Here is a 144,179-nt window from a genome sequence, read left to right on the forward strand (position 1 = left end):
GAAGCCACGTTTGAGCCCACACAGGAAAGAGTTGTGGCTTACAGAGTGAGAAATGTTTGTGTCATTGATGTTGTATTACATGGTATCTGGTGACAGCATTAGGAAATGATCACATAGACATAATATGTATTCCTGTAAATACATGTTTTCAGATGTTAAACCACTAAAAATGCTGTCAGTAAAGGCTTATTGCAGGGGTGTCCAGCTCTTGTTAATAAGGGCTACAGTCTTGCAGGTTTTTAATGTTTCCCTGCTCCAACATACTCAATTCAAATCATGTGTCTCTCCTCAATATCTTGTTATCAGGTTTCGTTTAAGCATATTCACCGACTAATGCAATTCAGCTGTGCTACAGCCACAAACATCAAAAACCTGCAGGACCTTGAGGTGTGACGTTGGACATCCCGTTGGACAGATTTGTAACCTGAAGTCTTTGTTTGTGAAACAGGATGTGGCGGGTCAAAGTGGCTTCAGTGAAAGTGATGATGGTGAAACACAAACTATATAGTTTAATGTTAACAGGATTTTAGTGTTGATTTCAAACAATCAACATATTTATCGATTCTTTTTCCTCGTACTGCATTTTAGAGGTGGTAGTTTAAGATGCTTTCACATTGTCACATAGATGCCCCACTCCAAATCCAGTCACGTCTGTATGTTGCATGACATGAGGGCGGATCTTTGTTGGGGCCACGATGACTTGCAAAAAGTCACGTTCGCTACTCAAGTGTTTTACACTGCAGTTATATTTAGTTCAAAACCAGCCAGTTGCCCTGAGATGCCACTTTGACACATCCAAAAGGAGGTAATCTTTTCATTAATTGGCTGGAGATGGCTGGTAACTCTTATCAGGTATCTGCCAGGAGGCTTCCTATTCAGCTTGAAGCTGACCTGGAACCATTCACTGTGCAGGTGCAGCTCTTGGATTAGCTTTAAGTTTCCAAAGTGGTGTCTCACGCTGAGGATTTTATAAACTCACATCCTCTTATCTGATGCTTGTTTTCTTGTCCTCGTTGTCATCAGAAACAGTGATTCAATAGTGCTCCTTGTTTTATTGTCTTCAGTTCAGCTGCGACAAAAACAAGTCCTTGCCAGGATTTGTTTATGGTTGCCATACCAACTGGTCTCAAACTTGAATTGGATTCACATATCCGTCCTCATTAGCTCTGCACCCTACATTCACTGCATCAGTGGCAGGCAATTTTGGTCCTATTAAAGTCGCAGTGTTACAGGTTTTCAATTTTTTTGCTCCAGCACACTTGATTCAATGTATTTGGATACAGCAGCTTATCAGGTTCTGTTCAGTAGCTTAGTCCTTTGAATTACCATAATATCCGGGCGATAGAGCATACCTGAATATAAGCCGCACCTTCACAAAGCATGCAACTGCTCTATTTACTTCTTCAACAGTCAATAGATAGCCTTGGACTTGAAAGCTGCATCATTTGCATTTCTTCATGGGTTTTCCATGATGATGGTGAGGCACAAAATGACTCGTTAACCAATACAAATCCATACATCAGCAGCAACTTTCAAATCAGCATCCAAATCATGTGTTAAAAGTAGCATCTCATGGCCCAGAAATGATGGTGCAACAGGAAAACCCTGCTGGACTTCAGCGCTTAACCACCGAACTTGCCTATCCCTTTAATGGCTGCATTCCTGCAAGTTTTACATGTTTCCCTCATCAATAAACCTGACTTAGATCAATGGATTATTCACGGGTTTGTGCAGAACTGTTGGAGAGCCAATTAATTTGACACAACTGTGTTGGAGCAAGGCATGGTAAGTTTATTTGTGCAGCACATTTTATCTATAGAATAGAATAGAATAGAATAGAATAGAATAGAATAGAATAGAATAGAATAGGACAATTCAAAATGCTTTACATAAAACATAAGAAGCATTACCGTGGGGTGCAAAGGAAGCATTAAAACGTACATGACACAAATGTTAAAAAGAAATAAAAGAAATTAAATTAAAGCAGGAAAAAAAAGGGGGAAAAAAAGGCAAAACACAACTTAAAATTGCAGGTCAGCAGCTCTACATGCTAGTGCAGTAAGATAGTATGAGCCATCACCCTATTTAGTCTTTTATTTGGACGACTTGTTGGTTAGTGGAATGACCTCAACACCTCTCATGATGTAAATGTTCCAACAGCAGCTTAAAAGACTGAAAGTCATCAGCTCCTTAAAGAAACTAGCTTGGATTTGAGTCCTGGCCAGCAGCCCTAGTCATTCCCTTCTCTCTCTCCCTCCCTCTTTCTCTTTCTCTGACCTTGTTAATTTACTTTAATATAAAGGCCACTTTTGCCCTCAAATCCTTTTTTAAAAGAGGAGATTGACTCCTTTGGTATGCTGTGTGCCTCATGAAGGCGGTCTGACTTTACCATTCTGAGACAGTAGATGGTGCTCTGCTGATTTAATCCTCACCCACAACACAGATGTCTTAGTGTGTTTACAATATGCCTCATAGCATAAAAAAAAACCCTCTTATGATGGGACATTCTAACAATGTTAAAAATGTAGTTTTTGCACAGCCAGCATTAAATCTCATCTAACTGTAGAAGCACTGGGAGAGCACAAACTTGCGCTTAGCCATGTAATTTGATTTTTTTTTTTTTTTTTTTTTTGTCAATGATTGTGGGAATTATATTTGTCTCAGAAGCTTTATTGGCAAAATTACCACATGTCTCCATGGTTAAGAACCCTTTAAAAAATTCCTGGATCTGGGTGGGGATCTGAATCACCCCCAAAATATTTATCAATTATTCCATATCTTCTATTGAAATTTAATCAACGTGATTTTTTTTTGTTATGTTGGGAACAAATAGACAGGCAGACAGATAAACCAACACCACAGACTCTATAAACTCGACCTTGGCAGGGGTGAGAAAGTGACACACAAGGTCTCTCTTTTTTTAAAAAAATTTTATTTGTTTTAATTATTAGTTTTACTGTTGGTTCATCATGCCTGCTTTAGTGTTGCTGTAATATTAGTAGAAGGCTCATCAAACAAAGGATGTAAAAAGAGCACAGCTACTGAACATTGTCAAAAAAATAAATACAAATAAACTAGAGAAAAAATCTAGACAAAAACACAATTCATGGCCGTGCAAGTGGTGGGTTTGTTGTTATCAGCAAGACAGCCTCGGCTGATAGGGTAATGGTGGTCCATCTATTGGATTAGTGTGGGGATTTCACTGTGGTATTAATCTGTGAAGACAGCAGGCGACCCGGGCTGGGCTCACTCTGAGCTGTTGAGTCTCTCAGCCTCTGTCTGTCTGTCAGCAGGCTGTTTCTACTCCATCTGACGATCCGACGCACACGGGAGACCTCTCAGTCAACATGAACCTTTTCTGCTTTTCACTGGTAAGAAAGTCTCTTTCCTTTTTGCATGTGTGTCCTTCAACGACTTGTGGAAGTAGCTGAAGAAAAAAAAAAACTGTAGCGGTATCTTCTTTTTTCTTATTTTCCTAAACACAAATTCATGAAACTGTAAACAATATTGTTGATTATAATGTCATTAAACTACATTTTCTCTTTTCCACATCTCAGTTTTTGCAGAAGTTTATTATTGTAAACTCATTTGATTTGCTTGATTATTTTTCTGTTATTTAGTTTACACTGTTATACCCAGATTACACAACATTTACTTCCAATATTGTGTATTTGAATGATACTTTTGTATTGTACTTTACAAAACAATAACAATTTGCACCATTTATTTAGCTATTAACAGGCAAAAATAAGCATACTTGCTGAGCACACACACGTCCCTCTGATGCTCCTGCAGTTGTCAGGTTATGCATACACTACCGGCCAAAGGTGTGGACACACTTTCCCATTAGATTGAATGGAAAAGTGTGTCCAAACTCTGACTGGTACAAAGGTTAATTTGCAAAAGACACTTGCTCTGATTGTCTGCTCCATTGGTACTCACATTTAATGTACGTTTGGTGGTTTCACCATTATTTTGGGGCAAGGAGTTATTCTATATATGTTCAGTCTAAATTTAGGAAGAAAATAATGTTTTACCTATTTAGCATGGAGGCAACAACAAAAGAATGTATTTGTTATAACAGTAAAAATAACCGCATTTTCAGTCCACTGATAAGACATCACTGACCAAAGAAGATGAGCTGTAGACTTGGGCTATTCATTCCTCGAAGAAATCCAAACAAGTCAAACAAATTTTAATCCACACTGAAATCTGCTTTGAAGAAATGAGATCTTTGGCAACCAACCTCCGTAGCCGAGTAAAATCCTGTTCCTTATGGCTCTAATGTGCCGTTTCAAGCATTTTATGGATTATTTAAACCTGAATCTGTTGTGACTGTGTGTATATGCATATGTGTGTGTTTATCACAATACTTCATCAGGAAATAGCACGTCAGCAATGCATCCACTTGTTATGCTTTTATGTTTATGGGTTTTGCAAAATGGTTATACATATATGATTTCATTAACATTAGTGTGTGTATATTTTGTAGCTTTAAACATCGAATAATGCTTTTTAAATTAACTAAACAATGCTTTCTTGTTAAATGTTTAGTTGATTTGGTTCTGTCTTCTCCTGAGATTTGTTTTATATAGGAGACAGGATTACTTAAACTCTATGCAGCTTTATTGTTTGCATGTATGATAGCTGCACTTTTGTCTCAATGAATTATGTCTTTCTGTATGTCCACTGGTATTAGGAGGGGTCTATGGACAGCCTCTACGAAGCAGTGCAAAGCTCCAGTGATGGCCCTCCCCCACCTGTGCCCAGCCGCTCATCCAGTCGTTCCTGTAGCCGCTCCTGCAGCCCGGCTGTCCTGCTGGATGACCACACAAAGTGGCGAGGCTCCGGAAGGTCTATATCCCTGGTGAGCGTGACAGAACAACATGAAAATCTCGTGCATTTTCATGCAACACAGCCATGTTTGATTGAGTGTAAATGGTGGAGCCATGCAAACAGTCGTGACAGGGTCCCATCAGGTCACTTTGAGTGATTGGTATTTATAAACTCCCACCAACCAGACTGTTCCAACAAAATAAAACTGATTATGAAATGATGAACAGATCTGCCTGACATCTGCTCCCAAGGCCAGACTTCTCCAACGTGCTTTAAATTAAATGCCGTTGTCATTCATGACCTAAAATTGAACCATAAAGACCCTGTATAGTAAAATAAAGTTAATTAAAATAATATTTTAACTCTAATTTTCTTTGTTTTACAGACCGGTAAATTTTGAATTGTTTTGTTTTCCTTCAGGAGATGCCTCAAACACATGGGACCAACACTAATAAAAAGAAAAGAAGGTAAGCAGCATGGAACAAATAATTTATTTTAGCCAATAAGTAAATCAGCCACACATCAAATATATCAAAATTAATTTAAAAAAAAAATATCCTTGCAAGTATATTAAGGCAAGGCAAGTTTATTTGTATTGCGCCTTCCATGTACAAGACAATTCAAAGTGCTTTACATGAAACATTAAAAGCATTACAGAAAAAAAAGCATAAAAGAAAATACAAATAACAAAATCATAATAAAATCATAAATTATATTAAAATAATTGAAAGCAGAATTAATATCAGACAATGACCCATCTATGTAAACTATTCCCTTCCTTCTGTGTGCAAAAAGCTGCACTGTGAGTGAAAGGGCTGCCTCGCGGAGTAGTAATGTGGCTTGAAAGGCGCCCTGTTTATTTTCACTGGGATGTTAATTCTGTAAATCCTTCCTGCAACTAGGCAAAACAGAAAGCAAGGCTCCTCTCCTCATCTTTATCTTCAGTTCATTTTCTCTGTTTGATACACATGTACAATTCTGTGTTTTAAGCATGAGGATTGACAGCACAACTGAAACAAAAAGCTTAACATTTATTTCATTTTCAGGCTTGATTGGAAGAGATTTTCTCTTCTCTTTTTTGAGAAAAGGGGCCTTTAGACTACTGGGCCAGCATGAGGCAGATTATGAAGCTTTGAGTTGGCCTAAGCGGATTCAAGGTCCTGGTTGCCTCAACACCTTTACTTCCCACCTTTACTAATGGCATCTTTAACTTCTTGCTTTATGTGTCACTCCAGCTGCATGTTTTGAATGTGTTAAAAAATCCTGTCAGTTCTAACATGTGACATTATGTGTAATTTGCTTTCAGAACACATGTATCCAAATCTGCATCAGATAATGAAACACTGGGTGAGTACAAACCATTTCATCATTTTTTTTGTTTGTTTTTTTTCCGCTGACCTGATTTAAAACATGTTCTAATAAAGAGATGTGACCACAGGTTTCATCAGTATTTTAAATAGAATGAGACAGCTATCAAGGCCCTTACCACACTGAAACTAAATGCAATTTTAAGGCTTTTCATGAATTGATATTGTCTTTTACATGGATTAAACTGGCTGCAGATAAGTCAGACTAATGTGACTCTGTGGCCCTTGTTGACCCCGACCTTTCACATAAGATGCTCACTGTTTGTCTCCCCCACCACAGATAACCCCGGCTGTAATACTGCAGTGTGGCAGCCTGCCAGGAGCCGAGAAGATTTAGTCCACATCCCCAACAATCATATTGAAGGTAAAAACTAAATAAATGGGTTAAGCTCATCTAAACTAAAGGCCAGCAGTTTGGACCTCTGCAGGATGTCTGAAGATGTGGGTTTGGGAACATTTTTTCCCAATTCAGGATAAAATTTGTATTGTTGTTTTGATTCACAGAGTTCTGTAATATTACAAAGCAGTAAAAATATTTGACTTTGTGGTTTAACTCTCAGCCAGGAAAGTGAATATATGTTATTTTTGTAGAAGTGCGAAAGGCCAAGCACAGACCAGAAACAAGAGGAGGGAAAGGAGCCCATCACTCGGGAACAAAGAAAAAGGAGAAACTGTCGTCAAACCAGGCAAGTGAACAATTTCTCTTTAGCTTGAATGACCAATCCAAAACCTCACCCATTAGGTGCTTTGCAAAAATGTTGCCACAATGCAAAATTACTGCAAAGCACTTTTACACTTATTTTTTTAAATAAAGATTGTACTTTTGTGTTTGAAAGCCACACAAAATAACAGCTTTTATATCTGTTAGGAGACCGAGCAAAAGAGATGCTTATTTGTGGAATAGGATCATGACAGTCCTCCATGTCTCATCAGACTCTTTTGGATTACCAGGAGTGTAATTTTTCCACTTTCTTGTGACATTTTGCCCTTGTTGGCTTATAGAGCCCAATAACACAAATCCTGATGGGTTTTAATTCAATACTGGTTGTTCAGAAAGAGTCTCTGTAATGAGTGTGCCACATGGCTGAATGTAAACAAAAAATGTCTGTGTTTGGGGTTGCAAGTGTTTAAATGCCATTTGCCAGGTCAGCGCTCAGTCTGATTAATACCCATCACAGTGAAAAGCAAACAAAGCTGAGCCTGCCAGTATACTGGATTAGTGGCTGTTTTTGATGCCTGTCTATGAGGCTATGTAGCTGCAGTGATAGCAGCTTTGTGTTACTTTTCCTTGTAAAAGCAGTTCTTTAAGCTAAACGCTAACACCAAAATGCTAACATTTTGGTGTTAGCGTTTAGCTTTAAAATATGATCACCATCATTTGACATACATTGTAATGAGGTATAATGTTTAACATGGTCAAATTATTGCTAAATTACAGTATGTACCTACAATAATTATGATGCTAAATTTTTTATATGGCAACACTTCTGCACAGAGGCCAGAAGGAAGTGATTCATTTTTTTCAAACTATGAGTAATCCTAAAATACTGACTTATTTCACCAGAAGAAACTTAACTGTATTACATGAAAGTATGATACAACTGTATCAGCGTTTTATTTTGTGGAATCAGAAATATTTGTTGCTTAAAAGTATTTTAAAGGGGTTCATATTTGTTTGTGTTTTCAGAGCACCGGTGGTGTGACTACAGAATCCAAGCCTCCTGTCAAAAGGAACCAAAAGACTGGAAAGAAACCAGGTGGAAGGAGCGGGAAAGAAGGGTCTAAGAAAAGTCACAACTCTAGAGGTCAGACAGATTTCCACATAACCTTTTGAAGATGCCATTTCTCTACTGCATAAATGTAACTGGGACCTGTGATGGACTGGCAATCAGTCCAGGGTGTACCCTGCCTCTTGCCCAATGATTGCTGGGATAGGCTCCAGCTTCTCAGAGGCTGTTATTTGGAAGAAGTGGTTCAGAAAATGACTGACTGATATTTTGAGCATCTGGAGGACTGTATTAGATAAGGTCCATGCATTGAACATGTCGCTTGAGTTCATGACTTTTGCAAGACCTTCAGGAGCTCTGCAGTGCCCTTACATGATCACAGCACTTAAAAACTAACAAAAAAAAAAAAGCTGCATGTTCAAACCAGAACAGAGTCACAAAGAAAAAGGGTAAACAAAACTGACTAACACTTTTAAAGGATCAAATTGTTTTATTTCCAATGCTGCTTCAAGAAGCAAAGTGGTCTTACAGACCTTCTCCCCATTCAATACATTTTTCAACAATTTAATTTTAGAGCTCCTAAAACATTGTTTTCAAAGTGTATCATCCCACATTCAGCATTGGTTCCTAATTTCAGCCACTCCAAAAGTCGCTCAAGTGAGTTCTAATGAGAACAGGCTGTTTCTCTGTCTGAAATTTTAAATGCTCATGAGTGGTGGCTGGTCATGCCCACTCCCCTCACAAGGATAGGATGTGGCTCTGGCTGGCACCCACTCAGTGATTTTACAAGGCAAACTCAGCTTTGCCAGGGGGCAGGTTAATGCCAGTATCTACTACCAGGGGAAATGGCTATTTCCCTTTGTGAGGTCACAGCAAAGATCTCAGACTCACCCATAAGAACACATATTCACTAAAAAGAAGTGAATATGTGTTCACAACTTTGTGAAAAGTAGAAAAGAAATAAAATCTTTGTGGGAGAGGTGGCTGAGTTTTCTCCTCATACACAGGCAATGGGGACACATAGATAACCTTCAGAAAATGAATTTTGCATAATGTAGACCCTTACATTCCATTTTTTTGTTTACATTTTGTTACTAGTATGACACTAAAGTACCTTTGTGTGGATGAATAATTGCCTTACACTGTATAATTATGCTGTTCTACAGCCAAACATGATGTTAACTTTAGTCCTTCCTGTCTTCTTTTCAGTCTATTCTCCACCAGGCACAATGAGTCCACCTTTGGGACCCCACTATTTGGACATCCCATACACATCCAGGTCAGACAAAAGACTGTACCTTGGTAAATCGTCCACCCTTCCCGCTCAAGAGAACACAACTCCAGGTCGCTGTGCAGACGTGGTCAACTTACCTGGTGGAGCAACACCTACCCACCACCAGCGCTGGAGCAACCCAGGTGACAGCAGCCCTGCATGGGGGACTATTCAGCACACCTGCCGGCGGCCACTCACAGAGTATCGTGTGTACTCCCATGAATTCAGCTCATCACCTGGAAAGGAGTGGGATGGACGGCAGCAGGCACCAATGGCCCAGAATGACAGCTTGAAGAGGGAAAGCAAACCTCAGATTCCTCCAAAGGTGCCACGATCGGTCACTGAAGTGGATCTTTCAGACCCAAATGTAAGTCAATGCTATCATGGTCTTTTCTTCACAACTAGCTTCACGTGTGACTATTGTCATGCCTAACTGTGGGATCAATCTGAAGTCTCCCTGATGTCCCTTTGGGACTTACAAAGATCAGAACATTTAGCTACCTAAAGATTTTGCACAATTCTGCATATTTATATTCCAGAAAGGCAAACAAAAAACAAACAAAACAAACAAAAAACAAAATACATTGAATATTGCAATAATAGCATAAAGGATGCCCTGTTGACATTATTGCACAGAAACGTTAGCTGTGCTTAAACCCTGTCAGCAATTGCTCTCTTCTAATACCAAAAAAATGTGCAGACCAACATTGGATGGCATTGCCTTTACATCTCTTCAAGCTTGACCCTTAATGATACCCAGTGAGCACGTGCAGCATGTGCCATGTGTTGCACAAATCACTTGCCAAAGCTTAACATGACACAAAGGAAACAGTCCAAGATGAATAGAATGACCTGGTGTCGAGATTACAAAATCCCCATTGAGCTGTAGAGCCTAGAGACTGATGGGAGTTTATGGCTGATTGGAGGCAGTGGGATTAGGTCGGGTTTGGTCTGTAGAACTTCCTTTTGTGTGCAAGTGACCAAATGAAGCCATCTGCAATACAAACACATCAGCAAATCCTCATGACAGCATCAGGGCGATTACAGATCCTCTCAAGAGTAAAAATGGCTTCTGCTTGACTTTGAAGGCTATTAGATTGTAAATAAAAGCGTAAAAGATGACTATCTGCTTGTTTGTTTATTTTAATCATAAACTTTTGTCAATGAGAAGAATAAGCTGTTGATTTCTTTGAGAGTTTCCAAAACTTGAAATGAACCAGAATAACTTCGATGTTGAGCGCAGAGATCGACCGGAAAGCCTTTCGACACAGCAAACTTACCACTTTCAGCTGTTCTTCTGACATACATCAGCACTTCCTCATATGTTTTCCCCCCACATTAAGAAATGAGTAATTGCTCCAGCATCACTTACCATAACCAAGTTCCTGATTGTTGGTAAAGGGAAATTTTGATGGAGATTTAATATGAATCTGTTATATTTATTCATTCAATATTTCTTTCTTTTGCATGGTTCCAGTCACAATTTCATTACAAAAACTAATCATGCAGCTTGTCCTGTGAGGTTTACAGGCATGAGGAGTAATCACATTGATGCCATTGTCACTTACTGCAGTGTTTATGTAAGTTATACTTAATGACATTACAGCACAGCTCTTTGAGGATCAATGAAAACAAAGCAGCGCCGGCAGCAGATGTGACATAAGCTCATCTTCATCAGGTTTTTGCACTTGTTTTCAAAAACAAAAGGGCCTACCACGATTAGATAACCTAAATGCTGTTATTCCTGGAAGTGGTTTTCAGTGTGTTGCTATGAGAGAGCTACAAAGTGCACACTTAAGCATTTGTATTTTTCCCCTTTCGAAGCGATACTGCTACCAGAGGCACAAAAGTCAATTGCCTCACTTCCTGTGTTTTTTAAGGAAGTGGGCCAGTCAACCTAAGACAGATAGTCTAGGGTTAGTTAACACTTTGGTGTCAGAAGAGTGGGGTAAAGGAAAGAAAGAGAGCAGGGACTGAGATCTGTCAGCAAACCTCACAAAAAGGAAGAAAATGCTACACAGGGCGGCCTCCAATGTGTCAGACAAGGCAAAAAGCAAACCCAAGGTAGGTGAAACAGGCAAAAAAAAAAAAATCTGAAAAATGCTGAATGTAATGTTTTGTGGGGAGCTGAGATGATCAGATTTCACTATTGACTCCCTAAAAATGATAAAAGTTAAAAATAAACAAGAGGAACATGGCTGTTCTCATCTAATAAGAATTTATCTGATTTTTAAATCATTTGAAATCAAATTTCCACAGAATCATCTTGCTCTGTCTTGCTCTGTCTGTCCACACAGAAGAAAGTATTTTCTAGTAAACTTTCACAATGTGAAACAGTAAAAAGTCTAAAATAGAAAATAATGTGAACAAAAAAAGTGAAATAAACATGTGTACGGTTGCTGGAAGCTTGGCAGTGCAGCACAAAGTGGGACTGTAAATGAAAGCAGTCCCCGCTGCATTAACTCAGTCTGCCAAGGGCTGTCTAGGAGTACACAGCTCATATTTAACCAGGATTTCCAGGGATTATTCATTTATATAATTATTTTAGTGCTTTGCTGAGGGGATGATGGGGGTTTGGAGGAGATTATGATGACTTTTAGTTTTATGAAAAATCGCTGGGCCAGAGGAAAGTAACCATGTCAGTGGTGTTGTGAGAGTATAGTAGTTCTATTTATATGTTTCTCTATTAGTCTAAGTGTGCCACTGCACTTTTATAGAAGCTGTTTTTTTCCCTCCTGCTGCTGAGGTGTTGCACCATATGTGACCCATCAATATTTTCATCCCAAATAAGCTCATATTTAAAACTCATTTAATTTCTGCCTACATACGCTGCATTTAACAACACTTGTGCTTGTCTGAGATAAAAAAAACCCAGCCCCTTTGACTTTCCTTGACAAAATTTTTTTTTTATAAAATAGAGACAAAAAGTGATGGATTTCATGTGATGTTTCACCACTTTCAGCAGAACAATTTCATGTAGATGAGGAAATAAGTTACGCCAGCGCTGTGTTTGTCATTTTCTGACGTGGATTGTTTGTTACAGCGTTCCACAAGCTTTGGCAAGTTTGAAGGGCTTAGACATCATTCATCGCAAGCAAAACCGGAGGAAAATGCACCAACCACGGTGTGTAGGCGCACTTTTCTTCTGCTCTCTTAACATTTAATGGACAATGTCATGCTACTGAAATGGAACTGCACAGAAATTGAAAATTATTGGAGTCAGTCTGAGGAAATACGAGAAGAAAATTAGGTTTATACAAAGCTGTGCAAAAGGGACTTTTCTCCTTTATGTGCTGTTAACATCACAGTTCTGTTCAACTTTCTCCTCTCAGCTTAGAGAAGAATGTGAAAGTCCAGACCCACACAAATCAGCTGGGCTCGGGAAGAAGATGAAAGAGATTTCACTCACCATGCGAAGAAAAATGGGCAAAAAACATGCAAAGTCTTTCTCTGAAGAGACAGTAAGTTAGTCTTACTTTGTCTTCTTTAAATTAAGGATACTTTTTTATGTGTTTCACTCATTAGTCTAGCATTTGTATAAATGTTCAGAAAGCCCCTCCACATTTGTTATCAGCCTCCCTCTGGTGTTTTTCTCAAGAGTTTAATCATTTTTCCATCTTATTAAAACTCACATCCTCAGATGTGATGCTCTAGTTGGTTTTAATTAAGCTCTTCAATCTGATCTACACAGGAAAACAAGTGTTGTCTTGCAGCTTTTTTCTTTTTTTACTGTAGCACTGATGGAGAGATAAAAAGATGTGCTGAGACTTTTTTTTTCAGTGTTAGTTTTTTTTTTTTCATCTCAACTTACATGCAATTTTTCCATTTTCACTGGGTTAAATTCTGACTGTTCTTTCAGGGAGATGATACAGACAAAGACCCAGAAGCTGAGACAGAAAGTTGTCCACCAGCTGAGAAAAACTCTGCAAAAACCAGCAACTCCCTGGAAAGTCTTTACAGCGGTCAGAGCTCCTCTAGTGAGTATCTTCTCATGAGTTTTGTAGAGCTTGTTTTTAATAAGCTAGAACCGTGCAACTATGTTGTATTTGCTGTGTTTATGGGTTTAGGTGGTGTGACCAGTGAATCCAATGGTTCTGGTCAGAGGGACAGTCTACGGCTGGAGGAGGATGGCTCTTATCAGGGTCATTTCTGCGGCAGGGCTCGGGTCCATACAGACTTTGTTCCCAGTCCGTATGACACTGACTCCCTCAAACTGAAGGTAATTTCCCCTGTTGTACGTAAAATATTGAGCAACACTGTAGCTGACTCACCTTAGACCTGCAGCGGAAACAATTCTTTCAAGAAATCAAACCCATTTTTAAAACAGAATTATGTATTCCAGTTTAGCTCTATATAGTTAAATAAAAAAATTAAATGGATTGTAATCTTTTTTTTTTTATTTTTAGGTGGGAGACATCATCAACATCATCAGTAAACCTCCAATGGGCATCTGGACAGGTATGCTCAACAACAAAGTAGGAAACTTCAAGTTCATTTATGTGGATGTTTTGGTGGAGAAAGAGGAAGAAGAGGAAGCTCCAAAGATCAGACAACAGAAGCTGTGCAAAAGACCTCGACCTAAAACACTGTTGGAGTTACTGGAGCGGTTGAACCTGGAGGTGAGTCCAGAATCCATGGATCTGGCATCATTTGCTCTAATCAATGGGGAATCCAAGTACCAAAAGTCTGTAGATTTCACTTTTGTATATTATACATATTTAATCTTTTTTTTTTTTTTTATCTGAAAAAGGTAATATAGCGATGAATGTATGTCATTATTCCAGGAATACGCCTCTGCCTTGTTGCTGAATGGCTACCAGACAGTGGAGGACCTGCTCCACCTACAGGAGAAACACCTGATAGAGCTGAATGTTAAAGACTCTGAGCACAGACGCAGGCTACTCGCTGCTGCTGAATACCGCTACACAGAAGGTCAGGCGCGTCAGCAGTAATCATTGTTTTCTAGCAATTGATCAACAAAAACAACAACAGCACAGACCAGTAATGATTGTTTAGTTCAACCAATCACAATGCTCCTTTCTCCTGGAAATCAAGCTCTGAGAACCTCATATGAAGGAACCCACACAGCAAATGTCCATGTATTCCATTAGAATAAAACATAATGCATGCATAGTTTTCCCAACATATCTTTTATAAACATCTATTACAGTATTGACTGCCAGCTGGGAAAAACTCCTTTGTTTTTATTATCCTAACATTAGTTATTTCTGTTTTTGACCACCAAGACTGAAAAGAATCGATTGCCTCATGCTGAACATGAGTGACCCACAGTCTGTGTATCTAAAGGAAACAGACCAACGACACTTTTTTGGACATGTGTTTTCATGCAGCTTAATTATTAGTTGATCCACTTACATCCATGAATCAATAGGTGTGTGGAATTGCTTTCTGTGGTTGACCAGACAGACCATACTTTTATAATCTATCTCTCCCTTGGTATTATTAGCATTGTTCTGACATGGGGATTCCATCTGCATATTCTATGAAACTGGGTAAACCTGTTTATGTGACCCTTTTCTGATCCCGTAATGAAGTTTAAAGCCATCGAAAGGAAAATGTATTTACTTATGCTAAACAGTTGGGAAAAAAATGGCAACATTTGAAAATGAGAACTTGAACTGAGCTCACTTTTATGTGTAAATGAGGCATCATTGTGCGCACACTTCGGAGCAGTTTTCCTTGCTTCAAACTGAACTTAAATGACCTTTTAGGCACTGACTCAAAAAAAGTTTCATAATCTGCTTTCATTATCCCTTAAATTATTAATGAAAACAAAAGGATACTAAATAAAGGGAGACAATACCATTGTCCACTTGTTTATAGACTTTCAAGTATAAAGGTTTAGCATTTGAGTCTTTTCAGACTGAAGAATACATAACAAGCGGTGGATATGACACACAACACTCCACATATGTGTCTGGTAGCAGCTTGTCAATTTCAATATAGCTTCACCGTAAATCTTAACCCCAATGAGTTGCTGTTTTAGTCATAATGGGGCCTTAATTTACTGTTCGCATCATGAAAGATGAAAAATAAAAAATATGCGTCCAGTGAGTGGAGTCTGAAAAAGAAATTTACCATTTTGCATCTGCAGAAGTCGCCCCTTGCTGACCACTAGATAGAATGCAGATTTGAGGTTGTACTATTTTAATCAAGAATATGTCTAAATAAGCGTAAGAAAAAAGCATTCAATAAAGAATTAAACACCGTTATATGCAGCGTGAAAGTGCAAACAGAAGCGAATTAAAGATATGAAGGAATATTTAAGAGAAAATATTCAATATTTAAGATGATGAAAATGTTTCATTCAGCACATTTTTATTTTTCAATTCTTGCCAATTCCTTTCTGCAAAGAGTAAAAAGACTAGACAAAGTAATAGCTGAGATCTTAGTGCCATGCTGGAACCTGCAAGAGGCTTGACAGTGACTTCCTGTTACTGAGATAGAAAGTACTTAACAGACCAGAAGGTGTTCCTGTAATCTGACGTCTTTACCAAGAAGGCTGATTATCAGACAGCCTGCATAAAATCAAAACTACACTCCACTGTCGAAAGGGTACAAAATATGCTGGTGCATTTAATCACTGAGTTGGTTTCATTCAGTACAACTCAGGCAGATGTGGGCAAGGCCATTTAAAGGTCATTGAAATGTCTGTTTAGCTGACAGTCCAGTTCAACAGATGGCAGAGGCTGCAGCTTGACGACCCACAGGAGAGACCAGTAATTTAATCAAGCTGTACAACATTGGGTTAGTGCCTCAGTGAGGATGATTAATAGCCTCTGGCAAGTGAAATAACAGTGGGATAATGTAGCTGTTTGCAGTGGAAATAGATGCATCAGAGAGTGACATGTTTCTGCTGGGTCACGTCTGCAGAAGATGGTTTTGCATTTGGGTCATTTGTCCACGCCGTCAGCTACAAGTACATTATCTGCTTTGACATCAGTTATGAGAATAATCTCTGACACTAAATTTAAAGTGCTTAAATGTCAAAGGGCACCAGTCTTGTAATTGGCTTCATTTTTACTGAATGAGTCACTTTGCACCTATTTTATCTTCCCAAATGTGGGTAGATGTAGTTACTGTGACATTTGGTTTAATTCTCTTTGGTTTGTGGTTGCAGGTGAGGATGTGAGGGAGGCAGAAGAACGCAAATCCTCAGAAAATCTGCAGGAAGAAGACAGCGACTGTCCCAGAGATTCTGGCTGCTTCATCCCATCTGAGTGCTCAGATAGCAAGGAAGATGTAGAGCATGTCACAGAGACGGTGGCTTCGTGAAATGCTCATTTCGGAGATTGATAAGTTGACATTTGGAATTCAAAGTTGCAATTTTAGCCATGACAGTTTGAAAACTGAGCCCATAATATTTTCCAAATGTCATGTTTATATCACTTTCTCTGTCCACAACCTCACCTAATGTAGCATGTTTGTTAAAAGTACTTAATATTCTAAATGTCATCTTATCCTCGCTTTGCTTAATGGGGTAAAAGTTGAGTTTTTATTTTATTGGATATTTTATTTGAAGTTGCAGGAGAAGTGGGATTTTGTTGTTTAAACCTCTGTTGTATTTATTGCATTTCAAAATCTTTGATGTTTTTGCAAATTGTTAATTTATCAAAGCTGCATCGTTTTTACATTTCCCATTATGTCAAAATACAACTCAGCTTCAGCAGTGCTCCATTTTATTTTTTCCTGTGGCTGAATGGACACTGATGAAAGTATACTTTAATGTGCTTCTTTCTGGATTATTGCCTACACTGTGTACTGTACAGATTAACAAGTGTATTATTTTCTCATCGTGAATTATAATGTGTGTGTACATGTCTGTATGTGAGAGTAAGCCTGCGTGTTAAAGTGTAAGGCAACATTGATCTGTTTTCACAACGTTTTGTTAATAAAATAATTTCAAATTTAATTTGTTATCTTATTTCACCTGCCAAAAACACCTTAAAAATTAAATCAGAAATGCCTGCCTTTATATTTATGAATTCTTGATCAAAAAAGTGATATTGTTTATAAATAATTTAAAGCTTGACATGAAGATAAGGATGAATAAATGTTAGAAATAATATAATCAAATTAATAATAGTATTATTATTATACACTCGACACTTTAGACACTAAAGTAATGCGTTGCGTGGTAGTTGCATTCAATAGGCAATGGGAACCGCGGATTTTCCGTTTTTTTTCTTTTTTTTTTTTTACATGAATATAAAACAAACACTCATACACACAAAAGGAAAGAACAAAAATGCCATTTACAAGTTATTACGTAAATGGATAGCATGTTACTATCCATTTACATAATGGATTTATTCAAATCAAAATGATGACATGGTAAATACAAAATCTTTGCGCCATGTCATATAAAACATAAATGATACATTTAAGACATGCTTTTACGTTTAGTAAATTGCATTGATGCAGACAAGTATTTATGTTAACAGGAACGCAACACAAGAAACATATTTTCCAACAATTGTGCATCAAAGGCTTGGAATTTGATAAAATAACATTTTTGTCTAAAATCCGAGGTACAGTGAATGCGGCGTTCCGATCGACTGAGGGGATTGGCTGAAAATATAGGATACGTCACAGCTTTAATGTGACTTTCCAGGCCCTAAGCATGCTGGGAATTGTATTATCAAACCTACAGCAGCTGGATTGTCCGTGACGTCTGTGCTGTGAGCTTAAAACTACACTACCCAGAATCGTTTGGGAGCCAAGCAACGTTGACGTGTATTTTGTAGATAGCCTAAAAAAATATCTAATTTTGCGTCACCCTGCTAAGTTAGACGCCGTTTTGACAAAATCGGAATAATTTCAACTCAGCTTTGTGGCTTTTAAGCGGCGGCGACTTCGTAATAGTGTGTGACGATGGCCGGAGAAATGTCTATGCTTGGTAAGTTGAAGTACTGTATTTCGATGAAGATACCTCAAATAAAAAGAAGCTAGCCGGTTTGGTCCACCTGTAATACGTACGTCTTTCCGGTACCGCAGGCTCGGTAATCCTGGCTCTTTTTCTTGCTGGATATTTGGGCCAGCAGTACCTTCCGCCTCCCAAACCCAGAGTAATCGGCTTAGACTTGGGCACCACCTTCTGCTCGGTCGGCGTCTTCCATCCGGGCAGCGGAGAGGTGGAGGTGATCGGAGATGAGGAGGGGAGGAAGAGCATCCCCAGTGCCGTCTCTTTCAACGCTACTGCGGTGCTGGCCGGACACGAGGCCGTAGACTTGGCCGACACTAACCCTCAAAACACCATCTACGATGCTAAGAGGTTTATTGGGAAGATATTTGAGCCAGAAGTCCTGGAGCAGGAGAGCGCTAGATACCCATTCAAGGTGAGTCATACTGTGTTTGACGAGAGGTTAATTGGTGTGGTGTATTTTTGGACCACTTCGCCAGTAAGGTTAATACATTTTTGTGTTTTAGATAAGAGCTTTCCTTATTTTGAATATCTTAATACCGTAGCCTTAAAAATTCACAAATATTAACAATTTATCATTGCTGTACTTGGAAATAGTAAGAATGACCAAGGCTGGATTATCCAATGGGAATTATGGGCACAGGCCCAGTTGCCCACGCCCACTTGGGGCCCATTTGGCGACTAGTGGGGCCCACATAGACCATACATCTGCAGTTTGGACATGAAACAAAATGTACATAAAAGCCAGATAGTAACACCACAGTTTCTAATGTATTGCTATTCATTCACATTCATTCATTCATTCATTCACAATTTTCACAATGTTGCGCTGAGGAAAGGGGGCCCGTGGGACACCCTGGGCCCTGTACAGTTTTAATCCGGCCATGAGAATGACACATTTATTATTTTCACTTTCACTAATGCTGTTCCTCTGCTACATATTTAGGTCTCAAATAACAATGGAAGTGCAGAGTTTGTGATCACCACCAACTACACTTTCAGTGTAAGTCCAGAGTTCATTGGCTCCAGGCTGTTGCTGAAGATGAAAAAGATGGCTGAGGGCCAGCTGGGTGTACCGATCCAGAAAGCCGTCATCTCTGTACCGGCAGAATTTGATGAAAGACAGAGGAACTACACTGTCAGAGCTGCTAACCTTGCAGGTCAGATTGCATAATAATGGAAAGTTTTCGAAAATGCAAAGTCTAAAACACACTCATAAATATTTTCACAACTCAACAGTAGCCTCCTTTGTGATTTTAGACTCTTTCCTTTTTTTTCATTTCTGTCCTCAAATGATGTCTTGTTTAAATCGTATAAAAGAAGCACCCCCATTCCGTAATTCTGGTCTTCTAGGCTTGGAGATCCTGCGTGTGATCAATGAGCCCACAGCTGCAGCCATGGCCTACGGTCTCCACAAGGTGGACGTGTTCAACGTGCTGGTGGTGGACCTCGGAGGAGGAACACTTGACGTGTCTCTGCTCAACAAACAGGGAGGCATGTTCCTCACCAGGGCGATGGCAGGTGATTGTTTTTACACGCTGTGTTTTTTTTCCTTCTGTAATTTCTTTATAAATAACCAACTGAAAACAATAAGGTTACAATTTTGAACTATTTAATATAAAATAGGCGTTCAGACAATAACCTGAAGTCGTAGTGATTTGAAAGAAAGCTAATTTAATCAAAATAATTGTTGCTTCCAGGAAATAACAAGTTGGGAGGTCAAGACTTCAGCCAGAGGTTACTTCAGTACACCACAGAGCGAATCCGTCAGGAGTTTGGGGCTGCACCCGACCTCAAGGAGGATATCCACCGTCTCCGTCAGGCAGTGGAGGCTGCCAAGCTGAACCTCACCCTCCACCCTACCGCCACTATCCAAGTGCCTCTGCACCTTCACATGCGTGACAGTCCTAAGGCCCCTGAAGGCCCCGCTCCCTCTCCAGTTCTTTTCCAGGTTTTGATCACTCGCAAGCTGTTTGAAGAGCTCAACGAGGACCTCTTCCAGAAGATTCTGACCCCTGTCAAGACTGTGTTAACCGAGGGCCACTTGGAAAAAGAGGACGTGGATGAGATTGTTCTCGTCGGGGGGTCCACCAGGATTCCACGGATCAGGAGACTGATCAGCGAATACTTTGGAAAGGATGCCAACACATCAGTAGACCCTGACCTTGCTGTGGTTACAGGTGTGGCCATTCAAGCCGGCATCATGGGCGGCTCCTGGCCGCTACAAGTGAGCGCAATAGAAATCCCCAACAGACACTTGCTTAAGACGAACTTCAGCTAATCTCTAACCAGGATATTTATTTATAAACAAAAGACCAGTGATTCTCCACAGTGTCACATCTGTAATGTACTTTTAACATACCCTGATGGCGTACAAATGGATAACACAAAGCACCATCACCTAACTGGCAAAGACCGGATGGCTGTGGGACTCATTCTCTGCCTCCTCCGGGGCTGTGAAAGGTGGTGTTTACGAGGAAAACATGCTGATTGTGTATCATAACAACATTCCTGTAACACTGACTGATAATGCCTGCAGCTCTGCTTCAGGTTTGTAATGTGACATCTGCTTTTGTTGCACAAAGTTCCAGCAGAATGAACATAGGATCATGCGTGACTGACCAGCATGTGTGTCCCCTGCTCTGTTGTCACGGCAACTAATATGGTGTTCAGTTCAGGGAACCACCATTTGACTTGCCAGGACATCTCTAGTTATTTATTGGAACTTTTGTTTGTTTGTTTGAAATGACTGTGTTGGTTTGTGTGTTTGACAGAAATTCACACTTTTCCCTTACAGGCTGCACTGTGTGCTTGTGCCTTTTCCAAAAAGCTGCTTATTTGTTTGAAATGAACAGAGCTTCTATAAGAGGCCTTGGTCCAGCTCCATTTTTATGTTTTTCATCTGGTGGAAATCACTGGGTTGTTTTTAGACCTCACTGTATACACATAATACATGCAGTTAATTTAAAACTTGTCCACATATAAACAGTTTCCCTCATGATCTTCTGGTTCAGAGTCTCCAGCAGGAACGATGAAAGAGCCTTAATGTTCAGTTACATTTTTAGCATCAAGTAAAATCCTGGTTAAACTATTTGACTCTGAGATAAGTGTTGCTCACTGTTGCACTTTGAGGACTTCCGTCTAGTGGCCAAGTTTGTGCAATTCTGAATATTTGAGTGGCAATGACTTGCACACATTTGGCAGCGAGTAGCAGGCCAGACTGCTTCAGCTGCTCTGGCAGACCTACAGAAGGACCAAAACATTGTTTACCAGTGCCTTGTCTGTTTTGAAATAAACTAATGTATTACAGTCACATTCAGACTGTTTAATGGAAATTCATGTGAGGATATTTGTTCCGCATCTCGCTTGCTTTCATTCTGGTAGACATCAGATTGGTTGTTGCACATGTAATTTAGATGATGATCTGCACCTGATAGTACGGTGAGTTGCAGCCAAGAACTCGAGTGCACCCACATTCCTTTAAGGCCGTGCAAATCATGACTTGAAAAGGTTAAACTTCATATTTAAACGTGGGATCTTGGCACAAAAACTGCTGTAAAGTTACTGGAAGGACCATCTCTGTGTGGAACTGCACTGTGATATATTTTGTACTGCAAGTTTTACATATTTCCCAGCCCTAACCATCTTGATAAAGATATGCAACTGTTGCATTCTGCTTTTCAGCCTATTAAAAGAAAAATTCTCAACTATGTTGTCCCTTGATTTAGAACAGTACAGCTGCAGATGTTGCAGGTTGAGGTCCTCAGATTTCTGCCCAAAATACTTGAAACAGTTAAATTGGCTTGTTTATGATCCTGCAAGTGTTGATAAAATAACTGGGATTCAACATGGACATAAAAAGTTCATAAATGGTTAGGAACAACCCATGCTAATTTCTGCAGGTCCCTGAAGGGGAAGTAAATTAAATGTGATGATGGGCTGATCAGGATATATTACTGAGACATTAAGTCAATCTAATGACTCAAAGAAAAATGCTCATCTCTGACTGAAAAAGGGGTGAAAATCAAAACAAGCTCAAACTTCTCTCAACAGAAAAAATAATCCACAAAATGCATGAATGAAATTTTGTTTTGAAGATTTAATGCTCACTTCTGAGGCACAGTAATACCCAGAGATAAAAACGCAAAAGGCAATCAGTTTAGTGACTTCTGCTAGCTGTTGTGACAAATGTAGCATCCCTTCAATTAGCTTCATTTATTTTCCACATTTAGCCCCCCCCCCCCCTTACACACACACGTCATTTACACAAGCAAGTAGATGCATTTTGTGTGCTAATACTTAAATACCACAGAGTTTACTGCACTCAAAGGTAAGACTATTGCTAATGTAACGTTATTCTTATTGGCTCGAGCATCTCACATTATAGTTCACCTCTCATAAAGACAACACATTCGACACAGCATTACATGCAAGGTAGAAAATAGATACCCAGCAAGAATACACACAGTACACTTAACGTTTCTTTAAAAAAAAAAAGAATCAAAACACATTCATCATTAACCAAAAGCAAAACAAACAAAACCTTACTAATATCAATCCTCCAAACTGCTCACCAGTTCTTCTGGTTTCACTGTGAGCACAGCTCACACAAAGTTCAGAAAATCCCAAAAGCTGCATGCACAGATCAGAAGTATAAAAAACTCTTACACACCACAATGTGAATTTATAACCTGAAGGAAAAGGCGGGACCTCTGTAAACTCTTTTCTCTTTACATATAAATATTAATGTAATGCTGTGATAAAACCTGCTGAAAAGCCCTAAAAGGAAATTCATTTGCTAAAAGAAGAACATTAGTTTCAGTACATAAAATGATAAACTGCTTTGGAAATTTAGCTTAAAGAATCTTAATAGATTTTAATAAAAACATGCAATGCTGACTCAAAGGATGCCTCTTACATATTTGGATGCAACAAGAGGAATAAACAGATTCAAACATTTCCATCAGTAAGAAGTTCTTGTGGTCCATGTGGAAATAATGAAACATATACAGAATGTACAAGAAGGAACTGTTTTTTTTCCAGTAGAAATGGGGGTCTGTCAGTTTGTCAGTAGGCTGGACGGGGAGAAGAGGCCTCATGCTGATGAAGAATGGTTGTGTTGTTTTTGAGCTCACGACTCACTCAGGCTGTTTCATTTACTGGCTGATGCCCTGATTGGTATAGTAATCATAGCTGTTGTCCCCGTACAGCTCCTCAGCACCGCTGACTCCATTTTCCACCTCTAGAGGGCGACAAACACAGACCAAGGTCAGCAAACAGGAATCCTTTTGCTTTCCAGCCATGTCACTTTCTTCAAATAATCTCACCTTTGCTGAGTACATGGACTTACCTTTGGTCCCAAGCACAACAGGCTGTCTAAACAGACTGTGGCATCTATAAGCTCTCCTACACAATGTCATCTCCACTGGGAGGATTGTGGGAGAGGATGAGTGTGTGAAGAGATGATGAATGGATGAAGATGGAAAGGGTAGAGTCGACAGAGAGGTGGAAGGGCAACAAGGGATGCAGTGGAATAAAATAAGAAGTCACTGCTTGCGAGGAAGACGGAGATGGTGGGATGGTCAGGAAGGGCAGAATGTCACACAAAGGATGGAGGAGGGAGGCGGTTACTGGGGTTGACCTTCGACATGGAAGAGAGGGAGAGGAGGAACGAAAACATTCATGTTTACACTCAGAGGCATGCTGGGATGAAGTGACATGCTTATGTGGTGCCTGAGATTTAAAATGGTTTGATCCAAAATCAGATCCAGAATCAGTTCAGAAATGAAAACAGGGGCACACTTGAAATCTAAAAGGTGGCAACACACACACACACACACACACACACACACACACACACACACACACACGTCTCTTCATCTCACCGCCATGCCTTACCTGAGAAAATAAGTTTCTCCTTCATCACGTTGATGTCTCGACTGGATGTCCTGACCGCAGCACTCAGCATGATCTGTTCAGGATTGTAGCTGCGCATGCCGCTCATCCGATACCTGCGAGGTCACAAGTTGAGTCAGAAACCTCAGCGGGACATTGGGTTATTCCTAAATGATCTGAGTCATGTGTTTTATAGAGGGCCATTTAAATTATATTCATGTTATTACAACATTTGAGAAACACATCTGTGCATACTACACAAAAACTTCAGCAGGAGTTCATTCAACAGAGTGAAGAACTTATGAGTAGTTTGTTTTTCCTGCAGCACAAAGCAGTAAAATTACGTTTTTGTTTGGAGAAGAAGATGGTTTCCTGATGGGAGCTAAAGCTAAAAGTTGCAAAGGAAAGGGCCAGATAACAGTCATATTTATCTATTTTAAAACTTCAATCTCAAATTTCATATTGTGTAGTTTCAGAATTCGGCACATCAACTGGGTCTGGGCAAAGTCTTAATCAGTGTTGTCATGTGGTCTTAAAAGGAAGACCCTGTTGCAAGTCAGACATGGTACTAAACACAGAATACCCACTGACAAGGTAAACAGCTGAATATAATGCAGAAGTGATACCGTGGAAAAACCACAATGTAGTTCTCAGTTGAACAGCTACAACATTTTTGAGGTATGTTGTTTATTTTTTAAAAATTTGCACTTTTTATGATCTGATTAGATTTTAACAGAGCTCACTTACCAGAACTCCTCCCTGACTCTAATCAGAGCTGTCTGCAGTCTGTTGCAGCTACGACACTGACTGCTAATAAGCACTTCCCACAATCCCACAAAAAACATAAAAAAAAAAACCTTTTAATCCAGAAATTAATTAAGGGTCGGAACATTAATGGAACGGCCCTGTAATGGACTGGCGACCTGTCCAGAATGGACCCTGCCTCTCGTTCAATGATTGTTGGGATGGGCTCCAGCTTCCCCGCAACCCTTAATTGGAACAAGCGGTTCAGAAAATGGATGGATGGATATAAATGTAACTTGGAGGTTTTATTTATGATTTTAATCCATTTTAAATTCACCAATAGGACTTTTGTATTTTAGAAAATTCTGTGTAGACTGATCAAAAAACATTATTTTGGCAAACTTAATCTTTCATTCAGACTGAAAATATTCATTTATGTATACACTGTTTATTTAGAGCTGGCTATAAATAGACATGCACTTATATTAAAAACACACTGATTGTATTAGATCTTAAGCTCATCACTAAAACAGGAACATCATTCACAAACCCAGGATATGACAGAACCACTTTTCCTGAGTTGTTAACTTGTGTCTTACTGTCATATAGAAGGTAGAAGAGTGAGTTTTGTTGTTTGTTGACAATAATCTATTAATGGCAGAAAAATAAGCTGCAAATAAAAGTATCTTTTTGTAGATCATGCGCTATGATGTTCCAGAAGGGAAGTGGTCATAATGCTCAGTCTGTATTGAGTTGGTTGATAATTACAGACTTATCGTGTAATTAAATATTTATCAAGTTTCCTCCATTATGCTATACTTTAGTTGATACTTCTCCAAATCAATCAGCAGGACCAAACAACATGCCTCGTACTGTGAAACGTAACTAAAATACTTTTGAGCTGTATGCAGATTCAATCTTTTACAGTAAAGACTTAGAATTTCATTTCCCGTTTGAGAAAAGTGTCTTAGAAAAAAAAAAGCCTCGAATTCAATTTAATTAACTCAAGAGCATGAGCCACAGTAAATTGTGACTAATGTGTGGAGGCAGTTGGATGAAGAAATTAAATGGATTTAGTTAATCAGCATCAATAAAAAGGGATCTGGAGGCAGATAACCCCGGTGAATGTAGATTAATTGTGCAGTTTGGTCATTTAGTTGCTGCTGATTGATGGACTTAAAAACTCACTGGTCAATTTTGTGCTCTGAATTTTGTGTGGTGGCTGTTCATTTCAAGAGCTCGCCTCGAGAGAAAAAAAAAGGCAGCGCAGTACACTGATTCAGGTGAAACAGAAAAGGATGGAAGTAAATCTAGAGAGCAGGTGTAAATTAAGAATGGTAAATGGTTTGTATAATGAGAGGAGCAAAACATAGAAGAGAGTATAAAAAGGTAGAAAAGGCTAAAAATGCATTAAAAAAATGAAGGGAAAAATCAACTGGAGGGGGAAAAGAGAGAAGACTTTGGGGTCAGAAGAGGCGACCCAGTTACCTGATCATGTGATAGCTGAGAGAAGATGCCAGAATGCAGCAGAGGAGGAGAAGAGCATGCACATCAGGCAGAAGAGAGAGGACGAGGAGGGGTAAAAAAGACAGAAGAGGACAAAAGAAGGTGGGAGAAAAGAGAGGTCAGTTTAGAAGCCAGCAGAAGCTGCTGAAGAGCTCAGCCAAGGAGAGAACACTTGTACTGGACAGTAACAAGCAGAAAAAAACAACAACAAAAAAAAAAAAAACACATAAAAAACTCCTGCACTCTCAGAGATGACAGAAGGATGGGTCATCTGTGTCCAGGGTCATCACCGATACAAACAAAACCACTCCTCAGGAGAATAAGAGAAACACTAAAAGAGTTCGAAGGACTGAACCAAGAGAAGGCATGTGTTAAAGTGCATCTTGTCTGTACTGGATTGTGACAAAAAAGGACAAAAGACAGAAGAAAAACACTCTAGAACATTAAAACAAAACAAGCAAACAAAATAAATAAATAAATTAAAAAAATTCAAACGATAAGATAAGATAAGATAAGATAAGATAAGATAAGATAAGATAAGATAAAAATATTTATACTGAGCTTATTAGTTAAAAAAAACATTAAAAATTAATTTTAAAGAAGTGTATGTGTGTATGAGCGGCACGTTGGCTGATATGTGTTCTGTAGAAGAAATAAAAAGTCTGTTTTGATGTGAAAAACAAACAAATAAACAAACCAAAAACAAACACTGAAGCAAAGTTACAGAGCAACATTAACTATTGTATATAAGCTCATTAGTCTGGATTTAAATGAACAAGTGTCCACACTTACTTCTGGAAAATGAATATTCCAATGACCACAGAAAAGGAGAGGAAGTCTGCAGTCAACCACATCAGGAGATACTGAACTGGCCCCTGAAACAACACAATCATGGTAGATCTGAACTTAGCAGGATTTACAGCTGGATGGTGCCATCTGTTAAGTACTCTCATGTGAAAAAAAAAAACCCTGTTTTAAAATGTTACATCAATTGTTTTTTGTGAATAAATCCACTATGTTTCTCTGAGCTCTTCATTCAAACACTGAAGGAGAGATTTTAACATTGTTTTCTTATACTAATTAAACACTCTCTGCCTCTGGTAACATGGAATGGCAGATTTCCCATCATAACACAGTTTAGACTGACAGACAGTACTCCAGATGTCCTAACAGTCTAAACTCTCTGAACTATGTAGCAGGAGGCTGGGGATCATGTCCACAAGTTGTCTGGCAGAGGTCCCATATGGCAGGACAGACGGGGAGAGTGATCCGACACAAGTAAGAGGAAGCCATATTTGAGAGGCTCAGTGTGGGTGCTACCCGTGTTTTAGTGTTCCAGGAAAAGACTGATCCTTCACAATGTGAGTCACACCCCACATGATGCTCTCCAGTGATGGTGATCATTATCTCTCCGCTTCAAATGAGTACGGACAAAAGAATCATGCTGAGTGTGGGAAGTAAAAAAATGAAAGCTTTACGTATAAGCCAGAGTGCGAGGCTCAAGTAAGTTAAAATTTTTCACCTCAGAATGGAGGTGTATAGATCACTTATCCCTGCTAACTTCTGAATATGAAAGCTATTTATATGTGTTTTAAAACAGGCACAATTACAAACAATAAACTTCAAATTCTTACCATTAGCCAGATGGGATAACGCATCTTCATGAGAATATTTGGGGCCTCTGAAGAGACTGAAGACGCCCCGCTGCACCACAGCACCGAGTACAGCCATGGTTCATTGACAGTGTAGAGTGTCACATTGATTTGGTTTTCTGAGTAGTCTCTATATATATATATATAAAAAAGAAAAAGTAAAGCACATTCACACCTTTGAGTAATCAAAGAGCTGATGACATCCAGTATTGGGTCTTCATGCATGACTCTACCTGATTTCCCTCATGTTAGCCTGGTTGTATCTGAGCAGCAGCCTGCTGATGTTTGACTGCTGCAGAACCTGAGGACTACGTTTTTCCACAGAGGCTTGGATCAGATCAGGTGCTTCCTGCCTCACCTGAGCTCTGTCCTGATCGGGAGTCCACACCACCTAGACACAGTGTGATAAATAAACCACATGAAACTGCATCAACAATAATAAGGTGAGAGGGAGGAGGGAAACATCGGACAATCAAAGCTGCTTTTTTTGTAATTGTGTTGCACTTTGAACTCGGTGTGTGTATTGGCAAGAATCTGGTGATAAAATATGAAACGCAATGCAAGGGCAACAATATGATATATTGCGATACTTTGAACAAAACAATACATTGCAATTTTTTTTCTAGAATTAAATGGTAAGTAAATTTCACAAAAAGCACTCAAAGCTATTATATACTTGACATCAACTTACTGAGTAAGAACAAAGTATGTTTTACTTCAGAATAAATAAAAACGCTTGCTCTTTATGTAAAATATGAATAGATAGAAATTAAAATCTGCCACATCAGTAAAGAACTGTTGTTCTTAATAAATAAATATATTAATAAATAAATAAATAGCTTTTGTATATCGGGTATAATTTTGTCACACACCCTTATTTCCAACCTTTTAACTTTGTATGAAACTGTTCAGAAGATACAGCTCGCCATTTTACTGAACACAGCGAAGGACTAAATACAATGCCGACATGCCATTCTTATGTCATTACCAGGCTTTGAGAAATCCCAGATTGCTTCACCGCTTGCAGTGTGTCATTGATCCAGCTGTGGTAGCGGGGGTGCTGCAGAGGAAGTTCATGCAACCTGAGTACCACAGTGATGTTGTGATAGGAGGCCAACTTCAAAAGCTGCTCCAGGCTGCACACACTCTGATTGGCAATCTTATACTTCTCCCTCTGGGACATAGTGTTCACTGTCCAGAAGGGGTCATCCTGTAACCGGTGTATAGAAAAAGACGTCATTGTATTGTAATATCACTTATTGTACCATGTACATCATATCTACTGTTTGCAATTGAACAAATTTGCTGCTAAAATATGGAATAAAATATTTAATGGCTTTAAAAGTACAGAGCTTGTGAACAACGCCTACATGAAATAAAAATAGTAGCATGATTTTCTTAATTTCCTTTACATCTTTCCTTGTTTCTGCCTTTCAACACACCCTGGGAGAAGAACATTAGATGCTTTTATTAGTCTACCACAGTGTTCTGTCTTTCACTTGCTGAAAAAAAAACATAGTGATAAGAAAGAAGCAAAAGGGGAAAAGGCTTATTTTGAAAAATCTAATATCTATTTCCCGTGTGTGCAGAGTGTAAATATACTCAAGAGGAGAGGAGGAAGTAATGAATAACAAACAGACACACAGTTTTTTGTCTTTACTGTGTGGAGTTTCATCTTCAGTTAAAGCGTAAGATGAAAATATTTTTCTTTAAGAAACAAACTATAGTGTCAGTGTACACATTTTTAACTTAAGAGATTAAAAGTCAAAATTGTGAAACATTTGGGAGTCAGACTCCCAAATGACTCTGGGAGTCAGAGGTCAGACAGCAATGACAGACAGACAATGTTTTTAAAGGGTTAAATCCCAAATCCAGCCATGGTTCTTAATTTCAGTCATTCCAAAAGTGGTTCTAGTGACTCTGCTGAGAACGATCTATGAGCAAAGACAAAATGTTCACAAAGAAGAGCGCCAATGACTTACCTCATACTAAGACATCACATGATGTCGTCAGTTAAAGTTGTAACCATTTTAAAACATTTCTCACATCCAGTCTGTATTAAGGAACCTGGAACTACCTTAAGGAACCAGCGTCCTGCGTTGAGCTGCTGGAGATCTGTCCAATTAAAATATGAGGCCCCTTCCATTTGTCTGTCAGGAAAAACACTGTCCACGTTCGTGGTCCTCCGCAGGGTAAGATCGTGCATCAGGAAAGGCACACCATCGACACTAATGATCAGAGGGAGAAAAAAAAAAGAGCTCATCTGAAAATACTTTAAAATCTCTGATCACATCACATACAGAGGACTTGGTTCCCTCTCTTCGATATCAAATTTCTTTATTTAAAATAAAAAAAATAAAATTCATTTTATTTGAAATTGTTTATACTCAAAAAGGAAAAGAAAGTAAGCTGAGGTAATTTGATATGCAGCTCAGATTAAGCAGAAGGAACAGAAGTTGATATCATGTCAACCACAAAACGCTGCTGCTTGATTAGTTTATATTACCTGACTTCCTTTTATGAGTTCATAGTGACATGCTAAACAGTACTTTCAGTACGGATCAGTACTTGTTATCCAAATACTGTTTTGTGATAAATATTTTATCACAAAACACCTCCAACTAAGTTCTCAAGCATGGTGGTGATGGATGGATGATTTGGACCTGTTTTTCAAGTTTAAAGCATCACCTTAGGCTCCCTGAGGAGTTTATGATGACTCAGGGCTGCAAGAACTGCTGTTTGCAAAAGTAATCTTGTGTGTGATGCCACCTCTGACAGTTAAACCCAAATTTAGCTTAAGCTAGGTCATGAAACTTAAAAAAAACAATCCCAAACAAAGAAAAGAAATCTAATAAAAAAAAAAAGATTAAAAAAAAGCTGCAATGAATCAGCATCTTGGAATGACCCAATCATGGTCGCGATATCAGCCTGACCGAAATGCTGCAGTAGGAGCTTCAGAGGACTGTCCATCAATGCCTCAAAACATCAATAAAATGATAAAGCTGCCAAGAAAAGTTAGACTGACAACAATACACAGAATATGATATGATATGATATGATATGTATCAGGAGTCAATAAAGCCCAGTTTAAGCTCATTAAAAGACCTGGCATGTCAACCAAAGCTTCAGCTCCGCATGTTTCTACATTTTTCTCCTTATACCTAGAACCAAATTCTGTCTTTAAATCCTGAAGTTGAACATTTTATGAAGAATATGCACTGCAGTTTTCCACTGCTGTTGCTCCTCATTACAAATTTCAGATAGATGGGTTGCAGCCCCTCCGATGGAAACGGATTCTAAAGACGCCTGCAGCTACAGTCCATCTTTAAATTGATCTGCGGCCTTCCAGTTCACTGTTATCAGTGTTTAAGCTGTCAAACATTCAGTTGGTATATTTCTTTTATTTGTCATGTTTGCTGTTTAACTGTTTACTTTAAGACGTGGTAAAGATCAAATTATAATTATGATTTTATTAATGTCCTAATAAATAAAATCTTAAAATTGGTGCGTGCACTTTCTTTGTCACATTACTGTATGTGTGTGTGTTTCTGGTTTCCTGCAGGGGTGGAGACTGACTGTTGCTCTTGTTGTCATCATGTCTAATTACTCAGCGCAGTCAGAAGCACACCTGTCAGCGACCTGCTCCAGTCACACACCTATTCATCTCTCTCAGGACTGCACAGTGAGCACACACAGAAACGGAAGCATGAGCAATGGTTGCAAATAAGAAATAGTCGACAGTCAAATAATCTAATGAAGATGTAAGAGTGTGCTGGGTACAATTTCTAATAAATTATAAATACATTTAAATATGAATACAAAAATATGCACCAGTAAGCAACCTCCTCCACCTCCACACAATCACTCATCCTGTATCTCTGCACATGCATGAGTAGACATGTACAGCCACTATTCATCATGGTCACTTAAGAATCCACCCACCTCTGCTCCTCCTCTTCCTCCAAGTGTGCCTCTCTGATCTAAGCCTATCATGTGCAATTATGTTGGTGATGCCTTGCAACCAACCATCTACACAACTGCTACTCAACTGATCTGCAGAGGCATTACTGAAGTGTGTTTAGTAATACATTTCTATGTTGTGTAAGCAAGCATATAGAAATGTTTATTTTTTTATGTATTAAATTATCCTGATGCATTTCCCTGCAGGTATTTACAATGCAAAGGAGTAAGAAAAGTGTTTTGAGTGCAACTGATGTCTGTGTAGTTTACAAAAAGCACAGTTTTGATCATTTCTAACACAAAGCAGAGGGAGCCACTGAAAAGCAATTTATCTGTATGGCCTTATCGTCTTGTTGGACTGACTGTGTGTGTACCTGATAGCAACGTCAGCCTCCAGTCCAGTGACGTTCATCTGCAAAGCTCGCTGGAAAGACATCATTGTATTTTCGGGAGCTAGCTAGAAATAAACACAGATAAAAAAGATAAAAAATTAACAAGATTTAAAAAAAAAAAAAAAAAAAGTTTGGAAACACTTTCCCATTGGACTGAATGGAAGTGTGTCCAAACTTTTAATATATATATTATATATATATTATATATATCTATATATATATATATATATATATCTATATATATATATATATCTATATATATATATATATATATATATATATATATATCTATATATATATATATATATATATATATATATATGTATAGTCAGAGAGAGAGAGAGAGTCTCTTTCAGAATGTCACATTAACATGTAAAATATAAAATGTATTGATATAAAGAAATAAAATTCTGTCCTCTAAAGCTGAGGAAGGTAAACTCTAGTGATTGCTCTTTAGCTTGCGTCAGTGTTATGATCAATACTAAAACATCACTTACTATGATAGTAACTTCCTTTGAGACCCTATGAATAAAGATACTGACTGGAAATCAGAGGGTAGGAATGCTGCTATAATCAATACAGTGATTCTGGGAAGCTGAGTCCTGTGATGTGATCTTTTTTTTTCCACAGTGTCTTTGTTTCCCACAGCCTAACAGAGCCACTCCTAATTTTAGATTCCAGTGAGAGGATCGATCCTTTTGCAGATACCACAGAAAGCAAGGTTTGTTTTCAAGCGTGTGAGTAACTGTTTTGAATAACTGCCTTTTTTTGCTGCCAAGTGTTGTGTAACTCTCAATGGGATGCTGTGCTGAGTGCATAAATCCTGCTGTAGCAATCAAATTAATCAATTGTCTTCATAAAACACATTAAAAAACACACACATACATATATATACATATATACATCTATTTATACAAATATATACACATACATACATATATATATATACTACATACAAATTGCAGTTCACCCCTCATCCACTAGTGGCTGTCTCTGAAACAGCAAATTCCTATGAAAGGCCAACTTCACAGCAAAATAAACATGTTTACAGCCTAGTTCAAAAACCATTTGTGGTTTAATAGGTTAGGTTTACCTTCATTTCTTTTAAAACTCATCTCTTTAAAAGTAATTTAATTTATTCTCAACTGTTTGACAGGTATCTGATGTCTGGCTTCAAGAAGGCAGAGTGGAGCACAACTGCAGTGTTTAGCCAGCTAACAGACAGCTAACTGGCTCAGCTTTAACCTTTGTTAGCTGGTTAGCTCCTGTTACCTCTGTGTTAGCCCAGTTAGATCTCAGCTACAGGCAGGTCAGACTTTGACAGAATCAACCACCCCCAAGCTCACAGCCCTCTCTCATTTCTACCTCCTTGCCCATTTTTGTATTTTCTGGGACAGACAACACACATTAAGCTGCCAAGATGGCAATGATGGGAACTGCCCAGTGAACTTCGTTTCAGCTTTTTAGAAACCCATAGATGATGTCATGGAGGATCTTTCCATCTTTTATATACAGTCTGTGATTAGATCAGCCAACACACGTGCACTTGTTTCTCTCTCCACCTCTCTAGCTCAACCTTAAAGGGGACATGCTGTTCTTTCAACACAGTGCTGTAAACAGCACCATGTCAGTGCAATGAGATAACTCTTTTCAAACAAAAAGTCAAGTTAAAAACAAAAAACACCATGCGCTGATTCCACTAATCAGTTAGTCATCCACATCCACAATGAGTCAATGAAGAGTCTCCCTTCCATTTACTATGTAGCAAGAGCTAAAAGGTTGATTTACCATGGGGGCTCCATTGTGACCAATAACATCAGGGCGAGGTTTGAGGGCGCTGGGGTCCATGATGCATGGAGAGTTGATATACAGGGGTACTATGTAGAGTCCTAACAACACAATGAGATAAAGCAGCACTACCACCACCTGGAAAACTGGCACAAAGAACATAACAACAACAGAGTTACAGATGTTATGCAAGGACTAATGCATATTTGCCTTAATGCTAACAGATCAGCATATTAATAACACTGTTACATCGTTCCGCTTTTTGTAAAAGAAGCAGCTTGTAGGGTCAGTTCAACATGGCAATCTTTGGTCTAATCAAATTCAATTAAACACCCTCATATTATATAACCTTTTATTAAAAGCTTATTAATTGAAATAATATGTATTAATTTGTAAAGATAACATCTAAAGATTTAAGTAAACCTTTTCTTAGCAGCGGATACTGTAGATCCACAGTTGCAAAATAAACTGGCATTAGAGGCCAAGGGAGTAACACCCTGAATCCACCTCTATAAAGTGAACAATGATGGCTGTGAGTGTGGGCATCCACACACACTCAACACCCATCCCCACACATGAGAATGTATTTGTTTCAAGGTCAGCTCCGGGGTGAGGTTGAGTAGCCAACTCTTGTTACATAGCCTACATCCACCCTCACACACACACAAACCCACGAGCACACACCCTCACATCTTTGATTTTCTGATGCTGCTCTGCATTACAGAAAAGGCAAAGCACACATAATGTATTGAGACCTTTTCAAGCTAACTATCCAAAATCAGACCCAGGAATATAAATCAGTTTTCTGTTTCAGACTCAGTACAAACTGTGAGGAGTCCAGGTTACACCACGTCACATGACACATGAGGAATGTGTGTTATCTCTGACACACTGGGTGGAGGTCCTGGTCTCTGTCTACTTAGTGTTAATCATTCACTGCTTTGCTTCCAAGTCTGTTCACTGTTGCAGATGATTACATCAAGTACGAGAAACTTGTATCCTGATTTTCCAAAGAACACCTACTTAGTTTTTCTGCTCGAGCAACCTGCCCTGCAACAATCCAAGACAGTGCTGTCACTGCAGCGAGGGCCCCTATGTGTAGGAATGGACCTGTAGCCTGGACACAAAACAGGAAATAAGAGCAGAGAAACAGAGACAAGCGATAAAACACATGAGAGGGATTTCAAGATAGAGAAAAAGAAAAGAGAAACAAAGGTAAAGCTGACAGGAAGCCGTGGAATTACAGTCATTATCTTGGACTAAGTCACTGGCAACCCTATTCAGAGATAAAAGCTGTAATTTGTAGAGACATTTGATTTTAATGACCTCAATTTCAGCTGAATTGAGCACCCACTTCAATCACACACCCCTGTTAGTGCAATGATCTTACATGGATGTACTAATTAAAAGGTCCCCACTACTGACTGAATATTAATTAACCTGTTAAACATTACTAGAGGACAGATTCAGTGTCATTTCAGAAAAGTACAGTTTTCATTTTATATCGAAACTGCAATGATGAATGTGAAAAGAGAATCAAGAACAATTTGTTGCTTAATCTGGTACAATAAGTTTACCGAGATGAGCGTTTAATGCAAGCAAAAAGAATAAATATAAATATCCAGATGCATATTAAGGCTTGGCTTGTGTACCAGCACAGACTTATGATCAAAGTCTTGTTTCTTATGGAATGATGACAAGCAGCTTCCAGCATGTGCAGCACAAACTCAGCATCAGCAATAATGCCAATTCATCATCATGGGGATTTTTTTTTCCTGACCTGCAGGGAGATGGGGATAACATCCCACTCTTGCCACCATGTTTGATTGACAGATATCACCCCAACGATGGTTGTGAGCAAAGCAGCAGTCACCCCTATCTGTGGAGAAAATTAGACTGAAAAGCCAGAACTGAGGAAAAAAAAAAAAGGAGAGGATGTTACACATACAAACACACACACACACACACACACACACACACACACACACACACACACACACACACACACACACACACACACACACACACACACACACACACACACACACATCCCAAAATAACCTCAAATAACTCCCATGTCTTTCACACCCAGCATGGTTTAGTAACTGTGCTTATCTTGCTGATAGCATGCAAGAGCAGGTCATTTACTTGGCTTTCACAACTCTCCTGGGACAACTCAGTCTGAACTGTAAGTTCAGGACAGGTTCAGCAGATCAGCAATAAATGAGCACAATCACAAACAACAAGATAATACACACACACACACCACAAAATAAAACACACAAAACAAACACAGAAAAAACATCTTCTGCAGCTTTTATCAACCATAGACACACACACACATACACGCAAATACACTCAATCTCATATTGAGCACATTACCTTATGGAGCCAGTGCAAATTTAACTGTTGCCCAAGTGCAACATGGCAAAGTGCTAAAACCTGAAAATAGCACAAAACAAGACACACACCCACTTAGTGTACAATTAAGAGAAAATAAGACAAGTATGCTGCCCCACATATCCCAAAATACATGAACAAACACTGTTGGCCACCTCCATAGTGAATATTGTGCGACTAACCATTAAAAATGCTATATATGTGAAACCAGCAGCTGTGGTAGCCAAGATGGGAACAGTGCCATCATTCCACTCCCCAGAGCGGTTGTACAGGAACCTGCAGAAACAACACAGGTTACAGTTGTTGTCATTACTACTCATCCATGTTTTGTCATTTCTAAATAGTAGGAAGTTTTAAAAGAAAACAGATTCTGTGTAAATGTGTGTGTTTTTGTTTAGAGATATATTTTACTCTCCTTTAGAACAAAGTATAGCTCTAAACACACCACGATGAAAACAAGTGAAAATGTTTAAAGTAAAAATAAAAAAAACAAAACGACAAATACAGTTTGTGCAGCTGTGATTCAACTTGGTGAAGGTCCCTCTATATTTTAATCATACAGTTTCTGTGATTTTCAAAAGAATGGGACCTTTTGCTTAGGTGGACAACCACTGTACAACTTTTCTGCCATCTTACATAAAACTCAGTAAATCAGCAACATTTCCGAAGCAGGTGAGCTTTGGTTTTGTGTGTAGTGATCCCCTCATTACCTCGTGATTCAATTAGCCTTTCTGAATTTTATAACCTTCACTTTATGTGACATATTTTCTTAACCTATCTCAACTTTTGTGACACACTGCAAGTACAAGACCAAAAAAATCAATTTAGTTTTTTTCCCAAAATTTACAAAAACCAAAACATTGATATGTTCTCCATTTCCTTTGTCAAATTAACAGTATATTGTTAATGTCTTACAAAGTGTTTTTAAAAAGAAACAAAGAAAGCAAAAAAAAAAAAAAAAAAAGAAATCATGGGAAGGCTGAAGGGAATAGTTCCTTTGACACAGTAACATGGAGTATATCAGTCCGGAGAATAACCAAGATGCAACACATCTAATGGGAAAAGAAATCTGACAAAACCTGTGAAGGACTGGTACACTGCTGCATACTGCTGGTGTTTCAGAGGGCTTCAGCCTATACCATGATCCAATCAAGAACACTGGAACTTCTTTCACCCAATAAAATAACACAGACGCTACAAAGTGACTGTGGATAATATTACTGTGCAACAGGGAGAACAGGAACAAAAGAAATTATATTATATTTATTATTAATGGGAGGATGGCGATATATTGGCAACTGGTGTCTGTCTTATGAAAGGCTTCAAAATGTGAATAAAGAAGTTCTTGCAGTAACAAACATCAGTCTGGATTTATGAGTTGTGCGTGTGTTTTTGCTAATACAACTCCACACACAGATATATTCATGCTGCTCTAAGCTAAATGTGCATTAAGTGTGATGTGACAGGGGTGTCTAGCTACTGTCCTTAAGGCTGCAATCCTGCTCTAGCACACCTTAGTTAAATTAAATGTCTCTCTTCAACAGCTTGCTATTGAGTTTTGCCCAATCATGCTGACCCATTAATCAGATTTTGTCATGCTCCAGCAGTAAATATCCAAGATCTGAAGAACAGCAGCCCTCAAAGACTGAATTTGGACACCCGTAGTGTATATAAATAGGTCCACACCTGCGAGAGAAAAGTGCACAAGTATGTGTGTTTTGCTCCGACAGCCATAGCCCAAAGTCTTAATCACACATGAAATCTTATCAGTGACTCCAGTGGCACAGAGCCACTGTGGGGTCACTTAGTGCAGTTGCCTCCTGTGAATGCATTTATACTGCAGATGGGCTGAGACTTCCTGCAGCTACATTACTATAAGATACAGTTGGACAGCAGGGATTTCATTGCTGTGATTATCTTTGGGATTCTGCAATTAGAAAAAATGCCAAATAAGTAAGAACAGATGTAAAAGGTTAAAAATACACATAAATAAACAGCTGATTAAACTATCCAGGGTTAGCAAGGGATTTTGGGTCAGAAAAAGCTGTTAAAACCAAGCGAAAAATAGAAGAAAAAAAAGATCAGTGTTGGAATAAAGCAGTAGAACTGAACATGTAATTCAAGTGAAGGACAATAAGAGGAGATGGTGACATTGCAGAGGTCCTTGGGAAAGGGAGTTGGATGATGTTGCGATAAAATTTAATAAGATGTTTGTGGCAGAATTGCTTTAGATTGTCTGTATGTATGTATCAACAGCTAATCTGAGTATTCATAATGATGTTTGATCAATATTTTTTTACATATACATGATTAGCTTAATGATACAAGTAATTTAGAGGAAATTAGGACCTGAAGGGTACATTGAACAGCACTGAACTCTGATCCCTCAGAAGGCACTGCATCAAGAACCATCTTTCATCAACATCTGATTGAACTGCACCGGCACAGGATTACAGTGGGAAACCTTTTTCAACAGCTACAATATGGAGTTACATTCAAAAGTACCTCTTAAAATGAAATTCTGCTACATAGAAGCCTTATTATAACTTTGCAAGAGATGATGTCATGTTCTCTATTCAGTGGAAATGGACACTGTGGTCAAACCAGTCAGTGCTCCAGATTCTTCTATGAAGAGACACATGTTGTGACAGCATGATGTATTGGTAATCTGGTAAAGTTATTTACACTTCTGCCAAGCCAACATTCATGCAAGAAATATGCAGGCTGTAGAGCAAAATGTCTGTAGAAGAAGAAGGTACAGGAACTGTACTGACTTGTCTAACAAGCGTGCATGTAGGTAAAACAGCACACATGATGTCATATAAATATGTGTGACAAAATAAATGTGGGGGTGGGGGATGCACAGTAAAGGAAATGTTGGATGAGCTACCACAGTTATATAATAGTATAATCTGTAGACTGGGTGGTGTCTGCTCAGATTAGGCAAAGGACAGATTAAACTCCTGATTTAGGAAAATAACAAGCAAAACAAAAGTATGGCAAGAATGAAAACAAACAAAAAAAAATTGCTTGCATGCATAAAGTTTCACTTTGACCTGACATCCCACAGAAGCACGAGCTCTCAGGTTAACTCACCAGTTGTATTCATTGTAGTCGTTGTGTGCCTCCAACCAGAAGTAGAACCAAACGAGCAGCAGACAGAAGGTGATGAGAAGGATGAAGGACCACAACAGCTCCCACTGCATGTACACACATACACAAATACAAACACAATTCATTAGTCTTGTAGCTATGCTATATTGTACTGAAACTGACTAAAGGAACATGAATTAAATACATTTGATAAAACTGAAATCATGCTAAATCATTCCCCTGGCAAATTGATGTCTAATACCACCCAAAGCAATCAGTCGTACTTAATTAATTAAAAGTTTTACAAAAGTACCTTTAAAAACTAGAAGTTTTAAGCTAATTTCACAAACTTACTAACAGTGAGGATATGGAGTCAACCTAATAACTGACCTCTGCAGAGAGTATTCCCTTATACACTTTGCTCATTATCAAGGAATGACTTTTAATAACTTAGTGTGCAACTTCAATAAATTAAAGTCCTCTTTTTTTTGCACCTTTGTAAAAGGTAAATGTCAAATGGATAAGCTCTTTAAATTTGAACAGAAACTCGTCCCAAAGCCACACTCGGAAGGATCCCAGCATGTTGGCAAGCCTATTTCGATTTCTCTCAGGGCATTTTGAATTCATTTACCGGTTTCTTTCCTCAGAGTTGCACTTTATAAGCTTGGTTTGTTTTAAATCACAAAAATCTAAAATACATATTCACCATAGCAAGAAAACTGGGAGCATGGTGAAAATATGATTAATCTGTCGTATTATTGTCAATCAGATGTTTGCGGGTGCGATGTTGACTTCTGTGTCAAGGCAAAGTCACTTGTCAAAGCAATTAATTTTGTAAATATAAGTCACCGAAGAAAGCATAAGATTGTTATCAATCAGATAAGACAGCTGAACCTGACCTGAACTTCAAATAATTTTTGCTATTTTATTAACATGAAATTCCTCTGCAAGGACATGTCCACCAGAAGACCAAAAATCTCAGCATTGATTTTCCCAGGACAACAACAACAAAAATTTTTAAAGTGCACACACCATTCCAGACATAAAGGTCGTTTTATGGCAGACAAGGAGCAGAACAGATCAATTCTTGTTACAGAGAGGATACGTTGGTCTTTGTGGGGGCAGAACTGTATGTGTGTGACAGGTCCACTGATGAGAAATCACCAACTTCCCATGGCTGTTAATGACTGCTTGGAAACACCTGGGAAATCTGACCTTGCTCCTGAGAGGGGACATTGTTCTGCCCCCTCTCTATCAAACCCCCACCTCCTCTTTTCCTCTGAATAAGCTGAAAGAGTTGAGACAATGTTGTCAACTGGGCGCCTAAAGTGAAACCTCTATGAATAACCACCACTGTCATGTTGACTTAATATGGCCATTAAAGAACTCTTAATTTCAACAATTATATCTAATATTTATACTTAATCTGCAACTTTGAACAGTTCTAGATGGAGAACAGCTAACAGAGAAAACTACATATTCTTACAACTATTAATTTTTGGTGTTTCATCTTAAGTTTTAAATAGATGATGATTTGTTGGATGCGTTTTTAAATGGCAAAACAGACTTATTTTTAACAGTTTTAACAAAGCCTTTAGGTAGGTCAGAGTGGCTTTCTCTTCCTGTTTCCCAGCTTTGCTCAGCAGCAAAGCTCTTACAGACTGATAAGATTTGACCTCTCCGAATGACATCATCACATTAACTTTCTGCGTAGCTTCTGCTTTATTCAGGCACAAGAACACATTGAACACACTGATGGTGCAGCCAAATAGTTATCACCAAAACTGATAAAACAACACAAAATGTTTTGTTTCGATTACACTTAAATCTTTCCAACAAGTGTTGCGTGGTTTAAACCTTGAAGTAATGTTGCCTCAGTAGTAGTAGAGTTTATCAGATGTAATCCTGGTCAAGCTAAAAATGTGTCCAATAACTTGTCTAATAACAAGACAATCATTCAGTGATTTAGTTTTCAAACTCATAAAAAGCAGAAGGAGACAACTTTGAATTTGTTTTAGTGTACAAGAATGGACGTGATAATCTAAAACGTTGCACACAAAGCTTTTTCACAAGGACTGTGAACAAGTTTTACACAGGAAAACTTGAGCTTTATTCTAATAAACATCTATATGAGTTTACCTTCCCTCAGCGACTTTCTGCCTGACTACTTTATTCGTCTTTCATATCTCAGCAATTCCAGCACAGCAGATTATATTTAGAGCAACCAATAATGCATTGCTGAAGCTGCTTCTTAAATCCCAACTGTGTAGAGCAATATTATTATGAAGTTTATGAAGTTCAAAATTAAATTTACAATGCCAGCTCAAAAAGTTTGACAATGGTAAACTTTCTAGCTTCATTGCTTTATGCAAAAGGTGAAGTTTAATAATGAAGAACTTGGGGACAAAGGTGAGTTTTAGTTAACACTTCAATGAACAGGAGCAAACAGGAGAGCACAGTTATCCTCGCTTATAAATTAGCACTGACGATAGTGAGAAGCTTCTCATTTCTGAGTAGACATTTCTGTTGGTGTGTAAAGCAAATACCAATTTATAATATTCACCACAGAATAATAAACAGATGCATGCAAAGCTTACTTTGCAATAAACATTTTTGTGTAAACATGGTGACACTTTGAAGGTGGTTCTTTGAGACAAATCCCAGGTATGGAGTGCAGGGCAATGGAATCGCATTGTCAATTATAATAATGGCTCTATAATCACTGGGGTTTTCTAATATTCATTTGCCCTACTTTCCCCAGGGAGGGCGATAACCAACTACTAACATCACTAGGCTACAACATAAAGTCATAGAACAGGGTTCACATTCACACTCAGCATCAGCTCTGCAACACAGTCCATGACTGCATGAACAAACACAGATACACAATGAAAACACAAGTATGCATCACTGTATACAGAACAATAGTTTAAGTGACTTTAAGAATATCATTTTTAAGTCAAGATTTTAATCAAATATGGAACCAGGGCTTAACATTCTTTATATGCAATGCAAAACAAAGAAGTTACAGCCAGAATCCTACAGTACAACGATTCAACATCAGGTGAGTTTGAGTTACACAAGTATGTATGTTAATGAGTATCTGCTGGTGTTTATCCAACATAAATTAATTTCAGAGCACTTCCTGGGTTTCAGTTATTATGTGCTTCTTGAGGTGATAACTCTGGGAATGTGTAGGTTAGATGCATGTAGATTTTTACTATTTACAGGAGATCGCTTACAGTAGTGTGCAAAAGTTTTGAGTCATCTTTACATTAAACTTGTTGATTGTTAGTGCAGTTTGTGTGTCATATAGCATATCTTGGCTTTTATTACCATTTTCATTCCTTAGCAGTAGCTTTTTTGACAAACCTCCTTCCTCAGAGACCACTTCTAATGAGGTTTCAGTAAACAGTATAAAGATCAACTAAAAGGTCAGATGCATCCCTCAGACCTTGTGTCAGATTTTTTCTGGACTTTAATCACAGTTTAAAAACATCCCTTTAAGAAATTGATCTTCTATAGTATTGGGGTTTTTTTTGTGCTTGTTCATTGTAAGCACATATTTAAATGAGTCTTTGCAGAGTATTCTGTGTATTATATTATGTGTAAAAACAACATTGGTTTATTCTTTAAATTAGATACCTCATGATTACTTGACGGATTCAAAGGTGAATGTTAAATGGCATAAAAACTAAACATGCATTCCCTAGAAAAATGTTTGGTACAAAGGATAGACTGAAAGGTTTTAAATTAAAGCCAATATCCAAATAAATACATTAAAAGACTTTTCAAAACTATTGCTGAACACTAAGAATAAGAGAACAATTGGCTCCATGAAAGCAGTATACAATATAAATGAGTGGTAATAAAAGGCATATACACAGCACAGTGTATTTCCTATATCTCTATACTGAATTTACACACCGTGGAGCATTCTCATGCTTACTGATGTAATGGACCCATTGACAACAAGTATTATTTCTTCATTTGCTGAAACCAACATAATATAATAGGAAATGAGGGATTTGTAATCATAAGGAATTGTGATTGTGACTGTGAGTACACTCTTCGACAAGATAAGGTCAGGGTAGGGTCTGCTGACTTTAAAACAATTAAAAGTTGCATTTAATTCAGTCTGGCAACTGGACTCAGTATGCTGGCGTATCTTCGGGTCAACTCTGTCAGAAGCTTTTTTCTTTCTTTTTTCTATTGTATGCTCTAAAATTTGCTGCCAACGATTAATACAGAGAGACAGAGAAAAAAAGATTTTGTTCTTGGTTTTCACTCCTCTCATAAAGCACAACTTTGCATGCCTAACTCTTTGTCCCCATCTTCACTGGACTCAACACCTCAGTCACTTGTCGCATTCCTGAGTATATCCAGATAAGTCCCTGGAATTTCAAAAGCTTTGCTGTAGTGCTCAAGAGGTCAACTATCTGACCAGAGCAATGCAGACAAAGTGTGATGGACTTGCAACCAATAGGGATTTTAAAATGACTGAATGAAGTCTCTATAAACAGCACCTGTATTTCCTTTCAAGTTTTAAACAGAGGTAAGCACTGAAATCAACAGAGATGTTACAGTTAATGTGTCTAAAATAAAACATACATTTTTACAAATCAATATCACAAAGAAATCATGTTGCAATCCAGCCAGCAAGCCGACATAGCCGGCTGACCTCACATTGCTTCTGTCTGATGATATGATTTAACCCAGTTAATCTGATCACGGCTCCGCTGTGAAAGGCTCACGTTCCTGTTCAATGGCTGTACTGGTTGTTTATGGTTCTTAACAGCATAAACAACAAAATTCCTAATATGAATTCAATATGTGATCGCAATCACAGGACGTTCTAGACAGTCAGAAGGTGTGAAAACTTCCTGTGATGGAATCATTCAGTTTCATACAGTGTATATTTAGGCATTTACCTCATGGTTGAATTGCTAGCTTCAGGAAGAGCACAAACTAGATAACAATGGATGTGTCATTTACTGTGTATGTTAAAAGTATATTATATTTGACACGGTCTACTTCCCCTGGTGACAGTTGTTATGAATTCTTTACACTTTCTTTTTGTAAGCATCCTCCTGCACTGCTGCTTGTACAAATCTCTTACTTTTAGAAATCATTTGCAATAAAATTCAAAATATTTTATTCTTGAGAATAAACTGCAATGTAGTCTTGTTATTCTACAGCCAGAAAGATTAGGATTCACGACGGTGCCCAATCTTCTTTACACAGGAATAGATGTCCCAGCAAATCTGTCACATTGAGCAATCATGCAACTCCAAAACAATCCCAAGAGCTACATCTATGCCTCTACAGACCGTAACATGCTAAATCTTAGAGTATGACAGTTAAATGTGGAAAAAAATAGCAGTATATCTTAGGTTTGCAAGCTTTCATCTGACCAAGTCTAGACACTTCTGGAACAAAATTCTTTAAGAGCTGAGACCATTGTTGGAGATGATCAGTCTTAATGCAAACTAATACATTTGGCAAGAACCAAACACAGCCTCATACCACCTGTCAACAACAGCAGAAGGGTTATAACTTGGACTTGTGTTCCATAGGATCTGGATGCCTTGCAGTAATTAAGGTAAATGACATTACCTCATCTGTAGACCAAATTAATTTTGGAGCCAAAAGTGAATTAATCTGTCCAACATTAAAAAAAATTGTCTGGATCATGGGTCATGCAACAAGACACAGATCCAGAAAACATCAGCAAATCCACAACAGTGGCTGAAAATAGACACTTTGTCTCATTAACCATTTATATAAGGTTTCAACTATACACCATCAAACTAATCTTTTTTAAAACTCACAAAACTGTATTGGAAAAAGCAGTCAATTGATCTACATAAGTTTGTAGTTTAATTGGAATATAAAATCTTAATAATAAGACAGTGGAGTACAATCTGATCAGAATTACCTAAAGATCAGACTTAAAGAAATCAACATCTCTACAATTAACCAACCTGAATCTTAATTTGAGATCCTCACACCTTGACATTAAATTGTTTCTATAAAAAGCTGATGAAACAACTTGATGCTATTCCCTACTATAACATCACTACTGATACTGAGCAGTTAGGAGCTGATTAAGTTCTTGTCCGCTACATCACAGGGAGGGCTAAATGAAGACCACACGATCAGTGTCCAATGAAGGCTGAACATCTTTGCTTCTATTTTTGAAGCCTTTGTGTAAATGAACAACAAAGACAGGCTAAATGGAAATACTCTCAATTATTACTGAGAGGCCAGATCAGTTTGCACTGCATGACGTGAGCTGTCTTCTACAAAGCACCTTGAACACAGAGAGCCAGCATCAATAAGACAGCCAGTCTGTCTAAATGACTCATTACAGTAAATGAATAAAATTAGAATAGGTGGAAAAAAAAACAACAAAAAAAAAAAAAACATGATCTACTTGTGGATTATACATGAACCCAGCAGGTTTTTTCAACATGAGATTCTTAGTTCTCACGCTTCTTTGATTCGCTCAGATCCGGTAACATGTACCTGATACCTATACGTGATTGGTCACAGTTTGTTTACTGGGATCGTTAAAGATGCAGTCTTATATGACATCACCTCAGCCTTTGCTAAAATGCATTTTTGATGGGAATAAACCTCACTGCTTCAGTCAAAAAGAGTAGATAAACAGTTGTGCAACTGTACAGTGTAAGGTCGTAACTTCTCATAACTTTAAAAAAAAGGCTCTGGTTTTTATTTGTTTATTATTATTAAGGAAGTCACTTTGGTTGAGTCTGTTTGATGTAAGCAAGACATAAAATAAAGACAACATCTCCTATTAAAACATCTAAAAGGAAATGAACTGCATCCTGCAGAATGTATGTGCATAACTCTTCTCTCTGCAAGGCAAGCACTCTCCAATACCACGCAACCAAAGCAGAGGATGAGCACGGTGCACAGAGAATGCTGGCTAAGCACTATTGTATCAGTTGGGCTGAAAAAAATCCACTTGCAAAAGGAAACAGTTACACTGAGTCCAGTTTCCTGCAAACAGGAGGAAACTAAACAAATCTTTATCAGGCTATGCTTTTTTAAAGAAATGGGGTGGAAAAGGTTGTTTAAAAACATTTTTAACTTCCTGTGTTATTTGTGTCTGTTAACACACCTCATGTGGGTTTAATGTTGGCCCTCCACCTTCCACAGCTTATATGTGTATACAAAGCAACAACTATTGTCTGTGTCCTTAGTTTGTGCTGTTCCACAGTTCCACAGTACGGTATGAGGGTATAAATAAATCATCCTGCCCAGAGTCTGTGAGCATGTGTCTGAGTTTGTTGCAGCAACATAACCTGAGTGTCCTTCCTAAATAACAGAGAAAAAGGTCAGGACAACAGGCTCATCTTGAGCAGGCTGTGATTTTGATCCAGTGCTGTGAATAATGTTGGACAACTCTACTACAAAGAAACCAACCATTCAAATGAATCAACACTGAAATCCTGTTTTGTTAAATATAATTTATGTTTCATGGTGCTGGAGTACAAGTTTAAATTTGTTCATTTACAGTACTGTGCAAAAGTCTTGAGTCATCCCTTACGTCCTACTTGTTGTTACAGATTTTTTTTTTTGTCCTGTTTGTATGTCATTTGGCATACCTTGACTTTTATTGCTGTTTACATTACTCATCAATGACTTTTTAACAGCCATCCTTCCAGAGAGACAATTTCTGATGATGTTTCAGTGAATTGTAGAAAGATAAACTCACGGCCGGATGCATCTCTCAGGTCCTGTGTCAGATCTTTTGCTGGAATTTTTAACCACTCCCTAAAAACATTGCTTTCAGAACCTATTCATCTGCTGGGATTCTTTTCTTTTCTTTTTTTTTTTTTGCCTGTTTGTTTTCAGCAAACTAGGAAAAGGGGCACTTTGCACAGCTTACTGAGATGTGTCGTGTTTTCAGATAGTAACTTTTTGTGGAAATTACCCTGCTGTTTAAAAGTATATTACTTCATGCCTGTCAAACTTATATCTTTAACATAAAAACAAGCAACTAAAACTATGGGAAAACATGAATGTGTTTTTGTGCAAGACTGTTGTCATAAAATGCCTATTTGAGTCTTTGCTGAGTATTCTGTGTAATATCCTATGTGTAGGAACTAAATTGGTTCATTCTTTAAATTAGATGCCTTTTTACTGACTCACAGGTTAATATCAAATGACCTAAAAACAAACCACACATTTCCCAGAAAAATGTCAGGTACAACGGAAAGACTGAACATGTTTAAATTACAGGCCAATATCTAGATGCATACTTTAAAATACCTTCAGTAACTATAACTCAATATCTCAAGATTACAAGAACCACTGGCTCTATGGAAGCAGTATAAAAAAATAAATACACAGTATATTTCCCATGTTTATATGATTTATATGCACAATAGAGAATGGAATGCATTGTTATTTGTTCAGAATAATCATGATAAAAGCCAAACAATTTTGTTCAATCTGTTTGATGTTAACATAGCAAAAAATAAAGACAGGGAGGAGATTGAAAGGAACTGACTGCAGCTTGCAGCTTGCAGCATGCATGCGCATAACCGTTCTGTCTGCAGGACAAGTCCTGTCCAACATCACACGGTCAAAGCAGAGGATGAGCACAGTGAACAAAGAATGCTGGCTAAGGACTATTATATCAGTTGGCCTGAAAAAAAAAAAAACACTTGCAAGAGGAAAGACAGTTACACGGTGTCCAGTTTCCTGCAAACAGGAGGAAACAATATAACTCTTTATTAAGATATTTTTTTTAAAAGGAGGAAAAGGCTGCTTAAAAAAAAAAAAATAAAATTCATCTTTCTGTTTGTTGACACACCTGTTGGTTTAGGCCATGCACTTTCCACAGCTAAGCTGTGGGGAAGCTGAATGTCAGGGGATAAATAGGGTCTATCTATGCAAAGCGAGGCTATTTTCTATGTCCTATGTTTCCACTCTTTCACTGTATGATATGCAGGTATAAATAAATCATCCATCACAGAGCATGTCAGTGTGCCTGAGTTTGTTGCAGCAACATAATTTGGATGTCCTTCCTAAATAACAGAGAAAAGGTACAGTAGAATAGCATCATTTTTAGCAGGCTCTATGTACTACAGAGAAACTCAACATTCAGACAGATCAACAGTTATATAATATTTCGTTAAATAATATAATTTATGTTCTATGGTGCTGGATTAAAATTTTAATTGAACGTTAATTGAAGGTTCAGATAAGTTTAAACTATATTGCATTTCAGAACATTTCCCCAAGTTAACAGAAAATTGGATTCGTAATCCTAAAATATTAAGGTACCTCCTTACAAATTATGCTGTACCAAAATGTTATGGAATAATACTTGTTCATCAATTTAATTTAATCTGTTTCACAACTTGTTTCCATAAAATGATTAATCTATTCCTTGTATGAATAGATTAGTCATTCTGGAAAATATGATTGATCTACTTAAACAAGGGATAAGGTATGATTACTCTATTCCTTGTAGGAACACTTGCAGTATTTTCTACTAGCAGGCTTATAGCTTTATACTAACTACATTTCGCAAAAGAGAAACTTAGAAAAATGATGAAAGTGAAGAATGTAAAAGATGGCTAGTGAGTAGAAACAATGGTGCAATATAAAGATCAAGGTTACTGAATGAACACAAGAGCAAATCATTTCAAGTTAAGTGTTGGGGAACAAACAATATAGTAGCATATTCCCATTAAAAATACAGGTATAGAATAAAAAGTGCTGCAATATCAAATTTGAAGTTACTGAAACCACTTGTTATACAGACATAAAATGTAAAGAAAATCTGTTTTCACCAAAAATTAGTATTAAAAAAGCTAAATTCTACTCACATCAATCAGTGTCAGGACAGCTGTCTATTTATTGTGAAAATTGTCCTAGACAAAATAATTTGCACTCCTTACACAACCAGATGATCAAGTCCATTCATTGTGAATCTGCTGTGCAGCCATGCACACAAATGAGGGTGTATGCAGCTTCTAATTATCTTGCTAGATAATCAGTAGAAAGCAGAGATGGCTTCAGTTTCATCTGCTGTTCTCCTAGCCTTTGTTGCATTATCATTTCCATGTAGCCGGACACCAAACCACAGAAAATGGGGTTTTCCTCAAGAGAAAAATTGTCTAGTGGATAAAATGCAACACAGGCCACCATCTTTTCTGTGAAAAAGTGTTTAATTTCTCTTTTTTAAACCGACTGAGAGTAAATACGGTTTTTCTAATTGGAGTGGAACACTCACAAAAGGTGCTTCAACCACTTTCTCACCTTAGTAGTGTCATCGTGTGAACGCTGATAGCGTTTCCATCGGCAACCATAGATCCCAGTGATACATGACAAACACAGCTGCCGCTCGTAGACTTGGAGGGGTTGGTGTTTTACCATGCTCCTTCAGTCTGTCCTGCAGCCAGAGCCAGAGCTGTCATCCCACTGGCTTCAAAGTCTCCTGGAAGCAAACACAGAAGTTACAAACTGGGTGACAACTTGACAATTCATGGCATAATAAGTGCTGTTGCATGTGTTGCAGTCTGAGAAAGCATTTGTCATCTTGAAAAACCCCAGCGTAAAATCAAGACCTTGTTTCTGAGACCCTGTTCTAAATAATAAATAACAAGTGAGACTGTAAAGGCCATTTGTCAATTTGACCAAGGAATGAAGGAGAAAAATTATCTTGAGAAGAGTTTCTGAAAAAGGATGTTCTATTGAACATCACATTAAATTAGAGCGAGCATGAATAAATCATCTAGTCAGAGCATGTCTAGGCCAAAAGAACTCCCTTTTGTCAGATTCATAAAAGCCTGTACAAACACGAGGCAGTGCAACAGTGACATTTTAGTAAGCTTCATCTTGCAGTGAAAAACCCAATGACTTCAGTTGTGCATGACTACTAGCCAAGCAATTAAAAAACATTATTAATTATCTTCTGCAATGAGGGCATACATTCTTTCCAGGACTTCCTGTTCTCTGCACTACCTTGTCCAAGGCTGTTCTTTAATAAAGAAGGTGTGGTGTTTTTGCACCATTTAACACTTATAATGTAATTTTTGCCTGGCAGTGATCAGTATCAGGAAGGCATTCAGTTCTGCACAACTAAAACATATGAAGACAAAAAAAATCATGCTTCCCACTCCTGCCTAATGTAATGATATTGAATGACATAAGAGGTATGAGGCTGTGTTGTGAATAATATGCTATAACTTAGTTCTCCCTCTACGCTCCAGCATATCCAGCACAGAAACCCTGTAATCAGTTACAACAATAATACTCCAATATGACTCACAGTTATTCCAACTCTACATCCCTTTCTAAGGACATGATGGAGCCTGTTGTAATGCAGCAGAACAATCTCACTTTCAATACGTTGTTTACTGCAAGTCTTGAGTTGTGAAAACACCAGTGCTATAATGGATGAAAAAAATATTTACAAACATGTTTCCTGTTAGCATTTGACTAATATGGCCCTTTGGTTTAAGTTTTCGGTCTGTAATCCAAAGGGAACAAGTGGCCTAGTTATAGCTGACATTTCAGAGAAATTCTGCACGTGTGTGCACTCTTTGTGCTATAATCAGGATGGCTCAGGTTCTGCACAGCTGCTAATTAGCATCTGCAGCCGTGGCCATGTTTCCTGTTATTGGTAAAACTGCTCTGAGGAGGATGGGCCTAACTCGAGGGTATAATGACCGCTGCTCTCCACAGTAGGACTATAAAAAGCTCTTGATGTCTTTTGTCTAATGGGTTTTAAATAAATACATAAATAAATAAATAAGACCTAATACATTTTCTGAATAACTTATAATACAAAACAACAGGAACGTCATCAAGGAAACAATCTATGAATGACTATCCTAAAATTGGAAGGAATAACAACTACATGCTAAGAGGAACTATATCAGCTGTTAAAAAGTAAGATGTGTTTATACAGGAAAACCAGTTTGGGCAATAGAGAGAAAACATCAGAATTATTTCATTGCCATCTCGTTTTATAGATAAATGGTTAGTACCATATAGCTGTAATAAATAACCTCCTGCTTGTGCCTTTTGGAAAAATAAAAAGTAAAAAAACTACCACAACCAGGAGTAGATCAAATGAATGCAGACTTCTGACAACCAACTGCTGTTTAAAAACAATGGCACAGGTGTGTTCATCAATCACTCACAGTGTGTTGCACTAATATACTGCAACACATCATGTTCTTTACGCAGCCACCATAAATAAGCAGTGTAGTTACAGAGCAGCCCAATGGAGTTATAATCTGACCAGACCTTGACCTGTTTTACTGCCGTCATATGATGTTGATAAAATCTCTTTCTCCCACATAAATATTGTCTTCTGTTACACATCTAACTAAAGGGATATTTTCATCTGCTAAAAACGTTAGGATCATCACGATTGCGTGCCAAGAGCGGAGGAAAATTACAACTGATACGACATGTTTGTTCATGTCAAGAAATGCAAATGAATCAGTTAATTCCAATGGATTTACTGCAGAAAGTGGCACCACATGAACAAGGCAATATTAACAGAATCATGGGACATGCTGGGCAAGCATTTGTTTATTGTGGTATCCTGATAATTTTAAAATTATTTGAATGAATCGTGCAGCCTCAGTTCAAACAAATGCTTTTTGTAGCCATTTTAGATGAAAACGTATGAACATGCTCTGCTTTTGTTCCTCTGCATGTTTATGGTGAGATTCAAGGACTTTGACAACAAATGGTAACAAATGTGATTTATGTTTCTTTGCTTTATCAAAAGTCTAAGTTACCTGGCTAATGCATGACCCAAAAATATTTTCAAAGAAGAAAATTAAAAGAAAAGGTTATTTCTATTACACGGTGTTACTGGCCTTTGATCTGGCATTACTTTCAAGGCCTCAGATTTTGAAAAAAAAAAAGTCAACTTTTAATATGTTTCCATTTTTCTTGGTTTTCTTGGTCTCAGCTTGGTTGAAGCATTACGGAGTTGAAACCTGAAAATAAAAAAGAAATCAAAATGAAAAATATAAATGAGTAATCCCTGTTGATCAGCTTCCTTCAAACATTATGAAAGTTCAAATTTGTGGATGCACCTCAAAGTGTGGTCAATGCTGCCACTTGTTCACATCCAAAAAGCTCCAGTCATGGAAATGTTACAAAAATATCACTTCATTTCAGTTGAGCTGAACATCAAAGGTTCTTTAATTCCACCTACAGTATTTGATGTGAGATGGTATCATAATTAAGCAGAGCAGCACTGATGCTACAGTGAATTGGAGACTCATACATTTTGTATTTCTTGGTTAATAAGCTCCATCCTTCCTTCAAAATGAATTAGGATACAAGGATAATCACTGCAAATTAATCCTTTTATCTGCACAATGTCTCACCAAAAAGTCATTAGCAAAATACGACCTAGTGGAGAAAATCTTAAAGTGCAAAGACTCCGCTAGGCAAATTTAAGCTATATACCTAAGGCATGAGATATAAAGTTCGGTACAAGGACAATTTAAATACATCACTGAATTTGCAGTTGTGTAGTTTGCCAACAAGAGGGACTTATATCTGAACACAGTATGTACAGAAGTGTGAGCACCATCAGTAGTGTGGGCAGTGTGGGACTGTTTCATTACTCACTATCTCACAGACACAACAAATGAGCCACAAATGTTGAAACAACAATTTAAACAACTTTTAAAAAAAAGTTAAACAATTGCTTTCCTTGTGTTTAGCTGTCAATATCCATTCTTATCATGTCTTGTCAAGCCGGTCTTTTTCATATCATCTACCTCTTTTATGACTAAGATTACACAATTGGAGTCAACAAGTGATCAAAACTTTCCAGCACAAGGGAAGCAACCTTCAGTCATTTCAGCAAAAAGGTGTCTGATTTTGGGCAAATAACAAGGGAAGATGAGGAGTGTATAAGTGCTTCTAAACAGCATTTGTCTTTTCTGCTGCTTCATTTCCTCAAAATCCAAAGCACATAGAGCGAAAGCAGTCAGTGATAGAGGAAATGCTTCAGCAGTTTCCATCAGAAAATTTGTTCTTTCCACAAAACAGAAGAAGAGGACAAGCAGCAGAAAACTGCCAGACTGAGGGTTGGCTCATAAAAGATTATTAAAGGTTTTCTACCCTGGAGAAATACAGTACTGGCACACTGCTTCAAATACTTGTGTTGTAGAAAAATGGGTCTAAAATATCAATTTCTTACTTCTAACATGGATTTTTGTTTGTTATTAGAAAGTTTTGAAATTTTGGGTTGATTCAAGATTCATGTAAAAAAGAAGCAGTTTTATCTTTGCTACATTTATCTTTAATTGATGCAAAAGAAGCTTCTCTGTATAATTATGCCTTTGATCTCTACCAAATTCTAATTAAATGTCTTACTGACAGAATAAACATGAAATGAGCACTATGGAGACTTGGATGAACCACATGGCGTCAAAAGATTCCTTAGAGAGATGTGATTAGTGACACATGGGTGATAAAGCCCATTATAACATTCAGGGACAGCGTAATATCAGGGCTGTTGAACTTCAGCCAGTAGATACCAAGAGGTTTTACAGTAAAGTCTTGGCAAACTTTAAAAACACCAAAATAGATTTAGTGCATGTCATAACAAACCACTGTTTGAAACGTCAAATCCCAAACTTTTTAATTTATCACTGTTAAAAACTGGCAGCTTGCAGTTATTACTATATGTAAACATTTCTTAAAAGGCTCAGAGATTAATAATACAGACAGCAATAAATTTAAAAATGGATAAATATCAATGGTTACGTTTACTACGAAAGAAAAACTTCAATCCAAGCATTAAAAAAAATGGTTGATTATAACCTATAATTTATTCAAAGGACTATTAAACTTTGTCGTGGTAAGGCACATGCATAGTTTATGTCATAAACACTTGGCTAGTTAGAACATGCCTTAAAATTTTCAGTTTCCCAGAAAACTCATCATTCTTTGTCTCATGGCAACAAGAATTAAACAAAGCAGTGAGAAGCATAACAACCATTAACATGCATGTGTTTTTTTTTTTTTTTCACTTAGAAACAAGGAGGGAAAAATGTCAATTACAGATTGGGTGTGATACATGGCTGTGAGTTTACTGTAAGGCCCACAACCGACAGTCCACACAGTACAGTCTTTTATCATGTTATATCTCACCTCAAATCTAAAATGACACAACTGGCTGTTTAAGTGACAGCCAACACACTTGTAATGGATGTGAGATCTGCTCCAGAAAACACCAGGGTTTTGGTTTTTTTTAACTCTTTGAGACAAAAGCTTTAAAACCAGGGAAATATTTTTTCAATTTAAATGCGTATAAAATCAACTGAAAATGTCTTAGCTGTGGAAGACAAAATGATCATTTCAAATTTGAATCACTTGTAAGCTTTTCTCCTATTTAAGGAGACAATGTACAAATAAGACTTTCTTAGAATAAGAAATCTAGTCACAAACATATTCTTACTATTGTTTTATTTTTTAAAGAAATGAACATGTTGATAACTAATAAACTGAGAAGCATGTTTATTCATATCCAGTCGTTGCAAGGAAGTATCAAGTCATTTTCACGAGAAAAGATTGGAGTGGGAGATCGCCAAGCAGACTGCAGTTATGAAGTCTGCCATACTGCATCAGTATTATGTGTGGTAAATAAGGAGCTCAGCCAAAAGGCAAAGCCTTTGATATACAGGTAAATCTATATGTTCCTGCCCCCAGCTATGGTCACAAGATGTGAGTCGTGACCGAAAGAATGAGATCACAAATACAAGAAGCCAAAAATGAGTTTTCTCCAAGCTGCAACCTCTGGCGGTTAAAAGTGAAGCCTATGCGGAAGTGACAAAAACTCTGGCCCGCGGGCCAATTTTGGCCCACTGTGTGATTGTATTTGGCTCACAAGGCAGTACTAAATGACTACTAGAGCTGGACCGCCAGTATTATACGGCACATGTGCTGCAATTTTACAAGCCCGGTGGTGGTTTGGTGCATCAATCAGGACAGGACCTTCTTCTCTGTAGACAGTAGTCATAGCAACTTGAAACTATTGCATCATATATGGCAAAGTAAGCCTGCCCCTTCGATCATAGAGAGTTTGTGGAAAAGTGTATGATGAAAGTTTGTGAGCCCAGAAAAAAAAACAACCATTTTCAAATGAGAGCCTGAGCGGAAACACAGTAGCTGATCACACGTGATTTTGCCACCGAGGTTAAATAAGGTTCACGGTCATATTTTGACGATTTTTTTCAATAAATATCAATGTTGGTCTGCACATTTGTCCAATTTTAAATTTTGGCCCACTGTACATTTGAGTTTGACGCCCCTGCGCTAGGGGTTTCAAACCATAGCAAATTCCCCATGTTAAAAAGGCCAACTTCTCAGTGGAAATAAACATGTTTACAACCTTCTCCAAAAATAGCATTTTAGGTTTAATAAGTCAGCTATTAATGGCATTTGTGGGGGCAGTGAATTTTTTATAGAAGTAATTTCTCTGGAATTTAGCTGGAATTTCCCCTCTGGAATAATTAAAGTATCTTTGATTTAAGTGAGACCTTTTGATTGACAGATACCAGATATTTCACTGCAAGAAGGCAGAATGTAGCACAAATGCAGTTTTTAGCTGGTGTGACTTAGCTTTAGCCCGCCTGCCTCTGTTAGCTGGTTAGCTCTTGTTAGCTTCAGTAGCTTCAGTTAGCTCAGTTAGCTTTTAGCTACAGGCAGGTCAGAGTTTAATAGATGTCAATCATCAGCCCCCATGCTCACAGACCCCCTCTCAGCTCTACCTCTTTGCCCATTTTTGTGTTTTCTGGGAAAGACTGCACATGTGATGCTGCCAAGATGGCGACAGTGGGAGCCACCCAATGAGCATCATTTCAGCTCTTTTATATACAGTCTATGGTTTTTCTCTGCAGGGTTACTGGACTCTCCCATAGAGATGAGAAGCCCTGTCATCCAGAGCAAAGCTGCTGCTCCTCTGAATAAAGAAGAGCCAGATGAGGTGGCTTGGAGATCTAGCTTGGAGCTTGGTGTTCTGGGACCTTCCCACTAGGAGGAGACCCTATAAAAGACCCTGGACACACTGATGGAACTACATCTAGGCTGTCCTGGAAAAGTCTTAAGATCCACCCAGATGAGCTAGACAAAATGGCTGGGGAGATGAAAGACTGGGTTTTCCTGCTTAGGCTTTTTATGAACCTCCACACATTATCTGAGGCTGTCTTTGTTGTGTTATTTTTTCATGAATGTGCCTCTATAACAAAGAAGCTGGCCATAACTTGTCCACCCTACCACTGGTTGCTATCCTGATGCTTTAATACACTGAATGTGGAAGCGTTGTGGAAGTGCTGCGGAGCGGGTATGCCGAGCTTTCCACCCGACACCCTATTTCACCAGTAAAGTTTCAGAGCAGAACATCTGTGCCGCGGTACACATGAGGATTGCATCATTGTGCCACAGTTAGTGTAAGACTACTTAAAATGCTTTATTAAACTGCTTTAAAGTGAACAATAAACCAGCAAATAAAAGCAGGCACAGTTCGACCGTGTCTCATATGATGCTCTTAATTTCTTTATAGAAGGAATGTTTGGGTAACAAAACAGTGCAGCTTTCCTCTTCCAAGATAAATGTGTGTTTTCCACCGGCTCATTTATTAAGTGAAACTGTCTCCTGCCTAATGGCTTGGTGACGGTGCCGCCGGTAATGTTGATGTTTCAGACTGACATGCGTCCAAAGTGAAAATGTAGCCTTTATAGGCAAAATCCTCAGGATCTACTTTGGTTTTCATCTACGGATTTTCTGCCTGAACGATCTGCTCTGCTCTAGATTGACATGATATCAAAGCAGCAAGCGGCAAGAATAGGACTGACTTATTTTAGAGAAGTGGAAAGCGGCGGCTCTTCTGGATGCTTCAGAAACGCATCGCAGCGCACCTGTCAGAACCAGTCCTTTTTCCTAGTGGTTGCACTGCGAAAGCGCGGCACAACCACTCCGCGGCACTTCCGTGTTCTGTGGATCAATGTGGTAAGAAAATTTAGCTCTAATCACAAGGTAAAAAAATCCCACTTAGTAAAACATGCTTTAATGTAATGTGTAATAAGCCTCATAAAATTCATGTGCAATATCTCACCATATCACCAAAACAGTGATAACAAAAAATCTGGTTCTCAATACTTAAACCAATGGCCGATCCCTACTCTACTGTGTGAGGTAATGGTTCTTTTCATCGCCAGCTGGAGGATAAGCAGTTAATGTAAAAGAAGAGAGATTCCTAAAGACGGCTGACAGCAGCAAATAGTGGAATTAATCCTTGTTTTATACCCCTCCCCTAACTGGGGGAGGGGTGTAAATTTGCAACTATCTGACACTTTTGCTCTTTAGACTGCCACTTCACCAATCTGATAAAAATAATTTTAAAAAAAAATGGGTCAGAAATAATCTGAGAAACAATTAATGTAATCAAATCTATCAATATCTTCAAATTGCAATTTTGCAGGGAGAGGAAGCAGATTTATTACCATTCGTTTCCACTTTTAGAACAAAACAATGGAAAACAAGGGTAGAGAAAATCCATCCGTGCATTTTAATGAATGCAAAACAAAAGATATAAAGTAATGGGTCAAGTAATGTGCAAATACACCGCCCTCATTTAGTAAATGGAAGTAAAAAAATAATCCAAGGAGTGGGCTTCAGCTTTCAAAATTAAGCCATCATCATGGTTTGATTAATAGTATGTAATCAAAAGTGATTCAATACAGTTGAAGGTATTTGACTTCCTGTATCGAGTATGGTTTGGTTGCAGAGAAATAACTTGATACAATTTGGACTTCGTAAACAATAAAAAGGTCCAGTATTATGAATCTTTACAACACTGTAAATTGAGTGCCTTCAATGATACACCATCTAAACTACAATGAATTTAATGTAAAGAATAAATGCATTTAAGCAGATTACTCAAACAAATGCTTGGTACAACAGGGGAAAGGAAACCACCCAAAGTTTTTGAAGAAACAACCCCATCAATCTTGTGGTAAAATAGGGGATAGACATTTACATTCTGTTCTAAGAGGTAAGTATTTCGTCTTATATTATTTTGATTTTTGCTCTCCACATTAGGCATGGATCATGAAAACCCTGCTTTTATCTTTAGGATCATTGCCAAGATTCCAAATTTTTTATCCAAAATCAATGCTGAAAAACATAGTAGGCTGTCAAAATATTTATTTCTAAATCCTTTCATCTTTTCTTAATGGTTCAGCTAAAACCAATAAAAATTTCAACAGCAGCCTCCTTCTACTGGTTACCAGTCATTTTAAAGTACTGATTTTACCATATCAACCACAGAGTCAACTCCATTCCAAAAATACGGATAACCCCCGGCTGCAGCCTGGAGCAGGGCTGGATATTGGGTGGGGTTGGCGACCAATGGGCGTGGTTGGTTGTTAAATGATTGGGTTGGATGTCAAATGGGCGTGGGTTTAGGGTTAGGGTTATAGTTAGGGTGAGGGTTAATCCAATCAAAATGTTGAGGGGCGGGGTTGGACGTCCAACTCCGATCAATATCCAGCCCCACCTCATTCTCCAGGCTGCAGCGAAGACCCTCTCAAAAATACTGCTCTCCTGGAGGTTTCCAGAATATCTGAGACCCGAATGGATAGGGCCTTAGGTTTTCAGGCCCCTCTTCTGTGGAACCAACTCCAAAACACAGGAACTCTATCAGTTTTTAAGTCAAGACTTAAGAGTACAGTGTGTAACTAATTTGGCTTTTATTGGAGAAACCGGCAAAGACTACACTGGATCATTCAACTTGCTTTTTTCCATTTAAACAAAAGACCATCCATACTCTTCCTGCGAGAGGGAGGAGAAAAAAGCCAAGGCCATAGGTATTCACATGTTTATATATGCAATATATTGGGTGTAGGTATGTGTACATGTATGTGTGTATGTATGTCTGAATATGTAGATAATAATAATGATAATAATACATATTATTTTCATTATTATCATTATTTATTTATTTTTAGATAGAGTAGAACTATATATAGGAGGGGTGGGGGATTTGGGCTGTATATAAAAAGGAAATATGGTGCTCAAATGATGTAAATAGTATACTTGTTGTCAGAAATGGAAAATAATAAAGATTTACTTCATAAAAATGTTTTGAAAAAAGAAATAGTTCAAAAACTACTTTATGCTCCCTCTTGAGTTAGATCCTTGCTATATGAAACAGTGGGCACAGCTAATTTGTTAGTCTTCAGTGGACAAGCTGAGTTGCAAAGTTTTAGTTGCTGTTACTCTTCACAGAAGTCAAATCAGTAGACAACCGTGTGCCTTGTGCAGTCGTATATTCCAAGAGTTTTTCCTCATGTTTCATCATTTATTTTAGGTGATTTGTCACGGGAGGTCAGGGGACGTCAGAGTTTATGTTCTCCCTTTAGTCATACGGTTTCACACGATAACATTAGTCATTAGCAGTAGCTTGGTACCAAATACATTTATCACTGCAAAATCTTTCTTCTTGGTACCTGCATTAGGTTGATGCAGAACTGCAAACAGCCCTCCATAGATGGTGACAAAGGTTTGTGTCAAAATTGCTAAACTTTTTGCAAGGAGTCTTGTTGAAAATCTCAAAAGGACATGGTGATGAATTAGAATAGAAAGTATGCTGCTTTTTGTAGACAACTATATTTATGATCATCCCACTAATTGTCACTAACTTAGGACTTAGTTTTCAAAAAATTGACCATCAGAAAGGATGTTGTGGGCTCTCTAATCTGTGAAAAACTCCTGTACTAATCCATTGGAGAATTGTCCTTTTTATTTAGCAGGTGGAATTGCAAATTGTTGTAAAGTGGACTTCCAGAAAATGTAGATTTTCTGTTTTTCACCCTGGGGTAATGATTCCAAAATCCATGTTAACACTCACTGTAACTGGCTGCTCTCTAGGGAGGAAATGCAGGACAATGACAGAAGAAGTCACCTTGAAGATCTCCTTCTGTTTTCCTGATTGTATATTCTACGATTAACCCCTTAACATGTGATATTGTAGTCTTGACATTGTGGTCTGGAAAGCAAACAACCGACAAAGACATCCAAGACATGCAACCATAAGGAAGGGAACGCGTGTTTCCACATGAGCAAACAGACCACTGCATTAGTTTAGTTCACTGATATCTTCTGTTCTTTCTTCCACCTCCAGACCAAAAGGGATGAAAAATTATTTGGACAAGTATGTTTTAAAATAAATGCCATCTGTACGACTGCACGAGGGCATTTCAGCACCATCTGTGTGTTGACATCACACCAATCTCTGTCCTCTACTGTGACTGCAGGCTGGACTGCAGACAAGTGTGTGCCACCATGGAGAGCTTTTCTTTTCAAGACAACAAGCTTTCAAATGAAATGAACATTTGGCTAATTTAATTACATTACTTCAAAGATTAGACAAAAAGAAACTAATTATTTCTCACAAGCAATGAAGGGAGAAAACATTAAGTGTCTGTTTACATTTTCTCTACAACAGAGTTAACTTCCCCATCCAGTTTGTCTGAGCAGTTGCCTTTGAGGGCAGCTCAGGTTGCTAAATAAAATACTGCAAACCAGAGCTCCCAGTGTTCCCCAGAAAGTACAATTAACAGCAATTAGCTGAGGAATGTGAACCTGTGCAGAGGATGAGGCAGAGAAACAAACATTTTCTGAATTCACTGAATCGCTCTTATAGCAGGCCCCCAATAATTCATTAGAAACATGTGAACATTAAGTAGCTTTACAAAACCTGGATGTTAGACAAAAATCTAGTCAGTGAAGCATCAGGTTTTGCAATGTGTTGGAAATATCAATATATTTAAGACAGATGTGAGTTTGCCATCGACAGCAATGTGTCACTCTAAAAACTGTAAAGCTGTGACCTTCTCTGAACTGGGGTTGAGACATGTTGCCAAATGGTTATTGACTATCTGGAGCTGGAACAACTAGTGAATGTGAAAAGGCTCTTGTCTGTATAACAGTTCTACAGTCCTGTAAATAAAAGATGTCTGGGAACTGTTGCTCACAAAGTTAAGAAGTTAGTTGAATGCCCAAAATATGAGCAAATATATGAATGATGCAAACTCAACTTCCACAACCCCACCTTTGGCAAGTTTCAGTCTGAAAGAAATAAACTAAGGCCAAGATTATTCTCTCTAACTGAGACCCTGTGTTTTTCTTTTATTTCTATTTCAGGACATTCTTTGTCTGAATTGCTCCTTAATTGACTTTAATGGATCATACAGACACCTTTAAAAATGCACCTGCTGGCACGCACTTCCCTTCAGATCTTTCACTTTTTCCGAACGCACTGGTTGCAAAGCGTTCAGCAACTTGTGAGCTTCAAGACTATCTAAAAACAAACACCAAAGTGGTCTGACCACAAGGTATTGTGACGTCAGTTTCGACATTCATGTGTATTCTCAAATGGTAAACATAAATTAAGCACCTGCAGTAGTCTAAAACAGTTATTAACCCTGCTAAAATACAATAAAAACAATTTATAGAAGGAAAACTGGCTGCAGAAGAAGAAGTAACAGCAACTTATCCTAGTTTCTGGCTCTTTTTTTCCCCCAAGCATCCTAATTATCTGTAGTTGTCTGTAGAAAAAGCATTTTCTATTTGTTCATTGTCTGAAGCTACATTGCAAAACTTTTTCCTAAAGAAGCTATACATTTATGGAGCACAAGTTTCAACACAAATTAACTCTGTGGTTTGGTAACTGTAAGAGGATGGGCACAAAAAAACATGCAGTTGTCAGTGAGTGACAGTGAGGAGCAGGACTAGTCCTGACAGCTTCAGGGCCGCCAGTAATAACAACAGGTCTTTAAAAAAAAAGAAAGGAGAAGAGCTCTGACTCACTCCCCTCTGGATACTTCTGCACTTGTTTGACAGATCATCCAGATGTGTTTTTTTCTAGTCTGTGATCTGTAGCTAACAAATGTCTTACAGGATATACTACCTATTTAGGCTTTTTTTTTCTTTTATACTTAACAAGTGAAAGGAAACATCTCATTCATGTACAAGAACACAGAGGCAGTTCTATAGTAATGAAAACAGCAGGACTTAGACACAGAATCAATCAATCAATATTGGACTAAAATACACAATACAGTCACTTGTAATGTATATTTTTGCAGTCTAAATTTAAATGCTGGCTTAAAGGTTCTACAATAGTATGTTTAGTTCACATATCTCTGTAAATGTGTGTAAAAATGAGAGGATTGCTGCTGTGAACAGAGTGCGCTGAATTCCTCCCATTGTCAGACATTATACAGCCAACTATTCTCCACTTCTAAATCAAGAGTGAACTTTTGTAAAACAAAAATATAACTTTTTCAACAATGTTCAACATTTAAAACAACAATTCTTTCTCAGTTATCTGATAAAATGAATAAATCACTCAGCTGAAATTTGTCAGTCCCAATAACATGAGCAGGAACCATGTTTATCAGGCTGGTTGCTCTCACAATGTGCACTTTTCTAAATGAACAGAAGCATGCACCTATACACTTCTGTCCCAGTGAGGTTTAAAAGCACTGTATTCAGCACTTTGCTCCAAATGTGCACAATTAACAATAAAAAGCATTTTAAAAGGAATAACCTTGCCCAGTCACTTTTAAAGTAGACTCATCCTGAGTCATCTTCTCTAGAAACTGACTAGACATGTTCTGATCTCTTGAGAAGTCATTATTTACATGCTCCTGGCATACATTGTGGTGTATTATTATGCTACCTATATCAGCTGCAGCTCAGATGAAAAGAAAATAAGTGTTTGCTTTCTTTCTCTCTCCCTCTCCGAGGGAGCAATTGTAACAGATGGGAAAGTCAATAGACACTGGACTAAATGGATCCTCTCTAACAGCTACAGTTGACATGATAAAACCTCCTGACATAGTACTGATCAGTCTTAATGTTAATAAAAAAAAATTTACTACCCAGAATCTTTTATGAATTGCAAATGCGAAACATCTTAATGGTGATTTCAGCTACTATGAATGAAAGAAGATAGATAGAGAACAATTATTATTATGTGTCAATAACCAGCTGTAGACTCAACCCCAAGTCCCCTTTATGCTTAAATGCTTAGTTTTTATGGGATACCACATTATGGGCGTATTCTATGTATCTGATAACGTGAGACCACCAATGAGTAGTAAGTTTTGAGCTTGAAGCAGGTCATAAATACAAGTATACATTTAGCATTACAGTAAATACTATAAATATGTCTGAACATACTAATATAAATTATGCTACGTACTATGCAACTATCTACAGTAACATAACGGAAATGTTAGCTGGTGTTACCATGGTTATGAGGAATTTTCCAGGTTCACACTCAAGTATGTTTTCTCTGTGGTGTTTAATAGTAAAATCGCACGAGAAGAGAATATGTAAGAGAAGTCTGCTTTGGTGTCAAGCTGATCGTAGAGTTACACACTCACCTGTCTGAGGGCTGCAACGTTGGTTTTCACAGTTAGTTCACTGGTCCACGATAAAAGTTTAAGCTTTTCCTCTGCGATAAAAACAGACAGACAGAAAGAAAAAGGAAGAAAAAAAAAAGCCCAAACGGGGACAGCTCGTGTCAAAGGTAGGGGTGAACGGTGGGTGGTACACCGGCAAATGCTGACTGAGCCGAAGTTTACAAAGAAAACAAAGGACAAAAACGCCGACTGTGTGTGTGGACAGTGCCAGTTGTTTGGGTCCTTGTTAAAATACAAATAAAAAAAAAAGAAAAAGTATCGACTCCTGCCTTTAGTTACCCTGTCCCGTGTTCTCTGTAGGTAAAGCGTGTCTCTTCGTGAGCTCGGATACGTACACCAACAGAGTAGTAACTCAACGTACTAGATGATGGGAAGGGTGAGAGTATCGGTCTTTTTATCTCCAGCCCGTCTGTACAGTGACGGAACGTCACTACGCTGACTTTGTATCGCTCTGTACGTTCAAGTCAGTCGAAAATAAGCCTTAACCGGGTGGCTACACCGCTTTTACACCTTAAAACTATTCAAGTTGGACAAATTTGGGTACAGTTTATGTATTTTGTTCTCTTTCATGAGTAACTGTAGTAATTTATTGTCAGACAGGCATAATCGCTGGTGATAATAAATGTCAAATGGAACACTGCTGTTTTCAGTTTGATCTAGTGGACAATTGATTAGTAAATAGAAATGTCCCACGATGCCTGAACGCAACACAAAGGTCTTTTTTTTTTTTTTTTTCTCTTTCTTTCTTTCTTTCTTTCTTTCCAAAGGGCACTTCATCAAACTGTTATCTTTCCAGTACTATCTTCTTAATCTGGGACAGTGTGATCAAATTATCACTTGACAGCGAGAAAATGTCACGTTTGTTTGAATAATCAGATTTTTTTTCTATCTTTTTGTCTTTTGTCGTCTGAGAAAAAGTAGATTTCATTGTACGCTTTCCTGATAAAATTAGTTTTGTGTGGTAGATTTTATTGTTTTCAATTTCTGTTATATAGGGCAGAACAATAAATTTTTTATTTTCCTTTCATGATACAGAGACCATAAAACTAATTACTGTACAAATGGGAGCTAAGCTTTTCCAGGGAAATGTTTTGGACAATGGGTGAAGTTTCAACCTTTTAAACTAGTAAATAGTTTGTCAAATACAGTGAAGATTCTTTAAAGCCTGTTTTCCCGTTTATGGTAAAAAATGACAGACATGCAGAATATAGACATTGTTTTTCATCTAAGCTTTTAACATGGTTTGATTTAATAAAATCTTGTTTTAAATAAAAATCAATATTTATAAGAACTTCTCTTAATTATTTCAGTATTATCATTAATATTGACCAAAGTAATATTGCAACATTAATACTGCAATACTAATGTTAATGTCCGATCACTAATAAATCAAAGGGATCAAACCAGCATCTGTGGTAACTCTGGGTTTTTACTGTGAATTGAGTATTTCTGCATTCCTTGATTGATATTTTTACTTAAATGAAGATTATAAACCTTTTTACCCCATCTGTGCCTAGACAAAGAAACTGGGATAACAGTTTAAACTACTTCAATGCTTTCCCCAATCAGACTCTTTGCAAACTAGGTCACTCATCATCAAGCAAATTAATATTGATTTTTGTATAGAAAACACTACCACCTTTTTTTATCAGAGAGATCATGTAATGTTAACACTCCCTCTTTATGCTGTTAGCGGCACAGAGCCGGTGGATCAGGCTAAAAACAAAAACAAAAAAAAGCTGCACATATTTGCAGACAGGAAATGCTGTCAATAAGTGAATGATGGACAAAATAGTTTTCCCACACAATGAATTGAGTGAGTTGGGTGAGTGTAAATAAAGGTATTAGATTTAATCATAATTGGGACATAGTTTGGAAAAATCACAAGAAACACAATGTATCTGCTCAAGTTAATTTTCGAGATTAAGACATTTCTTAAAAGTTGGAGAGTGACACATTTTAGTTGAGTCGGTCTCTCCCGTTTTTATTAAATGCTGTCCACCATATGATTGATAATTGCATTCTGTCACTGCATTTCAACCTGCTGCATGTGTAAAAGCATGTTGAAATGTTTAACACCTTCCTTATTTTATGTGCTTTGGTGTTTTTGTTGCGCTTCGGGGTTTTTTTTTTATTTTTTTTTATCACTTTTGTTTATTTCATGTTTCTCTGCTGTTATTTAATGTGCTCTGGAACACTTCCACAGATTGTCCTGATCATCTTGGATAATGATAAGTCCACAGTGTGTGAAATGACTAATTTGTAGATACAGATATGAAAGATATGTTTTTTTCTGTCTGTAAAGCATCTTGATATGGCATTGCCATGATTTGAAGCTATATAAATAGAGTTTAATTTATTGAATAAAGGGATGATTTTAGCCATTGTCAGTTTAGCTTAATTTAGTTTCTTTGTGTGAACTTTGCTAATTTACAACAACAGTGATGAAGGATCTGATGGGTAAAGGAGTTCCTATTCATCACCAAGGAAACAGTGCAGTAATAAGCATCAGATGAAGATTCTCATGTTTGCTGGTGTATTTTAAGACATGTTTCATGAAAAAATAAATTAAAACACCCAATTGAATTTGACAGATAACAAAAACTCTGCATCACAGTGACAGATTTTATATTAAAGTATTTATTTCTGTAAAAGTTGTGCTCTTGATGCATATGAGATTTCTGGAAATTTCTGGAAAATAATATATATTTTTCACACCATATCTCTGATCTCTTAAGAGTGTTAATGGTTACTGGAACATTTATTTCACCCAGTATTTTGTTCATGTCTATGTAGGAGCGTTTAAGCTACTTTTGTAGAGCATTCCAGTTTAGTTGTAGTTTATTACTTTCGTTGTTTATTTTTTCTTATTTATTGTCATATGGTTCACCAGGACACATTTTCTGACATTAGTTTAACCTCTCAGGTCAAGTTATTTGTTTTTGATTTGTCTAACATCCTCCGATTATCATGCGGGAACCTGTTAGTTTGTGTATTCTGACCTTTGCAAATCTGTATAACATTGCAGGTAGGTACTCTACAGCTGCCATCACAGTGAGTGAAACACTGCTCATTTTGTAGTTTTTGATGAATGAAGAGACAAACTCACTGATGGCATAAAAAAAGCTTATTCACAAATTTGATAGATAATTTTATTACATCACGCCAAACATCATGCCATCAAAGGTTTCTGTTAGTGTATGCATGTATCTGTTTAAGACTGTATTATATTTAAAAATGATCTAACTGTGTATCTATCAAATCAAATTAGACTTAACAATCACTTTACAGCTTCTGCATTAACTGTTATCATCATAGGTTTATGAGATGAGGAGATAGAGGTTTATGAGATGAGGAGATAGATTAGGTTTCAAATTAAAGTCCAACTGGAAATAAAAACTGTGTTTTTTTGACTCAATAATCATATCAAATCATATCAAATAACTGAAACATGTCACTGAAAACCTCATGTTATGTCCATATAATTTGAAGTCCTTGTGAACTCAACATAGACCAGAACAAACATTCAGGGAACACTTCAACAACCTTAACAACAAGATCAATAAAATCATAATGTTTTGTAGAGGTTGTCCACGTCAGAGGACATCCAGGGAACTGAAATATGCAACTAACATTTCATGCTTAAGGGATGTCTGAAATGCACTCCTGATGAACCATGACAACCAAAAATGAGGAACATTTTTGCAACCTGGAAAACAACATTCCTGCAACATCTGTATAACTTCAATATGTTAGCTTAGAAGGCTAATTGTGCAAAAGCCAAAACACTGAGTGGTCATTGTACACAGAAGCACGGTATTTGAATTTTTTGTCTCTATAGGTCTATCTATGGATAGGGGAGCATGCAAATGTTCTTCTCAGGAAGGCTTTCTGTGGCAAATCCCTGTTTGATGTGATTGACCTGGGCTTCCCTGCCCCTCTCTCCCCAGGCTGACATTAGTTAGAGGCTCCAGCTGTTAAGCTTTGTTTTGAACTCCACCCATCTTTAAATGCCAACCAGCATCCACAGGCAGGAAGAGTAGCACAACAGGTAGGGGTCTTCTACGCAGGTGGTGTTACATAACACAGCAGGATCAGGCAAAGTGCATGTGGCTGATGCTGTCTGAGGGGAAACTAGGTTTCACACAACAGAGAAAAAAACATGGAAAAAAATTGTGAGAACATTGACACAGTCAATCAAATTGTTCTGTCTTTTCAGGTCTGCTGGAATTTCACAGCACAATATGATATTTTCAGAGACCTGAGAGCACCTAAAGCAGCAATATATTTAGTACTGTAAACTCAGCCATCATAAAGGTGATATAAAACTGGTGGTGCTGAATTCTTGACTATTTGAGCCCTTAGATGTGGGGAGAAGCTAAAAATCTGAAAATAAGTCAAAGAAGTTAGCAGGCTGGTCTTATTTATTGTTTCAGTTCTAATTTTCTGATCAACTCTTTACAGAATTCATGTATATAATTTAGTTACGTTCTCAGTTTAGGATGGTGCTGAAAAGCTGTGCAAGGGGTGTGATTTATTTTTATTTTCCTTACGCCATCTACTGGATGTTAGTCTACAATACAACACAATGTCAGTTATGTTCTTAAAAACAAAAAGTCGTCCCAAATGATGACAAATGGGTCTTCTTTTCTTTTAAGTTACTGAGCATTAATAGGCTTTTTACTTCTGTATGATTTTCTGTCTGTTTATAGAGATTATAACGTTTTACCAGTTCATGTTTTTCAGCAACAGACAAATATAAGATCATTGTGTCTCTATGATTGTTGTTGTTTTGGGTGAAATGACAGCTGAGTTTAGCTTTTGAATGATTCCTACAGTAAGAATGCAAACGTCATTTCTAAAATTAATCAGGGATGAAAACTATGATCATTTTCCAGTGTTTTCCACGAGGGGGCGCGCTCATATTGCATCACAATTTTTCTTTTATTGAGTCTCATTTTGAAGTAAACTCAGTATTATTTTTAAGTGGGAGGGCATGTGTTACAATAAGACAAAACAACTTTTTGCACGTCTGCAAAAAGTAATAACTAATATTTGGATGTATGACAGCATTTACCGTCATAATTTAGCAAATATCAAAATGAAAGGGAGTTTGGTCGTTGATCTAAATGTTTTGATTTGAAAGATTCTTCTGTATAAATCTGTGTTTTATTCAGCATTTTGCTGACACTGACAGAAAATTGCTCTGTATAAACAGTTCGGTTCTGTCAGGGTGTAAGCTGCCATGCATCATACAGTTATTTCTTTATTTTATTGATTCAGAATAAATCATTTGCCATGTCATATATTTTACAAAAATTGAATGCAAACATTTGCTCATTTGTGTAGAAACTTTAAATCTGTAAAGTTTTAGCATGGTTTGTCTTGGTTAAAGGTCTGAATTCAATAATAAATGTATGGAAAAGATGCACATTGTACACTATTCTGAATATATTGTACAACTGTCCTGAAAATCTTCATGGATTACATTATTTAGCAAGTGACAGTTATTAAAGTATACTTAATTTTAGTGAAATGTGAACATTGACTTGAGAACCAACCAACCAGGTGTGAATTGATAGTCATGTGCATGTGATATGGTGCAAAGGTTATAGTTTTGTTTTTGCACACCGGTGGAAGGAAACTGCTTGGAGTTACTGATTACAGTCTTAATATACAACAAGTTATCTATTATGTAAAGTGAATCTACAGTTGTGTAAGAATATATGCACAGATCTAACATGAAACTTTAAAAATATCCAACAAGATTTCCCCTTAATCTCCCCATCATCTCATTTTAGCTCCAGTTCAGTGTGTTTACGCTGACATATGTCTGCCTTGCTGAATAATATTTATACGAATCAGATGACAGAAAAATTGTGGTGCAGTGATTATTTAGTCCATGATCTTACCAAAAAACTGTCATAATTTGACAACCATGACAAAACAACAAAAAGAAACATAAAGCAAGTGAAGTAACAGTATGAAGACAGGACGTGAAATTATTTGTAGTGTTTAGAAATGTTCATTTAAAAAAAAACAAAAAAAAAACAACAAAATAAATGCATTCTATGAAGCAAAGATTATTTAGTTAAAATCTTGGTTATTTTATAATGTGCCAAATGTCAGTAAGTGTTGTCTTATGTGCAGTAATGTCCGAATCCGGCAACAGGCGCTGACAAATTTCATATCGTAAATGATCAAGCAGCTTGAAGCTCCACACACAAAATTTCAGAAGTTACATCACACTCCAGAGCTGAAACATTTCTCTGGTCTTGCATTATGGTCTTGGCAGCTGCGCACTGTGTCCTTCACAGCCTCATTGTATTTAATGTCCTCCTCAGTGAGGAGTCTACAGATAGTAACAGGGTACCTTGCTTACACTTAACATTTTTAACTAAGAGCCACTAAGAAGACTTTTTTTCATAACTGTTTGATAAAGTTTTAAATAGTCTCTGATTTACTTGGGCAGGGTTAATCCTGAAACTGGTGATCCAGTTTGACGCCCGGATGAAGAAGGACAAACATTGACATGTCTGAAGGAAATAAGCAGGAAGGAAGTCGCTGAGAAAATCTTCATCAGCAGCTGCTGTTTATTGTGGCAGGACAGTAATTGAGGCTCTGTTTGTTCTCAGCCCCCCCACACACTTCTGTCCTTCTGTGCATTAACATAAACCAAATACAGCTGCATAAAGACTGGGACCTTTTGATGAAGACAGAAATGATCCAGTTCTTTTTTCAAAACCGCCTATACTTATTTTTGTAAAAGTGTTGGCAAACGACATAGTCCAGAAATAAAGTTTTCTGAAGATAAACTTTATTGCTGGATTACAAAAAAAGCTCCCTACACTGCTGCTTGTGTTACAGCAATGATGTCCAGATGTTGCATGGCTCCTCTCCTCAAATAGCATTTCTCTTTCCTGAAGTTATGTAAAAGTTGCTCCACCCTCCTCGTGGAAATGTGCCCGACACGTGCCTGACTTCTCCTGCTCTGTTCAAATGTAAACTTCAGAAAGGCTTAAACTTCTCAGCTGGTGAAATGTTGCATCATTTAGCAGCTCTTTTATATTCATTTTACTGTATTTTAAAGTGAAAAGTTTTACTGTACAGTGTTTGGTGTTGGATCAGAGAAGGTCTGGAAGCTTCTTAACGTACACACAGGCATGCACACACTGGTGGAACATATTTACGTGGCATAAAGGAGGTACTGTGAGTGGAATGGCTAAAAACGACCCCAGAAAATGATCTTTTCAGCAACCACCCGTCTCTTATATTATATAAAAGAAACCATGCATTTGATGAAAAACCATTATGAGGCATGCTCTTCATCAGTCATTTAACTTTAATCAGAAGTTTTTATAAATTCAGTGATTTATAAATCACATAAACTACTATTTCAGTCACAAAACACCACAGGAAATGCTATCGAATGTTAAAAATGAGATTTTTAAAAGCGATTATTTACAAAATTTTATTTTTTGGGAATCATTGTTCAGATATATTCATCGTCTGTCTCACAACTTCATACATAAGGATCATAATTTTTTATTTAATGAATGTGACAGCAGCATGTCTAAAAAGTTTACCCCCAAACTGCTTCCTCGTTCAATTTCAAATGTTCAAGGGCAAGTGAACGCAGTATCTGTATTACTTCCACGCATCTGCACTGTGATTTTTTTTTTTTGTTGTTTATTTATTTATTATTATCATTATTATTTTTTTTTTGTATTGTGATTTTTGGTTATGATGGAGCATTTATACAGCAACATCTCACCAACTACCCGCACGGGTGATAAAATTTGTTGACTGTTTATATTTTATCAAAAGGATGTAAAAGTCATAAAACCAGCAAATATAACAATGGTACAAGGTTAAACAACCACTAATACTAACAAAACACTGGTAAAACTCTTGATTTAGCTCAAAGCTAAGATCACATCTTTAGTTGTAATATCTTTTATGCTGTTTCTTTTCATGTGTACCACCATTTTCCCAATCTGTGCCCCAATTCCATAATAATATTGTAATGTTTATGTACATAATGTCATGAAATGTCTTAAAAAAAATGAAATTGTAAAACAATTTTACAATTGTAAACATTTGTCTCTTTTTCTATAATGTTGTGAGCAATTGTGTTATCTGCGCACCCTGTGTCCCTTTTGAAAAAAGTGTCCTACTGGGCTCTGTAACTAAGACATTTGTTTAAAAAAGATTTACACTTTATTTACATCTCACACAGTGAGACAACATTATTTGATTTGGAGTTGCATTAATAGCTAGGATTTCTTTTCTTTTTTCTTTTTTTATTTTTTATCATTTCTGCCCATAAGCTTTGCTTTTTTTCCACTTCATTTTAGGTCTATGCACATGTATCTCCTGAGGTAGTGACATGACTTAATTTTTTGTTGGAGATTTAACCCACTATAACATTTGACCAACTTTGTTCTCTGCACATGCTGAGGAATTTGAGTGTAAACTGTGGCCTTCTGTGTGTGTGTGTGTGTGTGCGTGTAGCAATGTGGGGGTTGGGGAGTTAATTATTACGTGGGACATTTTTTATGTGTACAACATGAAAATAGATCAACACTGGCATCTTGGGACCTAAATTTGACCCTGATTGGTTAATGGAGTTAGCAGTCTTTTGACTTTCCCAGAATGTTCTGGAAACCTCCCCCAACATGTCACTACAAAAAAAAAAAAAAAAGAAAAAAAGGAAAAAAAACCCTTGCAACTCATCAGCTGGCTTGTCAGGACAGTTTGCAGACAGCTGTAAACTCAGATGATTAGGAGACTGATGGAATTCCAATGTTCACGCAACACTTTCAGGATCAGCATTTGATGGTTTGCATTGTGCAAAGTCATGTAGAAAGCATCAAAAGTATAAGTCATCCTTTTAATGATGCAAGTAATAATTTTGTAGCCTAAATGTATGTGGTTGTCTTCCTTCTTCTCGTTACAAAGACCAAACAGAAGCAAAATCAGGAAATAAGTTGTAACAAAAACTTAAAAAGTTAATGTATTAACTTATACAAAGCTTTAACAAGCATTAAAACTATGAGATTGTTCTAGAAGAAGTCAACATGGGGCATTTGTGTTTTGACACGTCAGTTTTACGACTGCAGACGTTCAGTAAACCCCCATCCTTTAGCCACCCTGCAATGAGAAGCTGAGTTGGACAGACGTGGCACTGTAGGGGTGGGGGCAGGGCTGGAGATCCTGCAGCTTTAGGCGTGAATGCTGCTGAATGAAACTAAGAAAATTCTATAGTCTTCCATGTAAACTTAGGCATCATCTTGAATTTAACTTCAACATTTTAACATACTTTGTTCTTAGAGCATTTGGACACAATGTGCCTAATCAGAAACGTCCTGTTTGATGTAAATGTGGAAGGGTGGTGCAGAAGAGAGCCTGCTAAAACAAACTGTAACATGTCCCACAAATATATCATTTACTTTATTTCCTCCATTCAAAAACAACATTTTTGTCCCTTACAAATGACGAAAGCAGGGTTGAAGATTGAATCAGCACACATCATTGGGACCAAAAGGCAGTGGAATCTTTCTAGAACTCAGCAGCTCAGGCTGACCAAGAATCAGATTTTCTCTGACTTTCTGTCCATAAAAAACTTGTGGGAAAGCTTTAAAGTTGATTCCAGACCAGCTCTCAGCCAACCCTGTGATTTCCAGAGGGACGTCCCAGTTCTCAACTTCCTGAGCAAACTCATTTGAATATCCCATTCCCATCTTCTGGAAAGTTCTCTGTAAGGATATATAGAGCTGAAGAGCTTGTTGCAGTCATGCGACTCACCGGACACAACTTAGAAGAGACACCCTGCGAATCTGTGCCAGGTGAGGATTAGAGCATGACTCTTTGTTTTCAGGAATGTAAACTGTGAATGTGCTGCTTTGTTTTCACGGCTTAAAGTCACAGCCCAGCACTTCACCCTGCTCTTTTTGTTTGAATTTTCCTGCTCTCTCCAGCTTATTGAGAGACTAAAAACTCTCAAAAACCTCTCTGCTGTCAGCTCTTATCAATTCAGTCTGATTGATCACAGGAAAGTACAGCAGTTGCAGCTGATCTAGCTTTCTGTTTAATCCCTTGTAAATTAGGTTTCAAAATATATATTTCATGACCACAACAATGTTGGCAGGATGGGTAACAAAGCTAATGATTAAAACATCAGAGGGAGAAAAAAAATGTCTCTGTCAGAGCCTGAAACTATTCTCACTGCTTGCTCTGTGGAGATTACTGCATACACCTCTTGTCTTTCAGAATGAAAAAGGCAGACATGAAAACATCTCAAGGTATCTAAAAATGAAAGTGGTTTATAATGTATCATAAAAATGCAAGTTCATAAATGCAGATAACATCTCTGCAAGAGAAACAGGATGCCTTTGCAGCTGGTTTTTCAAAACCTGAGGCTATGCATTCGGCACATTGTTTAAGCTGCGTGTTACAGGAAGAATTGGACACAGCGTGCAGGCATCCGCCCTTCTGCGGGTTGACAGAGATTTTGTAAAAGTATCAAATGGTGCACTGCTTGCACGGCCCCTAAAAGTGTAACGAGAGATCTGAAACGGTTTGTCTAAATTGCGGTTCATCCAGAGAAGTGAGAGGCATCATATTTCGGCTTCGAGTCACCTCACAGCTTCACTCTAAATGGACAGAGACTCAGCTGTACCTCAAGTTGCTGCTGACGTGGCACTGAACAGCCTCAAACAGAAGCTGCTTCCAAAGCTGCTTTCTGCCCTGCCTCCACCGCCTCACTCCCCATGCATAGTCTTTGCCCTGGCATTGTCTCTTTGACATTAAGATTTTAACAAACAAATACAATTTTACAACAGACATCCATTACTCCCACTGGTTCACTCACGCTGTTTCTTTTCCTGTTGGTTCACAGGCTGCTGCAGCTGCATTTGGAGACAGACAGGATGTGGATGACCAAAGTTGTTGTTCTTTGCTTGCTGGCCCTCGTGGCCTCTGCAGAGGACAAGAAGTTGAGCAGCCATGCTAACACGCTAGCTGAAAACAGCGCCAACTTGGCCTTCAGGTCTGTTATGTGTAATTATATCATGGTACCCTACCATCGTTGCAATGATTTCCTTGGTTTAATTTCCTGTTATTTTGTTTCAGCCTTTACCACACCATGGCAAAGGACAAAGACACAGAGAACATTGTTGTGTCTCCTGTGGTGGTAGCCTCTTCTCTGGGGATGGTGGCTCTTGGTGGGAAGTCCTCCACTGCCTCCCAGGTGAAAACAGTCCTCCGTGCGGACAAACTCAAAGATGAGCATCTGCATGCAGGCTTGTCTGAGCTGATCTCCGAGGTAACTAGTTTATCCCGTCCCAGTCTTCATGTAGAGCGTCTTAACTTTGTGTTTATTGCAGCTTTCTCACTGTCTGCTTTGCTTCTTCCCAGGTGAGCGATGCCAAGTCCCGCAACACTACCTGGAAGATCAACAACCGTCTTTACGGGCCCAGCTCCGTGTCCTTCGCTGATGACTTTGTGAAGAACAGCAAGAAGCACTACAACTACGACCATTCGAAAATTAACTTCAGAGACAAGAGGAGTGCAGTGAACTCCATCAATGAGTGGGCGGCCAAGTCAACAGACGGCAAACTGCCGGAGATCACCAAGGATGTGCAAAACCCCGATGGAGCCATGATCGTCAATGCCATGTTCTTTAAGCGTAAGTAAAAGTTATGACTTGGTCTTGCTGCATGCCTGAGCAGATCTCTAACTGGGTTTTATTTTTCTCCCTGCAGCTCACTGGGAAGAGAGATTCCATGAAAAGATGGTTGACACTCGTGGTTTCCTTGTAACCCGCTCATTTACTGTTGGAGTTTCCATGATGCATCGCACAGGTGAGTCTCGTCTTCATCTCGACTTCTTATCTTGTTTTGTCTTCAACACTTCCAAGATTCTGCCAACAAGAAAGCAATCGTGATAAGCTATCTGATGTGTTGGATCCTTGCAGGTCTTTATGACTTCTATGAAGACACAGAGAACCGCCTCTTCGTGCTGAACATGCCTCTGGGCCAAAAGCAGGCCTCCATGATCCTCATCATGCCCTACCACCTGGAGCCCCTGGATCGCCTGGAAAAACTACTGACAAGGAAACAGGTGGACACTTGGATAAGCAAGATGGAGAACCGAGCTGTTGCCATTTCTCTGCCTAAAATGTCTGTGGAAGTCAGCCACAACCTACAGGTAAATGGTTCAATCGAAACATGAAGTTACAGCAGGGACTTTTAAAAATCAAGCAATGTTGAGCATTTCTATCCATGTGTTTCTCTCCAGAAATATCTGGCTGAACTCGGCCTGACTGAAGCCGTGGACAAATCCAAAGCTGACCTGTCCAACATTTCAGGAAAGAAAGATCTCTATCTCTCCAACGTCTTCCACGCTTCAGCCCTGGAGCTGGACGTTGAGGGAAACCCGTACGACACAAGCATCTTCGGCACAGACAAGCTGAGAAACCCCAAGCTTTTCTACGTAGATCACCCCTTCATTTTCTTGGTGAAAGACAACAAGACCAACTCCATCCTGTACATTGGCAGAGTAGTTAGACCCAAAGGAGATAAGATGCGTGATGAGCTATAATACTGATGTAATGAATTATGTGTGGTAGCTTTCTTATTTGGGAAACCATGGCAGGAAACAGTGTTGATTGTGGGTTTTGGTGTGACTGTTACCTCATAAGCACATTCCAATAGACAATCTGTGGTCTGCACATCTGAGCATACTGTTCTTAGACACACTAAACTATTTAAAGAAACAATTTAACTATTTCTGAGGGACAATTTTTACACAAACATTTCAGGCTTAGCATTCCAGAAAATTTGTTATTTTTATTTTTAGATTTCCATGAACAAAAAAAAAAAACAGTTGGGACAAACAGAAAACATACTTTTATTAAGTATGATCTACTTTTACATCCCATTTCTGCCACTGTTGGTCCGACACATGTGCTTTTACTTGCATTATCTTTAATGTTTAAAGAAAAGAGATCTTTGCACAAGCTCATCCTACAGCTGTTATTCCTGTATTTGCACTGAACTGTTCCTCTGCTTGCGCTGAGCTTGCGGTGGAAAGGTGGCAAGTATCTGGTGCTTAATTCAAGTTCACTTTCCATCCATGTTGTGTCATCTTATTGCTGTAGGTATTTTCCACAAAGAAGCTGTTGAGATTGTGTAATGTTATTAAGTGTTGTTTTTTTTGTTTTTTTTCAATAAAACAAAGAAAAGATAATACTGTGGTTTTTGTAAATCTAAAAAACCATGTCTGAACTCCATCTGAACATAGTTCATGCAGTCTTTTTGCAGTACTGAACATTACCACTCTTGTGTTCAAAAGTCAGCATTCAAAGATAACAATCTTTCCATCTGGCTGGAGGTCAAACAATCCTCCCAGGTCGGGAATGCAGAGATTTAACGCTGATAGCTCTCTCCTTATATCGCTAATCTTCCATACAGAACTATGCACATTTTTCTCACCACTCCTGTCATGAATGATAGTCAGTGGGATCTTTGTTGGAAATCCCCAGACAGAGGAAATGCATACACTGGATTACAAAAACAGGAGTGAAGGTTTTTCCTGGTGAAATGGAAATATCACCAGCAGTTTAAACAACAATTAACAAACTGTTGTGTTGAAACACAATCATCTAAATCGGTAGTTTTAGATGGGCTTCTGATACAGTCCAACTATTACCTTTAAAAAAGTTAATACAAATAAATTCACATACTGCTGTCATAGAAAACGGCAGCAATTACAGACGAGACACTTCTATAAAAGATAAAATTCAGAAACGCTCTGTCGTCTTTGTGAGGAATGGAAATGCTCAGTGGATTTTTCCAGAGTCATAGCACCACCCAGTGATTTTAGACTGGTTACCAGTGTCAGTTGGTGCTCTTGTGCAGCCAGAGCTACACTTCATTACTGATATATGTCAGATACAGTACAATATAGATTATAACTAATGAAGGGAGGAGACGGGTCATTGGAGATAATCATTAAAGATATTAAAAAAAAGAAAGTTCTAGGATAAAATCATGCAATGAAGAGAATCTTTTAACTCTTATACAGGCACACACTGGGATGAAAGTACCTGGAAAATCTTTTTAATAGTGTTATTGTAATAATGGAGGATACTATAAGACTTTGTTGCTTTTTCTAAAATACAAATAAATAAATAAATAAATAAATAAATAAATAAACAAATAATAATAATAATAATAATAATAATAATAATAATAATAATAATAATAATAATAATAATCTGCGATGGACTGGCGAGCTGTCCAGAGTGTACCCTGCCTGTCGCCCAAAGCCAGCTGGGATAGGCTCCAGCTTCCCCGTGACCCTGAATTGGAATAAGCGGTTCGGAAAATGAATGAATGAATGAATAATAATAATAACAATTTATAGGCATCTTTCACTCAAGGTCACTATACAGATAAAAACATTGTGCAAAATACTTTAAATATAGAAGATCTAAAGCAAGTAATCTTTAGTAAAAGTCCATTCTGATTTTTATATTGAAAGTCAATCTCATTGAATCTTGGATGTAGCTCAGTCTTTGATGATCAAAAGCCATTTCACTGTAATATAGACATTACTGGATAATAAATTATACCGCGCTTTAATGGATTTTAAACAAAACTGCAAACATTAATTTTCTTAACTGCTTATTCCAATCAAGAGTCACAGGGAAGCTGGAGCCGATCCCAGTAATCATTGGGCGAGAGGCAGGGAAACCCTGGACAGGTAGCCAGTCTATCACAGGGCTTAATGCAAACTGCTGACAGAATTTTATAATTGAAATTCAATTACACAAGATACTTAATGATATAAATTACTGAATGATTTACTCTTAGGTTTTGAATTAAAGGAACAATCACTTGTCTCTATTGTTTTAGAGGCAGATCCATCATCCATCCAGATCCATCCATGTTTAAATACAAAAAAAGAGAACTGCACCTACAGATAATATTTCTTTTAAACAATTTGTTCTTACTTTATTGCAAAGTAAGTGTAGATTAAATCACATAACATTAGAATGATACAAGCACATTAATTTGATATAAGGGGATCCCTCAAGATCTGCCATCCTGCAACTCTGAAATGCTCTTGTCCACCACGTCTAATTCAAATAGACAAATTCTGTCTTCTGCATGTGCCCAGCGCTGTAGAGGCCTGGTAACAAGCCATTCCTTAGATTTAGGTATGTTGGACAAGTGTTGCATCTAAACGTTGCAGGATGGTAGATCTCGAGAACTGAACTGTGGCACTCCTGATATCTTGCAACTGGTCAATCATTGAACTTCAGCAATAGATGGCGCCCTAGTTACCCTCTTACAGGAGTAACCAGCATGGCTGGTTACAAAGTAAAGGACAACAAGGTTATAAAAATGAATAATTTATTTAAATTGTATTATTTACATAAAGATTTCATTTTTCATTAAAATAATAATATACAAGACAAACAACATCATATGAATTCCTCAGTGTACATGCTACTGTCAGACTTCTCTGTTGTTTTGTGCACCAAGCACGAACATAGCTCCATCTACAGCAACCAGTCTGGGATTCAAGGGAATATTTCCAAATCTTTTAAGAAAAATGGCTAACGTTTGTTTCAGTGTTAAGCAGTTATTCAGAAAAGATGTTAAATCACTTTAAATATTATGGCTTAGGGAAAAAAAAACTTTTAAAAGTACATATGAGCATCTCTATCGAGCAGCTTTTTTTAAAAAAAAAAATAAATGTTTTATCTTTATTTAACAATTTTACTTGTTTTTACTGGCATTCCCTGACCTTCATCTTCTGTAAACAACTAGATGGAGCATGCTTTTTTTTTTTTTTTTTTTTTTAGAAAAATAGTTTTCTTTTTTTCTTGTTTTACTAAAAAGAAGACAACATCATAAAATTAATCCACAGCTCCTCAACACAGATTTAAATTAAACAGTATACAGGGATCCTGAACATTGCATACATCTGGCTTGAAACCTTAACAAGAGGTGACAAATCCTAAATAAGAAAGGTAATGTTATATTGAATTATGTAAGGTTGGCAGAGACACCAGGATCTACAATAGATAGGTTGTTGAAGACAACCATGTACAACAAGCTCACTTCATTTCATGTCAATCTGAATTGTAAAACCTCTACTGTAGAGCAAGCAGAGTGTAGGGGAAAGGTGTTCTTTCACACTTTAATAAAAATGAAAAAAAAAAAAAAAAGAAGTAAAGGAGACCTCTTTTGTTGGTACAACAAAAAGTACAACCTACTGGTTCTTAATTTTGAAAATAAAGACAGGATGTCATTGGAGAATAAATGAGCATAATTTCTTGTGCACAGGATGACTTAGCAACATTTTACTGTTGTTTACATGGCAAAGACAAAGCGTGCCACTGAGAATACCTGTAAAACCATTATTTTGAAATAAAGTCGAAGACATGTCCTACAACAACATTTCATCACCGAATTTAATTTATCAAGGAATAAAGTGCTGACATAAAGCTTTACATTAACATAAGTTAATTGAACAACATAGCTGAACATGGAGAAGCCCTCTTACTGAGGGATAAGTTTCCTCTGACTGTTACAGAAAAAAATAGAGAAAATTTCATTTTCTTTGGTTCTTTCATTTCATTCCAACAGCTGTAACATAAACTAATAGACATTAGGTTAACAGTCTACAAAGAAGGTGGGTGGGCTCAGATGTTATCTTCTGCACTAAGACAGAGAAAATAAAAGTGACACGTTCTTTTCTCTCTTACTGTATATACAATAGCAGCTTTTGCCTCCAGCTTTGAAAGGCTATTCATAGTATGAAGCCACAGCTACATCAGCTCTGCAGCTCTAGTAGCTACCTACAAACAAACATCTCCACCAGAAAAAATATCATTTCATTTTGAAATAGGCGTTTGGGGCATTCAGTCTTTTGATGGGTGAACTTCTAGTTGCCCTGAAGTAGTTGACCACGCAGTGGCCAGTGAGTGTAGAGAGGAATGAGTGAGTCCATCCTTCTTTAAGGAGCGAGTACACCTTCCCTGCGACTCTGGCAGCAGGTAGGTAGGCAGGTAATGTGACAACTTTCATTACATTAGCACCGTTGTGTTCTGCTGCGCTGGCTGCTGGCAGATTAGCCAGTCGGTGAACAATCCTCTTAAATAAGTCTGCGTTAAGCCACACTGAGAGGCTGGTTGGCGTTCTCTGTCCTCTGCCTGCCCCTCCCAGCTCAATGTTTCTTTCTTTCTTTGGATGTGTCCTCGTTGTGATGCTCCTTCCTCTTCTCCATTTCCTCCTCTTTGATATATCTCCTTCTCGTCCTCTCATTCAAAGCTTTTTGTCCACCTGCCTGTTGGCCTTGCGGAAAAGATTCTTGATCTCATTTGTCACCATTTCTTGCCAGTTGTCCCTGGTTAACATAGAAGATGAAGTTAAAACCACTGATTTATACAGCATTTGACTTTAAAGATGTTTTTCCAGGAGTAGGTTTGAATGAAGCACTTATGGCAGCAGTCAGAGAGTCACTATTTGGAGAATCAGATAGTTTCCCAGCTCTTCAAAACAGGGTTTTTCAGCTAAATATAAAATACATTCAAACCTCATTCTTTTTTTTCTTTTTTTTTAAATTGGCTGAAGTGAAAGTTTAATCATGGATTTTTCATGCTTGTAGGCCTATCATGCTATTGCATTAAACAGATGAGGTCTGCATAACAAGCAACCTGTACTCTTTTTTTAATGCATCACAGATGCTTAGTAGTTCAACACATACGCAGTACAACAAATACTGTGATGCTGTAGTGACGAAGTGCAGATATCTCATATTGTGTTTGTATTTAAACTGCTTTTAAAACCTTTTAGGTTTAAATTAGTTTAAACTGTATAAAAGTTGCTCTTTTAATGGACAAACTAGCGTCAGCTCGTCTATCAAGAAAGCTTTTGTTTCTCCAAACTAACCCTCTGACTTCTGTTTGCTGGAAGTAAGACATTGACCTCTGATCAGCACAATTTAACATCAAAGTAACCAGTTCAATTAGAAAAAAAATTGCTGGTGATCCACAATAAAAGAGCAGAATGTAACAAACAAAGAGGACTTTCTCCAATCTGATTAAAGAGAAACAGAAGGCGAGAAGATCAAGAGATTAATGAGATGAGCAGATCCTGAGCAATGGGTAAGATGCAGACATCAATAAGAGGAAAGTGTGGGTGTGGAAGCTTAGAGGATACATTTGGGTCACAGAAAACTGATAGCCACGGCAACACATCCACAACACAACACCAGCTGGCATGCAGATCTATACCTCCCATGTTTGGGCTGAGAAGGTCAAGCCTTTTTCTCAGCTTTCTTTCTCCTGTATGTGGCTATGTCCTCAGGATTGAGGCCATGATTATCTTCCCTAAAGTAACATGTGGAGAGTTGCAGTTTGCACACTTGTCTATTCAGTTTAGGATCACACAAAATGTTCTTTGGAATATATATATATATATATATATATATATATATATATATATATATATTTTTTTTTTTTACAATAAATTAGTCAATTTCTGATTATATGATACCCAAATGCACCAAGTTAAAGAAGAAAGCCTTACCCTGGTTTAATCTCTGGTGGTTTTGGCAATGGTTTTGCAAAGTTGGTTTTCCCAACGAGCCAATACGTCTCCTCAATACCTTTACCCTGCAAGGATGAAGAGATAAAACAGTCCAGCATAGAACCCATATAGTCAATCATTTTGTATATTTATGAGCTTGACATGACTGTTACCTTCAGCTCTGTCTTGCCTCTGACTTCTATTTTATAACCTTCATTAAGAGAACGGAGGATCTTCACAGTGCTCAAATTTACATGGATTCTATAAGCTGAAATGAGAACAGCCAACATAAAAACTGGAGCAAAGGAGAATATGACTGAAGATCTAAAGCACTGAATGTCTGTGAAAGATGCTTACGCAGCCCAGTGGATTCCATACGAGAGGCAGTGTTGACGGTGTCTCCAAAAAGGCAATACCGAGGCATGGTCAGACCTACAACCCCAGCAACACAGGGCCCTGCACGTGTACACCAATGAACATGTACTGTAAGTCTTGGCTTAACTAGCATTTAGAAAATAGAAAACCCTATCACAGGTTCATGCATGCTTCTGTCCGCCTCAACATCTTTCTGGTGTCTGTGCAATATATGAAACGTTGAAAAGTTCTGTGTCCTGACATGACCTTTTTATTCCCAACATTTACAGGATGAAAAGGATTCTTGGTTTGTAACAGCCCACCTGAGTGAATTCCTATTCGTATCCTGACGGGCACCTCTGGCATGTGCCGCATGTGGAAGGAGCCCACTGAGCTGAGGATGTTCAGTGACATGTTAGCAATCTCAGCAGCGTGCTTGTTGCCGTTTTTTTTAGGCAGGCCTGATGCTACCATATAAGCATCACCAATGGTCTCCACCTGGACCAAGTGAACAATACACAGTTATAGGTTACAGACACAACAGTGTGTGTTCTGTTCACAGACAAAAAATCATTTTATTTTGTGAAGGGGAAATAATTTTTTTTACATACAAACCCTTTGGTCTGATACTTAAAAGGCATACATGTGCTTCATAATACTTTATAAAGAGTATTTACAGGGAATATTCAGTGTGTTCTCTCACCTTGTAGACATCGTGATTACTGAGCACGGCGTCAAACAGTGTGTAGAGGTCATTGAGGAGATCGACCACCTCAATGGGATCACTAAGTGAGGAGATGGTGGTGAAGCCCACAATGTCACTGAAGTAGATTGTCACCTGATCGAAGTACTCTGGTTCCACCGTGCCACCAGTCTTCAGGGCCTCAGCAACAGAACTGAAAAAAAAAAGAAAAAAAAAGTTATAAGAATTGGACTCTCAGTTGACACAATCTGTCAGAAGGCATGTACAGTATTACTGTATGAACTCACGGTGGAAGCATCTCAGACAGCAGCTTCTCTGTTCTCTGCTTTTCTACCTCCAGCTCCTCTGTTCTCTCCCTAATGAGATCTTCCAGGTTGGAGCTGTACTGCTCCAGCATCCTCAACATGGAGTCGATGATATTGGTCTTTTTACCCTTGTTAATAGTCTTGAACTAGAATAACACATTAATGCCAATCAGATACTGTATGTATAGAAAGATTGAACAGTTCTGTCTCATTGAGATGACAGCAAACACTAAAAAATCATAAGAGTCAAATGATGTCCTAGAAAATGTTCACATACCCTGTCAAAGATCTCCTCAAAGGTTGGCCTGCGATCAGGCTGTTCGCTCCAACACTGTTTCATGAGCTGGATACATTCAAGAGGGGCCTGATCGGGGGCCACTGTAGGACGGCACATTGGGGGAGGCTTTTTCACTTTACGGATGATTTCTGAGGAGAAAAGGAGTTAGTTCATTTTTATAGACTTATAAATGTACCCGTATTTGAACAGAAGCTTGTTTTGCTGAATGTTAGCAGATTCCTTGCAAGTTTTCTTGCATATTAGGATTGGACATGAAAAGGGAACCTTTGAGAAGCTGAAAGTCTCAAAAGGTGCAAATTGGGACCCTTTGTAGACTGTAAATAAATGAAAAATTGAATCATTTCTACATATGAAATAAAAAAAGAAGTGGATTGCCTCATGCACACCATACATAAAAACAACAGAGTGTAATCAGACAGAGGTTTCTTCAGCTCAGCCAAAAGGATCAGTACAGACCGCCATTCAGCTAGCAACTTTCATACACAGTAAGATTATAATGATAATCGTTTTCCTAAATTTTTATTTATGTTATGAGAACTGATATAAGTAATAATGGGATTAATATCACTGAAAGATTTAGATAATCCAGAAAAAGTCTCAGCAAATGCTTCAGACTCATTTTATGATGATATCATAAAATCAGTCATTTTTCTCCATTCAGTTTCAAGATAATTCTCAACAATGAAAGTGTTTTGTAATAAATACAAAACAATGTCCTTGGAAAGTTTATTTATTTCATATAATCACAAACTTTAAACTCAGAGCTTTTGCCTCATATTACATGTGACTAAATTTCCAGTAGAATTTAGTCATATGGATTTTATTGTAAGAAACAGCCTTTGATCTCTGTCCTCTAAGACTGTCCTATCTGCACAAATTAATCTGGGCTTCCTTGACAGTGGGCATGTACTTGTTGGTTACCAGTCGGACCATGTTTGTTCCTTCTTCACTACATTTAGCTTGGATGGGCCAAGGTCTGTTAGTAACAAACTTGTTAATGAAGTTTTCTTGCACACCTCCTCAGAAATATGCTAATGTACAAGATGACTATGCAGACAATATCTGCAGGAATTTGGCCTTTTTTCAACCTAAATTCAAATATAAGTTTGCATAGAGAGATAAATATATATAAATGTCATATTAAGTGAATTTATTTCAAATTTCATGAAACTGAGTCATCCCAAGGGTTACTGATGGAACATAACAAAGTTTATGTTAATGTGACATCTCGCATAACCTTTTATATTTAAAAATCACTTGGACAAAAACAAACAACTAAATAAAATAAATAAATTAAAAATAAATAAGTGAATAAGACTACTTTAGTCTCAATCTTGATGACAGAGGAGAGGACTGTCCTGTTAAATGATGGCTCAACTGTGGTGTACTGTTCATTGTTCATTGATTTCTACAGTTCAGTTGTGCTTTCAGGTGTCACCTTGTCCCTATCTCCACCTCTTCCTCTGTAATAAATCCTCACCTTCAGGTGATAAATCCAGCATGCAGTATGGAGGCCCCCTCACCACCACCTCTTGAAGAATAATAGAAAAACTATATACATCTGCCTTGAATGTTCCTTTACGAGAATTTGTAAGGTCGCGCAGGAGCTCCGGAGCTGTCCAGAACAGATCTGAGAAATACAAAGGAAATGTTTAGAGCGACACAAGAATGTCAGGCTTGTCCCCCTAATGAAGCTTTTTCCATGTCAGTCCAGACATGACTGAAAACCATCAACAATCGTCAGCATATTAAAATAGTTTGTGTTAAAATAATAAATAAGCCTGGCAAGTTCTGGTTTTTACAATAAAAGATAGATGCTAGGGGATTATCATGTAAAAACAAAAGAAAAAACCTATTTGCACAACAAATGTGCCCAAATGATAACAGTCCTCACATTCCTTTGTTATTGTAATACTTAAGTCATTATATGCAATATTAAATTGCCATGTCTCTGTATGTTTGTTAGAAGTCTGGTATGTAAGAGAGTATCTGACAGCCTTGGAGTACCTTACACCCTTATGGCTTTTTTATATTATTATGGATTATTTTACTGACTTAGAAGGGTTCCAAGAAGAAGTGCAAAGTACAACACATACCATTATTATATACTACAATATTGAATTTCCCTTTGGGGATTAATAAAGTATTTTTAATTTTTTTCATTTTATTTCATTTCATAAGGTGAACACAGAAAATTAAGGATCTCTGCACTGCTCTTGTTTAACTATGTTTATGTTTAACTTTATAGTCTATTGTTGTAATGTGTGCTGTTTGATCCTTTGCAAAACTTTTAAAACCTTCTTTGTAAATAGATTTTGGCTACATGATAATGAAACACAATGATTTATGCTTTCCAGAAACTAAGGTACCTTCAGGAGCGGGCTCCTCTAAAGGGGCTTTTTGAGACTCCAGCAACTCGTTGAAGCCGTAGTCTGTAATTTTGAGGACAAAGCGCCCGTCCACGATGCAGTTTCGAGATTTTAGTCTGCCATGGGGGAATTCTCTGTGGTGAAGATATTTCATACCCTGGAAGCAGAAAAAAGTTTAAAGTTCTGTTTATTCTGAATAAAAAAATGACAAATTGTGGAGTCACTTGGGAAACAACATGTCTCGTAAAACGTTCAGGATGTTTTACATGTCTCCATGAAAATCTTGGGTTTCCATGTGAAGTGAAGCGCAGAAATAGTGTTTACCTTGATCAGATCAAGCAGGAGTGAGGACTTGAACATCCAGTCTAGTTTAACATCTTCATTCCTCAGCAGGTCCTGCAGGCTGCCCCGCGAGCAGTGCTCTGTTACCACTGCATACATGGAGCAGTCCGAGAAGAAGCCCAGGAAAGGATTTACATTCTCATTTCGCAGGTCCTTCATCTAAAAACAGAGAGAAAAGACATAAACCATATCAATTTCCATTATCAGTTTAATCAAGAATTGACAAAAAGATTTTCAGCTTCGAATGCATGTTAAGCATTTCAGAGGTGTTTATAAGTGTTCTATGTTTATTTGATATTTTATAATTGGTCTAGTTAAAACAGCTTTTACACCTTATGTAACATATCTTTATAATAATAGTAACTCATACAGCTAAATTCATCAAATGACTGTAATGACTGCTCGACCTTTGTGAAAATCTTTGTGGTGCTTTGTTTCACTTCTTTGAACTGGCCCTCCTCAAATTTTTTCAGCCAAACCCAGTCACCCTAGAGGAAAACATATTTTATTGTCATGAAAACAGAAAAAAAAGTATCCCAATGACCTCGTAAAAGCATTAAATGCCCATGTCTATCAAGCCTGAGCTAACAGTGAAAGCTGCGACTGAATTTTAAGTGGATGCCCGTTAAGATCCACTGATCCACTACAACGTACTGAGGCGATCTGAAATTCTGCTCATTTGGCATAACAACAAACAAACAACAACAACAAAAAGAGAAAAAAAAGAAGACGTGCTACTGCTGAACATTTTGTTTTTTTACTTTTTTTCATAATATGTTGTCCTTCATAGACAGCCCGAAGCAACAGTAACACAATGTCAACAGTGACCTACCTCATACACAGCCACATTGGAGTTTTCGTGAGTTGCCGTCTGCATGCTATTGACAGAATGTGACGGGTCTGCAGATTTGTCATCCAGTGCGCTCCTGGACTCACTCAGATCATCCAAAGTAATTTTCTGCATGACATTAAATAACATTTTTTTTCTAAGTCTGCATGAAAGCAATGAAAGCACAGAAATGATAGATGGAGTTTGTGGTGATGACTTGTGCCGCTTGCCTTTTTGCTTAGCTGAGGATTGATAAAAGTGAGATCCTCTAAGTTCAGGAGGATCCGATTGGGACCTTTGACTAGTTGGATTTGTTGAAGTCTCCTCCTGCAGAAGAGATGTAGAAGAGGTAAAGAAATCAGATTAACAAGAAAGTTTTCTTCAACTAGACCACTGAATGCAACTTTGTTTACAGGCTATACCTGATGTAAATCATTATGATGAGTCCTCCTATGGCTAAACTCAGAGTTACAGCCAACACTATTATAATGTGGGTCACCTCCACACCTGAGAAGCAGGGAATGAGAACAGATTTGGTAACTTAACAGAGTAGGGTGATGGGTAAATTACAAAATATACAAACAACATGTACAGCCACAATGCACAAGCATAAACCCCCTCCTCTAGCTTAATACCTCCTGTGCAGATGGTATTCTCTTCAAACCAGCAGCTAGAATCAGACGGTGGAGGAGATCCTGCTGGAAAGTGAATGGACCTCCCTGCGAAACGAAGCACTCCTGATTTGAGGTCCACCATATAAGCCTGGTAGAGTTGACTCCCCTGCTTGTCAGAGTCCAGGATGACATAGTTGGTCTTAACATTTCCACTTTTGTCCACCTGGACTCTCTGATTGAATCCATTGAAGGTTGTGTTCTTTGTGAAGTAGGCCAGGTTAGAGCCTGAGAGTCGCATGCCTGCTTTCCGAGCATTGTGGATGGAGTTGGCCAGCAGGTATATGCTGTTGTAGATGGTCCCAAACAGCGGGTTAACCTGCAGGTTACAGTAAAGGTTTTAATAGGCGTGCAAGAGAAAGTATAGGACATATCTTGGTTTAACCATTTTAAACTTAACAGAAGGACACTGATGTAAAATGTACACTAGTAAATAAGGCATGTTATATAAAAAGTACATTCTGTTGGTTTTATGATACGAGATGAAATTAGATAGTTTTGTATTAATTCTATATAGGTGATGATGACTGTAAACATCAAACCCATTCACCTTTTATTCACCTGTGGCCACATATACATCAATTTATTTAAGAGGCTTTACTTGATTCTTTTTTTTTTTTTTTTTTTTTACACTCTCTTTACTTTATTATGTTATCTATTTACAATGTATGCAAAATTTCTGAAATGTACACCCCAATAAATTAGTTTATGTTTACACACGCCAATTGTGCCAGAATATTACTTATCTGTAGCTTGTTGGGGTTCCAAAGTGTGACCAGCATGAATATCTATTAATTATCAGCTTTCATTTCGATGTATTCCCCTAATTCATCCCAACAACTGCTTCCTAAACTGCAGCAGTGCAGATAAAATAGTCTCTATTGGAGGAGTGTCAAAGGGATATCCAGGTTTTTGTTCTTTCCCTGCACCAACACACTGATCCAAATCAGATGGATCCAACAGCTTCTTGTCAACCTATTCAGACATTTTGTGTTGGAGCATCAAGACAACAAAAACCTGCCGGATACTGGCCCTCAAGGACTGGAGTTTGACACCTGTGGTCTATTAGGAGAGATGACGTGGAGACAGAGGGATCCATTTCAAGTAAAAGGAGCAAAAAGGGGCAACAGCAATGTGTAGCACATGATAATTCACCGTTGTTTTTCAGCATTACCCACAGGGACACTGTATTCAACTGAGCAAGTCTATCTATTTCTATCAAGGTATCACCATAACACTGCATGCCTACCTGCTCTGCCCGCACTGGAAGTGTTATTTCCTCACTTCTTTTGGCTGCAGTGAATGCATCGTTGAAGGACAGAGACTCAGAAGCCACAGTGATGGTGAGCACAGCATCATAAGCTTCCCTCAGGATGCTGTTGTTTTGCAGAGGGAAGTAGGAAACGTTGGTGTAGGGAAGGCTGTAGTGGAGAGTGTCGTAGGGCACGAACACATACTTCCCTGAAGTCATACCCATCTTGTGTGCCTTTGTAAGGAAAGTAGCCTGCTGTTCACCTCCAACAAGGATGGAGTGCATGCACATAATGATTACTAAAAAAGACAATAAGAAAAGAAAAAAAAAAAACCATAATGACTGTGTAAGCTACAAAGTAAGATGATGTTCAGGAAGTGAGGAACGGGCTAAATATCATCTAATGAAGAAGTTTAGGTGTGTTGGGGGTCCACGACTTAAACATACTGATCAAACAATGGACCATGATGTTATTTTAATTTTAGAATACACATTTGTTCCTTTTTTTAAATTGTTTTTACACATCTAAACCACACCTCTAAGGTAAAAGCACAAGAAGTGTGTAAATACTGTTGATAGCAACCAAATAAAGCTGTTGCATTAAATCTAAACAGTCAAAATGGCTCCCTGGTCAGATGATGAAAAGATAAGCCCTTTTAAGAGGCCAGCTAGTATGTGAGAATATCCATTTGGAGCAAATCTGGACTTTGATAGGCTGACATTTTGCACTTCTATAAGTCAAACTGATGGTGAGGAGTATGCTCCTCTTGCTTTTAGATTAAACATGAAGCTGCTTCATTGTTTTCCTCCCAGACTCACCCTTTATTTCTCCTGCACCTTGGATCTTCCTCAGCGTGTTTTCCACCTCCGTCTCATTAACACCCATAGCTGTAACGAGACTGACAAGGAGCCCCTTGGTCCTCACAGCAGCAGCTACTGTCTCTGCGGTGTCTATCCATATATCTTCGTTGGATGAGACCACCACAGAGCTGGCCCACCTGTAGTGTTTAAACACGGTGAACAGCACGTCAATGGATAACGGCACCGTCCTCGTAAAGGTTGGATATCCTGGGATTCGGTCCAGCTCGTAGGTGACACAGCTGAAGGAAAACAATGCCTTGTCCCAGTCCTTTGCCAGCAGAGATGCAGCAATGCAGTACCCCGGGTTGGTGGGGCCAACAAACGCATCTGCTGATGTGCCATAGTAAATATAAGCCGTGAGAGCTTTGGAGGTTTCGCAAGGCTCCTGGAGGATGATGAAGTCCATTTTCAGACCCAGATCCAGATTGATGTCTCCGTTTATCCTACTCACTGCAAGCCTGGCAGCCGCCGTGGGTAGGGCCCTGTAGTAGACAGGGTCGCAGTTCCAAGGCCCCAAGACCCCCACTTTGAATATCAAACAGTGGACACAACAAGGGAAGGTCAGAACTCCCAAAAGAATCCATAATAGGAAGTTATAAAAGGGCAGTGTCGTTAGAGTTTGTCTGCTTTTTATTATGGGCACACATTGATGGTTGGAGTCCCAACCATTTGGAGAAATATGTTGCATTGTCCTTCCAGGGTGTCCAAGTTAGTGAATATTAGTATTCACTTTTTTTTTTAGTTCCACCACTGACACCTGTGGTAAAACGTGAGATAAAAATCTCAAAAATGTTTCTCATTTTCAAATATAAGATATTTCTGCATATTAAACAAGCAAACAAACAAACATACAACCCACTCACCTTTTCTTTAAAGCCATTCTGGCAGCTGCGGGATCCGATGAGACAATTTAAGGGGGCTCTCTCGGATCTGCTCGTCTTGTCTTCCCAAAAGTCGTCAACTAACCATCCCAGAACCTTACCTATTCACCCCGGTGTGCTTCAAGCGAAGACACCACCCGGTCATTGTGTTTGGATTAGAGGCTGGATGTGACAGGTAGAGCTCAGGCGCTGCGTCTGAGACGTATGGAGACAACTTCAGCACCCTGGAGAGCTACTTACGTCCCGCAGTCAGCGTCTCTGACTGCTTCTGTGCGTTTCCACGGACAGGTGTGTCCACGGGCAACATGTCTCAGAAAGCAACAAAAAGCTCGTGAAAAAAAAACAAAACAGCTTTACTTCTATTTTTCCTTCGTATTAATTTAGTGTAGTCTATGAAAAAAGAACGGCATCACATAATCCAAAGCGGGTTGAATTTTTTGTTTTTTAAATGTTCAATAAACATCCAGAAGCTTATTTAGATGAACAAAAAAAGATAAATGGATCGGGTGTATTATCAATATAGGAAGCTGGTGTTAGCTACGGGTCCATTCAATTAAATCCCTCCAAAGTGACCCGGGGCCCAAACGTAAGTGTTACTCACTAATCCATTTGCAGTGAGGCACAATATAAGAGGATTGACAGCAGGCCTTAGCCTACTCTGAAAGCCCCGTTCCCCTTTTGTTTTATGAGTATAGCCACACAATATTTTGCCTCGATTGGATTTGAGTATAGACGATTTACACAAATTACTAAGACTCAACAAATACAAACAAGGAAACTTTTTCTCATAGTATGAACTTTTAAGTGTACATAGGTGAATAGTTTGTTCAAAAACATCTTGTAATGAACAGAGTTATTTTCCTGTCGTGGTGACACACCTCACTTATATTGCTTCAAGACACGTGTACCATGATTTAATTAGCAAAATAAGTCAGAAGAGCACCAGCTCTCAAAAATGAGTTGAAAATGAACCCTGTTGAAGTGGGAATAATTAGGCATAACAAAGGGCTTTCCCCTGTGGGTCTCATGAGCTCTGCTGCATTTTGCATGCGTCAGTCTGATCAGATGTTCTGTGAAAAAGCAGCCTGCCTGGCAAGGAGTGCTGGTTGCCACAACACCAGCAGGGCCTCGATCAAAATGTGGGCTGCATGGATAAGTTTAAAGAAACAAGACAAAATAAGCGAGATGGAATCATGGAAGTTTCAGTTCCAAAGAAAAGTTAGTCATGCAGGAAGATAAAAAAAATGAAAGGATGGATGAGTTTAGCAGTGGGGCTGAATAGATAAAAAACATGTAAAGTCACAGCATTATGTGTGTGTGTGTGTGTGTGTGTGTGTGTGTGTGTGTGTGTGTGTGTGTGTGTGTGTGTGTGTGAGAGAGAGAGAGAGTGAGCAAAGGAGAGAGGAAGAGGGTGAAGGAAAGGAAGAAAGAAACTTATCCGCCATTTCTTTTGAACTCTTGAAGAACTTAACATTCACAACTTCAAGCAGTTCAATCCAACTTACACAAAACAGAACAGTAAATAATCATTAAAAAAAAAAAAAAACCAACCTAATATTAAAATGATTTGAGACATATGTCAATCATTGATGTGAAGAAGGAGCAGAAAAGTGATTCCACCTTTGCTGACCCATATCCCACATAAGCTGAAGAGCCTCTTAAACGTAACACCTTGACATCGCTGTCCTGCATCCAGGAATAGAGGACAGAAATGATGACACAGCATAGTGAGCAGAGAGCACAATACAGCACGATGTTGCTCACATTGCCAGCGCAGTGCTGGATGGCAGCAAGAAAAACAAATTCATTTACGAAAGTATTAATGGGATGAAGGGGAAGTAGTTTTACCTTTTTATTTCTATCTCTGTCTCGTTAAATATTCAACAAGAAGGAAAACTACAAATGCATTGTAGGAGAAAAAGGGGTGAATGTTTGAACACTCCTTTAATTGATAAAATAAGATAATGAGCTAATGGAAAACTATGAATTAGTAAGAGGTAAATGGGGACTTTTTACATTGATGCATGCATGTGGCCCGTAAAAGACCAAATACATCCGTGAATGTTGTTAACATTACAAAGATAAAGATTACATGTAAATATTGTGAGCTACAAATGTTTTTTTCGTTGGAGGTAAAACAGAAAAAAATGATCGCAAAAGCAGAAAAAACATAATCAGAAGCACGTTAATTAAAGATACTAATACTATTCCTAAATTAAATAAAACGAAATTATCTTTCTTTAATTTATCTATTTGTTAAGAAATACATGCACATATGTTCACCTAATTTGTGACATTATTATAATTTGTGCAAGAACAAGTCTTTCTTTTTCTTTCTTTCTCTGAAGTGATTTTAGTCTTGTGAATCTTTATTGTGAAACTTGCACAAGAATATTCTTTGCTTTGCTACCATCTAGTGGATAACAAATGTATCTTTTCAAAACACCCCCCTTAAAGGTGGAGTATGTAAGATTTTCGGTATTTAAAAAAAATTAACTAAAAAATAACTAAAATCATAATTATATAGGTTTAAAAAAAAAAAAAAAAAAGTAGGTTCCAGTCTGTTCATATTTGATGTGTTATTAAATTACAAGTTTAATTAATGACAAAGACCCTTGTTAAATGTTTGCCAACAGTGAAAAAAAAAAAAAAATCATTACATTACATTATATTACTTTTCATTACATTCCCCATCCCTTTCAAAGTAGCCTATATTTAATGCGTTGAAGTTTTGCGTTAGAAAAAAAACAAAAAACAAAAAACTGCTCCAGTAATAGTTTTTATGGTGTTCTCTGATAAATCTGAAGTGCCTTTCGGATTTTTTTTTTTAAATTATCTGCAGCCATGGAGGTGTTAGAAAGAAAAACAAAAAACAAAATATAATGCACTTCTCATTCATTTTTTGACCTTCTGCAAACTGTTGTTAACACTTCCTGTAACTACTATTGTAACTACGTCCTGACAACATGAAAACCATTTGTGTGCGCGTGTGGGACGCGTGCGCGTTCTTTTGGGTGTCTGTAACATTCGTGTCAAAACAGACTGCTTCACACCTATTTTCATGTTCCTCTTAACGAGTTGACATCAGATTGTGTAACTGTCGGGTCCACAGTAAATGGAGTATATATGTCCGTGCGTGTTACACTGTATGGGTGTGTGTGATGATGTCACGCTCCTCTGAGGAAAACAATAGATGGAGAAAGAATAGGGGACCCCTATCAGCTTTATAAGCAGCAACAGATGTTCATCATACTGCGTTACGCTTAACCTGTGTGTTTCTGCTCTTCCTATTTGATTAAGAAAATACTGAGAAGAAAATACTTCGTGTTTTCACAGATGCAGAATATTAAGGTATAAAGAAAGCTGATCTGTTGCATTTTTTAGCTTACTAATTTGGTAACAATACATAAATAAATACAGACATTTTGTACATTCGGCTGAAGTTGTCCATAAGTCTGTTGCAAAAGCTGCAGCGCAACAGGCCATTTATGAGCTGTAAGCAACCACAGGAAGAGTCGAAGTTCCGTTCACATGATGTCTTATCAGTTCAATCAAAAACTGAACTTGTGGCTAAATTAAACAAATCGCCACCTTGTTGCGCAACACTTTCCCCTCAGTTTCTCTTTGCACGTCAAATCCAACTACAATGAGCTGAGCAAGCAGATCAAACCCGCGTGATAAAGTAGACAGAGGGCGGAAGTTTAACTGAAGTCCTTAAAAAATAAAAGGGGTGTTGCAGCAACTAGAGTCTTTCCTTAACATGCCTACAAACAACACATCCTACTCAACTCCAGCTGTTCCTCATGTGTTTCGCTAGCCTGCATATGACTGGATGTTTCAACACAAATGGGTCAAATGAATGTGTCAACACAGCTTTTCAACAGAAGTTGATAACAAGCTGATAAGGAGATCCATTTTTATAAAAATAGGTGTGTAGGAGGATTTTACAGGCTTCTTTGAAATTGAAACCTGGATGTCTGCCAGTCTCTGACTTCAAGGCTGTATGATGTTGCTGTGAAGCACCCTGGTCAACCAGCTGTTGTTTTAGATGTGCTAAATAAATGTGATTTGATTTGATTTGATTTGATTTGATTTGATTTGATTTGATTTGATTTGATTTGATTTGATTTGAAAGCTGGGAAAGGTTTGACATCTCATTCTGGAAACTACATCTATCTGTTCTCCAAAGTTCACTGCCTGAACATCATCCTGCTCCGTTAGGTCACGTGTCAAATTCATCACTAAATTATTGTTCTATCAGCCATCACCATCAAGCTCTGATGTTGCTTCCTAAACCCTTATTCATGCATTCATTAACTACTTGGCATTTCTGCAGCCCTGCAGGAACACTCAAAGCATCCCACCTGCAACCCACTGGAATGCCTTAACCTCCCCTTGACAAATGAAGAGTCCCATATGGTCCCTTGATGGTCGCCAACACATCCAGAACTTTACTGCCATACTCATTACTAACTAAATGTTAGGCATATTAGTCTTTTTGTATGATGAATGTACCTAAAATGCACTATAAATTTTACAGGTTAAATAATTTTTTCTGTCTCTGAACTTTGCAATGCACATGTGCAACTTTTCACTGTCTACGTATTTATTGCACAACATGCTGTTCTTTTCACGGGCTAACCTTTCAGTCCCTCACTGACGTCCTCCTTCCCCATACCATCATGCACAAACCTCTGCACTCAGACTTTGGCCTGCTCTCCTCCTTAAACCAGACTGTGAACTTGTGGTGAAATATCTTTCGGTGATGCAGCATCAACTGACATCCAAATGGTCTTGTCTCCGGACAACTCCAGAAAACTCCTCCAAACCATCTGTTCCCTACAGCTCACAAATTCCCCTTATTCTCTGAATGTTGTCTGCCTTGGCTGTATCTTTGATGTCACCTCACCATGTAAAGCTGCCTTGAATGCATATCAAAGATCTTTTTATTATAGAAATACTATGTAAAATTTAATATGACTCATGTGAACAAAACAGAGGCATGACAAACTGCAAAGGGTTTTGAGTATTTTTATATTTTAAGAAAACAATTAAAATAGTCTTGGGTGCATCATAAAATGTCACTGGCTTGGTGTATAGGTTTTATGGCTGCAATAAAGCCGTTCACAGCTCAGAGGCATTGAGCCATGCAAAATCCAAAAACATTCTCTCATTAATTTGGCGAGTCCACAGTATAGGACTCATCATATTAACAAGAGATTATACAACTTCTAAAGTAGTCAATAGGGACAGATAAATGAGTTAGTTGATGACTTTTGAACATGACTAAATACTCTGTGTGGTCCACGCAGTAAAAAACAGGGGAACTGGAACTAACTCCATTTAGTCAAGCTATAGGATTGAGGCTAAATGAAACGAATCGCCACCTTTTTTGCGCAACGCATGTTCCTCAGTTTCTCTTTGCACTTCCGATCCAACTACAATAAGCTTGGTAAGCAAATTAAACCTGCCTAAAAATAAGTCAGAGAGCGAAGGTTTTACTAAAGTTCTTTAAAATTAAAGGGGTGTCCTATATAACTCCAGCTGTTCCACCTATATTCCACCAGCCTGCATATTACTGGATGTTTCAACACACGTGGGTCAAATTAATGTGTCAAGAACACGCTTTTCAACAGAAGTTGATAACAGGCTGATAAGGGATCTATACTTATAAAATAGGTGTGTAGGAGTATTTAATAGGCTTCTGTGAAATTAAAACCTGGATGTCTGCCAATCTCTTCAAATGAAGCAGCAACAAATGACTTCAGGCTACAGTAAATGACTTCAAAGGTGTGTGATGTTGCTGTGAAGCACCCAGGTCAACCAGGTGTTGTTGTTTTAGGTGTGCTGTACAAATAAATGTGATTTGATTTTGATTTGGTGTGAAGGCTGGGAAAGGTTCGAGATCTTATCCTGGAAATTGACAAATGCTACATCTATCTGTTCTCCAAGGTTGACAGCATGAGCTTCATTTTGGATTCTGTTAGGTCACATACTGAATTCACCACTAAATTAGTCTTCTACCACCCAAAATAAATGATTAAATGATCTCCATCTTCATCTGATACTACTATACAGAAGTCATCATGCACATAAGAGTAGTCAGTAGGGATAGATAAATGAGTGAGTGGATGACTTTTGGACAGTCTGCACATGACTGAATACCCAGTGTGGTCCACTACACAGTGAAAAACAGGAGAATAAACTAATCTAGTCAAGCTATAAAAATGACTGAATTTTATTAAATTGGCCTTTAAAAATCCATGATATAATCAACATTAGTATAAGATTATTTGTCCAAAATATAACTGTATTCATTTAAATCCATTAATTTAAAAAAGACCAACAAAGAAAACAAATGTATTGTATCTTTTCTTCAATTCAGTCTTCCATACTAAGCATGCACGAATCAAAAGGCGACAGTGGAGAAGAAAAACCTTTTATTTTAAACAGGGGGAAAGACCTTCACCAGAATCAGGGAGGGCAGCAATGACCTTGACCACTTGGGGGTGGGAGAGGACAGGACAAGTTAATGGCCATGATAGCATGTATCAGATGGACAAAAAAGGTAATTAGACAACTTGGATGTGGGAGAGGACAGGACAAGTTAATGACCATAATAACATGTATCAGATGGAGAAAACTAAATCAGATAAAGTAATCAGAGAGAAAAGGAGGGAAGTGCTTAGGGCATGAAGGAATGTTCAATTCAATTCAATTCAACTTTATTTATATAGCGTCAAATCACGGCAATGCCATCTCAAGACGCTTTACAGACAGAGGGGAAAACATAATGAAGGCCAATTCATAATAGCCTATATAAGGAAACCAACAGATTGAGTTGAGTCCAACTCAATCTCCCATCCTGAGCAAGCACACTGGCAACAGTGGGAAGGAAAAAACTCCCTTTTAACAGGAAGGAAACCTCCGGCAGAACCCGGCTCAGGACAGGCAGCCATCTGCCTCTGCTGTGTGGGGGGAAGAGGACAGAAAGACAACAGACAACAGGAACTGCTACTCCCGGCCAGGGAGACCTGCTGAGACAGGAGACATACATGTTAATGATGCAACACTGTTATGGGGGGGGGGGTAAAAGAAAGAGATAAAGAGAAAAAGAAAGAAGCTCAGTGTATCAGGAAATGTCCCTCAGCAGTCTAAACCTATAGCAGCATAACTAAGGGATGCTAACCATCCCTAGCTATAGGACTTATCAAAAAGATAAGTCTTCAGCCTAGTCTTAAAGGTGGGGAGGGTGTCTGCTTCCCTAACACTAACTGGGAGCTTATTCCATAAGAGAGGGGCCTGATAACCAAAGGCTCTGCCTCCTGCTCGGCTCTTTGAGACTCTCCAACAGCTTGAGACTACAGCAGAACAAATAAAGGGATGACAAAAGGTCACTCAAGCCAGCCATAACTGTAAGCTTTATCAAGAAGGCAACCCCAGTTTTAAAGGTAGAAAGGACTTCTCCTGAATTTAATCTAAATGCGAGGCGCGGGGCTTGATAACTAGAGATTCTGCCTCCTATTTTACTTTTACTTTCCCTGGGAACTGCATGTAAACCTGCTGTCTAAGGTTGGCCACTAAGAGCTTCATATGTGAGTGAATCATTTTAAATTCTATTCTGGTTTTGAAGCTGGGGTAGGTAAAGTTGGGGAGCTAGCAAGATTTGAAAGTGGCACCCTGTCTTGGCTCCTCCACCTCTGGTTTTGCTCCTTGTGTGATCCACGGCTTTTTTCTTCCCTCCGCCAAGGAGGTTATGTTTCTACTGGTGTTTGTTTGTGTTCAAGATAACTCAAAAAATTATGGATGGATTTTTTAAAAATTTTTGCGAGTTGTTGGAAATGAGAAAAAGGAAGAACTGATTTATCCGGATCACCGTTTAAAGGAGGCAAATAAACCGAGCCGGGTTAGGGAAATCCTTCAACCATTTTCTCAGCCAGAAGAAGTTTACAAAATATAAGAAATAAACAACTTTAATTCGGCCCGGACACTTTGATTGGTCAGAGTTTTTACAGATTTACAGTAAACTGAGGGGGTCTAACTATATTTCCTATTGTTCATGATTACAAAATGTTCGGACTACTATCAGGACGAGGAACCAATTCACCCAGAGTAAAAGAAAATGTCTCTGAGCAAGATTATCTACCCCAGCTTTAACAAGAAACCAATTAGAAGTTAAAATTGGAGAAACATGCAGGTTTAGTGCCAGTTTCTGGAGTTTATAAAAGTAAATTGTAGCCTGCAGCCAGCAGGATCCTCTCTTATGTAATGAGCCCCCGGTTTGGGTTCAGGAATCAAATGCAAAGGAAGTATGTGTTGCTATTCTTCACATGAATCGTTTGCCTTTTTGGTATCCTGTACATCCTAAAAAATCAACAAACTTTGTCTGCCAGACCAAAGGAATTTAAAAGATGCTATCTTTTAGGGTGTTCTGGCATGTTTGTGCAAAATTATGTAATTGTGCCACCTGTTTTGAAGTTCCGTCACTGCACCTCATCAATCATTATGAAATTCAGTACACACTCTACAAAAATCATGACTGAAATCTGCCAATTTGGGTCAAAAGACATTATTCAGGTCATTTGAACAAACTCATATTGATTTTATCATGCTTCCATCAAACTTGGTCAGCATCAGAAGCATCTGTGATTAAAATATGTTGAAAGTATTACCATCATCCATGGGTGTGGCCATCGTGGGCTCATAATTTGATCATTTTTGCTATAAAACATGAAATGAGAAAACAACATAAACAAACTATGTGCACTGAAAGGCACATGGTGATGCCAGTCCTATCCTGAATACATGTACATGTCACTATTTTGACCACAAAATTAGCCCCATCCCCGGTACAGGAAGTTACAGTGTGGGCTGTAGCCACGCTCACTTACAACAGGAAGTGACTTTTTTGCTCTGTCATGTTCTGCTTCTTAATGATTAACCCCAAACTCTTGAAAGTGCTTCATAACATGTCAAACCCTTCCATGATACTGCAAGTTTTTCCAAACGTAGACAAAGCTTTGTAACTGACACATTGTGACGTTGATCTTCACCAAACTTGGCATGGTTGAACAGACCCATGCTCTGAACTAAGTCTTATTCAAATATTTTGAGTAAATTCTAAAATGACTCTCTAGCGCCTCCTGCAATATTTAATTCTGCCAGCCGTGCCCACTGCATTCACTGGGATGAGTGAAATTAGGTGCACGCCTGCAGCGAGTCCACAACAAAGCCTCTTGGACCAATAAGTTCAATCAAACAGGAAGTTTGACTTTTTGCATGATTTTTTTCATGTGATTTTGTTCTTATATTTTTGCCTCCTTTATTTTAATGAACTCATTGAGCCCGTTGGGGCACCAGTGATTTCAGGGAAGAGAAAATGACCACTTAATGTGAGCATCCAGCTGCAGGCAAGATTGAGAGCACAGCATGGAGGTTGCCAGGAGACGTGGTTGCTGCATCTGAGGGTGTGAGGGTGTTCATTGCTGCCTGCGGCTTTTATTAGACTTAAAACTTTACTTTTTGTTAATGCATATAGTTAAAGACTGGCTTTGATTATTCTTAGCCATCCCTTTAGATGCACTGGCATCTTCGCTCTCTGTAATCTCCATGTAGGTCTATTCTATATGACATTATGATTTCTATTAACTTGAGTTCCTATTATTATTTCTCAGCAGATATCCCTGTGGTAAACTTATGCTGTTGATGTTCCTGTCTTCTTCATCTTAACCGATCAAGGCAGATGGCCACCTCTCCCAAATCTGACTCTGATGAGGTTTCCTTCCTGTTAAATTGATGTCTTCCCCACCATCATCATCTGCTGCCCCGTTGATGGTCATGATGGGAAAATGCCTCATGGAGAAGGCTTCCTGCAAACCATTGATTTTCTTTGGTGATATTTCTTTTCTATGATTTGGCTTAAATTAGTCTTTAAAAAAAAAAAAAAAAAAAAAAAACTGATGTAAAACACCACATATTTAATTAATTGGATTGCATCATCATCAGTCTCGACAACTGTGTTTTACTTTGAAGGCGGGCAACCGGAAGTGCTTTCATCTTGCATGCTGACTTGCTTTGTTGTGGAAAAACCGAGCCGAATGCAGGCACGACTTCATGGGATGGGAACAGAGGAGTGCGTCCTCCTCGCTCGCCAGCCTCTGACAGTTTATTGTGGCGGAGCAGCTCGTGAGGAGGACCAACAGCCGGGAGTCCTGGCTGGCAATGGGAGCGGTAAAGTGAACAATTCTGCCGGAGAAAGGGCTGTCTGGATGAAAGTCATCAAAGTAAGTTCTCTCCGAACCCAGTCTAAAACGCAAAGTGCTGAGATGTGCAAGTATTTTCCTTAAAGCTGCTTATTTTCCCCCAAAAGCTGTTTGTTAAACTTCCGTGCGGTGTGGTTACAGAGACAGAAACTCAGCAGGACATCTAGTCATATCAGGTTTCACGTTTCCCTCTGTTTTAAGACACCAGCCTTGCTTGTCCCCACGAAACTGACCAAACTCTTGAGTGGTGTTACCGCAAATTATCCAGAAAGAAGGAGAGAGGGAGGGGGAAAAAAAAAAAGCAAACTGCGGTGCGGGTGAGGTGTTTGCTGGTAAAGCGCAAAGAACCGAGGACGCATGTGGAGCTGTATGCTGACAGCTAAAGAGGGGCGGGGTTGACAACAAAGATACATAAACGGTACAAAGAGACGAGCATCTGATGTGATTGTTGGATATATTTCGACACCAGAGCCCTGAGCTCCCGGCGGTTTGCCACGTACGGCTGCAAAGTAATTTGATCTGCCGAGGTGCCCGTGCACCCGCCTCTTGTTAACTTCCCCGGGCCAAGGCATGGTGCTTCACTTTGTGGTAATGCACAGAGAGCTGCGACAAATGAGACACAGCTGATCAGGCTTTTAAAGAAACTTTAGAACTGATGTTTAAATCCAGAGTAAAGGGTTAGGTTGTGGTTAGGACACCAGCTGGATTTACAGCTGAACATGAAGGAAGTATTTAGTAAAACACATAAGTACATGCTAATTCTTTTACATCACATCTTAAAACGTATCCTTTTGCTGGAGCATATGTGTGAGTATGTATATACTAGTATCTGCCCCCCTTGGTTTGAGAAGCTGCTTTTTAATGCACCTTGGTATGCATCTATCTTTCCTTTTTAATTGTGTTTCTTTGTATGACTACGTTTGCACTCAGTTCCTCTGTGCGTTGTAACACTTTTGGGTTACTTTTGTCTGAAAAGTGCTAGAAAGAAAAAAAAAAAAAGATCTGAATCAGCAAATTATGTAGGCCTACTTGCAGCAAGAGGTTGCATGGATTATCATTGGTGTTCATGTTGGGGTTTGAAAAGACTTTTTGTTGGCTTCTTAACCCTTTAACAAATGATCATGATTGAATGAGAAATTAGACTCTTCAAATGAACTTAAGCTGTAAACATGTTGTTCACTGTGCAGCTGGTTTTATGACCAGCCTTGTGTCCTTCTAGGGAACCAGTCGTATAATCTTTAAAAGTGAGCTTGAGAAATACTTCTTTGGACTTTATTAAGGTTTTCCTTCAGTGTAGGAGACATAAATGTAACTGATTTTAATGTTTTATGAGTATGCTGGTGTGTGCACTTGATTGGCACTTGGGTAGTGGGTGTGTAACTTTGGGTGTGTACTCTGGTTACAAATAGTTGCACTCACCTGGGTGCATCACCTGTCTTGGAAGATGTAGGAGTGGGGTGAGCTTGGGGGCAAAACGCAAATAACCGCGAAAGTTATGTAAGTCATGCATACTGTTCTCTATGTATCATTTGATTTCTTTGTTCACGTGGCATGATAACGGATTTTACTTCAGTGTAACATTGAAGAGAAACAAATGGGAGAAAAAAAGTTACATCTTAGTGCGCGGCATCAGTTATCTCCCGTGTTTAGCCTACCGCAGCTGATGAAGAAGGTGGTGTTGGACAGTTTGCTGCAAACATTCAGAAATCGTCATTTTTTAAAACTCATTTTCATTTCAGCCCAGTGTATTATTATTTTTATTAATGTTATTACTATTATTATTATTTTTGTTGTTGTTTTTAATAATAGCTACTTGCTAACTAACCACCAACGCAATTTGACTGCCACTTGGTTGTGCTTTGGTAAACACAAAGGGTCTCCCAAAGTTGTATTAGTTTAAATCTTTTGGATATTTCTGCATGATGTGCTGTCTGATTTCCTAAAGAGGGGCGACAGAACAAGAAGGAGGACAAGAGAAGGAAGTGTTAGGACTGATCTACAGCAGATAAATAGTTTTTACATCTTTTGTCTTTTCCAGTATTTAAGGAAGCAGAATGATTTTCTGAAGGCTGTGTTCTGCTGAGCAAATTTACTTTGCCAAGGGAAGCATCATAGATATGATGCTCATATAATGCTGCAATATAGATAAAATGCTCCCCTTGATATTCTGGATTCTTATTTTATTTTTCTATTTATTTTACATAATTGTTTGTATTACAAAGTTTGTACTGCTGGACCGGAGAGGATAGAAGAGGGACAGAAAGAGAATCAAGAAGTAGAAAAAAACATAAAAAAACACCTCGTAGAGAAAAAGAGAAAAAGAAAGAATGAGAAAGAGAACAATCTACATACATAAGCACACATACACACCCGCCTATATATACACACACACATACATCTATACACCTATACGGACTGGAGTCATGATCCCCCTGTGGGAGGATGAAGCCATCAACTATCAGGAGAACCTAGAGCTCACAAGCTAAATCAGACACACAGAAAGTAGACTTGCTGCTGTTAGTAAATAAACCTGCAGACGACTCAGTGACTGTGTCACATGCAGAACATACAGAGTGGAACGTGTTCAGAGAAGAGTGATCATGCCAATGTGACCCCGCCCACACAAAGGCAAGAGAAAGGCCAGGAGAACCCTGACACCCGGGCAGCCGTCCCCAAGAACAGACCCCAACCGCCCCAATCTGGAGCCAGCCATGCATCCACCCATGAGGTTGCAGAGGGGGGGCCCAGTCAGAGCCCCCAAAGGTCAGGGGGAACAGGCCCCAGTTGGCCTGGACCGGCAAATAGTATTTAAATCTGATGTCCTTTAGTGACAGCAATAAATCCAATAGAGACCTGCCCGAGGACCATGGAGATGCATTTGGACCATTAATCTCTACTGTTCAGTGAAGCCACTTCAGGAATGGAATGGCAGCTGCCAAGAAAACATTTTTAAGGAATGAAAGTAAAGGCTGAGATATGCCAAATTACACAAGAGCTAAAGTGAAAATCTGTGTAATCAGAGTAGAGTGATGAACCGGGACTTTGTTATTAAAGCAGTGTAGGGTCTTGTTACAAAAGTGATGAAGAAAATAAATTTGCTCCTAGTAAATAATGACTTTCAAGTTTGTTGGAATGGAGCAAAGTCAGGTCTGGCCTCTTTGTACCAAGCTTGGATTCATGTCCAAACTTGTCTAAATAATCACAGCTCTTATTTCCTGTTTACTGGGAAACAAAAAAAAGGAGGCAGACTGAAGGATTTTGCAGACTTCTGTTGTGGAGCCGCATAACTTGCAAATCCACAAGTAAAATGCAAGTTTTAGTCTCTGATGGTAACTCCTTCAGCCCAAATAAAATCCTTTCATATCTATTCTTTGCTAAAGCACAAGTGCAGTTTTCTAAACATATGTTATTCCTTCATCTTTAAGTGAAGTCTTCTTATTGCATTACTGACTGTTTTATGTACAAAAGTGTTAATTAAACCCAGTCCTTGCTATCCATACAGCCCCCTTCCTCCCAGCACTACAAAAATGCACTTTGATGAGTGCTTAGTCGTCATGCTTGTGCTTGTATGTACCAGCCTACGGCTTTCCACCGCCACTTAATTGTTTTAAAACACTTAAGTGCCATCAACTTAATTTAAAGTCGTTGCCTTTTCCTCAGTGTCATGCATTCATTTGGCTTAAAAGGATTAGCATGGCATCCATCTTCTAATTACAGTTTTCAGCCTCCGACTTGGAGATTAAATTGGGGCAGAGTGGAATACAAGACAACACAGGATTGATGCAGAACAAAATGATATGGATAAAAGTGGTGCGCGGCAGAGCCTCCGGAGTACATAGGTGTCAGGTTATGAGTTTTTATTTTGTCCTCTGCCTTGAATGAGGATTGTGTTTCCCGTCTTTCACTGTCAGCTGGAAGATGATCTTTCATTTGACCACTGATAAGTGTTCTCGCTTGTGGGAAAGAAAGGTGGCATTGTTATGACTCCTGACACAATAAAACTGATAATGCACTAATGTGATTGGACTATTACAGCAATAACTGCGCAGCTTTGTGTGTAATTGCAAGATGATCGGTCAAGATGTATGCAAAGACACTGCTGGTAAAATTGCATGTATTTCTCATGGCTACTTTCTCAGGACTAAAAGCTGCAAAGGGAGCTCTGAAAGGGAGAAGGTGTCAAGGCGAGAGTTCACAGGCCTTTGCCAATTGCCCACTCAGGAGGTTGTGGAGAGGAGGGGGGGGGTTGCCGTTGGCTGATTGCAGTTGTTAAAAGGCATCTGATTTGAAGGCATTGCCGGCAGGAGTTTGCTCTTAGCTGAGATTTATTGGCGAGAATTTGAGAGGAACACCTGGTGCAGAAAGTTCCCAGTCTCTGCTGAAGCTAAAGACAGAGACACGACCGTGGCTGCAGGGCCGCACGGAAGCGACAAGCTGCTGAAGACCCGCATGATAAATGTAAGAGAACACGTGACCTCCTTCAGCTTTAGTGGTAGTTTCCCATGCTTAGTCTGCACGTCATTCTCTGCAGTTTAAAGTGAATTATAGCGCAAGCTGAGCAGAACCTTCCTGTGTTTTCTCCAGCAAACCAGCAGCCGTTTTCAAAACGCCTTCTTTAAAATGAGAGTTTACTCTATGCTCAACATGTGTTTCAACTTGATTTATTAGTTCGTTCATCAGCTTTTCTTCCCCTTGTTGTGGTTCATTCCATTAACGGACTGTGTAGCTTTTGAAAAACTCAGCAAGGGAAAAAAAAAAAAAAAAAAATCCTGTTAAATTGTGTTTAGCGAGTGAAAGATTTGTGTACTCAGCTTAATTAACAGTCTTAAAGCTCACCCATTTCTGTCTGGTTTAAACCTGCCTCTGGAGAGTCTCCGGCTTTCACATGCAGAACTGAAACACACCATTTTCAGACACAGACTTACCATTTGCATAAAACGGGCTGAGAAAAGTAACTTTTACTTGATTAGTTTTACGGAACAGCCTGTAGCGATAAAAAGTTCAGAGGTGAAGACAAAGAAAACAATGCTGCACAGAGGTGAACACAGAGGCTTGGATTAAGTAGACTTTGGAGCCACGGTAATCAGTCCGCATATGTTGACCCACTCGTACAATACAGTTACGTGACCTCACCCTCTTACATAAGCAAAGATAAACAAACGAAACCCTCAATGCTGCAACCTGAGACACTTCCAGCTGCATACTTTAAAAAAAGTCTGTATTTTGTTGCTAATCTTTTAATGGTTTTTTGGAGAAATGCGCTTCCTGTTTTGTCTGGAATGCCTCATCTTAAACTCTTCAGGAATAAAACTCTTTCTGCTAAATCCGTCCTCAAGTTTGTGCCAAGCGGCAGCCAGAGCGACGTTTTGCAGTCTGCTATCTGGCCCCGCGCGCCTCACTTAGCTGAAGCTGTAATTTCATTTCTCACGCAACTGTACGGCTGTGGGACTGGTGGGGCCGCGGGTTGTGTGTAAAAGCGCACACTCCGCTGTGTCATGCCTGGTTAACTTGACCGTGACTGTACATTTGTACTCATTACACAACTCTTAACCTCTGTCCAATTGTCAGGCTTGTTTGAGTGTGTGTGCGTGTCTACACATTGCTTAAGATGAACTGCAGGGGTGAGTTCAGTTCTGTTCTCAGACACACAAAGAGGGATGCAGCAACAGCTGGAAAAGGTTTGCTAGGATTTTCTTTGCTGTGGATATTCTCCTCAATGCTGTATGTTGTTCACTGTAATGTTTTTTTTTGCTTCCTTGATTTAGTCTCGCTGTCAGATTTTCCTGTTACGGTGGAGACACATTACTCCTGAATTTGCTGTCCAAATGCACTGAAGCACAGAGTGCTGCTGCATTAACTGTGGAAAGAGATTTTTCTTCTTTTTTTTTTGTGATGGAGCAGAGATTTGCAAGATAATCAAGATTTTCCCTTTTTTGAGCATGCATACTCAGACCTCACTGATCAAAGAAATTAGGCCAAATCCATTACGAAGCCAAGAGGGAGGAAAATTGTGGCTATTCGATTTGCACAAATAAAGGCTTAAAGGCTTTTCACAAAGCTTAACGCAATCTTGGAGAATGGCATTTGAACATGAGCGGCTCCTTAAATTTCTGGAATCACAAAACGGATGAACTGTGAGACTGTGTGGACAAGGTGTTCCGATCTAATCAGGGCTGATTACGTTTCCAGCCTTAACAACAGTGGCGTTGTTAAAGGGGTTTCAACTGTGGTTTGCTCTCCCTCCAGGGTAAAATGGATCTCTTCCTGTGGCTTGGCCTGTCTATACTGGTGGCAGTCCAGTCCAGCGCCGTTAGGAACTGCCACCCCGGCTGTCACTGTGAGGTGGAAAGCTTTGGACTGTTCGACAGCTTCAGTCTGACCAGGGTGGACTGCCGCGACCTGGGTCCGACTGCCTCCATGCCCATTCCCATCCCACTGGATACAGCCCACCTTGACCTGTCTTCTAACGCCCTGGGGCCTCTTAGTGATGCTATGTTAGCTGGTCCAGGCTATACCACCCTCAGTAGCTTGGACCTCAGCAACAACCATATTACAAAGGTCAGTGGTCCAAGCAACTCCTAAATAGATCATTTAAACAAGCCAGAGTTAAGATTTTTGCCAGTGACCCCTTAAATAGATGAAGAGCACAACATAACTATGTACTAAAGCTAAAGCTAAAAGAAAGCTAAGATTTACATCGTGTCCATATTTCCCCCAACAATCTTGTTCTGCTAAATCATTTACAAAAAAATGGTTGTTTCTTTAATATACAGTATACCAACTTCCAGTGTGCTGCAGCTGGAATTTGTGCTTCATACATACTCCCTTACAAGTGCAGTTTGCATGAAAATAAATATGCCAGTTGGTGTTATAATATAGCCTGTATCCTCAGATTTAAGTGGTGGTTAATTTAAGAATATAAAAGCTTCCATGTTGTCCACATGCAACAATAACAAACAGAAATCTGCAGTGCAAAGCAGCCCTTGGCACTTTTCTGCCGTGTGTAAGCCGAGCCAGCTGTAGATGAAGTCATTTAGAACTGATGCCAGTCAAACTGAATTAAGGATTTGTCATTCAAATGTGTAACTTCAAATGTCCAGAAAGAAAAATCTTGCATGAAGTAAGATACGTAGGTGCAGCAAGTCATTCGTCCATCCTACATGTGATTATATGCGAGAACTAAATTCTGGGCGCTTCATTTTTCCCAAGTGTCTGAGCTTAAAATATGCCATGACTGTCACTAATACTAATGGTAGGAATCATCAGACAAAGAAGTCAAACTTTCTGTGGAAAATACCTGCCTTTACCTTTAGGAAAAGTTGTTTGAAAAACTTTTTTTTTATAGAATTTGGACTAGAACTTGTCATGGCACCAGATAAAAATTATCCTAAACTTGTATTCAATGATTTATTTTCACACACGGAACCTGTCAAAGCTTTCAGTAAGCTTGCCATCTAACAGACCTGGTAAAAATACTTACATACATCAGCTCAGGACCTTTAGATTGCCTTGCTTTTCTCTTTTATTAATCTATTCCCCGCTGTGTTGCTTTCAGCTCAGCCCCAATGCCCTGTCCAAGCTGCGTTACCTGGAGAGCCTGGATCTGAGCCACAACAACTTGGAGAACCTCTCGCCGAGCTGTTTCTCCGGCCTCCCTCTGGCTGAAGTCGATCTCAGCCATAACAACTTCCAGGAGTTTGACATGGAAGTGTTTGCTGCCAAAGTGAACGGTGAGCCAGTCACTGTGGATTTGTCTCACAACAAGCTTGCGTTAGTCTCCACCACGTTGCACGGGAAAGCTTTGCACGTCCAGAGTGTAAATTTGTCAGCAAATCAGCTTGTGAGTGTGCCAAGCCTGGCAGGGCTTCCACTGAGGTACCTCAATCTGGATGGTAACCCCATTGCTAAAATCAAGGAGGGAGCCTTTGCTCAGCTGCAAGATCTGGCTTATTTATCTCTCAGTGGCCTCCATGAGCTTAAAGACATTGAGCCGTTCAGCTTCAAGGGCCTCAAGAACTTGCAAGTTTTGGATCTGTCCAACAATCCTAATCTCAACAGTCTGAGCCCTGCAGTCTTCAGTGGTCTAGATTCCCTGCAGGAGCTGAACTTGTCTGGCTCTGGTGTGACATCCTTGCCAACTGGCATTCTGACCCACTTGCCCAGCGTTAAAAGTATCACACTGGGACAAAACATTCACTGCTGGAGGACCCAGAAACAGGGACAGTTCCACCGGCAGATCGGTCAAGTCCAGCACGACGAGGTGCTGAACTGTAACGTGGAGGGCATTGTGTCATGAGACTGTGCCTGTGGAAATGGACTCCAGAACTGTGCCTTATCTGCATTGATATGCAAAACAGGTTTCTTGAGTTGCTCTTACTGAGCAGACTCTACTCTAAAGTGTTACTTTGGATTACGTCTGTATGATTTAATGAAACCTTCATGGACTCTTAACACAATGTCATACAGGCTCTATGTTTAAAACACATAGTGGAAGTCACCAAGTATCTTAAAATGCACAAGATGGTTTTCTTTGTCTTAACACAAACGGTTATGTCAATGAAAGATTTGCCCAAACTAATCTTGTACAGACATTATTTTTGTGCTAGATTCATTCATACTAAGCTCTACGTGCACTTTTTTGCAAAAATGCACCTAAACTTGTCAGATAAAATGTCAGAGTAAAACCTTCTAGACTTTATCTGATATTGGCTACGGTTACATGATGTTTTTTAATTCGGAATTAACGTATCCTCCTACAAGTTCATATGGAAATAATAATTCCGAATGAAGGTTTACATGAAACATGTCCTCACTTAATTCCTCTTAAGAGCGATGGGTTGGGAAGGGTTCTGATTGGACAAAAGGTGCACGTGACGTATGACGTACACCGGAAATAAACAAAGTTCGCTCTCTGCTTCTCGCCTTTTCAGTCATAACTTGTAAAAACCATATAAGTACCTGTTTTGCCACTATTTTTATTATAAATTTGAAGTACCAGCTCAACATGAGCATACTACTTTACTTTTAGCAGCAATTGAGAAGGAGAAGAAGGATAGACAACTGAACACAGGAGGCAAAACAACGCGCGTCATTGGGACAAGACAAGGTAACGAGCATGCACACAATGACCGGATTTAACTTAAAGCGGAATTAAAGTTTACATGACGGAGGAATTAAACAGTTCAGAATTAAAATGCGAATAAACCAGCCACTGACATCGGAATTAAGTTTAATTCTGAATATAAATTTGTATTAGGAATTAAGTGTTTATATGGTTATTTTTAATCAGTGTAGAGGGGAATTAACTTTTATTCTGAATTAAACAGGAATTAAAACTCGCATGTAAACGTAGCGATTGTAAGACATTTGACCACTAACAGTTCTCATTTGACTTTGAATGTGATGCTACATAGAAAAGGCTGAAAGGTTGAAAAAAGTTTGACAAAACTATCTTTATTTATATTGACTAACTTTAAAAGCCAGAAGCTGATTAGCTTAACACAAAGACTGGACTTGAGGGAGCCCATTAGTCTGTCTCTCATCTTACATTGTGTCTGGCTTGTTTTTTCTATGCAAATATCCTTCAGAACTGAGATTGTGCCTCTCTTGTCCATTTAGAAAAGATTCAATTGACCTTTTTTCTGTGTGGATTTGGCTACTAGCTAACAGTAGCAGCACATTGTGTTTTGGCAGATATGTTGGCAGAAATAGAATTTTTTTAAAGAACCGATTGGACATTAAATTTCTTGGCATTAAAGAGATCAAAATGGCTATAAATTGTCTGACTGGGCTCACTAGCACAGTGGGTTTCATGTACCACCATGTTTCCATAGCAACCAAGTCTTTTTCTTTTTAAAATGTTCATTTTTTGTAATTTTTTCTTAAAAATTTGGATATATTTATCAGTCATAAATAATAGTGAGATAAATGGTGTTGAGGTGGTTGAAACCTGCAGTTTTACCCCTAAGTGTCAGTAAATCCTACATGCTGCTCCTTTAATAAAAAACATTTATTAAGCTTGTTACATACACCACAAGAAAAGAGAACTTTCTTCTTGTTTTGGTCTGGGTTTTTCAAACTTCATTCGCAGCTTTCCTTGAAATGGGGAGGGGATTAGTGCAAGGAGGTTTCCATAACTTTAGGTTCACTGGCTTATTCGGAATTAAATAATTTGGAATTAACGTATACTCCTACGAGTTTATATGAAAATAGTAATTCTGAATGGAGGTTTACATGGAACACGTCCTTACTTAATTCTTCTTTAGAGCGGTGGGTTTGGAAGGGTTCTGATTGGACAGAAGGTACACGTGATGTATGACATATACTGGAAATAAACAAAGTTCGCTTCCTGCTTCTTGTCTGTACCAGATTTCTCGCTATTTTTATTATAATTTTGAAGTACCAGCTCAACACGAGCATACTATTACACATTTAGCTATTGAGAAGGAGAAGAACGAAAGAGAACCGAACATGGGAGGCAAAATAACATTGAGATACGACAAGGTAATTATTTCGGAATAGAAATGTGCATTCGGAATTAAGAGTGTATTCATGGAAATTTTTCATCAGCTTAAAGCAGAATTAACTTTTATTTGGAATTAAACAGGAATTAAAACTTCCATGTAAATGTAGCAAATGTGTAGTTTGACTCAGGTACTTCATTCTTTACTAGAATCTCTAGCTGGGCGTGATGTGGCACACAACGCTGTCTGTGGCTCTAAATACCACATGCATGTATAGATTTTTGTTCTTTCTCAGCACTTCGATTAGCTGTTTTTTAAAACAATGTTTTCAATCCTTTTGAGTTTTGTATATCAGCAGAAAGGCGTCAGTAACGACTTTCCGCCTCATGTTTTTCCACACTTTTTTCACACTTTGCCCACTTTGTGTCATTTTGATGTTTGAGTCTCGAAAACAAGAACAAAATCATCATTTTTCATGGAGTATGTAACAAGCTTAACTGAATTTACCAATCCAAAAACTATATTTTGTTCTTTTAATTCTTCCTGTCTTAAAGAGTTATTACACGTGGAAAGAGTAAAGTTCAATAAAAATAACCAAATCACTTTTTCCAAAGTACAAACCAAGCTTACATATTAAGTTAGGAGAAAAGTGATAACAGTGGTGCACTCATTGATCTGTGCATTGTTTCTGTTGCTTTTTGTTTGTTTGAACTACTTTCAGGACCCTCTCTAGTTGAGCAAAACCTGATTTTCCAAACCGACATGGACCAATACAGTATGAGAGCCGAAAAGCCCTATCGAAAGCCCTATCTCTGTATGTATAAACCTACCTTGGCATTCCTGTGGCATTTAGAGGATGAACAGCCTCAAGACTGCATATGAGGGTTTGACTGTGAACAGTTTGAAAGTGATACACGTGTTCATTTTAATAAATGAAAATCGGGTGAGCCCACTTGATTTAGTTTTATATTTTTATCTATGTAACTATATTGTACATAACTTTATAAATGTGTGTATATATATATATATATATATATATATATATATATATACAATATCTAAATGTTTTTGAATTTTTGCATATACATGTAATAAATTGACAACTCTCACAGTGTTAATGGAGCAACTGCTGTTTCTTCTAAGTGATGTGAAAATGGTAACTGTTACTAGGCTTGTCAGTGGAGGAAAATAAACACACATTCAGAGTAAAACCACATGCAGGAAAACATTGTGTAAGTGTCTACACTGAGTTCGACATTTTGCCAGAAATCCAGTTTTTCCGTGCACTGTGCGATAAGCAGAGGACTGAATCATAGCAGGGTGTGGCTCTGTTTACAGTACAGGACAGAAAGTTGAGGTGTCTGCTGTTTACCCTCAGAGCAGTTCCTCCTTTTTGCTTAAATATAAAAAAGGTGTTCAAAGTTTTTCTTTTTTATTCCTCTTTTTTAATATGCAAGTGTCTGGAAACACAGACACACATACACGTTTGTGGACTTGAGTGGTGTTTAAGAAAACGCTGTGAAGTGGTAAGACACACAAGGCTTTGGCAAGTTATCATTCTGTGGGTTGGTAACCTGCCAAGAAGGTGGCTGGGAGGGAAGATGAGCAGAGAAAAGGGAAAGTGGGGGGAGAGAATTGGATATTAGACATGGCAGCTATATATCCTGGGCGTATTTTACAAACAGTGTTTGCTTTGTAAGTTAGAGGGCTGCTTCAAAATATGCTCCAGTTTCTGTGACTCACCATTCAAACTGCAGGAATCCAGAAAAAATGAGTAAATCAAAGGGTTTTCAACTGTTGCATCAGAGCAGGATTGAACATGTTGCATCCTGAAAATGGAGCTTGAGAATAACGAGGATTTTTAACTGACTAAGTCTAAATTCTCACAGTTGTCTTGAGGTCTTTTGTCTGTCTGAATTTGATTATTATTCTCCTTGACTGAGTGAAAGGCGGATGGAAAGCTTTTTTGTGGATTGAACCCATTACAGGAAACCGGCATGTTTTAACCCAGTAAACCAGGCACCCATCATAAACTGTCCTCAGCTGCATTCAGAAGAGCAGAATCTCCCTAAAACATGCAATGAGCGAAACACTGTGGGGAAACTACAGTATTTTAGGATGCTAGGCTATTGTCTCGTCTTCGTCTCGTCTTCATGCCACTTATCCGGGGTCGGGTCGCGGGGGCAGCAGCCTAAGCAGGGAAGCCCAGACTTCCCTCTCCCCAGCCACATTTGCCAACTCTGCAGGGGGATCCTGAGGCGTTCCCAGGCCAGCCGAGAGATATAATCCCTCCAGCATGTCCTGGGTCTTCCCCGGGGTCTCCTCCCAGAGGGACGTGCTCGGAAAACCTCACCAGGGAGGCGTCCAGGAGGCATCCTAACCAGATGCCCGAGCCACCTCAACTGGTTCCTCTCGATGCGGAGGAGCAGCAGCTCTACTCTGAGCTCCTCCCGGATGACAGAGCTACTCACCCTATCTCTAAGGGTGAGCCCAGCCACCCTGCGGAGGAAACCCATTTCAGCCGCCTGTATACGAGATCCTGTTCTTTCGGTCATGACCCACAGCTCATGACTATAGGTGAGGGTAGGAACGTAGATCGACTGGTAAATCGAGAGCTTCGCCTTCTGGCTCAGCTCCTTCTTCACTACGACAGACTGGCGCAGAGTCGCATTACTGCAGACGCCGCACCAATCCGTCTGTCGATCTCGCGCTCCATCCTTCCCTCACTCGTGAACAAGACCCCGAGATATTTAAACTCCTCCACTTGAGGCAGGACCTCACTCCCGACCCGGAGAGGGCAAACCACCCTATTCCGGCTGAGGACCATGGTCTCAGATTTGGAGGTGCTGATTCCCATCCCGGCCGCTTCACACTCGGCAGCGAATCGCTCAAGTGAGAGCTGGAGATCCTGACCAGATGAAGCCAACTGGACCACGTCATCTGCAAAAAGCAGAGACCCAATCCTTAGGCCACCGAGCCGGATCCCCTCAACACCTCAGCTGCGCCTAGAAATTCTGTCCATATAAGTTATGAACAGAATTGGTGATAAAGGGCAGCCTTGGCGGAGTCCAACTCTCACCGGAAACAAATCCGACTTACTACCGGCAATGCGGACCAAGCTCTGACACCTGTCATACAGGGACCGGACAGCTCGCACAAGGGAGTCCGGTACCCCATACTCCCGGAGTACCCCCCACAGGAGCCCCCAGGGGACACGGTCGAATGCCTTCTCCAGGTCCACAAAGCACATGTAGACTGGTTGGGCAAACTCCCATGCCCCCTCCAGGACCCCAAAGAGGGTATAGAGCTGGTCCACTGTTCCGCGGCCAGGACGAAAACCACACTGCTCCTCCTCAATCCGCCCACGAGAGGGGCTCACCATCTGCTGGGCTATTGGCTTCCATAAAATTCATTCATTCATACATTTTCTGAAACGCTTAGTCTGATTAAGGGTAGTGGCCCTAGCGGGCAAGCTGGACTCTATCCCAGCAATCACTGGGTGAAAGGCAGAGTACACTCTGGACAGGTCACCCATCCATCACAGAGAGATACTTAAAAAGTTTATCCAACTTTCTGTTTGTGCTTAAAAATGAGCTAACCCAGGGATAAATACAATTTTCTTTATCTAAACCTGCTCTGTGAGACTGTCTCCACCCATAGCAGCTTATAGTTCTTTATGTAGAACATTGGTCATAGCATTAAACATTGTATTGGCTTATTACAGGAGGACCATTCATAGAAGGTCTGCATGGACATTTGTTCTTCTCCCCCAATCCTTTTCCATGCAGTAAGATTTAGATGCAGCAGTTTATTTTTAGGAGCACCAAAAGTTGGAAAACCAAGCTATACCAAGACCCTCTGGAACAGCCTGGTACATGTCCACCTGAACACTCACATGACCTTTGTGTTCACATGATGAATTCTCATTCTGTGCAGAAAGTGCAACTGCTGTTTCAGTCTACTACAGACACGGTCACCATGAGTGCCAGGTTAATGAGTTATCAATAAAAACATCCAGGTATTCATAAAAGCTAACCTGTGAAATGGTGTGACTGTGGATAATCAAAGGTCTGTGGTCAAATGTCCCCATAAGGATTAAACACCATCTTGGTGTTTTTAACTGTGTTTCAAATGAGATGATTATAATCACACCAGTTGACAAACCTCTGATTTTCTAGTGCTTCTTGTCTGGTAAAGATAAGACAGTGGTGTAATTTCATAGTTTAATGATGTAAGTGCCTGAATAAACCTCCCTTTTATGAGCCAGTGTACAAGTTGAACAGGACAGGTGAAGTAAATCAGCTTTGGGGAAAATTCGGGCTTCAGTTTCTCATTTAGCCTGACCCACAAAAAGCATTGTTAGATGACACCATTACATACATTAAAGTATTTCCACCTCTTGATAAAGAGGTGTAGCTACAGTGGGCTAAAAGCTAAACTAAAAACCACCAATAAAAGACATGAACAGAAGACCAAGTAACTGTCTTTAGAGAAGAGGTGGGACTATGGAGATCTCCAGACAATTGATGCCAAGGTTCATTAATCTGAAAATTGTGTGGTTTTATTCCAGTGCATGTGTGCTTATGTGTGTGTTGGAGATAAAGAAGTGGTTTTTAAAACCAGTTTTTTTTTGTTTTTAAAAAAAAAAAATCATTTTCTATGATACATGTGTCAAAAAGTGAGAAAAAATCTAATATTTAAAGCTGGGGAGCTTGCATGATTTGAAAGTGGCACACTGTCTTGGCTCCTCCCCCCTCTGGTTTGCTCCTTTTGTGATCCATGGCCTTTTTATTACCTCCGCCAATGAGGTTATGTTTTTACCCTTTCCTGCTGGAGGCTGTGGAATGGGCATGTGTTTATCTGTTTGTCTGTTACTGTTCAAGATAACTCAAAGAGTTATGGACAGATTTTTATGAAACATTTTAGGAGTTGTTGGAAATGTGAAAAGGAAGAATTAATTTAATTTTGGTGGTGATCCGGATCACCATTTGGATCCAGGAACTTCTTAAAGGCCTTGGCAGAGGTTTGCCTTTTGAGTTCTTTTCTAATTTGCTGCTTTTTCCACCAACAATTTTCTCTTTCTTGACTATTTAGCAGGAGGAGGCAAATAAATTGATCCAGGTATGGGAAATCCTTCCTGCATTTTCTCAGCCATGTTTGCCTTCCAAGTTTCTTCCTCACTACCTTGTATTTTCATCCTAACACATTATTTACATGCAGGATGTGGCTATCAGGTTTGAGCTGCGTGAGGGGGAAGAGGGGAGCTGTGAGACGAAGCTTATGAAATGTAAGAAATGAACAACTCTATTTTAGTCTTTGAACGTTTGGACTGGTCAGAATTTTTACAGATTTACCGTAAACTGAGGGCTCTAACTATATTTGTTATTGTATATGATTACAAAATGTAATCATATACAATCATATATGTGGTTCCTCTTCTATCAGGAAGAGGAACCACTTCACCCAGATTAATAAAAATGTCTCTGAGCAAGATTACCAACACCAGCTTTAACCTTTGCACTTTTTCATAGAACATTAAACTGTGAGGTTTCATCAGGTTTATTAACTATCTTCTTATTACCAATTATTACCTCTGCCAAGGAGGTTATGTCACCAGCATTTATCTATTTGTTTGTTTGTGTTCAAGATAACTCAAAAAGTTATGGACGGATTTTCATGAAATTTTCAGGAGTTGTTGTAAAAGTGAAAAGAAAGAAGTAATAAGATTTTGGTGGTGATCTGACTCACTGTTTGGATCCAAGAATTTTTTAACATTGTGCTTGGTGAAAGTTTTATTTTTTTTATAAAAGCAGAGAGAAGAATTTTAGCTGCACTAAAATCTGTATTCAGGTGAATTTACAAGGAATTTAAAAGGAAATTGTTCCCCTAAAGCACTAAAGAGGTTACGTTGCATCAACACAGGCGTGCGTTTGTCTTTACTAAAACCCAACAGATCACTCAACAAACTTTCTTCATTGCTAATCAAATTGTTTATTTCATTCAAATACTGACTGACTGGTTCAGTTTCATTGAAAGTCATCTGAAAAGAATCAACATGAGCTAAGTTTAACATTTGATTAATCAAAGTGTGTTATAATTTGCAATTAATTCAACACCTTTTAATAATAATTACTTAAAGATACATCTTTGCCATTTAGATAATTGACCCACAACATGCCGAACTGCGGAAGTGACATAAGATCTGGAATCCTTTCTATCCCTGATGTTGTGTATACATTGGAAGTCGAGGTACCGGTTTCTCTCCCTGTACTCTAACATTTGAAAAGAACAGAACTTTCCAATATTCCCCTAATGTGAACATAAGATGGAAAGTAAAGTACATAACTAAAATTTATAGCATGGCAATTAAAAAAGGTTAAATTCCTCCTACACATGCATCTCCCATAAACCTTTGTGGTCCGGATATGTTAAGTTTTGGAAAAAGCCCCGTCTCCTTTGACAGAAAGATGTTTACTACTCATCATTATCACACAGAACATTGTTGAAAAACTATTTAAAAACAATGTAATCGGTTTGGCAATAAGACACTGCTTATACAAAACTCTAAATGATAATCACTATTTAAAAGTTTATATCGAAGCAAAGTCTAGGTTTACAGTGTGGGTGAGCGGGCAGACAGGCAGAATTTCCAGGTGTGAACTTCAGGAAAGGAGATCAGGAGGTCGATGCTTTCACAGAAAAGGCTTGTTGAACTGGTGGATGCTGGTGTGGCTGACAGTGATTCAAGGCAGCTTTTTCTGAAGAAAACACAAGAGGATCAATAAGATCAGGCAACAAGGTAAAAACTAAAATATAAATAATTAAGGCAGCCAGTATAGGAAGGAAAAACCGGAGCGATCTAGCACTGTGTGACAGTGAAACCAGGGTTACATGCTGCACTGAGATTGACTTTATGGAGAACTGCTTTCACTGAGGAACCTACCAGAGCAAGGCAGCCATGCCCACGCCCAGCCTAACACCACCAACACACTATGGAAAAAGGAAAAAAGGGGAAGAGACAAAAGCATAAACTCACTGTAGACAATACATAATGCAGACAGAATTAGATGACTATAAACATTGTTGATGTTTTAAAATATTATTAAGACCTCCAAAAAAGATCCTCAAAGACAAATGGAAAGTATTTTTGTAAAAGAAGGTTCACACTATCCAATAGCATACTGAATCTTTTCTTTAGTTGCTAGGTAATCCGTCCTAATTATGCAAAAAAATAAGTTGCCACCCATAAATAAAAAAGGTCAAAGCCTTTAGCGTTGTATAAAGCAGCTTTGGCATTGTTTTGATAAGCTTCTGTAATGTCACAAGATTTATGTCCATGCAGTGTGGCATTCAATTTTCACCAAGATGACGGGAGCCTTCTCTAGCACATCCCAAAGATTCTCATTGGGATTCAGTTTTGAACTCTGTGGTGGCCAATTCATATGTGAAAATGATGTCTCATGATGCCTGAACTGCTCTTTTACAATTTGAGCCTGATAAAATGTGGCATTGTCATGTAGGAATATGGCTGTGCCATCAGGACAGCAGGAATAACTGGCTTATTCAATATATTCAGATAGTCAGCTGGCTCATTCTTTGTTGCTGAACCTAGACTTGACCAGCTGCAGCAACCCAAGATCATATACTGCCCCCACAGGTTTGCTCAGTAGGCATTAGACGTGAAGACTTCCTCACTTCAACTGCTCATGCTCCCGTCACTCTGGAAAAGGGTAAATCTGGACTCATCAGATCACCTTCCTTTTTTTACTCTGGGGTTTAATCTTTATTTTTGGTAAACTGGACAAAGTTTTTATCCCACAATTAGACAAAGATAAATAATTACTAAATGTTCAGGGGAAAAAATAGTTAGGTAAATTTACTAACTGAATGAGGCTGACATATGAATGAACACAGAAATGAATCATTAGTGGAAGCCGTCAGTTTAAACTTTTCAGTAATGCAGGGATGTGTTGTTGGGAAACCCTAAATGAAAAATGTGCTCCTTTGTTTGCTCATTTAATAAAACAAAATATACTGTATAGTTTTGGTAATTTAAAATTACTACAGGTTCCATCCAAGAAACATCATTATTTCACATCTGGAGAGATAAGATTTATATTCAGATGGCTCTGTAGCGATGTGAATGTCATGCATTGTATAGACCTGTGCTGTCGTATTCAGTGTGAGTGTTGCAATTAAACCACTCGTAGTTGTACAGCACTCTTGTTATCATTCTGTTTGGCAGGAAGTACTCAGTCTGTATGGAGCCTTCAACAAAATACACATATCCTGTGAAAGAAAAAAAAAGGAATGTCAGCACACATTTTAGCTAAAATGAAAATTATTGTAGCAGAAATGTCACACACAGTGCTCCCAATTTACAAAAATGCTGTGGCAAATATTTCAACTGATTGTTTTCTAGCAGACATTGAGAATCAATGGTTATGAGTGGCTGTATTTCTAGTTTAGTTTGGTAATTTACGAACATACATTAACAAATCTGTTAATGTTTAGCTCTGAACATGTCAACCATTGAAGTTTTGAAAAAAGACAAACAAAAAACAGAGAATCAGTTTTTGCTGATAAGTCAGGTGCTGATCAGATCTATTAGACCCCAGTTTGTCCCAATAAGAAGAGACATCTCTTACCACCATTCTCAAAGGCTGCATCAACTTTGGAGACAACGCCCGGAATATCTCCAAAGATGAATCGTGGGAATCCATAAGGGTAGTTCCAGTTGAAATTGTAACTTTAAAGAAACAAAGACACATGAAGCAGTTACAGATGCCTTAAAGATAAGTTGCTGGACCAATGAAATATCTCTTCATTTCTATCATTATTTTTTCTTAGTCCTGAACCTTCCTGTTATGTTGTGGGTCAAGTTGACAAGTTTAAGTTACTTAGATACTGTTTGGGTCATTTGGCCCAGCAGTTAAAATTGAGGTTAGGAAGAGGTCAGATGAGACAAATGCTAATTGTTTCTTTGCAACTGTGAGACATGTTTTACCTTAATCACACACACACACACACACACACACACACACGCACACATACACATACACAAACACACATGCTACAGTTACATTATGTTTTTTTTAAATTAATAATTTGGAATTAAATAATTCAGAATTGACTCATTCTCCTACAAGTTTACATGAACCAGTGCACAGTAAAAAGGTTTTCAACTTGCTTCTATTTTTTTTTTTTTTTTAAAGAAATGTATTTTACTCATTCAGCTTTGATCTGTGAAAGGTAAGTTACACCACACCTCTAAATACTAATAGAAAAGGTTAGTGATAGAGTTAATAACAAGATATAAAGGATGTTTTGGGGATATTTTTGGGGCAAATTGACCCAGGAACATAATTGTTTTTTTTCCAAGAAAGAAACATAACAGGAGGGTTAAAGACTTGATGCTAACTAACTCAACACTCACCTCCAATATTGGTCATTTACAAAAATGTATGTGATTCCTGTCATTGGTAGATAAACAGCAGCATCCACCTTACTGATGTATGAGGGGAGGCCAAAGTTGGTGATAGGCTGTGGATAGCCTGGCATGATTGTCTTGTCAAAAGATTTGATGCGCCAGTATTTATTTCCTGTGAAGAAAGAGCTTGGGGTTGTTGAATATTGTTGTTACATTGACAGCTTCCTACTATTAGCCCTCTTAGTTGATTAGTTGGTTAATATTGTATTTCATATTGCCTAAAAGAAAAAAGAAAGAAATTGTTTCTATGAACATTACCTTCAAATAAATATGCCTCTTGGTTGTTTGGGACTTCAAAGGCAGCATCCACAGTATTGATTTGGGGCCATGTTGCGCTCACTTTTGAAAATCTGGTTTCTGAAAAACTCGTACTCTTCAACCAGTAGTATCTAGTTTGAAGTACAAAAAGATGTGAGATGTATGCTTCACATAAATCAGCAGATTAAATCAGATTTAAAATTGTACCCGTTTTTGAAGAAGAAAAGATCTCCCCATATGGAAGTAACTGCATCAAACACCAGCTCTTGACTGCATTGTTGGTCTTGTGGGTTGGGCAGAGGGACTGGGTTTGGGCCAGCTTCTGGACCAGTAGGTTGTCTGAATCGTGGCCATATTGGTGGAACTGATGTACGACTTCCTGACAAGAGAAGGGAAGAAATGTAAAACAACTGATATAAAGTAGGAATTTCTCTCAAACATTATGTTAGAAAATATTTACCATAAAGTGCCTGAACCCCACGTCTATCATCATCTGGCAGCTTGTATCCATCTGTGTTGACATACTGATAGTTGGGGAACATCAGTGCACTTCTGTCACTGGAGTGACTCAAGCCCAGAGAATGGCCAAACTCATGGGCCGCCACCAGCAACAGATTGAAATCTGAAAGCAGCCATATTAGTGAAACCTTAAGAGGTTATAAACACGTGTTACACACTTTTTCACCTGTGTTGCGTTGGCTACTTTACTAAACTAACATGGTTGGCTGTACTCACCTATATGGGTAAGTGTCCAGGTTTCATCCTCATCAAAGTGTGCATCTCCTCCCAGATCCTCTCCAGGACTGAAGGCATGAGCCAACTGGTTTCCTGGCCCGTCAAAAGGGGAAAAATCTCCATGTGCTACAAAAGGACAAATCATTTTTCAGTGATAGTTTGTGTTTGAATCGCATTTTACTTTACAAACAGTGATAAATATTTAGTTTAATTGTTTGATCTTCATAAAATATTCCATTAATGCTTACATCTGCTCTGAAAGAGGATCATGATGTCTGCAGTACCCTCGTAGATCTGTTGGAAATCCAACGGGATGACATTGCTGTAGAGCTGAAAGGCCTGAGCGATGGTAGCATCCACCTGACTCTGCGTCAGATCTGGGGTGTACTGAGTAATTCTGTGTAAGTAGTTACCAGCAGCAGTTTTATTATTCCTTGCCCCATTCAAGTTTTTATATTCAATGATGAAAGATTGTGAATAGTGTATAATGAACTATAATGATTTGACCAACCGACAACAGAGAAGATACCTGTATGTAATCAAGCTTTTCTCCCATTTGGGTTTTCCATCAAAGTGTTCAAACTTATTAACATCCGGCACACCGCACCTTGGAGCTTTCATCACATCCAAGGTTTTATCATTTAAGACACCCGTCACCTGATGGGATTATCACAGAGATGGTCATATATGATTTAAAATCTTGAAGACCTGATTCACTATCCTGAGTCCTGTATAAATCCATGCATATGACAAATGTACAAATGGAGTAGACATCAGCTTTTCTTACATAATTTCATCAAAGTTCAATTACATGACTAGAACTTGTGAAAAATTAGATATTGTGTTAAATTTTTTACCTCCAGGCCAAAGAAGGCCTGCATCCTTCGGAGAGATTCACTAAAAGAGCTTTCAGTTAAACCCAGCATCGAGGGACTCATCATCTGATCATCAGGGTAAAACTCAGAGAGGTATTCCTGATCAAGACAAGACAGAGGAAAAATGCATTAAGTAAATAACACACACACACACACACACACTCTCTCACACACACACACACACACACACACACACACACACACACACACACACACACATTCATGTATATATATATATATATATATATATATATATATATATATATATATATATATATATATATATATATATATATATATATATACATATATATATATATATACATATATATATATTTATATACATATATATATATATATATATATATATAGAAGTGAGTAGAAGTGAGTAAAACCTCCCCTTTTGGGCCTCTTTTCATACTCATTACTCCTCCCTCCCAGCACAAGGGTGTCCCTTAAATGTGACTGATTTACCCAAGAGGGCACTTTGTGGTGCTATTTGCTTCTGATCAGAACAATAGACACTTCAGGCTGTGGAGGCAGATTTTATGAAGAGGGAGTGGATGACTAGATGAGAATATTTTAACAAGATGTGGCTTGCTGATTTTGGAATTCTGCTACTGGCTTGGTTATCGATGTGCCACACAGCACCTATTGCAAGTCCATGGACCACAGCTAAGGATGAAGACCTGGCCAAGGTATATATATGTGTGTGTGTGTGTGTGTCACACACACACACACACACACACACACACACACACACATTCATGTATATGTATATATACATATATATATATATATATATATTTATATATATATATATATATATATATATATATATATATATATATATATATATATATATATACATGAATGTGTGTGTGTGTGTGACACGCACACACACACACACACACACACACATATATATATACCTTGGCCAGGTCTTCATCCTTAGCTGTGGTCCATGGACTTGCAATAGGTGCTGTGTGGCACATCGATAACCAAGCCAGTAGCAGAATTCCAAAATCAGCAAGCCACATCTTGTTAAAATATTCTCATCTAGTCATCCACTCTCTCTTCATAAAATCTGCCTCCACAGCCTGAAGTGTCTATTGTTCTGATCAGAAGCAAATAGCACCACAAAGTGCCCTCTTGGGTAAATCAGTCACATTTAAGGGACACCCTTGTGCTGGGAGGGAGGAGTAATGAGTATGAAAAGAGGCCCAAAAGGGGAGGTTTTACTCACTTCTATTCATTTTTTTTGCTTTTATAGAGATTTTCAAATCTGTAACTCAATCAAGAAATGGAAAATTTAAAAATAAATAAACAAAAAAAGTCCAGGTTTTCACTGTAAGTTTTGGTGTTCAATTTAGTAAGATGCATTTGTTATTTGCGTGGTTAGTTCCCAGCATTGTCCAAATTGGCACACACAAAAATAGGAAAAATGCAGTTTTCTGCACATGTCCAACACACGGTCACAATTAAAGCATTGTCTTGAAATGAAATTAAACACAGTTTGTTTTGGTGGTAACCAAAAATTATTTTGTGTTTTGACAGTCAGCAGTATGCCAGTTTTTAATCTCATATATTGCTTAAAGCACTTCTGAACAAGTCATAGTTGTGTTTTATGACATTTGTAAAAGTTTCATAAAGCTTCAAATTCACAAATATGACTGTTTGCAAAACTTATTTGTCAGTCATATTTCACATAGGTGTAAACATTACCAGGTCAGTTGTGCAACATGATAATTTCAGAACATTACCCATAGAATGTATTGTTTAGTATTTCAAAATCCTAATAAAGAATTTCCTTTTCAGAAATTTTACTACATCTTGAAGCCAAAATATTGTCTGCCAGATGAAAACAAAAATTTTTTTTTTTTTTTTTTAAAAGAATTAATTTACATTAGACTGATGAACCAAGTCAGGTGAATGGACAAGTAATTTTTTAAAGTATAGCAGTCTCTTACCTTAGAGAAATTATTTTATTATGGATGACTAAAATGGACAAAATTACATAATTAAAATTCACTTTTGATTCACTTTTCCAGTGAATCAAATGGGGAAGTGTCCAAACTTTTGACTGGTAGTGTGTACAGAGATGCATGCAAAATGTAAAAAAGGAAGAAAAAGAAATCTAAAGTGGAAAGGCAGATATAAGTATGCTTGAAAAACTAAATAGAAAAAGAGAATTCAAGATTGAAGAAAATAAGGGTGTAAATATAACCATGAAATTAAAAAAAACAGTAAATAAATAACTAAAAAGTAAATATAGGTGTTGGTAATTTTATTTTTGTATATGCAGTTGTGCTCATATGTATTCATACCCTTTCATTAAAGAAAAGGCTGAATTTACAACAGTCACTCAAATAACTGGAGACTTAAAAAAAAAGCAACAATAACTAAAAATTTGCAAAAATATAATTTAGTAATATAAGACACTGTTTTTTCATTTAATTGAGTTAAAAAAAAAAAAAAAAAAAAAACTTTTTGTCTTGAAAAAACACAAGCTGAGTGATTCACCCAGATGCAGAGCCTCATGTTTCTGCATTTTGTAGTCATTTCCTCTTTCTGTGATCTATGACTTCTTCTTATAGAAGCTTGTCTGATTTTGCAATAACTTTCAGCAGTAAGCAGGCTAAACAGCATGGAAACTGATGTATGTATTTGTTCATCCATGGAGATGCGAAAACACCCAAAGATGTGTCAATAAAGGGAAATGGCTCGTTTTCATACACATAACAGCCACTTCTCCTTTCCAGCTTCAGACATAGAACTCTGAGTCCATCTCTTCATTTACATGTCAGAGGTTTTTGGACCTGACAACATGCATAAAAATGAAAGAGGACTAAAGCAAAAATTACCAACTGAATAAATAAATTGGCCCTGGGATGGACTGGCGAGCTGTCCGGGGTGCACTCTGCCTTTCGCCCAAAGACTGCTGAGATAGGGTCCACCTTCCCCGTGACCCTTCAATGGACAAAGCGGTTTAGATAATGAATGAATGAATAAATGAATGAATTAATAAATTGAACTGAAAATGACATAAAAATGTAAATTAATATGAGAATTAATGCAAAGTTAAATTAATGGAAAGTTAAATTAACACAATTACAAATTTATGTCACATTTAATTGAGTTGTTACGGAAGCGTAGATCTGTCATCCTAATGAAAAAATAAGTGGGGGGCCCTGTCATGTTATAACGTGATAATTTATTGTAAAAACGTTTTATTGTATTCAGCTAAGATGATGCAATTTGTATTCACAGTGATTCCCGTGCCGCTCAAGTTGATCAATCAGAAATTATGCCATGTCAAGAGGACCGGACTCATTCTTCCTTCTGTACAGACCCATGTCTTTTAAAATGACCCTTAAACTACGCATACTTTTTGCAATGTTATCCAAAGTTTTCAAAAGCAGAAAAATATCACCATGTCTCAACCCAAGTATGAAGTCAAACTTTATAAAGTCCTATAAATGAGCCATTTGTGATCTCCAATCCACACCCCGCACACAATTTCCTCATCTAAAGTCAAAAATGCACATATTCACGTTCTCAAACATATCATGTTATAATATGATAAGTTTCACATTTTTACTATAAAACTATCACGTTATAACGTGATAAGGGCCCCACTTTTCTTTCATTAGGATGACAGCTCTATGCTTCCGTAAGTTCTTGATGGAACCGAAAATTGTTTTATTTATTGGCATATCAATTAGTTTATTAAGCCATTATGAGATTTTTGTATTTATTTTAATTCTGGCAGTTTTGGTCCTTCATATATCATGTGTTGCATGAAGCTAAAAAAGAAAAGTTTCTCGTGACCAACAGAACGGCAGGATGCTCAAACTGTACAGAGTTGAGATCAAAGCTGACTAACTTGTAATTTTACCCTTCAGCATAGATATAATTCATTTTCTATTCGCATTTCATACCAATGAAAATTCCTCACAGCTACGCTGCAAATACTGACATCCTTTTGGCTGTATTTATTCTTTTGGAAGGGACTGAACATTCCAGTTTGCTCCTGCTAATGTCCAGCCAGTTAATCTGGGTGTTTCTAAAAAGCAGCACAAATGCAGTAACAACTCTGTTCTTGTGAGAGGATAACACACTGAAACATGACTTGCAAATCCAATCAGGGAAAATGTTTCCCACAGAAAAACCAAAACAAATTTAAACAGAAGTATGAACATTTCTGAAAAGTTGACTTCCTTTGAAAGAAATGCAGGCATACACAACTTGTTCTGTGTTAAGCCAACCCACAGAGACAAGGTTCACTGAAGGAAACAGACATATCTAAACATGTTTTATCGTCTCATCTTGCGTTTGTCATCTCCAGCAATGTTCAAATGCTTTTCAATCTGTGGTCTGTCTTAAGCTTGTCACATGTTTTCATGTGAATGAACCTGACAAGCGAGACTAAAATTTGGTTACCCTTCTATTATATCAGACAAGGCAGTATTTGTACCTAGATGTAAACAACTTTCAATTTTAGTCGCCATCATGCTCTTTTTTTTTCTTTTTTTTTGTTTATGCAGAAGCTGAATAAGTTAAACCAAACCTGCTTGTCTTGTTTTTGTTTTGCTTAGCTTTGCTTGTCAGCATACCATAAGAGATTTAGAGGAACATTCATCTTCATCCTTTGAAAACAACTCATTTAGGCATGCTGTTTTTATTAATTGTGGTGTGGGACGAGAACAAAACAAAAAAGGTAATGGCTGCTTCTCTGCAGAGATCTGACCAGGAGATGTAATTACTTCTAAGCAGAGGGAATCTTTGAACTGTGTGTAATTAATTCAGGCAAGCAGAACCACGGTGTCTTTATTAAATGCTCCATTCTTGCTTGAACAACTATCAAACAAATGAAATGTGACCTTCCTCTAAAGAATCAAACCACTCAAGGAGCTAATTCATTTTCCTGTAACCATGAGCTCACGCTGCTCTGAACGCTGCAAGGTTTTGGTGCTCATTCCTGTGAACTCCAAAGAATGCCTTTTGGAAAGAAATTCCTAAACATAGTGTTTAGAAATTTAAAGGTCATCATTGCAGTTCTGAAATGGTCATGCAGCGACATTGACTTACTGATGCTCTGAATGTCCTCTGGCTCTCTGTGCAGCAGTGACAATAGACACTCGGGCACTGTGTGTGTCAGCTAACTGCAGCACAGCACCGAGGTTTTGTTTTCCAGACAAACAAAGGATCAGCTCAGCTTTTCACAGTTCACAAAGATCTGCTTGTTTTTCTTTAGGAGCCACTGAGGTTTGCACTAATGCATATGTATATGCATATGTATATATATATATATATATATATATATATATATATATATATATATATATATATGTATATGTATATACTCCTGACTACCAGAAAAAAAAAATGTGTAACTACAAATGTCCACTACAGAGGACATTGCTTAAGCTTTTAAATATTGTGGTAAAATATAGTTATATTTATTCATTCATTCATTTTCCGAACCGCTTATTCCAATTCAGGGTCGCGGGGAAGCTGGAGCCTATCCCAGCTGGCTTTGGGCGACAGGCAGGGTACACCCGGGACAGCTCGCCAGTCCATCGCAGGGCCACACACAGAGAGACGAACAACCACACTCACGCTCACACTCACTCCTACGGGCAATTTAGAGTGACCAATTAACCTATCATGCATGTCTTTGGATGGTGGGAGGAAGCCGGAGTACCCGGAGAGAACCCACGCATACACGGGGAGAACATGCAAACTCCACACAGAAAGGCCACTTAGTTATATTTATCTAAGTAAAATTAAATGTGTTTATAAAATATTCAATGAAAATATAACTACAAAATTTCAGCACAAAGAAAAGTATTATGCACTTTTGCTCTTCCCATCAAACATGCTTGTTGCAATGGAGGCCATTTTTCTTGAAGAGAGAAAGAAAGTTCACGAAGCCCCACCCCCACAAATAAGGTACCATTTAAAAGCACTAAATGTCCTCTTTAAAAACCAAAAGGTGTTAGTTCAGTAGCATTCAGGGAGATGAAAATATTTAGGTTTACAAAGGTCCTCCACAGAGGACAGGGTTATACATATATATATATATATATATATATATATATATATATATATATATATATATATATATATATATATATATATATATATATATATATATAAACTATGTAGCCCGGTCTAAAATTTCATTATAGACCCAAAGGACTAAAATATAAATATGTTAAAACCCTTTCTTAAAATGCATTAAATATTGTTAATCACAGTAAAACAGTTAATTTCTTCTGTTAAAATGTGTTCATAAATAGTTATAAAAGTCAGATATAAACCAACCCAAGGTTTTGTCATTCAGTTTGGGAAAAATGCTATTTGCCACAAGTTTGTTTGGAACGTACTTATCAACATGTGCTTTTGGTTACCAATCAACTTGATGTGTTGTCAATATTGTATTCTCTGTTATCATATTGGTTGATGTAAACTCCATGTCCAATCACATGCATAAGGGAGGGATCTAAGACAGGAAGTGAATGGAAACAGCTAGGATTGAGGCGCTCAGCTACTGCGTTTGCCTGACGAAGGTTGTGAAGTTAAGCTACAGGGAAAAATGGTCAGAAAACATTGTGGATGCAGAGTCTACATTGCTGTGTTGGACTATATAACCCTGTGACGAGTGAGTACTCGGATTTATATGACTTTTGTGCTTTTGCGAAATGTTTAAAGTGCATAAATGTGTGATGCTAATCGTGAATTAGCATGTTAGCATTTTACCGCGAGTTAGTTCCTACTCTGTATGTAAAGTATATGAGCTTGGATGAATATATGAAACTAATTAGAGACTTTTAATGCCCAGTGGACCGAGAGGAATTCTCTGGACTCTTGTGCTGTGGATAAAAAGAGAGAGAAACGAGTTTCACCGAGTGCATTTCACACAGCCTGTGAAGCCGAGCTGCCAGCCCGGTTACAGAGAACGACCTGCATGATGACCGACAAGGTTTTAACCATCCATTGCCCTTGAGCATAAGGAGTTGTGAGTAAAACCAAAGCACCTTCACCTTAATTTTGGTTTGTGAACCAAAGAAACGGCCATTTTTATATTTTTTGGCCCAACGAACCCGAGCGTCGTATCAGGCCTGCAACAATTGTTTATTGGAGCGTCAAAGACTCTTTAATTCCTGGTATAAAGCTGAACTTGATTTAATTGGACTCTTATATGTGTGGATGTTACAGTCTGAAATAGTGTTTTGATGAAGTTGTGGAATAACTGAAACCCACACATGTATTGAGAGAAACCCTTAAAACTTTATCTGCTAATTTTTATTTCTTTATTCTTATTCACTAAATATTTTGACTTTAAACTTTCTGTGTTACGTCTTAATTGCCTTACAGGATAACTGGTGTTATTGATTTCCAGCTACAGTTGTTATTCTGAGTGAATGTAAACTATGGTATTTTACATTTTCTCCTTGGGAGATGGAGGCACCGCCATAATTAAAAAAAACCTAAGTAAGTGTAAATGGTTAACAGCCAACTATTATTGTTTCTCCTGTTTACCAGTATTAGTTTATTTGTATTTAAGTAACGTACCCAGGGCCCCACTCATTGTACTATCACCAATCTTAACCAAAGGGTTAATATCTAGCTACTTGGGTTGGGTGCTACATAAATTGGAGGCACCGCTGGGATACTTTCTTTTCTTCTGTTCAGTCCCTTGCTATAAAAAGTCTATTGTAACTTTTATTAGTAACTAAACATAACTTCAGTTTTCTGAAAGAGACTTTTTAAATTTATTCTCTCTTTCTAAACGCAAGCTTTCTTAGCTAAACTATGGCCACTGAAAATAATTTTTCACAACCTGATTTTGCTAACTGGTGCCGAGGTGAAGGGCTTGACCAGTCACATGCCATCCTTGTGTTTGGTATCCCAGAAGGGGAGGAAATATCTGCTGTTGAAGCAACACTGGAACAAATCAAAGCTTTGGGCAGAGTAAGAGTGAGAGGCAAAATGTTTAATGCTGAGAACCAAACCTTGACCATGCTATGCGAATGCCGTGAAGAAATTGATTCTACCAAAGTCCCACCAGAAGTGATTTCCACTATAGAAGGAGTTAAATGGACAATTGTCATCTCTGAACCCAAAACCATCACAGACCCTTTCACAGAGAAATTGGACAAATTTCTACAGGATGAAGGGAAAACAATGGATGACATTAAGAGATTATATGCTCCCACTACTTCATGGAACAGCAATCCAGAGTCAATCATTCGTGCAGTAAGTGATGCTTTTCAGCCAAGGCCAAATGAAAGCAGTTCATACAGGCGTCTTAGGATCTTTTCTGGGATCCATCCTACTCCAACTGGTGAAGAAAATTTGGACAGCTGGCTAGAGCAAGCAAAGTTCATGGTTGAAGAGTATGAGTGCTCAGACAAAGAAAAACGAAGAAGGATTATTGAGAGTCTCAAATGACCAGCTTTGGAGATAATTCAAGCAGTACGCACATCCAATCCTATGGCAAGTCATGAACTACATACAGGTACTGGAAAATACCTTTGGAACTTCAGAATCTGGAGAGGAACTGTATCTGACATTCAGAACTATGCACCAAAGACAAGGTGAATGCTTATCAGATTTCTTGCTCAGATTGGAAAGAATGCTGAACAAAGTAGTGCAGAGAGGAGGTCTCCCAGTCAGTGAAGTCAGTAAAACAAGACTTGAGCAGCTCATTAAAGGTGCAACTGAATCAGACCTCATGCTACTTCAGCTAAATCTAAGAGGAAAGTGTGGTGATCCCCCAGCATTTCTCAACCTGTTGAAAGAGATTCGTGAGGAGGAAGAGCGCGAAGCAGCAAGACACAAACTCAAAAAACCAGCACAACGACCGTATGTGCGGGCAGTACAAGTAGGAAGTGAAACCGACTCAAAAGGCAGTCAGCAACCTGATCTTCAGACAGAAGTTCAAGAGCTAAAAGCAAAACTCAAAGAGCTAAACAAACAGTCTGCAGAGTTGAGTCACAAGAAAGAGTTCAGAGAAAAGACAAAAGACAAGTCAGACACAAACCCTGAAGTGCAACAGCTACAAAAAGAAGTCAAAGAGCTAAAAACTCAGTTAAGCGTGATGTCAGTAAAGTCAAAACAAAATACAAAAGAGAGATGCCAGTACTCTAAATTCAAATCTGACTGCAGTACAAAGTATGCTGTACCAAAGTCCAAGAGTAGTAAAGAGGCAGACTACTTTTGTTACAGATGTGGAGAAAACGGCCATATTGCAACGAAATGCACAGCCCCTGAAAACTCGCAAAAGGTGATCAGGAAGCTTGTTCGCCAAGTACGTGGTAGCACTGATGGACAAAAAGACAGCACAGCTGATGAAGATGAGCGCGTTGCTCGAGTCAATACTGCAAACGTCTCACCTCAAAGTGCAGACATTCCTGAAGGTCTTATTGGTCCATCATCCATAGCTCCCATAAAAGTAAATGACATCTCATGCAATGGTCTTATGGATTCTGGATCAATGGTAACAATCATTTTTGAGGATTGGTACAATGCCAATATACCAACAGTTCCGATACATCCCATTTCCAGTCTAGCTATCTGGGGTCTATCAGCCGAGTCATATCCTTACTGTGGGTATGTAGTGGTAGAGATGGAGTTTCCCGAGGATGTAACAGGTGTGAAAGGGCCCGTTAACGTCCTAGCTCTCGTTTGTCCTGAGCCACCACAAGGTCATGAAACCCCTGTAGTTGTTGGTACAAATGCTTTTCTGTTCCGCCGCTTCTTCCAGCTGTGTAGAGACAGTGGTAGTGAATGTAAAGTCAGCTCCAAGAGAGTACAAGCAGTTTATGACCAAATACAAACTCAGTCTGTGAAGTCACAGGCAGCAGACAACCCTGTAGGACAAGTCAAATGGCTAGGTCCCAGACCACTTACTATTGCTTCTGGTGAAAAGTGTTATGCCACTTGTAAAGTAGAGCAGAAGGTTACTAAGCCCAGAGATGTTGTCCTGGTTGAGGCACCAGCCATGCCCCAGTTTCCATCTGGTGTGTTAGTGCAGCCAGGTGTTGTCCCAGAGAGTGACATAGATGAGAATCACTTTGTTGTTCTATTGCATAATGAGTCAGAGAAACCTACGTCTATTCAAGTTGGCACAGTTATCGCTGAAAGGCATGTAGCAGATGTAGTCACAAACCCTAAAGCTCTAGAGTCTGAGACTAGCACTTTAGATCCCGAACTCTTCTGTTTTGGTGATTCACCTGCCCCCGAAGAGTGGAAGAAAAGGCTACAGCAAAAGTTAGCTGAGAGGCAAAATGTGTTCTCCTTAAATGAATGGGATGTGGGTTTAGCTAAAGATGTAGAACATCACATCAGGCTTAGCAATTCTACTCCTTTCAGAGAGCGATCGCGCCGCTTAGCTCCCGGAGACATTGAGGATGTAAGGCAGCACTTACAGCAGTTGTTAGTTGCAGGGATCATTAAGGAGTCTCGAAGTCCATTCGCGTCGCCTATTGTGGTTGTACGAAAAAAGAATGGCTCCATCAGAATCTGCATTGACTACAGAACTTTGAACAATCGTACCATCCCAGACCAACTTACTATCCCACGGATCGACGATGCCTTAGACTGTCTTTCAGGCAGCAAATGGTTCTCAGTCCTGGATCTCCGGAGTGGATATTATCAGATTCCCATGTGCGAGGAAGACAAGGAGAAGACTGCGTTTATCTGTCCCCTCGGATTCTATCAATTTGAAAGAATGCCGCAAGGTATTACAGGAGCACCTGCCACTTTTCAGAGGCTTATGGAGAAAGCCGTTGGCGATATGCATCTTCTCCAAGTCATCGTGTACCTTGACGATATAATCGTGTTTGGCAGAACACTCGAAGAACATGAGCAACGTCTTCTAAAGGTCTTGGATCGTCTTGGAGAATTCGGTCTCAAAGTGTCAATAGACAAGTGTCAGTTCTGTCAGTCCCAAGTGAAATACGTTGGTCACATCGTTTCTGAAGCTGGCATAGCCACCGATCCAGAAAAAGTGGTTGTTGTCAAAAACTGGCCAGAACCAACAAACCTAAAGACCCTTCGCTCATTTCTTGGGTTTTGTGGGTATTACCGCAGGTTTATTGCAAACTACTCAAGCATTGTCCGTCCTTTGACCGAGCTAACAAAAGGCTACCCACCTACACAGAAACGCAAAAAGGCACAAGGCAAAGATCCATCCAAGACTTACCTCAAACCGTCAGAACCCTTCAAAGCGCGATGGGACCAATCCTGTCACCAAGCATTTAAACAAATAATTGACTGTCTGACCAATGCTCCTGTGCTAGCATTTGCAGATCCCACTAAATCATATGTCTTGCACGTAGATGCTAGCATGAATGGCTTGGGTGCCGTGCTTAATCAAGAGTACCCTGAGGGCCTCAAGCCAGTTGCCTTTGCGAGCCGAAAACTGAGCGACTCGGAACGAAACTACCCAGTACATCAACTCGAGTTCTTGGCACTGAAGTGGGCGATCGTGGACAAGTTTCATGACTACCTTTATGGAGCCAAGTTCGTAGTAAGAACGGACAACAATCCATTAACATATGTGTTGACTACCGCCAAATTAAGTGCTGTCGGACATAGATGGCTTGCAGCTTTAGCCACATACGACTTCAACATCCAGTATCGGCCTGGTCGTTACAACATAGATGCTGATCTATTATCACGACAGTACACCCATGACTCTGAACAATGGACAGATATTCCACAGTCTGCCATAAATGCTATTTGCAAAAAAAAGTTCAACAGTGAGACTACTAAGTCTTTGGATAGACTAGTGGACCAACTTGGCGTCCCTCCATCTGTGATTCCAGAGGCTTATGCTTTTCCAGTGAGTCTGAAATCAACCACATTGGATCAGCTAACTACCAAAGACTTGCAAGTTGCTCAAGATTTCGATCCAGTCATCGGTCTCATCAAACAAACCATCCAAACTGGACAACCACTGGTTCCATCGAAAAATCAACCACCTGAAGTAACTTTGCTCAGTCGTGAGAGCTCCAAACTGGAACTCAAAGACAAACTACTATACAGACAGCGGAACCTACCCAATGGCACGTCCAACAAACAACTGGTTTTACCAGAACGGTTTCGAATCAGTGTAATGAGATCGTTACATGATGAATGTGGACATCTTGGTGTAGAGAAAACCACAGAACTGCTCAAGGATAGTTTCTATTGGCCTCGAATGAATGCTGATGTGGAGAAATACATAAAAACTTGTGGACGCTGTTTCCAGAAAAACGCTCCCGCAACGTTCATCCCCACTGAATCAGATCACTAGTAACGGCCCTTTAGATCTAGTCTGCATTAATTTCCTTCAAATAGAGCCAGATAGAAAAGGAGTCGCTAATGTACTAGTAGTAACTGATCATTACACCAGATATGCTCAGGCATTTCCTACAAAAAACCAAAAGTCAGTCACCGTTGCCAAAGTCTTGTGGGAAAAGTACTTCGTTCATTATGGACTACCTGCCAGAATACATTCGGATCAAGGCAGAGACTTTGAAAGCCGCCTTATAAAAGAACTCTTATCCATGCTTGGAATTAGAAAATCACGTACCTCGCCGTATCATCCACAAGGTGATGCTCAACCGGAACGTTTCAAGAGAACACTTCTCTCAATGCTTGGAACACTTGAAAACGTGCAAAAACAAAATTGGAGTCAACATATCAGTCGGTTAAAATGAGTCTACCGGATACTCTCCCTACTACTTAATGTTCGGACGCAATGCCCGATTGCCCGTTGACCTCTGTTTTGGTATTGCTCTCGATGGTGATTCGGAGGAATCTCACCTACAGTATGTTGCTAAGATGAGAAAAGAACTCCAACAAGCTTACCATCTAGCTACGGAGAGTGCAACCAAGAGTCATCTGAGAAATAAATCACGTTATGACCAGCGAGTAAGAGACCAACCTCTACAGGAAGGAGACAGAGTCCTGATAAGAAATGTTGGCCTTACTGGAAAACACAAACTACAAGATAGATGGAGATCTACACCATATATTGTCATCAAAAAGTTACCGAACTTACCTGTATACAGAGTCAAATCAGAACAAGGAACTGGAAGTGTCAAAACTCTACACAGAGACCACCTACTACCCATCGGTTACCTTGTAAGGATTCCCGAGACTTCTGAACAAACTAAAAGAGTCACAACACCAGTTACCAGGAGACAACATGCTCTCAGACATCAAGCACCTGACCAAAATGCCCAAACATCTGATGTTTCTTCAGAATCTGAGTATGAGTATGCTTACGAGTCTCCAACCTGTGACAATGTCAGGCGATCCTCATCACCATTTGACAGACTCCAAACAGAATCTACTCCCTCTGAAAGTTCCCCCTCATCTGAGAATGAACAGGATCTGAATGAAGGACAATCTGCCAGTTCACAAGAACAGGAATGTCAGTCCTCAAATGTGGAAGCAGAAATTAATGGTACAGCTGAAGATGCTGACGTAGAGTTCCGAACTCATACAAGCCCTAAAATCAGAAAGTCAACGCGTGAAGTGAAGCCAGTCATCCGCTTGACCTATGATAAACCTGGAGCCCAAACTGAGGAACCTGTGACAATTGTGCACCAAGGCATGGTCATTCAGTTGAACCTCAGTACCAGAGGAAATTCTGATCCAGTAAAACCGCCTAGACATCCCAGAACTCGCCCCTATCAATCTAAGTCTAAACTGTATGGTTAGATGAGGACATCTAAGCCTTTTAGAAGGGGGAGGATGTAGCCCGGTCTAAAATTTCATTATAGACCCAAAGGACTAAAATATAAATATGTTAAAACCCTTTCTTAAAATGCATTAAATATTGTTAATCACAGTAAAACAGTTAATTTCTTCTGTTAAAATGTGTTCATAAATAGTTATAAAAGTCAGATATAAACCAACCCAAGGTTTTGTCATTCAGTTTGGGAAAAATGCTATTTGCCACAAGTTTGTTTATCAACATGTGCTTTTGGTTACCAATCAACTTGATGTGTTGTCAATATTGTATTCTCTGTTATCATATTGGTTGATGTAAACTCCATGTCCAATCACATGCATAAGGGAGGGATCTAAGACAGGAAGTGAAGGGAAACAGCTAGGATTGAGGCATTCAGCTACTGCGTTTGCCTGACGAAGGTTGTGAAGTTAAGCTACAGGGAAAAATGGTCAGAAAACATTGTGGATGCAGAGTCTACATTGCTGTGTTGGACTATATAACCCTGTGACGAGTGAGTACTCGGATTTATATGACTTTTGTGCTTTTGCGAAATGTTTAAAGTGCATAAATGTGTGATGCTAATCGTGAATTAGCATGTTAGCATTTTACCGCGAGTTAGTTCCTACTCTGTATGTAAAGTATATGAGCTTGGATGAATATATGAAACTAATTAGAGACTTTTAATGCCCAGTGGACCGAGAGGAATTCTCTGGACTCTTGTGCTGTGGATAAAAAGAGAGAGAAACGAGTTTCACCGAGTGCATTTCACACAGCCTGTGAAGCCGAGCTGCCAGCCCGGTTACAGAGAACGACCTGCATGATGACCGACAAGGTTTTAACCATCCATTGCCCTTGAGCATAAGGAGTTGTGAGTAAAACCAAAGCACCTTCACCTTAATTTTGGTTTGTGAACCAAAGAAACGGCCATTTTTCTATTTTTTGGCCCAACAAACCCGAGCGTTGTATCAGGCCTGCAACAATTGTTTATTGGAGCGTCAAAGACTCTTTAATTCCTGGTATAAAGCTGAACTTGATTTAATTGGACTCTTATATGTGTGGATGTTAGTCTGAAATAGTGTTTTGATGAAGTTGTGGAATAACTGAAACCCACACATGTATTGAGAGAAACCCTTAAAACTTTATCTGCTAATTTTTATTTCTTTATTCTTATTTACTAAATATTTTGACTTTAAACTTTCTGTGTTACGTCTTAATTGCCTTACAGGATAACAGGTGTTATTGATTTCCAGCTACAGTTGTTATTCTGAGTGAATGTAAACTATGGTATTTTACATTTTCTCCTTGGGAGATGGAGGCACCGCCATAATTAAAAAAACCTAAGTAAGTGTAAATGGTTAACAGCCAACTATTATTGTTTCTCCTGTTTACCAATATTAGTTTATTTGTATTTAAGTAACGTACCCAGGGCCCCACTCATTGTACTATCACCAATCTTAACCAAAGGGTTAATATCTAGCTACTTGGGTTGGGTGCTACAACTATATTAGTGTATTTCCCAAATATTTTTAAACAAAGCAAAGAATTTTTAACACAACTTTTTCAGACATCCTAGTTTTATCTTGGATACTTTCCTTATTTCACTTTGAACACAGAAATGAAATTATTCTACAATAAACCAAAAAAATACCAGGGTCAAAATTATTAGCCCACCGATGCTAATAGTGAATTGTATATGCTTTTTGCTGGGTAACAGCCAGCAGTTATTTGTTGTCGCCTTCAACAAGTCTCTGACACCTCTCTTGAGTAATCCCAGCCAATTCGTCTTTGCCCAAATCTCTCAAATTCCTCTAGATTTGACAGTCTTCTGGTATGGACCTAAGTCCTTAGTTTACCCCACAGGTTTTCAACAGGATTCAAGTCAGGACTTTGTTCAGGCCAGTCATAACGTTGACTTTGGTCTGCTGGAGGTAGTTCTTCACCAGGAGAGATGTGTGTTTTGGGTCGTTGTTGTTTTGGAAGATAAAGCGACGACCCAGCCCCAATTTGGCTGCTGACTGTTTTAGGTTTTCCTTCAAAATCTTCACATATCCTTCTTTCTTCATGTTTTCTTCCACCTTGACGAGATTCCCAGTTCCAGATGCACTGAAACATTCCCACAGCATATTATTCCCAACACCGTTTCACTGTGGGGATGGTGTTCTTTGGATCATACGCCTCTCCGTTTTTTCTCCAAACATAAGCAGTATCTCTGTGGCCAAACAGCTCTAGTTTGGTCTCATCAGACCAAAGAACATGTTTCCAGTGTGCGTCATCTTTCTCCAGGTTGTCCTTACCATGATTCCGGCTTGAAGGTGTCTTTTCTGAAGAAGTGGAGTTCTTCTTGGTCTGTAACCTCTCAGTCCATTCCTGTGCAGAGCTCTAGTGATTGTCTTCTTTGAGAGTACAATTCCTGACTGGGCCAAACCGTTCACCAGTGTCTTGCCAGTTGTTCTGGGGGCCTTAGACACATCTCTCACTAGTTTTCTTTCCAGGGTGCTTGAAATCTTTTGTTTCCTACCTCTGCCAGACTTGTTCTGTACTGTGTGGTTCTCTTAGAATTTCTTGATGATGCTTCTCACTCCAGTTCTTGGAAACGCTGTGATAGCTTTGTATGTCCTTCTCTTGGTTTGTAAGCATCGGCAATTATTTTCTGAAGTCTAAACTGATTACTTTTGTTTTCGGCATGATGCTCTCTCAAGTGAAAGCTCAAACCCTGAAGCTTTATACTGTAAGTAAATTGGGAGAAAACTCTAATTTTTGTCTTGATTTTACAAGCTGTGAGCATAGCAAAATTAAGGAACAGCTTTGCAAAACAGTTGTTTGTTCTATAGCTCAGTGTTAAGATCAGCTCTTAATAGTATTGACTCTGGTCATTTTATCTTTCCTGAATTAGTTCTGTTATTGTCTGAAAAAAGATATAATTTATGTTTTCTAAAGACACCTTGTATGTTTAGAAATGGCATGTTGACAGTTCTTTGCCCTGTAATCACTATGCTATATTGGCACTTAAAATGCACACAACCCTACTTTAAGCTTAACTCAAGTATAACTCAAGTATGTGACCGTTTTTTTTTTTTCATGGATTGCATCAGATTAGTTAGACAAAAAATAGGTCAAGTGATGCAGTTGCATCAGCCTTCAATTTTAGCTTTCAGTCACAGCTTTGATGTCAGGATGCCACTTGCTGAAGATATTTGTATTAATATGTATATTAACTTCTAATAATTTTCTTTTATTCATATTTCTATAGGAGATGCTATTTACATATTATTGTTATAAAACTATGCAAGATAAATGCTTTGAAATATATTAATAAAATCTTTGTTTGAACATGATGTGTAAGAGGAAGGACACTCCCATGTGGTTTCAAGATGATTACAGGTGTTGGGCTCTACTTTGAAGTCAGGACTTATAAATCAGTCCGGCAAGTGCAACAAAAACATTGTTTTACCTGTGTCGCATATGTGACATTGTGAGTCATTCACGTGTCTCCACATCATTTTTATGGTAAGAAAGAGAAGCGGCACTTGCTATCACCAAACAAATCTGTAATAAAATGAAAACAGTTTCAGCGAGTGAGTTTTATTTTTGTTTTTCTGAAAAAGATAATGCCAGAAAGATGATGTGTTAGTGGGAATAAAAAGATCCAGGATTCAGTCTGACAACTGACTTATTAGCTTAAAAATGTCGAACTGCATCCAAGCAGAAATGATTAATTAAAAAATATTTTAACTATTGTCAATGTTAACTGAGCATGCCACACCTGGTGGATGATGGAAATATGCTGTCATTTTTTCATTCTATTACCAGTAAGGCTTTTTCAATCTTAAAAAAAAAAAGCACATTTTTTATTTATTTTGGAATTTTAATGATGAATTGACCAAGGTTACGTGGTTTTCATATTATGAATGAAAACAACTACTACCAGACAGCTAGAATTATAAAGTTCAAGCCATCTTTAAACATCATCTGTTTATATGATTATAATGACATAATTGTAAAACCCTCAAGCAATGTTTATGGGTCATTATGGTGACACCGTTTTGCTTCCTACATAGCTGTTGTTTAATAAATCAATCAACACAAATGCAAGGCAAGCTTTCCTTCTCTTGACAGATTCCAAGGCAATTAAACACAGATGCTTCTTTTTTTTTTTTTTTTTTTTTTTTTTCTTTCTTTATCATTTAGTCATTCATTTCCTTAACATCTAATTCTAATTAAGGGTTGTGTTGAAGCTGGAGGGGACTGACTGACTGGCTGACTGAATGAATGAATGAATGAGGCAGTGATGTTGAGCTAGGCACTTAAGTAGCAAACCACTGATATACATATGCGCGCTCACAACCCTAACAAAATGTAAATGAAGAAACACCCCCGTTCCAAAAGGATTTTACATCTACCTAACTTCCACACATGTTGCAAAGTGTCTTCATGTGCGTCAGTATGTGTGAAGAAAATGAGCAGTTTGTACCCAGAGTGGCTAGATGCCTCTCATAACAATGAGCTCAGTGCAGGGGCAGCAGAAGTCTTGCATCACCTTTCCTGCAGTGTTGGTCTGAGGAGGGAGTTTCCCAGAGGAAACTGGATATATCCTGAGACGGCTGGCCTTCCCTGTCATTCTTCTCCATCTGGTTTCCATCAGGAACAAACTCTTTTCCCCCCAAGGGTACCACCTCTTTTTCTCTTCCAATGAAATTTTCTCCGGACCTTTTCAAACTGTCTCGGTGCCATTTTTAAATACATTTATAAAAGCTCATTTTCGACAGCTTCATTGCTAAAATTATATCAGATACTGCCATGAAAATGAAGTACAATTGAAGGAATTATATTTATTCATTTAAGCGCTTGGAGACCAACCATGACTTCAGTCTTAGCTGTGTAATAATGACATCACAATCTTAACCAGCAGAAAAAAACATTCAAATTCAGGATTTATATGCTCATTAGGTTCCAGTTCAAGTCCTCTCTTCTGCATTTTGATGAGTAGAAAGAGATTGTTATGGTAATGTCTTCTGACTGGGAAATGAAGAAATGTGTATCCAGCAGATACTGGAATTCAATAAAAAAAATGAAGAAAACTTATTTGACCTCTAAATTCATGTTTTTCATGTGTAATTTATGTGTAATTCATCAAATTAGAAGTGACTTAAATTTGTATGTTTCTTCGCTGCACTGCTCCATGAAAGCCAAGTCGACACAAGTTGGACAGTTTCTTTTCATAACCAAGGAGTAAGAATATGTGAGTAAACATTTAAGAACAAGAAACTGACTTGTTCAGTTTCCCCACAGAGCGAAAAAAGCATCGAGGCATAGCAGAGAGTAACTGTAAGCACTTCTTCTGCAATTGCTACCAGGGACTTGGTTGGCATTTCTCCGTCTACTAATATGTTTTTATCTCAGAACATGATCTTATAAAGGTTAAGCTGCAGGAAAAAGAACCAGTTTAGACCACTTTAAGAGTTGGTCTGGAATGAGCTTCTTCTGTACATGTTGTTTGCTTGTCTTGCTCTCTATGACATTAAAACTCTTGGGCAATGCACTAAAATAATGTCTAGGATAAAAAGACCAAAGACCACATTTCTTTAAGATGAATCCTCTGTGTCTATAAAATGGAGCTTAGACTCATAAAGTCCACGCCGATGATGAACACAGGATTTGTGAACTGGTGACGCAGCACCCACCATGTTTTGGAAATGAGCAAAAGAGGTGACTGCTTCACTGCACTGTAATTATATCCACATGATCGGGTCTGTGGATTAGTCGTCTTGGTTCAGTCCACACGGGTTCACAAAATTCAGCAAGATCTCTTTGACTGACTTTTTAAAGTTGGAGACATGTTTATAGAATAAATAATTATTTTCAGAGTCCTACCATCTTGCTTATGTGACCAACTTACGATATACAGGTATTTTATTTATATTGATAATAATAATCTCTGTCAGATCTTCCTTTTCACCATTTGTGCTGATAAAGCAAAGAGTGGATTAGTGAATCGGTTGTGACACTTTATTTGTTTATGTGCAGCACTTTCTTTCGGCTGTGGTCGTTTCAAATTGATTTATAAATAAAGCTGGAATGATATATTTTTTGGTTTGGAGAGATGGAAGCCTAAGTGTGAAATATTAGAAAACATAACTTTGTGAGTTGTACAGCCGGTTAACCTGTCCTTTTGTTTTTTTTTTTTTGTTTTTTTTTAAAACTCTGATCTTTTCAGCATTTTTCTGTTAGAAGGTTGTGATGAGCTCAAAGCATGTATAGGGTGGACCTCTGGTGGAATTAGTGTGTAACTACATGTCAGAGTGACGCAGTTTAGAGAACCATAGACTTGGAGGTCGGGGTTGCAAGAGAAGCCCACCAGAAATGTGATCCATGGGATATTCAGGAAAAAATGTAAAACATTTATGTGCAGTACATATGGAGAAACAGATGTTTTTTATGCCAAACATTATGAATTAAGTTATTCATTTATTCATTTTCTTAAGTGCTAGTCCAGTTGGAAAGGTCGCCAGTCCAGCACAGGGCAAACACAGAGGGACTAACACATTCATTCCTTGGGAGAATTTAGAGTGATCAATCAACCTAACATGCATATCTTTCAATGGTTGGAAGAAGCCGGAGTACCCACACCGTGTTGCCCAAATATTAATATGCTAAATAATATTTTCATATTTCTCTCAGTTTTACAGCATAATCATCTGTCATGCTATTTATTCTTCATGTGACTCCCTGCAAAACTTCCTGATATTTTGTATAACAGAGAAAAAAATGACTAATGTGTGGAAGATGA

The 144,179-nt window shown here is 38.5% G+C and overlaps 7 protein-coding genes across 11 annotated transcripts; 4 read left to right on the forward strand and 3 right to left on the reverse strand.

The window, feature by feature from the left end:
- The first annotated feature begins 11,136 nt into the window (after positions 1-11,136).
- samsn1a (SAM domain, SH3 domain and nuclear localisation signals 1a) lies at positions 11,137-17,070 on the forward strand. 2 transcript variants are annotated; one of them, XM_079246284.1, is made up of 8 exons: positions 11,137-11,267; positions 12,247-12,327; positions 12,536-12,664; positions 13,063-13,180; positions 13,271-13,422; positions 13,610-13,822; positions 13,988-14,135; positions 16,345-17,070. In XM_079246284.1, exons 1-8 carry the CDS (start codon positions 11,214-11,216, stop codon positions 16,497-16,499), a joined length of 1,050 nt encoding a protein of 349 aa, XP_079102410.1. In that variant the 5' UTR covers positions 11,137-11,213; the 3' UTR covers positions 16,500-17,070. The 2 variants fall into 2 exon arrangements, with proteins under 2 accessions (XP_079102410.1, XP_079102411.1); XM_079246285.1 differs by lacking the exon at positions 11,137-11,267 and adding an exon at positions 11,746-11,841.
- Positions 17,071-18,017: 947 nt separating this feature from the next.
- Positions 18,018-21,684, forward strand: hspa13 (heat shock protein 70 family, member 13). The gene is made up of 5 exons (XM_079246144.1): positions 18,018-18,123; positions 18,222-18,562; positions 19,094-19,307; positions 19,501-19,668; positions 19,848-21,684. Exons 1-5 carry the CDS (start codon positions 18,099-18,101, stop codon positions 20,426-20,428), a joined length of 1,329 nt encoding a protein of 442 aa, XP_079102270.1. The 5' UTR covers positions 18,018-18,098; the 3' UTR covers positions 20,429-21,684.
- A 1,619-nt stretch (positions 21,685-23,303) lies between these two features.
- On the reverse strand, positions 23,304-64,144 carry gdpd5b (glycerophosphodiester phosphodiesterase domain containing 5b; the record flags this gene model as incomplete). Its single annotated transcript, XM_079246352.1, has 17 exons — positions 64,060-64,144; positions 49,880-50,057; positions 39,581-39,684; positions 36,667-36,760; positions 36,467-36,526; positions 35,865-35,963; positions 35,108-35,201; positions 34,085-34,230; positions 32,279-32,361; positions 30,022-30,172; positions 28,933-29,154; positions 28,178-28,335; positions 27,927-28,074; positions 27,085-27,167; positions 26,275-26,289; positions 24,046-24,158; positions 23,304-23,389 (listed from the first exon to the last, which is right to left on the reverse strand). The coding sequence occupies exons 2-17, from the start codon at positions 49,994-49,996 to the stop codon at positions 23,304-23,306; spliced, it is 1,773 nt and encodes a 590-aa protein (XP_079102478.1). The 5' UTR covers positions 49,997-50,057; positions 64,060-64,144.
- Positions 64,145-73,871: 9,727 nt separating this feature from the next.
- On the forward strand, positions 73,872-77,266 carry serpinh1b (serpin peptidase inhibitor, clade H (heat shock protein 47), member 1b). 3 transcript variants are annotated; one of them, XM_079246570.1, is made up of 8 exons: positions 73,872-73,946; positions 74,371-74,402; positions 74,999-75,148; positions 75,232-75,424; positions 75,517-75,787; positions 75,864-75,962; positions 76,076-76,308; positions 76,399-77,266. In XM_079246570.1, exons 3-8 carry the CDS (start codon positions 75,030-75,032, stop codon positions 76,699-76,701), a joined length of 1,218 nt encoding a protein of 405 aa, XP_079102696.1. In that variant the 5' UTR covers positions 73,872-73,946; positions 74,371-74,402; positions 74,999-75,029; the 3' UTR covers positions 76,702-77,266. The 3 variants fall into 3 exon arrangements, with proteins under 3 accessions (XP_079102696.1, XP_079102695.1, XP_079102697.1); XM_079246569.1 differs by having other exon boundaries at positions 73,910-74,402; XM_079246571.1 differs by lacking the exon at positions 74,371-74,402 and having other exon boundaries at positions 73,912-73,946.
- A 4,174-nt stretch (positions 77,267-81,440) lies between these two features.
- Positions 81,441-91,378, reverse strand: gucy2f (guanylate cyclase 2F, retinal; the record flags this gene model as incomplete). The annotated part of the gene is made up of 18 exons (XM_079246632.1): positions 81,441-81,522; positions 82,707-82,792; positions 82,880-82,974; positions 83,064-83,162; positions 83,384-83,558; positions 83,764-83,956; positions 84,051-84,214; positions 84,346-84,494; positions 85,847-85,996; positions 86,736-86,892; positions 87,060-87,236; positions 87,485-87,565; positions 87,910-88,035; positions 88,137-88,233; positions 88,329-88,413; positions 88,542-88,896; positions 89,827-90,128; positions 90,649-91,378. The coding sequence occupies 18 exons, from the start codon at positions 91,376-91,378 to the stop codon at positions 81,441-81,443; spliced, it is 3,303 nt and encodes a 1,100-aa protein (XP_079102758.1).
- A 10,302-nt stretch (positions 91,379-101,680) lies between these two features.
- Positions 101,681-113,241, forward strand: tsku (tsukushi small leucine rich proteoglycan homolog). Of its 2 annotated transcripts, XR_013771462.1 has the most exons (4): positions 101,681-101,854; positions 108,080-108,391; positions 109,389-110,939; positions 113,018-113,241. XR_013771462.1 is itself a non-coding variant. In XM_079247009.1 (3 exons), exons 1-3 carry the CDS (start codon positions 101,690-101,692, stop codon positions 110,127-110,129), a joined length of 1,218 nt encoding a protein of 405 aa, XP_079103135.1. In that variant the 5' UTR covers positions 101,681-101,689; the 3' UTR covers positions 110,130-113,241. The 2 variants fall into 2 exon arrangements, 1 of the variants encoding a protein (XP_079103135.1); XM_079247009.1 differs by having other exon boundaries at positions 109,389-113,241.
- A 5,115-nt stretch (positions 113,242-118,356) lies between these two features.
- Positions 118,357-124,716, reverse strand: LOC306760752 (interstitial collagenase-like). The gene is made up of 13 exons (XM_079246734.1): positions 124,587-124,716; positions 123,637-123,753; positions 123,309-123,436; positions 123,028-123,176; positions 122,780-122,905; positions 122,505-122,666; positions 122,252-122,423; positions 122,045-122,175; positions 121,733-121,898; positions 120,945-121,045; positions 120,460-120,585; positions 119,240-119,286; positions 118,357-119,054 (listed from the first exon to the last, which is right to left on the reverse strand). The coding sequence occupies exons 1-12, from the start codon at positions 124,692-124,694 to the stop codon at positions 119,270-119,272; spliced, it is 1,503 nt and encodes a 500-aa protein (XP_079102860.1). The 5' UTR covers positions 124,695-124,716; the 3' UTR covers positions 118,357-119,054; positions 119,240-119,269.
- Positions 124,717-144,179: the final 19,463 nt, after the last annotated feature.

Source organism: Telmatherina bonti (genome assembly GCF_933228915.1).
Source record: "Telmatherina bonti genome assembly, chromosome: 9".
Classification (NCBI taxonomy): domain Eukaryota; kingdom Metazoa; phylum Chordata; class Actinopteri; order Atheriniformes; family Telmatherinidae; genus Telmatherina; species Telmatherina bonti.

Excerpts from the sequence above, each read along its gene's own strand:
- samsn1a (XM_079246284.1), top strand. The coding sequence starts at position 11,214 with ATGCTACACAGGGCGGCCTCCAATGTGTCAGACAAGGCAAAAAGCAAA. Across the intron at positions 13,823-13,987 it reads TGGAGCGGTTGAACCTGGAG|GAATACGCCTCTGCCTTGTT; the intron begins GTGAGTCCAGAA and ends TCATTATTCCAG. Across the intron at positions 14,136-16,344 it reads TGAATACCGCTACACAGAAG|GTGAGGATGTGAGGGAGGCA; the intron begins GTCAGGCGCGTC and ends TTGTGGTTGCAG.
- hspa13 (XM_079246144.1), top strand. The coding sequence starts at position 18,099 with ATGGCCGGAGAAATGTCTATGCTTG. Across the intron at positions 18,563-19,093 it reads GCGCTAGATACCCATTCAAG|GTCTCAAATAACAATGGAAG; the intron begins GTGAGTCATACT and ends CTACATATTTAG. Across the intron at positions 19,669-19,847 it reads CCTCACCAGGGCGATGGCAG|GAAATAACAAGTTGGGAGGT; the intron begins GTGATTGTTTTT and ends TGTTGCTTCCAG.
- serpinh1b (XM_079246569.1), top strand. The coding sequence starts at position 74,227 with ATGACCACAACAATGTTGGCAGGATGGGTAACAAAGCTAATGATTAAA. Across the intron at positions 74,403-74,998 it reads AGACATGAAAACATCTCAAG|GCTGCTGCAGCTGCATTTGG; the intron begins GTATCTAAAAAT and ends GTTGGTTCACAG. Across the intron at positions 75,963-76,075 it reads TTCCATGATGCATCGCACAG|GTCTTTATGACTTCTATGAA; the intron begins GTGAGTCTCGTC and ends GGATCCTTGCAG.
- tsku (XM_079247009.1), top strand. The coding sequence starts at position 101,690 with ATGGGAACAGAGGAGTGCGTCCTCCTCGCTCGCCAGCCTCTGACAGTT. Across the intron at positions 101,855-108,079 it reads TCTGGATGAAAGTCATCAAA|GGTAAAATGGATCTCTTCCT; the intron begins GTAAGTTCTCTC and ends CTCTCCCTCCAG. Across the intron at positions 108,392-109,388 it reads GCAACAACCATATTACAAAG|CTCAGCCCCAATGCCCTGTC; the intron begins GTCAGTGGTCCA and ends TGTTGCTTTCAG.
- LOC306760752 (XM_079246734.1), bottom strand. The coding sequence starts at position 124,694 with ATGTGGCTTGCTGATTTTGGAATTCTGCTACTGGCTTGGTTATCGATG. Across the intron at positions 122,667-122,779 it reads CTGGACACTTACCCATATAG|ATTTCAATCTGTTGCTGGTG; the intron begins GTGAGTACAGCC and ends GGCTGCTTTCAG. Across the intron at positions 122,424-122,504 it reads TGGGGTTCAGGCACTTTATG|GAAGTCGTACATCAGTTCCA; the intron begins GTAAATATTTTC and ends TTCTCTTGTCAG.